General features: G+C 46.6%; 3 protein-coding genes across 4 annotated transcripts; all 3 read left to right on the forward strand.

Moving 5' to 3' along the window:
• Positions 1-2,304: 2,304 nt before the first annotated feature.
• Positions 2,305-69,359, forward strand: LOC117026777 (elongation factor 1-alpha-like). The gene is given in 8 exon segments (XM_033113809.1): positions 2,305-2,851; positions 65,828-65,993; positions 68,750-68,823; positions 68,826-68,843; positions 68,846-68,922; positions 69,020-69,065; positions 69,068-69,105; positions 69,108-69,359. Coding segments are annotated over 8 exon segments (1,218 nt in total).
• Positions 69,360-77,267: 7,908 nt separating this feature from the next.
• Positions 77,268-82,750, forward strand: RPL11 (ribosomal protein L11). Its single transcript, XM_033115677.1, has 6 exons — positions 77,268-77,367; positions 78,111-78,261; positions 79,620-79,726; positions 80,960-81,091; positions 82,144-82,254; positions 82,672-82,750. Exons 1-6 carry the CDS (start codon positions 77,359-77,361, stop codon positions 82,699-82,701), a joined length of 540 nt encoding a protein of 179 aa, XP_032971568.1. The 5' UTR covers positions 77,268-77,358; the 3' UTR covers positions 82,702-82,750.
• Positions 82,751-109,326: 26,576 nt separating this feature from the next.
• ELOA (elongin A) lies at positions 109,327-124,149 on the forward strand. 2 transcript variants are annotated; one of them, XM_033115673.1, is made up of 12 exons: positions 109,327-109,519; positions 114,298-114,354; positions 115,174-115,280; positions 115,912-117,091; positions 117,455-117,566; positions 118,231-118,386; positions 118,493-118,590; positions 119,392-119,572; positions 119,842-119,953; positions 120,520-120,701; positions 121,576-121,670; positions 121,767-124,149. In XM_033115673.1, the coding sequence occupies exons 1-11, from the start codon at positions 109,367-109,369 to the stop codon at positions 121,635-121,637; spliced, it is 2,400 nt and encodes a 799-aa protein (XP_032971564.1). In that variant the 5' UTR covers positions 109,327-109,366; the 3' UTR covers positions 121,638-121,670; positions 121,767-124,149. The 2 variants fall into 2 exon arrangements, with proteins under 2 accessions (XP_032971564.1, XP_032971563.1); XM_033115672.1 differs by having other exon boundaries at positions 121,576-124,149.
• The last annotated feature ends 4,654 nt before the right edge of the window (positions 124,150-128,803 follow it).

Genomic DNA, 128,803 nt, shown 5'->3' on the forward strand with positions numbered 1-128,803 from the left:
ATCTGGGCAATACTGAGAAGGGGAGTGTGGGGAGCATCTGGAGCTAAGTCATGAGTTTTTATAGGAGTAAGGATTTCAGGGGCATCCAAGACGAGCTACTCTACAGTTCAGAGGTACTTGGTGTCATTTTCATCATCATCATTCTTCAGTATATCTTAACTGTTTGCCAAATCCTGCTTGTTTTCTTGCACATTATCTCATTGACCCTGTTGCCCCACAGTCACATAGCTAGTAAGTGGCAGATCCAAGATTTGCAACCAGCTCTGCCTTTCTCAGTGTGTCCTCAGGTGCCTAAGCTTTTTCTGCTTCTTCAAGGGACCTCCTGAGAAGGTGGCTTGAACCTGAGAGGGTTTTATTCTATTGGACAGAGGAAAGCAAAGGGAGAATGCACTCGGTAGGAAGACAGACACTAAGGTATTAGGGACATTAGGGGAAAACATTGTTTTCTAAGTGGAGAGACTCAGAGAGCATGGCAGTTAACTAACCCCTTACTTCAGCAGGTAGGCAGTGACCATGGGATGTCCAGGGGCTGGCTTGACATCTGGAGTGGGGGTAGGGTGGACCACAGGGAGTAAGAAGGGAGTTTCCTTTCTGAGAACCTATCCTGGGCTGGCGCCTTATACATTCTATCTTGTTTAATCTCTTCTAGAGTCTTTTAGGATAGATATTATTGTGACTAAGATATTGAAGTTCAAAGTCCACATAGCGGGTCGGAAAAAAACTTCAACAATTAACATTTGAACCCAGGCAGGTGGCTCAAACATAGCATACAAGGATGGAGACAGACATTCAAACTGCATACAGTGTCCAGATACACAAGGACTAGTTCCCTCACCCTAGCATTTCTAGGCTAATGATCGGCAGAGACAACCTAATTTCTGTGTTAAGGAAAAAGTTTGGAACTTCTAGACTGGAAGCATCAGTAGGTTAGTGGGAGTTTAACTCTGACTTAGCAAATAAAAGGAAAAGAATATATTGCAGTGGTTTTGCTATTTCCAAAGCAGTTTCATTCATGGTTTCACTGAACACTCCCACCCACCATATGGGGCATAGAGCTCACCTGCTTTATAGTCAAGTCCTGTTTGTCTCCCTGGTCTCAGTGTCCCTCCCTCACAGTGCCTGGAACAGGATGGGCACTTAGTAGAGATGTACAGTACCAAAGTTCCACCCCAGTAATCACTTTGCTGAGACCACTTACAGGATGATTTAAAACGCAAATGCAAGTTGTGCTGGATGACTCTCTGATTCTGTGACTCTCAGGCATAATGGTCTTTGCTGCAGACAGATGCAGACGATTGGATGTGGGCTCCCACTAATGGGGTTCAGGAAACCCTTTAGAAAGATGATGGAGTTCAAGGCAAGAAAAGATGAAGGTGAAAGAAAAAGCCTTGCAAAGCAGTGTTTATTCTGCCTAGATATTGTCTTGTGTTGGCCTAGGTCCCAGCAGCAGTTCAAAGGCTGTGAAGGGAGGGATCCAGCCTGGGGACAGAGCTGACCCTGCCAGAGAGGAAAGGGCTTCTCCACCCCTAAGCAGGCCCGAGCTAAGCAGTACGCTGGAAATGCCAGGTGCCAGAAAGCAGAAGCAGCCACTGCCGCTCAGAGAGAGCCTCCTGCAGCCACTGCAGCTCAGAGAGAGCCTCCTGCCGGTCAAAGCTGTCCCTGAGTGTCATCATTACAGGGCCCAAGCATCACATCAGCAGGTTTATAAAGGATAACTTTTGCTCAGCGCCAACAATGAGCCAGGCATCTTACACCTATTATCTCCTTCAATTCTCATATTGATTGAAGCTTAGAGAGGTGGGGTGATTTGCCCAAGGTCACACAGCTGTTGGGAGGTAGAGCAGGGCTGCCTGAGTCCAGAGTTTGTGCTTTGAAGCATGAGCCAGGCCACCAACTGAAGGGAGAAAGGAAGCAAATGCTGGAGAATGGGGGACTGTCTTAAGGAGAAATTGGGGATGGAAGAAGGAAATTTATATTTGAAATCCATTTTGCTCAACAGACCAGTATGGCCTATGTGTGTGTGAGTCTTGGAGTAAGTGGGTTCTTCTTTGAGTGTGTGTTGTTGGCCTCTCTTTGGGTGTGGGACTCTCCTTGAGGGTTGTGTGTCTAGGCCTCTGGTGAGAGAGTGTCTCCCCCTGAGTGTTGTAGCCCATTTAAACGTGTGGTGTGTCTCCCTGAGTGCTGTGGCCCCCTGCCTGAGTATACGACCTCCTCTGGTTGTGCAGCCTCTCCCTGTGTGCCCGCTTCCCTATGTGTCCATCTTCCCCCTATCTCCGGGCCAGGTGCAGAACGGCCAAGAGGACAATGGGCTTGTGCGCCCGGGTGGCCGTTTCCTCCACTCCCTCAACCACCGCGACCCTCCCCACCCGCACCCCGCGCCCTGGCTGCCCCCACTCCGGCCCTATCCGACCCTCCCCGCCCGCGCCCCGCGCCCCGGAGGCCCCACCCCCAGCGGCCTCAGGCGCGCAGCTGCGGGACACACAATCGCCGTCGCCCCCTCCGTGCCCCCCGCGCAGCCCCTCGCCCAACAAAAGCCGCTTTCTTTCCCCACAACAGATTAAAGGCCAGGAGGGGGTGAAAAATAGCTTCTCCAGCCCTGGCGGGGGAGGGGCGCGGGAAAAGCTGGGGCTTTGGGGACTCTTTGATGGCGAGTGTGTGGGAAACCCGGAGGAATGTGGCTGCTGGGACCGCCGCGGCAGGGCGAGGCGCCGGGAGGAGGGTCCGCCCCCGGGACCCCCACAGCCCCCGCGGTCCCGGCGCCTCTTGCGCCCCAGCTCGCCGAGCGTCTTCTCGCGCTCTCAGTCTCCGTCTCTCTCCCCCTTGGCGCCCCTGCTCTTTCTGTCTCCCCTCTGTCAGTTTTCTCAAATTGTAATTTCTGTTTTTTTTTTCTTCTTCCTATTTCCCTTTCTAATTTTCCTTTTCGCGAGTCCCCTTTCCTCCTCCACCTCTTTTTCCTCTTTTTCTCATGTCTGTTCTCTTCGTCTCTAGCTCAGCAACTTTATCTTGATCTAAACAGCCATCCTTTATCTTCTCTCTTTGTCTCAGACACACTTTGTGCATCATTGTGTCTCTGTTTCTTGATGGCTCCTTCTCTGTGCCTCTGGCTATGGTTCTCCTCGGTTGGCTCATAGGGATGCAGCTGGACTTAGCACAGTCTCTGAGGGCTGGGAATAGGGAACTTGGGATGTGGGCAGTTTGTTTAAACATATCTCACTCTACGCACGTGTGAGTACAGATGGGAACTGGCTGGGGATGTCTGGGGGAGCCCAGAAGGTTGTCGGGGAGGAGACTTGGGGAGGCCTGGCCCTCTAGACTAAGGTTGAGTAGGAATAGGGGCTGTTGGAGGCCTCCAAGGGTTCAGAATTATTTTTGGCTCAGTTTGATTCAGCTTCTGAAAGGAATTCCTGGCCCTGTACCGGATGGTGGCCTTGGGACCCTGATGGGAAATGGGTTGGGTCTCCTGGCCCCCTCCTCTCTAGTCCTTGGGACAGGCTTGGGGGAGGAAGGGGGTTGGTTCAAGACAAAGGGCTTCCAGGTGGCTGGGGGCAGGGACCTTCCTTGCAAAGACAGTGAGCTACATGCTGGGAAGCTCAGCCTGGGATCCTGTAAATCCAGCATTTGCACTTGACTCTGCCCCTCATTGACAATCCTGGGCATATTCTTTCTCCTCTTTGGACATCAGTATCCCTACCTGTAAAAAGAGGTATTTGTTTAAATCAGTGGTTGTCAAACTTTTATTCCACCCTCAGATCCCAAGATCCGATTTACTCCACATGTCTTGCTTGTATTAATTTGCTTTCTCATTTGTATTTATGAAAGACAAGCATTCAGTCAGCGTTTCTGATTAGCATGATTCATTACCATGCCGAACTGTTCTAATTCCAGTCAAACACCCCAGGGAGACCCCCAAAGCCCTTGGTGCTTTAATAGTCTGTACAGCAAAATCCCATGGAAGACTATGGGCTTTGGGGTCAGCTATGTGACCTTGGGGAGATCATACCCTACCTCTGTTTCTTATCTGTAAAAAGGAGGTATTCACAATATCTACCCCCAGGATTGTGCTGAGCATTATGTTAGATAATAGATATATAAACGTAAGAAACATGCTCAATAAACAGTAACTGTGAGAATGTTGATGTTCTACACCAGTGCTGGCCTACAGAACTATAATGGAGCCACAAATGTGAGCCACATGCGTAATTTCAAATTGTCTAGAAGCCACGTTTTTCAAAAGTAAAAACAGGTGAAATTAATTTCAATAGTATATTTTACCTAACTCACTATAACCAAAATAGTATTTGAGCATATAATTAATACCACAACAAAAAACCCGATTAATTTTACATTCTTTTTCATACTAAGTCATTCAAATCTGATGGATACTTTGCAATTCAGTACATCTCACTCAGTTCAGGCTAGCCACATTTCAAGTTCCCAATAGCCACATATGGCTAGTGGTTACCAATTGGACAGTGCTGACCTAATCAGAACATCAAGCTAGACCTTAGACAAGAAAGGATATTCCAGTTGAATCTTAAAAGCCAGGTGGGATTCTGAAACATAAAGAGAAGACAGGAGGGAGAGGACAGAGAATGGTGTGAGCAAAGGTGCTGATAAGTTAGGCTAAGCAGAAGCTAGAGGGTGGGGTGGATGCTAGCCAAGATTGGATAGATAAATAGATGGAAGTGGAGTGTGTGGACAGCCTTAAATACCAGGCTAAGAGCACAGTGAATGTGGGCATTAATACCTCTGAATGACTGCGTCATTCTGTGAGATCCACTTTCTTTTCAGGGAAGGAGGCAGCAGTACCGTGGATACTGTAACTACAGCTAATTCTACGAAGACCTCTATTAGTATGAAAATTCACTATGACAAGGCACTATGCTAAGCACTTTATGTTAATTATCTCATTTAATTTTCTCCACACACCTCCATACATTGCTGAAGGGAATAGAAAATGTGGGAAAACAGTTTGGCAGTCTCCTAAAAAGTTAAACATAAATTGATCATATGACCTAGAAATTCTCCTTCTAGGTATGGATGAAAACATGCTACTCAAAGACTTGTACAGAGATATTCATAGCAGCATTGTCCATTATAGCCCCAAAGTGGAAACAACTCAAATGTCCATCAACTGATGAATGGATAAACCACATGTGGTGTATTCATACAATGGAATATGATTCAGCAGAAAAAAGGAATGAACTACTTATATATGCGACACATGGATGGACCTCAAAAATTATGCAAAGTGAAAGGAGAAAGAAACAAAGGACCACATATCCTATGATTCCATTTATGTGAAATTTCCAGAAAAGGTAAATTTATAGATACAGAAAGTAGATTAGTGGTTGCCTAAGGCTAGGAAGAAGAAGGGGAGTGACTGCTAATGGGTATAGTGGGTTTTTTTTGTGTGTGGGGATGGATAAAAATACTCTAATGTGGTGATGGTTGCACAACTCTTAAATATGCTAAAAATCATTGAATTGTATACTTAAAGCAGGTGAATTTTATGGTATGTAAATTATACCTCAATAAAGCTTTTTATAAAAGGAAGAGAATTCTCCCAACAACTTTTGTGATAGATACTATTATTATCCCACTTCACAGCTGCAGAAACCTCAGAAAGGTGAAGCTCAAGGCTACTGAGCTAGGAAGTAGTAGAGCCAAATTTTAAACCTGCAAAGCTGTGCTCCTGCCCTCTGGGCTCTCCAGCTTCCTGGCGGTTGCTTGGGCAGTGCTCTTCGTCTTTCTGGGGCATTTAACTCCCAAATTTGACGCCAGACATATTTTCAAGCAGCAACAACTGCTTCTTAGATGACGAGGGTCTGGGGGAGGCGGCAGAGGGCCTGAGGTAGCTTTGGGACACTGGAAAAGTCTCCTTCGTGAGAAAGCTCAGGCAGCAGCTTGGCCAGGGTCATCCTCGGTAACCCCCATGCTCTGACACCCCCACCCCAACCCTGTCTCCCTCCCAAGGGACAAAGAAACTTGGCTCCAAAGCTGAGGGCAGAATATGAGCCAGAGACCTGACCTGACCCCCACCTTGGAATCTACTGGATCTGGGGCCCTGATGGGGGAGGGACTATCCTCAAACCAAACTAACAAACCAAAAGCCAACTGTCTCCCTCAGCCCTATTGTTTTATAATCACACCGTAGGACAAACTTGAGTTGAAAGTCATGGAACCTGGAATCTTGAAAACCTGGTTCAAGCTGCTATCTTATCTCCAAACTCAGTGGGCTTGAGCAGCTCACTTACCTTCTCCAAGTCTCAGTTTCCTTATCTATGAAATGGAGACAATGATACTCCCCTCAGAGGGTGGTTGTAAGGATTTGGGAGGCCACAGGTTAACTCTCAATGTAAATCGCCTACATTACATCTTACGTTGTTACTGTTTTAATAAATCCCCCACTCAAAAGAAACAAAGTTAAATGAGAATGGTAAAAATAGTTAATAATAAGAGTCAGCGTTTACGGGCACTGATTTTGTGCTGTCTCAAGTGCTTTACATACATTAACTCATTAATCTTCATAACAATCCAAGTTGGCATTATTATTACCCCCATTTTACAGATGTGAAAACTGAGGCTCAGAGAGGTTAAGTTGCTCAAGGACATCTAGTGTGGAAGGGGTAAGCAGACTGACTCTAGAACCTTAACTTTCTGCCATTAAGAATGGACTAGAACTCAAAAAGACACCAGCCTGGTTTATTCAAGTCCTGGTGTGTAAGGATTAGGAAAAGCAGCAGTCAGTTAAGATGATAGACCCGTATTAATTGGCCAAAGTTATTAACATTTCACCATTTGTAAACCATCCTGCAATGAGGTCCCATATAGCATTTTCATGGAAGTGCAATAGAATCACCATGACAACTGCATTCATGATTTTACTTTGAATGTAAACTGTTGTATTTTAAAATAGTTCAAATGAATAAAAGAATTTCAATTTACTGTTTTAAATAGGTAACGCTTTCACCTGGTTCAAAATTCAAAAACCACGAAAAGGCATAAGGCGAAAATCCTCCTTCCCACCCTCAGCCCTGCCTCCCCCAGCCTGCTAGTCCCCTCACAGCCAGCCAATATTGCTAGTTTTTTCAGGGGGAAGGGAAGAACTGATACTTTTTGAAATTAGAAAGGGTGTGCTTGATTTGCTCTGAAGCCGCCAGGCATAAAGTCTACCTTACTTGGGTTAATTTCTTCAGGTTGGCCTCTGCCTGATTTCCTGTACCCTTTGATGCACCACTGCTTCCTGCAGGTGATGGTTGGTCCCTTAGGGAAATGGTGGGTCCCTTCTCCCTCTAAACTTTCCCCCAGGCACCCCCTTGAGTACCCATTATGCTCCTGACCCCCTTCCCTCCCACCTTCAGGCCCAGCTGGTTCCTCATGCCCCAGGGCCCACAGAGCCTATAAATGCCAGAGAACATCTCATCTTCTCACCATGGCTGATGAGGTGGAGGTGAATCCAGAGCTCACACCTGGGAGGCCTCAGGCCAAATCTAGCCTATGAGATTTTTCTGGGTGGGGGGGGCGGAAGTGGGGGCAGCGTTGCCCAGTGATTTCAAAGTTGGAACACTTCACCTGAAAATCTGATTTTCCAGCTTCCTTTGAAATATTGGCAGATCCAGCCACAATGACTATGTATTTGTGCATGATGAAATCCGTTGGGGCTGAGTGTCAGTTGTCCCCTTTAGAAGGAGTATGTGCTCTCTGGATTGTCATGGTCCCCATCCCTCCCTGTCAGTTAATGTGTTAGGCAGGGTAACGGCCACGGCCCCTCCAAAGACGGCTCCATCCTAATCCCCATAACCTGTGAATGTTAGGTTACCTGGCAAAGGGGAATGAAGGTTGCAGATGGTGTTAAATTGCTAATTGGCTGGCTGATCATAGATTAGGGAGTTGATCCCAGATTATCTTGTTGGGTCCAATGTAATCAGAGGGTCCTTACAAAGAGAAGAGGGAGGCAGAAGAAGAGTCAGAGAAAGAGATGTGACTGTAGAAACGGTCACAGAGGTGCCATGGCTGGATTTGAAAATGGAGAAAGGGGCCAGGAACCAAAGAATGTCGGCAGTCTCTGGAAAGTGGAAAAGGCAAGGAAATGGATTTTTTTCTAGAGCCTTCAGAAAGAGACACAGCCCTGCTGACACCTTGATTTTGAGCTCAGTGAGATCTAGGAGTCAGGAGTGGGGCACGGCTGGTGAGAACTGTTATAAGTATGTAAGACACTTGACTTAAAATGCTCCATAAAACACACCTCATTTATAAAGAATAGGCTTGTAAGGTGGGTCCCAGGCAGAGGGGAGACATGAGTGACTCCTGCTTTGGCTTTTTCTCTCTGCTCTCAGAACACCTCTCCGCCTGGTTGCCTTCCCAGAGCCCAGTGCTCGCTGAGAGCTGGGCTGAGCAGTTAGGCCTTGGGGGCTGCACATGGTAATCACTCAGGGAGGTGACAGGTGCCAGCAGTCAGTGGATGAATCTGATCCCTGATGGAGGACAGGATTAGAAGGTCAAAACAGAAAAGCGGGGGCGAGGCCTCAGGCTGGGTAAAGGGGCCCTCAGAGCTGCAGGTGGGAGGATCAGAAGGTCCTGCAGTGAGGTAGGTGCAAGGTGGGGCGGGGCAGGGGCTTGGTCCAGGCTGGAGGCCTGCATTAGGTGGTGCTGGCTGGTGTGGGCAAGACTGATGGCTTAGGATTACCAAAGGGGAGTTGACTTGCGGGAAGGGAGCGAACAAACTAATTTATGTCGAGCAATTATTGATGACTGATAGCGACTGACTGTGTCAGACTTCCCAAAGTATTCATGTATCATGCTGCATATCACTTTAACATAAAAAGATGAAGCTGCATTTAAGGTAGCAGTATCTGAAAGGAAAACCTCAGGGTCCAGGGAGATGTCGGATGCCACGTGGACAGCCACGTGCCTCACCTGCTCTCAGGGCCCTACACCCCGGAGGTCTCCCATCTCCCAGTCCCAGTGCCCTTAAGTGTCCTCAGGCTTCATCACAATCCTTCCACTTATTTTCTGTGTATTCTGAGCAAGTGTGTTTATATTTATTTATTTACAAATAATCATATCATACTTAACATGTGCCAGGCAGTGTTCTAAATGCTTTACAAATATTAATTTATTTCATCATCATAATAACCATTGATAGAGCTATTATTGTCTCCATTTTATAGATGAGGAAACTGAGGCACAGAGAGGTTAAGTAATTTGCCCAAGACCACGTGGTTAGGGAATAGGTGTACTTTCTGAGCCTCAGCTTTCTCAGCTGTTAAGTTGGGATCTATACACGAGTGCCCTCTATCTAGCAGGGTTTCTCAGGCTTGGCACTGTGACATTTAGGGCAGATAATTCATTCTTTGTTGTAGGGGCTGTCTTGAACATCATAGGATGTTTAGCAGCATCCCTGGCCTCTACCCTTAAGATCCAGTAGCAACCCCCATTCCTGAGCTGTGACAAAAATGTCTCCAGACCTTGCCAAATGTTCCCTGGGGGCAAAGTTAACCCTGGTTGAAAAGGGTGCTCTCACCGAATCTGGGAAGGACTAAATGAGATAACACATAGAAGATACCTTCATTCATTCCTTTCCCTATCCTTGTATACCCATACTCAGTGAATTCTGACTCCTCAGAACCATTTTTTCTTTCTCTTCCTTTACTGACCTAGAAGAGGTATCCAGCTAAATGTAGACTGGGTGCTGGAGAGCTTCTTGCAAACCCGAAGCAGGCTCCAGAAGTCAGACTTGCATTCTGGTTCTATCACATCCACTAACATGCTGTGTGGCCTTGGCCGAACCCCTTTCCTTGCCTGAGCCTCAGTTTCCCCATGTGTACAATGAGGGGGTTGACCTAAAAACTTTCCAAAAGATCTCACTGCAGAAATCAGTGACTGGGCGATTCATACCAAGTGCAAACAAACTCCCCTCACAAAATCCAAATTCTTTCAGAGACTTATCATTCCAGGGTTTGAACTTTCTCGTGCAGCCATTTGAAAAATTCTTCCAACTTAAAAAAAAATAGAAAGAAAGAAAAACTATTACAAGAAAGTAAAAGTTTCAAAACCAAATCCTAAGCAAACACCCCTGAAAACAATACACACACACACACACACACACACACACACACACACACACACACAGCACCCAAGGTAACTCCGAGAACAGGATATGAAACCTTGCAGGCCAGAGCTAAGAAATGATTCACAGGCCTTTTGAGATGCTTCTATTTCAAGGCATGATACGCCCACTGGATCTGGTGGCTCCAAAAACAAAATAAATCTTAAAGAAGCTGCCATTTCTTATCTTAACACAGAGTTAGCCTAGCCAGCATCCTCGGGTCTTAAGGGCTCCAGCTATAAGACAAGGTTGAGTCCTGTGAATTCCCTTTTCTGTTCTACTTAAGTCTCAAGCTGCTGGCTCATTTAAAGAAAAGTCTTTTGCATCCACCTTTGGTTGGTTGACCCGAGTTTAAAGCAACACAGCCTAATACGTTTACAACCTAGCCTGTGAGTTCATGAGTTTCGTTTAGCAAGGCCTCTGTATGTCTGTGTCCTACCAGATCCCTGTAGCTGTCTCCAAACAAATAATTCTACCTCGCTTGCATATTGTGCATATCTTATACTTGCCCCAGGCCCGGAAGCATGAATTTTAGCACACCATTCAAAATTTTATGCTCTTATGTAAAAACGAAATATGAAAGCAATTTATTCAATCAATGAAATGCTATTGAGCACTTACTATATGCCAAGTACTGAACTTGGTACCAGGGATGAACTGATGCTAAGGTACAGTCTCTGTCTTCAACGAAATAGGAATAGGAATTGAATAGGAAACACAGACAAGTTAAATATCATAGAAACGTATGGAGCAATTCCCGATGGAAAATGTATCACTGCATAAAAAGTGATGCAAGGGGCGGCCGGATGGCTCAGTTGGTTAGAGCGCGAGCTCTCAACAACAAGGTTGCCGGTTCAATTCCCGCATAGGATGGTAGGCTGCGCCCCCTGCAACTAAAGATTGAAAACGGCAACTGGACTTGGAGGTGGGCTGCGCCCTCCACAGCTAGACTGAAGGACAATGGAGCTGATGGGCCCTGGAAAAACACTCTGTTCTCCAAAAAATAATAATAATAAAAAAAAGTGATATCAAAGTTGGAGCAAAATTTTAAAAAATGCAAATGCTTGTGATATGGTTAAGTATGGTCTCCCCTGTGCTTACACTTGATTTTTTTTTGTTTGTTTTAGTTTTAGAAAATTTCTAACTTTCACTTGCTCCCCAGAATCCTGTAGAAAGGGTCCCCATTTGGCCCACACCTTCTTTTCTTACCAGCTAATTTTCTCAGTCCAACCTTATGTTCACACCACTATTGCTACGTGGAGTCTTCCTTCCTCTCCTTCTTACCTTCCTCCAGGGTCTGCCCGTTTCCTCCAGGAAGCATTTGCACATCTGTCTGGCCATGTCCTCACTATTTCTAAACACACAGAAACAGTGCTCTTTACTTGGCTTGTAGCCTGTCCTTCTTCGTGACCTCCCGTGTTTCTCCTGAACTTTTACCTAACTTGTGGATTAGGGGGAAGAGAACAAGAACTGACATTTATGAGGTGTGTCTTGGTGCCAGGCAGCATTCTGCTAGCCCCTTACTGCACATTGTGTGCCCAGCACATAGGAAATAGTCAATAAATATTTGCTGACTCAATGCTTGGGTGATTTCACTTAAACCTAATAATCACTCTTTGAGACAAATGCTATTAGTATTCCCATATTAGAAATGAGGAAACTGAGCCACAGGCTGGTTAAAGCCTGAATTTGAGGGCTTTCTGTCTTCAAAGCTAAAATTTAGGCTTATTCTTCTACTCTGTGTAGGTTTTTTTCAAATACACACACACACACATATATACATATACATATGTATATATATGTATATCTATATATTTCTCTAAAGTATCTTGCACATGGTGATTCATAAAGAGCTATCACTTGATAGGACCGTGCTCCCTGCTTTACCCCACCCCAGACGTCATTATTTGCTCTCTTTTGTGCGTTCATATTCTTTATTTCTACACTTAGTATGAAAACCACTCCTCCATCCACTGCCTCTCCCACTCGACCGTGGGCAGCATTCACGCAGTGTGCCTGCTGTGTCCCTGGCTGGCACATTGTTCATGCTCAGTGAAGATTTGCTGAACAGGGTGGTGATGGTGATGCAGTGGGTTGAATTATGTCCCTAAAAAGATATGTCCAAGTTCTTACGCCACTACCTGTGCAGGTGAGCTTATTTGGAAATACTCGAATATTTACAGATGTCATTAAATTAAGGATCTCAAAATGAGAACATCCTACTTAGGGTGAGCCCTGACTCCAAAATCTAGTGTCCTTATAAGAGAAAGGAAAGTGAGGTTTGAGACACAGAGAGAAGAAAGACAAGTGAAGACGGAGGCAGAGATTGGACTCATGAAGCTCCAAGCCAAGGAACACCAAGGACTGGTAGCAGCCACCACAAGCTGGAAGAGAGGCATGGAAAGGATTCTCCCTTAGAGCTTCCAGAACTGTGAGAAAATAAATTTCTGTTGTTTCAAGTTGTTGCCATGCAGCAGCCTAGCCGTCTGTCTCCTTGTACCTGCCCCTAAAGCGAGGAGAGTCTGTGAGACGGATCCTTTCAGGGATTTTGCTTCACCTTTGTGCTTGCACCTTGTGTCTCCCTGTTTGGTTGCACAAAGATGGCTGGTCAGCCAATGACGATTAAGATTCCCCACGGGGTGTGTGGGGGGACAATTCAAGCCAGGCGCAATCAAGTGGGGACCAACAGGAGAACCCACGGGGTTCAGAGAGGTGGGCACAGCCTCCCACCTTCCCCCGGCTAAGGAGAGCCTCTGCCTCTGTGGCTGCATTCCTTCCCACACCTGCAAGGGAAGAGATTCCATGAGATTCAATGGTGTGCTCTCCATCTATTCATATGTATAAAGGTTTTGTCCCTTGGGGAAGTACATACATCCTGAGACTTACTGTTCTGCTGCCTGAAGGCAAGGGTGATTGGCTTGACTCAGTTTCCTATTATGATGTATGGGATTCACAGATCTTGAGATTGACAAGCTTTATCTCCTTTACTTCCTCACCTAACTAATAAAATCTATGCATAGGCCAGATTCCGCGCTCAGTCCTTGAGACTGCACATCCCTTGGCCCCCCTTCACTCTATTCGTGGCTACTGTCTTTTCTTAACCCTGCTCCGCCCTCCTCGCTCCCCACAATGCTCCTCGCTCCCCACAACGCTTGTCGCGCGGGGACGTGACATTAAGTCACCAGGTTCGTTACAGCAGCCCTTGGAGACTAATACAGAGGTTGAACAGGATAATCCAGGCTAAGAAATTCAGGCCTTAAAGTGAAACAGCTTTGCCTTTGGGGGTCTCACAGACTTGGCTGTGGCACCTACATGTGCTATGATATTGGTTAATCGACTTTGCTCCTTTGGGCCTTGGTTTCTTTCTTTGAAAATGAGGAGAGTCATAGTAATAGCTAATATCTGTAGAGTGCCAGGCAGTGTCCTAAGCCTTTTCCATGCACCCTAAGACTCAGGCTGGATAATAGGCCAAGCATAACCATTAATAAAAACAAAACAAACAAACAAAAACAAAAAACTGGGTTTGAAATTTACAATCTCAACATGTTTGGAGATAATCTCCATCTGAGACTGTTTTGCTTTGAATCTGACAATGGGATAATTCATGAAAACAGCATAGATGGAGCCAGATAGAACCAGGTTCAAATCCTGGTTCTGGCGTTTACCAGTTGGGTGAATTTGTACAACCTGTCTTGCCCCTCTGAGCCTCAGTTTCATTGTCTGTAAAGTGGGGATGATACTGGTCTCTACTTCATAATATTAATGTGATGATTGAATTCAGGGATATAGGGACATATGCACGTAATTAGGAGCTGTTCTGTAAAGGATAGTGCAGTTTTGGCACATAGTAGGTTGTTAACGAGAGGAAGCGGCTGGTGTGGCCGAAGATGATGGTTTAGGAGGGGACAATCCAGAACAGCAAGAAAATGAGAAGAGGACTACAACAGCTGGTGGCTGATTTTCCCAGAGAAGGATTGAGGGACAGCGAGGGCCTCTCGGGCAGCTGCTTCCTGGGGTTGTGATGTCACCAGCCCATCCAGGAGGCCACAGTACCAGCGCCTGTCACTGCCTCCCAGCTGGCCGGCTCCATTTCCTGCGCCCTGAGCCTGCCCTTGCCTTCTTTCTCATGACCCTTGGGAGGCAGCTGGACTGCAGGTCAAGGAACAACTCTCATCTGCAAGTTAGGAGAGTAGGGGCCCCCACCACTCCCCAGGGCTCCTGCACCTTGGGAGGGACCCTAAAGAGTGATTCTTGTCCCGTGGTTTTCTGACTGGGTTTTGCCAAGCCCTGGGAGTCTGTGGCAGTGCCTCAGGGACCACTGAGGATGGGGCGGGGGCAGCACAGTGGAGGCAAGGGGTATGCTAAGCAGGCTGGGTGCTCAAGCCGCTCCCTCCACTCCTCAGAGCAGTCTCACTTTTATCTGGTTTATACCTGGGATCTTCATGTAAAATTAAAAAAAAAGATTCAGTGACCAAAAAAGTTAAAAAACCTTTGATCTTTTATGGTATCTTAGTTAACAAACAAACAAACAAACAAACAAAACCTTTGACCTATCCTACTACCCCTTTCATTTTCTAGAGGAGAGACTGAGGCCAAGTATGGAGAAGCAGCCCGTTCATGGTCACCCAACACATCAGTGATAAGATTGGGGAGCAGAACTCCTGCTCTATAAGCCAGATGCTGTTTCTACATCATGTGGTACCAGGAGTGGGGGGCGGGGGGGCCGTGTCAGACAGCTCTGACTGCCACATCTGGCAGCTACCACCTCATCCCGTCACTCTCTGGGGCACAGCTCAGATGCAAAGTGGAGCCAACTCAGTGACTAAGATAGGCAAGCTTGAGACTTAACATCCAATCACCTTGCCTCGCTGAGCCTCAGTCACCTTCCTCTGTAAAAGGAGGTACTGGTGCCTAAAGAGGGCTGCTGGGAAGATCGAATGTATTAGTTGTTCTTTGAACAAATATTTTTTAAGCACCTTCTATGTGCCAGGCATCATACTTGACTTTGAGACTTGAGAAGGGACCAGGATGTCAGGCTCCTATTGTCATGGAAACTTACATTTTTATGGGAGAGGCCAGTCATAAACCAGGAAACAAATAGGGCGATGGGAAAATGTCCGAGAATGGTAAGTTCTATGATGAAAATAAAAAGCGTGGTAAGGTAGAGACAGAGCACATTTCTGATTAGGTTAGGCAGTTGGAGAGGATCCTCTAAAGAGGAGATACTTGAACTGATACCTCAAAGAGGTGAGGACTTAGCGAATTAATGCTAATGAGGGTGCTGTGTAACTACTACAGAGCAAAACATGAAGGATAAAACTGATTACCATAAAAAAAAACTGATTACCATGAGTATCCATCTGTATTACAATTGAATTATTGTAAATATACAAATATACAAATGCGATGTGCGCATGTCACGTGTTTCTCTACTTGCATTTGGTGATGGTAATAACTGTTAACATTTTTTGTGCACTCGCAATGTGCTGTGTTCTCTTCTAAGCATTCAGATGTGTTGCTTCATTTAATCATCATAGCAACCCTGTCAGGTGGGCATTAGTATTTCCACCATTTTACAAATAAGGAAACTGAGGCTCAGAGAAGTGAATTCACTTGCCTGAAGCCACACAGCCAGAAAGTGGTAGAGCTGGAATTTGAATTCAATCGATCCAGGATCTATGGTTTTAACCATTGTCTAATCCGTTGTCTGCACATAGTAAGTGCTGAATGAAATGAACATCTGCATGTGTTTGGAGCGAGGGAGTTCTGAGGAGCTGTTCAGCCGTTCCAGACCCTTGAGTAGAGCATGGGGTCTCGTGCTTACCTTTCCCTGCCTTGCTCCCACCAGCCTTCCAAAATAAATCCCAAATAGGGGGTGGGGATGACTGTTAAGAATGTGCTGGCAGGAGACACAATAGTGTCTGTGATCATCTGTGTGGATTGTGAAACCTAGACAAGTTCTGAGACCATGACTCACAAGTGTTACGTCAAGAAGGAAATTACAAACAAGTAATAACGAGGAGCATCCTTTCACAGAGTGTCCTTCCCTGGCTGTGTCACCCTGGGCTCCTGACCCTATATTTTAGTCACTGCAACCATCTGGAAGACAGCTGGGAACCTTGTGTCCCCTCCCCCAAGCTCAGGGCATCCTCCTCTCAGGTCCTCTCTCTGGAGAGTTGGGTTTGGCTCTTCCCAAGCCCCCAAACCTCCTGTAGTTTTTAAAGATGATGGTTCCTGCAGGGAAGCTTGGGTTCGAATCCTATCTCGGCCACTTACCAGCTGAGTGCCCTTGGCAAGTTTCTGGACCTGAAAATCCTTACTCAAGGAGTGACCAGGGCTACAGTTGCTCATTTCCTTGGGCTCCCATAGGGCAGATCTTCATCTGTGTGTTCATTGCTGTATCCCCAGGGCCTAGCATGGTGACCAACATAGAGTAGACCCTTAATAAATATTTGCCGAATGAGTGAATGAAAGTTCTAGTACAGTGCCTAGGCACATAGTAAGTGCTCAGTATCTGGTCACTGTTACTACTAATTCCTGAAAGAGAACTCCTGGCCAGCTGACCTCAGAATTCCTGCTGCTCAGCCTGTGTCTCTCTCAGGATCAATGAATATGCTGGTTTTGGTTGATCCTGGATGGGTTTACTAGTGTGAGTCGGTCCCAGAGCCTGGACACTTGGGCTGGTGGAAGGGGAATGGGTAGACTAGACTCTGAATTTGCAAAGTTCAGGAAGAAGATTGGGGCATCAGGGCTGCTACCTGTGGGGCTCAGCTGGGCCGGCAGCTCTGCAGACACTCCTCTCCCAGGCCTCTCCTCTGAACTGGAGTCTCACTCCACACCTCTGGAGACTTCCCCAAACTGCTCTGTCCTTCGGGGTACAGGGACTTTCTGTCTGCAGCTGGGTTGAGGGGCAGACAGAGAACACCGTGATAAAAATAGGGAAACTGGCTCCTTGCTTTCAGTCAAGGGTCCAGCAGGAACCAGATAGCTCATTGGAAGGGGCAACTGGAAAGAAAGTTTAATGAAGGTCCTTCATTTCTCAAGAGGGTGGCAGGGTTAAGGGATGGAGGGACACACAGGGACAAGCCGCAGCAGGAAGCCCTGGCCACCATTAAACCTGAAGGGTGAGGGGAAGGAGTGCTGAGAGCTGTATAGTTGCAGGAAGGGAGCTGTGGCCTTAGGTAGAACTGAACACAGCCATCCTAGCCCCGAGCGTAGGAGGAAGCCAGGACAGTAAAGACCTATCCCCTCTCTTCCTTTAGACAGCAGTCTTTTGCCAGTGTTTCCATTGAACAAACCCAAGTGGAAGCCAGAGAGCAGAGAAGCCCAGGTGCTTCCCGGGGTGGAGAAGGGTGAGCCACTCTGGAGGGGCAAATGGATAATACACAGCAAGCTTTGTTTTTGTTTTTAGCATGGTATGTGTGAAGGGCTTCACATACATTATTATCTGTGCTACATATATTCTGACAGTCGCTCTGGGAGATAAGGAAACCAAGACTCAGAGAGGTGAAGTCACTTGCCCCACGCCACACAGACAGATCATCTGACCCCCAAATCCATGTTCTTTCGATGCAGCATGACTTGGACAGAGCTCATGCTGACTTTCTGGCTGGTATGTTTTACTTTCCAGGGAAATCTCTCTTGACTGGGTGCTGCTAAGGCTCAAATGGGAAGAAATTCAGGGGACAGGCTGGACTGACGACAGGGAAGACGTTTTACACCGTGGAGCCTCCTTGGTGCTTACCAAACCGTTCTAGGGCCACCTCTGAGAATAAGTCTCATTCATTCTGTGATTCAATAGCTGTGAAAGGGGTGAGGCAAAGGGAGCAGCGGGTGGGTTTGGGAGGGGCATCGCCCATGCAGATCGGTGTGTAATTAATTAGGTACTCACCACCTAGCAGCTCCACCTTCCAGAGGAATCTGCACACACATATGTGTACAAAGAGGCCTGCATATACGTATAAAGGTGATCGCTGTAGCTTTTTCTATAACAGTGAAAAATCAAAAACCTCTAAATGTCCATTGTTCCGTGTTTTGATTGTACCTGGATTTAATTTGTAGAGGTGGCTGAGTGACGACATAGTGAGGCCAAGGCCATTAAAAGTTTTATTACTTACAGTTCCCCAGAGGAGGGGGCACATTATACCAGGGTCAGTCAGAAGGCAGAAGGAGCGAGGGGAGAGGATGGGCCGACTAGAGCCTTGATTGTGGTTTCCTCTGTAAGAATGGGTGAAGTAGGGTATGCAAGTTTGAACAAGTTCAGAATTGGATAGTTTGAATAATGTCGGCAGGCTCTGGGCTTTTGGGGTGGTCTCTAGCTGTCCAGTACCTGGCAGGGCTGATTTAGGGCAGGGCAAATATTGACTTGGTATGTGAGAATTAGATAGAGGAGGTGGTTGGGGATATGCGCTTTGAGTTGGTTGGCAAGTTGTTTACTATCTCTAGGGATTAGCTAGCCCTGGGAGGGGCAGTCTTTCCAGGATTAGCAAGGCCCTAGGAAGTGAAAGCATCAGAACATACAAAAAATTAAAAACATCATTAATGCATTTGGAGAATGACTAAAACAACAACAGTTCATTCCTATTTTGGAATAAAAGACAGCAGTTAAAAATAATAAGGTAAATCTCCATGTTCTGACATAGATGACCTCCAAGACATTGTTAAGTAAAGAAAAGAAGTTGTAAAACAATAATTATCCATATCATCCAATTTACAAGTGAAAAAATAAACACAAAATGAATCTTAAACTTCTGTATATGTATGTGTGCAATGCACCAAAAAAAGTATGAATGAATAGACAACAAACTAGCATCAATGAGAAGAAAGTCTTTTACTGTGTCTGTATGTTTGAAAATTTTATAATAAGTACATGTTCATGTATTACAGTGTTTCCCCGAAAATAAGACCAAGTCTTATATTAATTTTTGCTCCAAAAGACACATTAGGGCATATTTTCAGGAGATGTCTTATTTTTTCATATACAACAATCTACATTTATTCAAATACAGTCATGTCATCTTCTGGAACAATCTTAACTGGGGCTTATTTTGGGGGTAGGTCTTATTTTCGGGGAACCACGGTACCTATGTAATTTAATAGAAAAGAAATAATTTAAAAAACAATCCAGGGGGAAGGGGAAATGGGGTGAAGGTAGTCAAAAGGTACAAACTTCCAGTTATAAGATAAATAACTCTTGGGGATATAATGTATAACATGGTGACTATAGTTAATAATACTGTACTGTATATTTGAAAGTTGCTAAGAGAGATCTTAACAGTTCTCATCACAAGAAAAAATAAATTCGTAACTATGTGAGGTGATAGATGTTTACAAAACTTATTGTGGTAATCACTTCGCAATATATACATACTCGTATGTCAAATATTGTGTTGTGTATCTTAAACAATGTTATATGTCAATTATATCTCAATACAACTAGAAATAAAAATATAAGAACAACCCTTCTTCCCCCAGATAATGTCAAACCTCTGTGATGGGGAAGCATGAGCGCTCTCTGGTGTGGGAGTAGAGAGGAGGGTCCCTCACCCTGATTAGGCAATCAGAGAGGGCTTCCCCAAGGAGGTGAGTCCTGAGTTATGTTTTGAAAGATGGATGAAAATTAGCCAGGCGAAAAGGTGGAGGAAGAGTATTCTAGACAATGAGAACAGTATGTCATAAGGAGTGGAAGCACAGCTGTATTTCGGAGACTAAAATGTGAGAGGGAGAAGGGTGAGGAATGAAGCTGGAGAGGTGGGTGGAAGCAGATCTTGAGGGTCCTCGTAAGCCCAGCTGATAGGTTTTGATTTCACCCAGAGGACAATGAGGAGCCTTGGAAGGACTTTCAGCTTTGCCCTGAGTGAGCCAGGATGGTGAGCCTAGGTGGGGGCAAGGCAGTAAGTGGGATGGGCTAGAATGAGGCTAAGGATTAGCAGTCAGCCCCTCCCCCTCCCCACACTCCAGCCACAAGTCTTTCTTCCTGAGCTCTAACACAGTGACTCAAACTTTAAGGTGCCTCAGAACCACCTGGTGGACTTGTCAAAACCCAGCTTGCTGGGTCCCACCCCTAGAGTGTCTAGTAGGTTTGGGGTGGCTCCTGAGAATGTGCGTTTCCAACCAGTTCCCAGATGATGCTACTGGTTGGGGGACCCCAGTTTGAGAACCCTTGCTCTAAGAGACCTTTCCGTTCCCACCTCAAGGCCTTTGCACTTGCTGTTCCATCTCCTTGGAATGCCCTTCCCCAAATTTTTGTCAACCTCTCAGAGAAGCCTTCCTTGACCACTCACTCTAACGTAGCCTCTCAGTCACTGTCTTCTTTTTTTTAATGTTTGAATCTATGAGTTCATAGTAACATTTTTTTTTTTAGAAACTTTATTGGGGAATATTGGGGAACAGTGTTTTTCTCCAGGGCCCATCAGCTCCAAGTGTTGTCCTTCAGTCTAGTTGTGGAGGGCGCAGCTCAGCTCCAAGTCTAGTGGCCGTTTTCAATCTTTAGTTGCAGGGGGCGCAGCCCACCATCCCATGTGGGAATTGAACTGGCGACCTTGTTATTGAGACCCCGCGCTCCAACCAGCTGAGCCACCCGGCCACCCCTCAGTCACTATCATCTTACCCTGTTGTATTTTCTTTGGTCACCATTAGAAATGAACTTGTTACATATGTGTTGACTTGTTTATTCGTTGTCTTTCTGCCTCTATTAAAATGTAAACTCCAGGAAGGCAGAGTCTATCACTGGGGGCCTAGGACAGTGCTTGGCATGTAGCACACGCTCAGGAATCATTTGTTAAATTGAAAGTGGCAAGGGTGGATTCCTGCAACCCGGGGGAGTCAGCTGAGACTGTGAATTCTGGCAATGGAGGCACCGGTACTGGGTACCCAGACAGAGAGTTGTGTGGATATTGAACTGAGCTGTTGACACAGGTTAGAAAACTCAACCTCTTTCGGGGGCCAGGACAGGGTAGGGTGAGAAAGAGTTTAAAATAGGCGACCTTTTCAAGCAGACGTAGGAGGAAGGAAGGGCCCTGACATCACAGCTGAGAGGCCCAGAGCTCCGTTGTGGCCCAGTGGCCAGAGCCAGCAAAGCAGGCCCCCAGCCTGAGTCACTCCCACCTGTAAGTCAGGTGACCAGGCCAAGTCTGAGGGTGGAGGGAGAGGTAGCAGCTACTGTTCAACCTGCCTCTTCTTTCCCTCAGCCTTATTCCAGCCATTCACCAGCCTGCTGCATTATGGAGGCCTGGGTAAGAAACAGGTCCTCAGTTTCTTCACCTGGGAAGTGAGGGGATGGGAAGGAAGGATCAAGTCCAGGAGTGACTGCTTATCATAGATGACCTCACCCCAGCTATTCCTCTCCACTCATTGCACCATTTGCCTCAAGTTCTGGAACCTGTCCTGCCTTAGGCCTGCATTCAAGCTCTTTATCTTCTGTCCCTGTGCCCAACACCCATGCTAGGACCTCCTCCCCTAATCCTATGCTCTCCATCCTCCAGGCTCGAAGGAGCCGGGTGCAGGTAAGGAAAGAGCATGGGCTTTGGAGCCTGACGAGCTGGTCCCAGATCCAGCTCTCTCTCTGATAGTGAATCCTCACCCTTCTGACCTCAGTTTTCCTTTCCACAGATTGGATATATCTACCTTCTAGGTGGTGGTAAAGATAAAAATGACCCTATTACGAAAGTTGGTTTCCTTTGTCTTCTTTTTCCTTTTTTTTTTTATTGTGGTAAAATACACAAACATAAAATTTACCATCTTACCCATTTTTAAGTGTACAGTTCAGTGGTATTAAATACATTCATAATGTGCTACTCTCACCACCATCCATCTCCAGAACTCTTCTCATCTTGTAAAACAAAACTGTATACCCATAAACAGTAGCTCTGCATTCCCCTGCCCCCAACTCCTGTCAACCACCATTCTACTCTATGTCTCCATGAATCTGATTATTTCAGTACCTCATATAAGTAGAATAATACAGTACTTGTCTTCTTGAGACTGGCTTATTTCACTTAGCATAATGTCCTCGTGTTGTAGCATGCATCTGAATTTCTTCCCTTTTTGAGGCTGAATAATATTCCATTATGTGGATGGACCACATTTTGTTTATCCATTCATCTGTCAGTGAACATTTGGGTTGCTTTCATGTTTACCTGTGAATAATGCTGCTATGAACGTGGGTGCACAAACATCTCTTTGTGACCCTGCTTTCAATTCTTTTAGGTATATACCCAGAAGTGGTATAGCTGGGTCATATGACAATTGTATCTTTAATTTTTTGAAGAATCACCATGCTGTTTTCCATGGCAGTTTTACCATTTTAAATTCTCATCGGTGGTTCCTTTGCCTTCTTTTCCCACTTTAGTTTCAACTACTGCTTCCCTTTCAGAATTTCTCAAAAAGATGAATTCCAATAGCACAGACGGCCTTTGGACTGGCCCACCAGAAAGCCTTTGACCCCAGCCTGGCGGAAAGCAGAGGCCATTTCACACACCACCAGCTCTGGCCCAGCCTGTGGCTCAGAGCTGGTAGGGGGGCAGGAAGGTTTATTAAACACCGAACTACCCTCCTAGGTACATTACATGCATCAGCCCCTTCATCCTCATCACTGCCCACCAGGAGAGTGAGCCCTGGGAGGTATCCTGACTCACCCAAGCAAAGATTGCTGAGCTATGGGGCTGGAGAAGTGGGTGAAGCCCAGCTTACGAAGGGCTTTAAATATACTTTATCTTGAGGGCAATGAGGAACCGCTGCCAGTTTTAGACAACATGATCAGACTTGGGCTGAAAGCTGAGCAGGGTTGAGATAAGTAGGGAGGAAAGGAGAAGGATTATGGTTTGATTTCTGCCTCCCAGAGCAGTAAGAAGGGAGGCCTTACCTTGGCCAAGTGGGAAGGTGATATAGGCAGGGCAGATGGGAAAAGAGCTGGCACGTGTCACCTGGAACGAGCCAATTTAGCTAGGATTGGGTGGGAGCGTGAGGTGGGTCCAAGTTGCCTAATACAGGGGCTGTGTGGTCTTATGCAAGTTACTGTTTCTCTGAGTCTCAAGTTCCTCATCTGTAAAATGCGCTTAATGACATTACAACCTCCTGGGAAGCTGTGAGAGTTCTATGAGATCATTAAGACATGCAAAGCACTTACTCAGGCCAGTGCTCAGCACACAGCGTGTTCAATAACCACCGAGCATTAGGGGAAGTGAGGCATCATCATTATTTTTATTGTAATCATCACAGCTCCTGGGACATCCTCCCTGGTAGGATGGGGTCTTCATCGCCCAGGGGCATCCCTAAGCGCTGCTATTTCGGGTGGGCTCTGTTGTATGACATTTCTCTGCTTCCTGGCGGGGAGGGTGGGAACGGCAGCCACGCGTGCAGGTGCCACCTCCCTGCCCTCCTCGGCTCCTGCTCTCTCCGCCACGGGTCTATTTCCAGCAGTGTGGCTGCCTGAGGCCAGCACCAGGTGTGGGCAGTGAGTCAGAGCCAGGCTGATCAGACATGGTGGCCCTGGGGGCCTGAAGCTGTCACAACCTCCCTCCCTCAGCGTTTCCCAGCAGCCCGATGGGCACTTTGATGGGGGCGGAGGCTGGACCATTGCCAAAGGGGCCCTCACCAGTGTCACCAAGAAGACACGGGGACAGTTCCCCAACATGTCTCAAAGTTACCTCTTTGCTGGCTGGAGGTGGGGGCAGGGCCACATATTATTCATCTCCACTCCCAGTGTACCCAGGACCAGCTGGGCACCTAGCAGAATGCAATAATGTTCACTGACGGAAGGAGCCAACATTTGTCCAGGACTTTGGAGAACAGGATTTGCTCTGTGCAGGGTGCTTGTGAGGACAGAGCTTGGGTTCTAGAGACAGGCAGACAGAGTTTATGTCACCCTGTGCTGGTGAATTTGCCTCTCTGAGCCTCAGTTTGCTCATCAGTGACATGGGGATAACAATGTGTACCTTGTAAAGGACCACTGTGTAGTATAAATGAAGCCACCTCAGAGACCTGTCTACTGTGCCTCAGACTATAATAACATCGGTCACATTTTGTTCTGAGTATATTATCATATGGTATTTGTTCCTCCCTGGACGGTGAGCAACTCCTGGTTTGGGGCTGGGTCTCATTCATTTTTGCTCCCCCATGCTGGGCACTGGGCCTGGCACGAGTCAGAGCTCAATACACGCTTGTCTCATGACTGACTCCATCCAGGACTGGGGCTTGTGGGATTGAACGGTGGTAACTGTGACTGTAGGCCACAGGCTATTTGACTGCACACCATTTCTGTCCAAAAGAGAGGCCAGCTTTTGGCTTACCCTTTCTTTCTTTCTTTTTCTTTTTTTTTTTTTTTTAACGTGTATTTGTTTTAAGTGTGTTTTTTCAGGACCCATCCGCTCCAAGTCAAGTAGTTGTTTCAATCTAGTTGTGGAGGGCACAGCTCACAGTGGCCCCTGTGGGGATCGAACTGGCAACCTTGTTGTTAAGACCACCGCGCTCTAACCAACTGAGCTAACCGGCCGCCCCCGGCTTACCACTTCTTAAGCACCTGTATGCCAAGAACTTTACAGCTTATTTCATCACATTCTCACATCACCACCTAAGCAGGTACTGTTATTATTCCCATTTTATAGGTGAGGGAACTGAGGTTCAGAGACTATTGCTTACGATCACATGTTTACTTCAAGGTGGAGCTGAGACCAGACATAGATCTGTCTGGCCTCATGACGGTCTTAATGGTCCCTGATATCTCTGGTGTGGACAGAGAGGGAGGTGGGAAGGCACTGCTAGTGGATTTCCTTGCTGGTCTGAGCTGCCTTCAGGTGGCCAGGATCTCAGGACTGTAATGGGCTGCCTGCAAGTCTATGTGCCCCCGCCCCTGCCCAAGTACTGAGCACTTTTAGAGATGGGCCTATGTCTCCTTCATCTTGGTAACTCGGGCTCAGCCCAGGGACTGGCATAGAGCAGGTGACTAATATAAGTTTCCTGAGTGAATGAGTGGCCTTCGGTCTTCTCTGTTGACTGGGTCCCCACACTGTTGAGATGGCACAAATTACTCCACTTGAAGGCACGGCATTTCTGGGCTCCGAGCCAACCCCAGCTGGTCACAGCGGGCATATGAGCAGGGTTACTACCCCCAGTGAAGCTGCTTTCTTAGTCATAGTCAATACTTTCCTCCATTTCAGCGTCTCTCTGTGCAGCCTTAGGTTAACTTTCCCTCTCTTTGCCTCCTAAGACTCTGGAGTTCTTCTTCCTCCACCCCAGGCCCACCTCTCACACCTGGCCAAACAGGGACTTGCTTTTGAGGTCACTGAAGTAGCTTTGTGTCAGGCAGGCTGAGCCTTTTAGTCTCTGAGTCTTTAGTCATTGCTATATCCGCAATTCCTAGCACAGTGCCAGACACATAATAGGTGCTCAACAAACATCTGTTAAATGAATGAACAAACCTCAGAACTCAACAAATATGCAGCTCTATTAAGCTGCTGGTAAAGCTCTGCATTGATGTGTGTGTGGCATTGGCACTTCTAGGCCTTGGTTTTCCCGTCTTTGAAATGGATCATTTGATGGAGCCAGCCCTGCCCACCCCAGTGCCTACTGTAGCACACTGGACGGGCAGTGGATATTCCCATGTATAGGCCTCCCCTCAACCCTCTGCACACCCAGATTGTGATGAATCTCAGCAATTGTGGGGGAAGCAAAGCCCTAAAATGATTTGCAGTCGTCACAATCATTGACCTGAGAACTAGCCACTCACTGCGGGTTGGTGCTTTACAATCCTCAGTGCAAGAGCAAGACTTCCTTTTGTTCTCTTCCAGGAAGCAGATTGCAGAGCATCTGGTGTGAATGACATTATTAGAGGGACTTGTTCATTCATCTCTTTCTCTCTTTAACTATTTAGGGAGCATCTTCTAAGTACCGGCCCTGAGGATACAACAATGAACAAGAAAGCCCTTTTGGAGCTTACATTCTGGTGGGAGAGATAGGATATAAAAAAATGAAGATGGATATTAAGCAGAAGGATTTCTGATTATGAAAAGTACCACGAAGGAAATTGTCAGAGCGCTGGGCTGCAGGGGGATGAAGAGGTGCTGACCTTGCAAAAAGCAGAGGGAAGAGCATGCTAGACAGAAGGAACCATACGTGCAAAAGCTCTGAAGGAGGAAAGGAATCATTGTGGATGCTTTTAATTTTTTAAAAGAAAATGGATATAAAACTGTAATTCTTCAATGATTGGTAGTGCCAGATTAATTTCTTCCTTCAACAACAAGCCCCTAGTGTGTAGCTGGCCCTGTGCTAGGCCCTGGGGACAAACAGTGATGTATGAAAGCGCCATTCTTGTCACACACATCCTGGACCTGGCACCCCATGGAGATGAGCTGATCTGATGTTTGCGAAGAACTCCTAGTTTGGATCCTTGGGGAATCCAAATAAACCCCGCAGGTTCTGGCATCCCAGGCCTCCCGCCAGCCGCTCCTGGCCTCATTGGGAGGGAGTCTTCTGTTTCCTGCCTCTCCCTCCCCCACCCACCTGGGCACAGAGGGTCTTTCATCCATTGTTACTGCTTCCTGCCCATCCATCTCCAGCTGCTGGTCTGAAACCAGCAGATTTACACTGACAAGCGGATGCTTTCACCGGGACCCTTGAGGGGGATAAGGAGGGGAGTGACCTGGGTGGGGAGCAGAGGGGGGGTGGCTACAGCTCTGTGACAAGGAATAGTTTCCTGCCCCTGAAGAGGTGTCAGACCCTAAGGGCTGAGAGGACGGGAAGCCGGCCTCTGTCCCCAGACTCCCCAATGCTGGGGGAGGGAGCGTTTAATGACCCGATACGCAGCCTCCAAGCCCCTTGGATTGGGTTTGGGTTCAGCAAGGAACCACCAGACATGATGAGTTGGGAATAATCCTGTGTGTTAAAAGAGAAATTATCATATGAAAAAAAGTTCTTATTATGACAGGTACTGATGAAGTCGACATAAATGGGGGGATAGCCTGAGTGGCCCCCAGTCAAGCCAGTATTGGAGTCAAGGAAGATTGTATGAAGAGCTGAGCCTCAAATGGTGAATGTGAATGAACTAGCAGCTAGAAGGGCAGTCCTGGCAGCGGGCACAGCGTGAGAAAAGGCCTGGAGATGAGAAATAGCCCTGGGTGCCCGGGGGAAGTGCAGGTGCAGATTCAAATGAGGCCCAGTGGGCGATGAGGCAGAGCTGGAGCTCAGGGTCCTGCAGGCCGAGTTAAGGTGTGTTGGGTCACAATCCGGTCGATGGTAAGAGGGTGTTAAGAGGAGGAGGAACGGTTCAGATTTTGATTTTTCTCAAATCACCCTGGCTGGTGTGTGGAGGATGGACTGAAAGGGTGGAGTCCAAAGGCGGTGAGATCACATGGGAGGCTGGGGCAGTAGTGCTATGGGTTGGAAAAGGGGGGAAAGCTTTCCTGCTCCTTTGTGCTGCTTTGAAGGTTCAATGAGAATACTACTAATAAAGGGCCTAGCACAGTGCCTGGTACATAGTAGGTTCTCAGTGAAAGGTCACCGTAAATATGGTTACATGCTAAGGGTCTGAATTAGGGCAGGAAGCAGGGATGGAGCAGGAGACTGGTCTGAGAAACACTGAGAAACTCAAATCTACAGGAATGAGTAGATTGGGGGGGTGAGCAGGTGGGGGGGGTGAGAGAAAAGGAGTCAGAGAATTCCTAAAATACTTATTAAGCTCCCACCATGTCTGTCAGCCAGTTCATTCGGCTGGTGGTACAGCTTCATTCACCCACTAACTTTTTGTTGAGCACTTACTATATATGCAAGACACCTTTCTAGGTGCTGAACCTATGAAACAAGGCAGAGCTCCCTGGTCCCCTGGAGCTCACTCTTCAGATTTGGCTAATGATAGAAGGCCCAACTGTCTGCTTTGACCAGATGGCCCAAGACTGCCAGGGCCTCTGGAGCAGCGTCCAGGCATTCTCTCTGCACTCTGCAGACTTCTCAAACCTAGCGTGCCCCAAACCTGATTCCTACACCTGCCCCTCCCGTCTGCAGGTTTTCCATTTCAGGAAATGGCATGGTCACCCACCAGGTGCTCAGGCCAGAAAGCTGGGTGTCCCCTGCAGGGCCCTCCTCCTCCACCCAACCCCCAACCCAGTCCATCTCCAGCTCTCAGGAAGTTCATTTCCAAAACATATTTTGAATCCACCCAATTCTCTCTGTTTTCTCTTTCCCATCTTAGTGCAGGCCACCAGCACACTCCTACCGACGTTCTCTGCCTAACTGGTCTTTTTGTGGCTTGCCCCCCCTCTTACTCCCATTATTATCCCACACAACAGGCAAGAGCAAGCTTCCTAAAAGGCAAACAGACCACACCCCATGACTCCACCACTCAAAGCCTTGCTTCAGGAACTTCCATTGACTTGGAATCAAATCCGTAAGGCTAAGTAGGCCCTCAAAGCCAGCACAGGTTTGGCCCCGCCCTTGCCATCCTCCTCCTGAAAGTCCACAGCTCTTCCCTCTTGCCCCCTGTCCTGGCCTTTCTTGAACCACCAAGCTCCTTCCTTCCCACCTTCGGGCTTTTCTCCCTCCTGGAGATGTCCTGCCTTCCATTCTGTGCTGAGCGGGCTCCTTCTCATTCTCTACATCTCAGCTTAATGTCCCCTCCTTCCAGAGGCCTCCCTGCCCAGCCTGGTCTGCCTCGTTAATCTTTGTCGCAGCACTGCTTGTTTTCCTCATAGAACTTATCCCAATTTGCAATTATTTTGTCCACTTTTGTTACCTGTCTCCCCCCTACTTGGTCTAACATCTCTTGAAGGCAGCCAGGTCTGTCTCACTCCCTCTGTTGCCATTGGCCAAATACTGAGTTTGATGGGTCCAGTCAGCTCATTAATCCCCTGCAGCATCTCCCGACTCCCTTTTTATTTAAACAGAATTGCACTCTCTCTCCTCTCCCCAGCCTCAGTGGAATAACTTGTGGGTTATCTTGTCATCTATCAATCTCTAATAAACCAGGTTATTTTTAGAACAGGTGAAAGCAACGATCTAACATCTCTGAGACGATTTTCCACTCCCATCTGCCTTTCTACTACAAGTTGGTTTCCTGTAGTGGTTGCGGAGGTTGCCAAGCCGGCAAGCTTTGTTATTCTGGGGTGCAAAGAAGGGCCTTATGAGAAACTTAGCCCCCCTCCTTGCACCTTCTTCCACCCTGCATGGAGAGAGAAATGAGGGGCCTAGTGCAATCCCCTGGCAGAGAGTGGAAAGCCTAGGAGGAAGCCTGGCTCTCCTTATTCGCTGTGTGACCTTGGGCTCTTCACTTTCCCTCTCTGAGCCTCAGTTACTCATCTCTAAAAGGAGGGGGTTGGAGGGTTAATTACTAAAGGTCTCTGACTGGTAAGACTTAAATGGAACCATGAGCCACTGTGTCTTTTCCATCCCTGGACATCAATTAGATAATAGTCTCAATTCTTTCTATGAATGAAATGTAGTTGGTGCCTCTTACAGCATATATACAAATATATGCAAATTAATGCAAAAATAAAGCACCCCAGAAGTTCTCCTTCATAGGACCAAAGGCTAGCCAGACATGGGTGAAGGGAGAAACTTAGCTCATGCTTTCACCCTGCTTGGATGTCCTTCCTCACATCCCATTCTATGGAGAGGAAACTGAGGCCCACAAAGGAAAAGTGACTTGCCCAAGGTCACATGGCAAGACACAGACAAAGTATATTAACAGATTTCAAATGTGGTACTTTTTTCAGCTGTTTTTCCTGCCATTCTGCCAGAGGGTCAGGGCTAGAACCTAGCTCTAAAGGAAGGAAGGTGTATCCCCTGCTCAATCCAAGCTAGACTGGAATAAGCTTCACAAGGAAGTTCAACCAAAATAGTCTATATTTGGAGGAGGGAGAGATCCCCTTGGTTACGTGATCAGGGTGAAGTATCCTTTGAGTCAGATGTTGAAAAATGGAGATGTGGAGAGAACATTCCATGTGGAGGGAGCAGCATATGCCAAGGAGCAGATGCAGAAAAGAGGGAAGCACAGCTGTGCTCAGGTGTTCTTGTTTATAGACAACAGTCAAGACAAGCCCCCCGCTGTGCCCCCTTCCAACCAGACTGCACCCCCCACCCCAGTCAACTTTAAATGGAAATTCTGGAAGCTCCACTGCCTATAGGATAGAGCACATATAGGGAGACAGTGAAAAACAAGTGTGGGTAGCTGCCTGGGGACCAACTCATACAAGGCCTGAAATAGTAGGCCAAGAAGTCTGGAGTCTGATAGCAATAGGGAACCATTGAAGGTTTTATGGCAGGAAGAAAAGTCATCAGATACATGTTTATGATGGCCCAATTGGCTGCTGGTGGCAGGGAAATCAATTTGGAGACTGGGGCAAGAGTCCCCATGGTAAAGACAAAGGTCCAAACCAGGTCAAGGAGGCAGGGACATTTGTCTGCATGGAGAAATCTGAGCCTGTTTGGATGGAAAAGCAAGGGATAGAATTGAGAAGGGTGGGTAGTGCTTAACCAAGGGAGGAAGGGAACTAAGGGCTCTCCTCTCTATCCTTCTCGTGACTGGCTATGCCCCGAGCTGATGCCCAGGCTGGAGGGGAAGAAGGTGCCCAGGTCAATGGAGCAGCTGCCTGCCAGGGATCCAGGACAGAGGGCAGCCTGACTTTGTTCTCTGGGGACTTTTATTCTATTGCTCTAACTTGTTAAGGAAAGACCTGAGGGCCTTAGGGGACCACAAGTCAACTATTTCTTAAACATTTATTTTGTACTCACTAGGGCAAAGTATGAGTGTTGGGGGCAGACCTACTGAATTTCAAACTGGGACATGTGATCTGCATAGGATTTTTTCCAATTCCAGTTTTAACTATATGGCAACCACTTTAATGATGTCTGTTATGGGTTTAATTGTGTCCCCCAAAAGATATGTTGAAGTACTATCTACTGAATACTAATACCTCTAGTATTCAGAATGTGACCTTATTTGGGAATAAAGTTGTTGAAGATAAAATTAGTTAAGATGAAGTCATACTGGAGTAGGGTGGGTCTTTAATATAATATGACTGGCATCCTTATTAAAGGAGAGAGACCCCCAGGGAGAAGGCCATGTGATGACAGAGCCAGAGTCTAGAGTGATGCAGCTGAAAACCGAGGAGTGCTGAGGACTGACAGCCACCACCAGAAGCTAGGAAGAGGCAAGAAAGGTTTCTACCCAGCGTCTCAGACAACACAGCTCTGAGCACACCTTGATTTCAATCTCTGACCTCCCAAACAGTGAGAGAATAAATTTGTTGTCTTATGCCCTGGGTTTGTAGTTATAGTAGCCCTGGGAAACTAATAAAATACTGAAATAAATCACATTTCCCTTCTGTCCATGTGGTCGCCCACTGATCATCACTTTAAAGGAGGATGGCTTTTTAAGACAAACATAGCCATGTCACTCCCTTGCCCAGAATTTATCCATAGCTCCCCAGTGCCAAGGCAATGTTTTGAGGGACTTCTTGCCTGGGCCCTGGCTGCTTTCCAGTCTCATCATTCAGCATCTTCCCTTCCCCTCTCAGCTCCAACACACCATCTCCTCTTTGGGCCTTTCCTCTGGTTGCTCACTTTACATCCTGCCCTCAACACCTGTTCCCTCTTCCCTTTCCTCAGTGAAGCCGTTAAGAGCTGGCTGCCTGGTTTCGAGTCCTGGCTCTGCCATTGCCTAGCATTTAGCAGCAGGATCTTGGGCAAGTTCTTGCCTCAATGTCTCAATTTCCTCACCTGTGAAATGCAGATACTGGCCGTTCCTATCTCACAGGGCTGTTTGAGGGTGGAAAGGGATGAAAGCCTTCACAGGGCTTAGCCTGGCTTGTGGGAAGCACACGGCAGAGCAGTTGTTATTATGTCCCTTGTACTTGGTGTGCTGTCCTTCAGAAAGCCTCCCTGACCACCGCTTTGGCTTCCTGCTTTTTGTGTCATCCAGGGCTGTAGTTGTCTTGTCATGTTTCTGTCTCCACCAGATTGTGCACTTCTCCCTGTGTCAGCACACAGCAGGTGCTTAATAAATGCTTGTCGGCTGAACTATTGAGCAGAGAATTGGTAGTGGCCAAGGAGATCTGGGAGGAAAGCTTGGGGACGGTCTGCTCATCCTTCTGGAAGTGAAAGTCTTAGCGTTAGTTCTGAGAGCAGGAGAAAGAAAGTGAGAACCAGAGAGAAAAAGGCAGACTCTGAACCCTGCTCCAGCACCCCTGACCTTGCCCCCCGACCCTAGCACATCCTGCCCCCCCAGGGTGCCCTCCACATGCTGTCACCCACGCACACCTAGCCCGTCCTCAGCCAGCAGCTTCCTCTGACACACATTTTCCATTGCTGGGTGGAGCAGAGCAGGTTACAGGTGAAAACAATCTCCGAGGTTTCCTCTCCAGGGTCCTCCTCTACCTCCCAGCTCCCTACCCTGGTATGATTCCTTTCCCTGAGGAACCTACTTGTCCACAGCCTCTGACTTCAATGGCACAGGGTCAGTCGGGGCCCAGAATATTGAGGTGTCGCTGGGGTCTGGATCAGGTACGGGAGGGGAGTCACGATGCTGGCTGTGCGTTTGAGCTGTGTGACTCTGGCTAAACCCCTTCCCCTCTCTGAGCCTCCTTTCCCCAATTTTTAAAAAGAAGCAGTAATTCCAGTCCCCTGGGATTGTTGAGGGAATTAAATGGGAAAATGGAAAGAGCATGAGTGAGCTCTATCAATCTGATTATCTGTGGGGACAAGGCAGGAGCCCAGTGGCAATAGCACTGTGCCAGGCACGGAGGGGTTGCAAGTGTTTAGACTCCAGTGTTGTTGAGTGTGGGTGGGGGCGCTGGGGCCTAGACCCTAGTGGAAAGAACACTAGAATGCATTGGCGTTAGAGACCTGGGCTTGGGCCCCCCCTAACTCTCTCTGTGACTTTTGCATGTCCTTTCTCCTCTCTAGGTCTCAGTTTCTCTGACTTACAATAAGAAGACTAACTCAGATGCTCTCTAGGTCTTCCAGGTCTGACATCCCAGACCCTGTGCTATCCTAAGAGAAAGCAAGGCCAGGTAAGGCTGGTGCTTTCACCATGTTTAAGCCACTCCTGAGAACCTGGGGTGAAATCTTGGTTCGAGGCCAGTCCTTCATTTCCTCCCACCAGCTTCTGTTGCAGGTTCTTTTGTGTCACTGGCCAGCCCGCATCACTGCCCGTCTCACCAGCCAGGCTTCCTTCTTCTGGCTTCACAGGCCCCTGTTCCTCTTTCAAGACCAGCTCAGGTGTTCCTTCCTTGGGCAGCCTTCCCTGACTCTCTAGAGCACAGTTGGGCATTTCCTCCTCAGAGCTCGCACTGCACCTCTCAGCACCCTCCATCACCACACTCACCTCCCTTGCTTAGACTAAGTGTCCATCTGCCTCACCAGGTGTGGAGGAAGGTCTGAGTCTTACTGTTGCACACTGAGCACAGGATTAGGTGCAGAGTTGATAGTAACAGATGGTGGATGACAGGATGGGGAAAAAAATCAATCAATAGCTGGATGAAGGAATGAAGGAGCTGAGAGATGGATGAATGGATGGGAGTACAGGGACGTAAATAGATGGTTGGATGTATGATTCTATGAGAGGATGGATAATTGATAAATAGTAAATAGGTTGGGAATATTCAGCTACTGATCCATTCTTTTTAGCATCACACAACATCACTAGAGTCGCCAAACACACACCCTGGGCTTGCCAGGGAACTCCCCTTGCTTCCATTTTTCCATGGCTCTGGTTTCTCCTCCAAAGTGGGTGTGGGTCTGAGAATCCTCCCAAGACTCTTTCCATCGGAGAGCCAGGGTCAGCTGCCCATCAGAATGTCTGACCTTTATCATCCCGTATTTAAACTCCCCAAGCATCAGTGTGAACCGATGGTGACTACTACACTGCAGCCTCTACGAACTCCACTAAGCTCAGGGTGCGTTTCTGGATAATCCAGAGTTGGGGCTAGGAAGGAATTGCTGTCTATGGCCTTGGCACAAATGCCAAGATGACGTCTCAGTGGGCCTAGGCTAGTTGCCACCTTTACCTTCCCCATCCAATGCGAACTGTGCCTTTCATCATTAACAACCCCCTCCCCACAAAGAGAATTGAACAACTTACCAGCCATCCCCAATTCTCTTCTGCCACCCTATCCCCATGCCATCTCTGATGGGGTCAGAACCCATTTTGGAGGGTTGTTACCCTCCCCTAATCTGTCTCATAGAATCATCTAAGGTAGGAAAATTACAGGACTCGGGATTGGAAGACCTCAGTTGAAGTTTTGACTTTTCAGTCCTGCACAGCTGCTTCACTCTGGGGGGTGGGGGTGGCCCAAGACAGAGTAAGGCCGCAGGCAGAGATAGGGTTTGGAGCTAGACAGATGCAGGTTCAAATCCTGCCCCACCAGGGAGCAACTGTGATCTCCGGGCGTCTCTGCTTTTCTCATCTGTAAAATGGGAGAAACAACTCCATTTACCTCCCAGACCTGTGGTAATGATCAAATGAGATGCTTGCTCAGCTGCGAGCCATATGGCTCCTGAGAAGAAACATGGCCAGGCCGAACTGAGTTGGGCTGTAAGTGTAAAATACACATCAGAATTTGAAGAGTTAGAAAATTTCAAAAACTTTTACATCAAAATTTTAATTGATAATATTATATGTTGATAATATTTTGGAATATTACTTAAACACCTTATTAACATTGTTGAAAAGATGCTGATTGTTATGTCGGGTGTCAGGAGGGATCTCAGCTCCCGCTCCCCACATAAGAACGCAGGATATGGTGAGGCCGAAAAGGAACACCCACGGAGCCATAGATAGGGGAGTCACTATATTCTTGCTTGCGGCTGGGTTGGAGACACAGGAAGCAGGAGCTACACGATCCGCAATCTGCCGTCCACTTCTCTGCCAACCAACCTCACTTGTTAGCTGCAATCCACCGTGCTAACTGCAATCCACGCTTGCTAGCTCAGCCACCATCTTCTTGTTAGCCCCCATTTGCTGCTAGCATAGCCACAGCAGTTATATTAGTGGCCAATGGCTCGCTGGTTACACCTGACGGCCAACTACCCACAGCTGATGGCCATCCGAACACAGTTGATGGCCATTTACTACCTGAGCCAGCACCTTTCCACGTGGTGCCGAGAGCCTGGAAACTGCACTCCTGGCTCTGTCCCCACACTGATCCAAAGTCCTTTTGCCGTGCAGCCTTCCCAGCCTCTCCCAGAGTTGGACGGTTTTTCTTCAGCTTTGCCACAGGTTTGCGTACACCTGTGTTATGGCTTTGAGCAAACACTGCAGTTGTCTGTTTAGGTGTCTGTCTCCCCAACTAGCCCATGAGCTTCTTGAGATCTGGGCCTATATCTTGGTCATCTCAGTTCCCGTCTCCCTGCACAGAGCCTGGCACACAGCAGATATTCAGCAAAAGTTAATTGAATGGATAAATTCATGTGTGTGAAAGCAGTGGGAATTTTTATTAGTCTCCCCTACCTGGACTCCTAGATGAATGCAACAGAATACAATGTGATCAGGGCCCTGGCAGGAAACAGATGGTGCACGCAAATCGAGTAATTTGAAGAGAGTTTCATCAAGGGACTAGAAACAAAAACGTGGGCAGGATTAGGGAAACCAGAGGGATGGTGCAGTGTCTCGGGACCAGCAAGAGTGGGGAGCTATTACCACCCATGGCCTGAAGGGTGGGGAAGGAGAGGTTACCTGGACCCAGGGCCTGAGATATATGCAGGGGGCCACCTACAGGAGCTGGAGCCTTTGGGTGAAGGACACAGCCAACCCATGGCAACCCTGCAGGAAGGGGCTGGGAAAGTAAGTACGGGGCCCCATTCTTTATCTGCCCTCTGCCCTCCTGCCCCACCCAACCAGGAGCCAGAGGGCAAAGGCAGCCATTGATGTCACTCACAGAGCTCACCTACAAGGGCCCAAAACAGGATGCAGAAGGGCAGAGGGCAATTCTAGAGGGGGAAACAGAGAAATCAGCACTAAAAAGAACATTATACCCCTAGGACATCCTTATAAAGTAGAAGAAATCGTCACAGCCAACCACAATCATTAGTTAAGCAACTACTGTGTGCTGTGCTCATTTGTTTTCCTGGCTCAAAGAGTCCAAGTAACTTGTCTAAGATCACACAACAGGAAATGGTGTAGCGGTGTAGCCAGGACTAGAACAGGTCGGCCCCACAACTCAGGTTCTCCTCATCTCTTTGAGACTGCATGTCAGGTTCTATGCTAAGCACTTTATCGACATTACCTCTAATCCTGCAAAACTGTCAGCTTGTATCTTTTTCCTGTCTCAGAGAGATCAAGTGATTTCTCCAGAGCCATGCAGCTCATGGGGGTAGGGATAGGGCAGGGAAGCAGAGTTGGAGAGTTTGGCATTAAATGGGGCAGGTAACAAGCAGGTTGCACGGTGGCAGCTTCAGGGATTTTTTTAGCCCCAACGGGTGGAGTCACCTTTCACCAGGTGCCTCCTAGAGTCAGTCCCCAGCTGCAACCACATGAGTTAGATTTTCTGAAGTGGGCGGGGCCTTCAGCATCCTCTAGGCTGGCGCTCGCCTGTGACTCTGAAACTAATAATAATTACAGCAGTGACAACCATGGCTTTCTGAGCTACTGGTATGTTTATTCATTGTCTTTGTCTATTCATTGTCTACATTATTACTAAATCTGACCACAACTCTCCCTGAGGATTGTCTAATATCTACAGGCAGGTATTACGAGTGCTCACTTTGCAGGTCAAGAACTGAGGCTGAGAAGGCAAATGAGTCGTCTGTGGTCACACAGCAAATCAGACCTTACACAGCCAGGGCATCGTATGCAGCTACGAGGACTGATTCTGGACCCAGACAGGCTGGGTTCACCCTGGTTCTGCACCTACCAGGCATGTTGACTTTGGGCAAGTCACTTTTTCTGGGTCTTCATTTCCTCATTTGTAAAATGGGGACGACAATAGTATCTACTTCACGTGCTTGTGATAAGGATAAAATGAGTTATACATAAAGCGCTTAAAACAGCAGCTAGAACATACTAAGCATCATTCTACCTCCAGTCCTGTAAGCTTTCCAGCCACATCCACGAAGGCTCTGTATTCCTGTATGATCCCGGTTTCAGAGTAACCAACTGAGTCGCTGCCGCGGGGCCTGCACTATGCTTTACCTGCTGGCCTCGTCCAGCCCTTACCAGGACCCATCCCCATTTTACACACAAGGAAACTGAGGACCAGAGATGTAATGATCGGGCCAGGCCCTCACACCTCAGAAATTGCAGAGCCGGGATGGCCACTCCCAAGTCCACGCTGGTAATTGCTCCTCTCCCAACTGCAGGAAACCCAGATTGTAATGATTATTGGTATTGTTGTCCAAAACAATACTTGAGACAGTAACAATACAACAATCATAGAGGGTGCTTATTTCCATTGGCTCCACAATCATCCTGCTGCCCATGGGGAGGGGACTGGGGCTTTAAGAAGAGGCTCCTCGAGGCAGGATGAACAAACAAGCAGTGAAAACCTCGCAGCTGGGCCCCAGGTGCTGGGAGAGAGAGTGGGGCAGGAAGCGGGCAGGCCATTTCTTTCTTTCCTCTTCTTTCTTATTTGTTTGAGAAGCAACTTTACTTTCTAAATCGGTCATTGTCACCCGTTGGCCCCCCGCCCCACCTGGGCCAAGGCCTCTGGTGGCGGGGGCTCAAGAGGAAGCTCTATGGAGCAGGAGAGATGAGGGTACTAGGTGTGGCAGGGCCTGGGCCCAGCTGAACTTGGGGGGCCTCTTCCCTGGCAGGGGCCTTGTGGGTCACCTTCAGGTTACCAGGACCTGGCAGACAGTGCCTGCTTGCCGTGTGATTTGAGTCCTCCAGGTTCAGCTGCCAGGGGCCAGGGGCCCCTCATAAATATGGAGGTAGTGGGGCAGTGGTTAGGGGCATGGCTCTGAAGTCACACCTATGTGGCTTCCAAGCTCTGTGACCTCACCTCTCTGAGCCTCTGTTTTCTCACCTGTAAAATGGGAGGGGTGATTATAAAGATTAAACATAATAAAATAACATGACGATATAAAGGCATGTAGCACATTTACAATACTTAGCATATTTACTAGTTGGAGATTTACTTAAGAAGCTAACAGTTAATTGGGCATTTACTATGTGCCAGGAACTTTTAAATCATTCTACATGTATTAATTCATTTAATCAGTACAATAACACTCTCCCCACTTCCTCAGATTGAATTTTTGTATAAGAGCACAGGAGTGTCTTCTGGGACCCTCTGAAGGCTGCTCCTGTGGAGGCTCCCCCTTCTCTGGTGGGGGCTCTTTGTGGCTACCACCCTTGAGACAGAGAGGAGGGTTTGCAGCAAACTCTCACCTCTCATCTGCTCTGATAGAGCCACAGTGTTGTGGCTCGTGGCACGTGGGCTCTGTAGCCAGAGGGCCTTGATCTAATCTCTGCTTCCTCATCTATAATACAGGGATGGAGATAATAGACTTCCTCATCCCCCATTGAATACATAAGGAGACTGAGATTCCAGGAGGCACAGGATTTGCTGGAGGTCATGGCCCCCATCTTTTCCTTGTCCTACTGTCCTTGCTGCACCCTCCCACAGCCCAGTTTCCACGGCATTTATCATCCTGTAGTGGAACTATCCACTATCATGTCTATATCCCACACTACCACCAACTGTTGTGTTCTAGTCTTCTTGGCATCTGCTGTGTCGGCATTAGGGACTGGTGTGCAGCAGGTGCTCACTTAAAGATTGTTCAACAAATGAATGAATGATGTCTCAGTTGTGCTGAATTTATTAGCTATACTTTCTGCCCTACAAGGGCAACAGGATTTTGGGTGCTATTGCTACAACCACTGCTATTCTTTGTTCCACCAGCACTCTAAGTAGCTCCCATTTATTGAGCATTTACTATGTGCCAGGCATTGGGGTAAGCCTTTCTCAGTTGCATGTTACGCCTCTCCGTCATCCTATTGGGTGGATGTTCTGTTAGGATCCTCATTTCACAGAGAGGGAAACAGGCTCTGCTGGGGGAGTTGGTAGAACCTGCACTGGCCCAACCAAGGCTCATAGCCTCTCCACTGCAGGTGAGGGCAGCTGGGTGGAGCCCAGAAAAGTGGGATCCTGTCACTCCTTCTAGAATTTGCCTTCGACCGTTCCCTCCTTGTAGAACTTTTCTCGTGCCTTGAAGACCTTGCTTCTCCCAGTTCCTCTCTCATACTCCTATCTCCTTAACCGTTGGTGTTTCCAGGGTTCTGCCCTCAAACCTCATAGTAAATGGAGGCAGGGATGTATTTAATTTTGCCTGTCTGGCGTATGTTTCCACCCCCTCCCATTTCTTGTCCATGTGGGATGGTAGGGTGTGCATCAGAGGGCCACACCCACTGGGAAGGGCAAGTAGGCCAACTACAGGGCTCCATTCTCCTTGACACGATGACAGGGTTGGGTCTGGCATGTGATACAGGCTGGGCCAACCAAGGCCCTCCCTGGGATTGTGATGGAGCCAGTGGGGACCATAGGCTTTCTCCTTCTGAAGGGTTAGCTGATAGAATGTAAATATGAGAGCATCTTTCCTGGTACAGGAGCGGGCCTGTCTGCCATAGTAGAGAAAGAGGCCCATTCTTACAGAAAGGCAGAAGCAATCAGAACTGACTGATGGGGGTGGTGGGGAGATAACCCAAAAACCTTACTGGGAACTGTGGATCCAGAAGTGCCTGAAGTTGATGCACCCTTGAAGCTCCAAGACAAAGGAGACACTCAATTCTTAATTTCTCTTTTTCCTTTTTAATTTTTGTCCTTAACCTAATTTGAATTGAGTTTCTGTCACTACAACCAAAGATTCCTGACTAATACAATATTATCTTCTCTCTCTAGCTTCTACCTGGATGACGGTGGGTCTTCTCTACGGCCACATCGAGGTGCCTAGTGCAGACAGCTCTTGAAGAAACGAATGTCTGACAGGTACCTCAAAGGTGACCTCACCCTGCTCTCTTCCTGGGCTTCCCACCACATGTAATGCTGTCACCATCTACCTTGGGCTCCAGTGACAGAAAATTCAGTCGTCTTTACCCTCTCTCCCTCCAACTGTTCTACTGTTAAGTACTGCTGTTGTGTTTTAGAAAGTTCTGTCCCATCTGTCCCTTCTCCTGCCCCCTTGCCATTGCCTTGGGTCAGGCCACCTTCAACTCAACGTGTCTTTCCTTTCCTCTTTCTTCCTTTTGTCCAGCCTCCATACCTGTGACCACGGCGATCTTTCCAGCACCCACAGCTGATCACGTCATCCCTCAGCTTCGAACGCTGACTGTCTCCCCATCAGCCTCAGGATAAAGTCTGAGCCTCGGGTGGCACTAGAAGCCCTGACCCAATTTGCCTTCATCCTGAATCCATGTCACGCCCTTTCCCTGAACACACTACACACTTTCTCGTCCCTGGACTTGTCTGCTGGAATGTGTCTCCGCCCAGAATGGGCGTCGCTTTCTCATGTGAACTACAACCATTCCTCCAAGAATCTTCTCCAGGCTGACTCCGCAGGGAAGTCCTTCACCCTGTGACCCTAGGGAGGCCACTTCCTCCCTCCTCTGTGCTCCCGGGACACCTTTGCCTCTTGGGCGAACTGGAGCAGGAAGCCCCTGAGGGAAGGCTCTCCCTCTCCACCCTTATGGGGGAGGCATGATGTGGCAGGGTCTAAGAGGTGAATGCCAAGTAGCCCTGTTTTGGAGATCCTCCGAGAAGAAATTCACTGGCTCATTCTAGTTTGGTTCTTGACTAATCCTTGATGCTTTAGGGCAGGGGTGTCCAAACTGCGGCCCACGGGCCAACTGCAGCCCGTGATCCATTGTTAATTGGCCCGCAGCAAATTCCAAAAATATATTTAGTTTACTTAAATAAACCAGGTGAGGCAATACGTACTTCACCTCGAGTGAGTGGCCCGGCTGTTTGTGTATTTTACCGCGTATGGCCCTTGGTGAAAACCGTTGAAAAAAGTTTGGACACCCCTGCTTTAGGGCAAAGAGGTGCTTGGAAGAAATCATAATTACAGTTCTTTGCATGTGGACAGCGCTTTGTAGTTTACAAAATGTTTCCAGGTTTACTTTCTCATGTGGTCTTTACATCTTGGTCCATTGTCAGGGAACGTGTTATCAACCCCATTTTACAGATGGAAGACTTGGTACAGAGCGTTAGGGAGGGAACCAATCCCAGTTTCGGGCAAGCCCCTGACTCTCTCAGACCCCCAGACTTCTGATCCAAGCCTTCCCCAACCTCCCCGTTTGCCACACGGGAGCTGAGAACCCAGGAAAACCAGAGTACTTGAGTAAGAAGAGAGAATGCTGGTTCCTGGATGGGGATAAAGGTGACCATAGTGGTAAACCACAATGACAGCTACTGCCCTATTGTGTAGTGTTCTAGGCCCCTCGTGAGCATTACCTGCTTATGAGGAAGAATTTATTCCCATTTTACCTTCCCTTTTTTTTTTTTAAGGAGGGCACAGCTCACAGTGGCCCATGTGGGGATCCAACCAGCAACCTTGGTGTTAGTAGCAACATGCTCTAACAAACTGAGCTCACCAGCCGCCTATCAATCCCATTTTACAAATGAAGAAACTGAGGCACAGAGCAGTTAAGAGGCTTGCGGCTCTCAGACGGGTTCTCCCTGACGCCTCGGTATTGGTACAGCATTTAGAGTTTATAACGTTCACATCTCTTCCCCCATCTCCAGGCTGATACTGGGAGATGGACATGCTCCCATTTTACAGAGGCGGCAACTGAAGCTCAGAAGCCGATGGCGGAGACGGGAGATGGTACCAGGCCTTCTGACTCGGTGGAGCACGTCCTGAGTTAGGGGGCACCGCTCCCGCTGCTGTTGGCAGGGCCGCGAGTGGGCGTCTGCATCATCTCCCCCCAGCTCCCAGAAGGCTGAGCCCAGCGTCCCCGCAGCGAGCACCCCAGGTGCACGGCCGGTGGCTCTGGCGGGGCGGGTGTGCCCGCGTGGGCGCAGGCGAGGGACCCAGATGGGCGGAGCCCCCACGCCCATCCTCCCTCCCACCCGCCCTTTCTCCCGTGGCTGGTGGCAGGTGAGTGGGTGTCGAGGAACCGCCAGGCAGCGGAGAAAACAGGACGCCGCAGAAATCAGATTACTCACCTGCAGCTGCGAGTACCCAGGGCTAATAAAAGCTGAGCTTCCTGTTGTTTCTTTATTACCACCCTCTGCCTCCCCCAGCCCCAGCCCGCTCCCAGCTGCAGCCAGAGACCTAACTGATGGCCAGAAATCAGTAGCTTCGGGGTCTAGGACCACTCCGCTGCCTCAAATTCTACCAAGTGTGCAGCACAGGAATGGGTTAATGCTGCCTCAAGGGTGGCTCTCCATCACCTGCACCGATTCACCTGCGGTGCTGGCTAACAAAACAGGTCTCCAGACACAGCTTTGCACCTGCTGAAGGGAATCTCTGCAGTTTGGGATTTAAGAGTCTGAGAATTCATACCCATGTCTGGTGTTTTATATGCAGGCTAAAGTTTGAGAACCACCAAGTTCAGGCATTGTGGGTTCCGATGATGTGAGTTTGTTTTTCCTGACTGCCACCCAGCAAATTACAGATGGAACCTATCCCCGCTATTGGCCAAGGAAGTCTCTGACCTCAGGGCCTCCGTTTGCTCCTCTGTGAAGTGGGGATGAGAATAATACTTCTTGGGACTGAAACGAGGTACAAAGGAGATAGGTTTAGCATGATTCCTTGCTCCTGGAGTTTACAGACCAACCAGGAATGGACATTGAACAAATATGGTGAGACCTAAAAGGTGGACAGGATGGATGGGAGCTGTGGGGGGACATGCTGAGAACACTGAGAAAAGCCCTTCACGATGGAGCTTCTCCAAAGTTCAGTCCCTATCACACCAGGAAAATGTTCCTGCCCAGGGCATGGACAACCCCCGATGGCCACACCTGGTGGCCTTTTCTCAGCCTCTCTGCGACATCTGACTCTGGGGTGGGCCATGCCCTCCTTCTTCAAGCTCTTAGCTCCTTCAGCTTCAGGGAGACCCCATATTCCTATTTTCCGCCTCCCTCCGTAGCAGCTCCTTTGCAGTCACCCCAGTTCCTCTTCCTCTTGCCCCTGGGGTCATGGGCACTTTGGCGTACCGCGCACCCTCCATCCCCTTCCTGGACAACCTCGCCCACTCCCAGTTACCTCCTCCAAGCTGCGCTCTGCCCGGAGTTCCCATCGTATAAATGCAGTACCTCCTACACATCTCCACTAAGTGACCCCCAGGTACCCCAATTCAACTTGACCATCTCTGAACCCGTCATCTTGATCTCCCCTCCAACCTGCTTCTCCTCCTGGGTTCCCTGCCTCAGGGCATCACATCTGCATATTGTTCCAGGTGATTTCGGCTCCTTTGCCCCCACAGAGTCTTCCAGTCCAATCAATTTAATCTCCCCAATAACTCTAGAATCTGTCCCCTTCTTGTCAGTCCTCCTGTTGCTGTGCACGCTAGACCCCCTAGTTCAGGACTCCATCATCTCTCACCTGGATTATTGTAACAGTGTGGGGACAGAGCCAGGAGAGCAGTTTCTAGGTTCTTGGCCTCTCGTGGAAAGGTGCTGGCTCGGGCAGTAGATGGCCACCAGCTGTGACTAGTTGGCCATCAGCTGTAACCAGTTAGCCATTAGCCACTACCATAACTGCCATGGCTAGCAAGTGGGGTTGTTGGTTGGCAGAGAAGCGGACGGCAGATTGCGCCTCCTGTTTCCTGTGTCTCCAACCCAGCCGCCAGTGAGAATATAGTGACTCCCCTATCTATGGCTCCGTTGGTGTTCCTTTCTGGCCTTACCATATCCTGCGTTCTTGTGTGGGGAGGGGGCCAGAGGCATGACAAACTGCATGACAAACAGCCTCTAAAACAGCCTTCCTGGCTGCGGTCTTACCCCTCACCTTACAGGGAGGTCCTTCTGAGACACAAATCCTGTCCCTGCCTTGCTTCAAACCTTCAGTGACCCCTCAGACCTTCCCATCTAAACTCCTCGTCCCACTCAACTCTTACCTGGGCGGAGTGGCACTCTCCTCGCCACCCCACCTCCTCAGCATTTTGCACAAACAGTGACATTCACGAGGCTTGTACTGAATGATCAGAACTGGCAAGACATGTATCTTTATAACTTTAGCTCAGCCTCGTAGCTTTCCCACGATTGTTATTCCTGACTCAGAGACGAGAAGACTGAGGAAGGGGGAGGTTGGGTAACTTGCCCAAGGTCACACAGCAAGTAAATAGGAGAGTTGGGATTTGTACCCAGGCCTCTCTAGCTCCAAAGCTGTTCTCATTTTGAGCCACCTCCTCGCAATTGGACCATGTGCTCATTTTTGTGTATCTTCCCTGGTGTCTAAGAGGGTACTTTGCCTAATGTAGGTACTTTTTGAATAAAGATTCCATCCAAGATTCCATCCACATTCCCATTGGAATCTTACAACAACCCTGGGAACTTGAGAAATTTAAAAATGTTTTATTATGCCATATTTGATGAATACAAAAAACGTGTGATCAGTGTCTGGTTTGTGAAGACAAACATCGGTGAACCCACTGCTTGAACTTCACCTGCACTGTTGAAGCCACCTATGTGCCTCCCCAGTTTTCTTCCTTGCCTTACTCCAGAAGTCAACACAATCCTAAATTCCGTCACCATTCATTGCTTTGGGGGAAAAAAAAAGTCACCGTATGGAAATGGATCCCATACAACATTTTGTTTTGTCTGCTTTTTGACCTTTATATAAATAGTATATCATGCATATGCGCTCCTCTTTGGCTTGTTTTTTTTTCATGCATCATTATGTTTCTAAAATACTTACCAGATTTTGCATTTTAGCTGTCATTCATTCATTCATTCATTCATTTTTCACAGCTGTCTAGTACTCCATTGTTTAGGTACACCTCAGTTACTCTATCCATTCTCCAGTCAATGAGCATGTAGGTTGTTGAATGTTTTGCTATAACTAATAGGGCTGCCATGATCATTCTGTCTCTTGGTGCACACATGCAGGAGTTTCTCTAAGCTACACACCCAAGATTGAAATTGTGGGTCATTAAATATGCATGTGTTTAGCTTTACGAGAGCTGCTAGATTGTTTTCCAAAGTACCTGTTTGGAGGAATACTCTCCCTTTCCTCTCCCACAGTGGATGAGAGTTCCAGTTCTTCCACATCCTCACCAACACTTAGTATGACCAGACTTCTTCATTGACTTCTAATATGTCAGTCTTCATTTGCATTTCCCGAATGAGACGAAGCATCTTTGCATTTGTTTATTTTGCATTCTGGTTTCTTTTTCAGTGAATTTCCTGTTCAAGCCTTTTGCCCACTTTTTAATTAGGTTGTTTAGTTCTTGTTGCTTTAAGGCATTCTCAGGGAAGTTTTTGTTTGTTTGTTTGTTTGTTTGTTTTTTTAAGGAGGGCGCAGCTCACAGTGGCCCATGCGGGGCTTGAACCGGCAACATTGGTGTTATTAGCACCACACTCTAACCAACTGAGCTAACCAGCTGCCCCTATGTTTTTGTTTCTTAATAGAGTGAGAATATGAGACCCAAGATACTAGGGGACAGAGCTGGGTCCCAAACCCACGTCTATCTGATTCTAGGGCCCTTTGTACCAATCCCTTTGCCATTCATTCATTCCTCAAATGTCAATTGATGACCTCAATAAATACTGGAGGGGGAGTAGAGTTGTGGTTAAGAGTGTAGACTCTGGAGGTCCTCTGCCTGGATTTTAATCTCCTCTCTGCTACTCACTAGTTGTGACCATGGGTAAATTTTTAGCAAATCTGTATCTTGGTTTCCTTTCTATAAAATAAGGATGACATTAACAGTACCTCTGTTACAGGGTTGATATGTGGGGACTGAATGAGTTAGTTTATATAAAAAGGTTTAGGACTGTATCTAATGCAGATGGTATTGAATAAATAGCACATTGCAGGCACCAGGCTAGCTGGGTACTTGTTCTGGGGACAACATGGAGATGAAAAGACAGCCACTGACTGCACTCATGGAGCTCCCTGTCCAGTGGAAGGAAATGGGTGCAAAACCAGTAAATAAATAAATGAGATAATGTGGCTTGTGAGAAGGGCAAGGAAGAACACCACAAAGTGACAAGACAGAGTGACCAGGCACTGACTCAGCTGGGCGGTCATGCAGGGAAAGCCCCCTGAAGGAGGTGACATTTAGGCTGGGGTAGGGGAAGGATGAGAAATAGCCACCTAGGCAGAGAGCAGAGAGGAGAGGAGCCTAGCAGAGGAGAGGGCACATGCAAAGACCCTGAGACAGAAAGAGCCTGCATAGTCAAGAGACTGTAAGGAGAGCAGCACGGCTGGAGCCAAGTGAGCAAGGAGGTGAGGGGCAGGAGAGGAGGGTAGGAAAGCCATGAGGGTGAAGAGTCTGGATTTTATTCTGAGTGCAGTGGAAGATTTTGGAGAGGGGCGTTGTGGTGTTGTGATCTGATTTACGTTTTTAAAAGGTCAGTCCAACTGCTGTGTGAAGAACAACTATCTATGAATTCATCTAAATACTTCTTATAGCCACTAGTATTTTTAGCCAGTACCCCTTCTGTGCAAAGCAAAACTTCCCTTTATTGATCTTAAACATACTGCTTTCGGGTTTCAAGGGGAACCCCCTTCTGCTTCATATCTGAGGGTTATCGGCTCCATGTGAGATCTCTGGTCAAGATTTTTACAGAGGGGGTGAGAGGAAAGTCCCCCAAGGTGGACCTTACCTGCTCTGTGATATTTCCCTACCTGTAAAATGAAAATAATGAGAGTGGCCCCCGTAGAGAAGCTGTGAGGATGCAATGAGATGCAGCTTGGCAGGAGAGAGTGACCAACACAGGCTAGCTGCCCTGAAGGTGGTGAGGGTGGTGACGACCGTGATGATGGTGGTGGGGAGGGTGGGGAGTCTGCTGCGTGATCTTGGGCAAGCCACTGAACCTCTCCAGCCTGAGCTGAGAAATACAATTAAAAGGCTGTTGCAAAATAAACCTGTAAAAGAAGGTTGTTGGACCAGATGGCCTGTGGGACCTGCCCAGCTCTCATGTCCCAGCATCTCTGACTTAGACCCTCTCTTCCTCCTTTCCGTCTGCCCATGTTCCTTTCCTTCCTGCCATTTTGTTGTTGCCTGCTGAGACGTGATGATAGATGGAGTAGCATGGTAGAGAGAAAACTGGCCTGGAGACAGGAGGCCTGAGGTTCCAGCTGTGACATTCAAAGTAGGGTCCTCGTCACGGTGCATTTAACTGACACACATTGAAACACACATGGAAAGAGAGAAGAGAGACAGGCATGAATCACCACTATGGAGTTATATTCCCATCCTACTCCGTGAGTTCGCCCACCTTGATGAGGGACATGACCTAATGTGACTGGCCACGGCCCCCCAGTTGGTCCCAGTTCCCCCCACACCCAGCAGAGTGTGGGCTCTCATGCCGCCTGTGATTCAAGCTTTCAAAGGCTTTTTATACTGTGTGGCCCTACGTGCAAGCCATCCATTTCATCTGGTGGTCAGCGGAAGCCACAGCTATCTGTAACAACACCAGGGAAAGAACCTGCCATATTCACTGTCAGCTGATGGATGACCCTGCTTCCTGTTTCATTGGGAAAACAGAAGCAACCGAAGGAAACTTCCCCAGACTCCCACCTCGCCCGCTGCTCACCTGCCGGCATCTGTGCCCATTTTTCTGCCTCTCCCCCATTACGCAAATTCTTTGTGTTTACTTCCAAGACCATGCCCTCCACGTGGCACTGTGCTAGGTCCCTCTTGCCTACTCCAGGACATCATCCGGCCGTCCAAGTGTCTCTCCTGCAGCATCGGATTTCTTCCTGTTCTATCAGTTCATTCCCAGCAGCGTACAATCATGTGGCAATTCTCCCAGTCTTAGACGTGCACACACGCACACATGCACGTAGGCACACTTTGCTTCCCTTTACAGTAAAACTTCTCCAAGAGTTTTCCAGACTGACAGTCTTGGTTGTTCATTTTCATTTCTCCGATTCACTCTAGTTGGCCTTTCACCCCCACCACTCCACTAAAACTGCTCTTCCAAGGTCATCATCCGTGACCTCATGCTGCCCAATGCAACAATCACTTTTCAGTCCTTATCACCAGGATCTGCCCAGGTGACTGAGCCCTCCTTCAGGTACACTTCCTTCCTGTAGCTTCCTGGACCCCATTCTCTCCCTTCCCCTCCCCCTCACAGGACCCCTGTTCGGTCTCCTTCTCCCTCATCTTCCTGACAAGTTGGCCCTTGGACCTCTCTGCTTCCCTAGCTCACTCCCCAGGTGCTCCCATTTGTCCCAAGGCTTTACGTACACCTTGTATACGATGACTGTACATTTGCTTCTCCAGCACAGACCTTCCCACTCAACTCCAGAATCATACATCTCTACTCAGGCGTCCAACAAGAAACCCAAACTTAACATAGCCACAACTGAACTATTATTAATTTCCCCCCAAAACCAGGTCTTCCCTTGGCCTTTCCATCTCAGCAAACGGCAATTCCATATTTTTCATTGCTCAGGCCACAACTCGATTTGTCCTTGACTCCTCTCTTTTACACCTACATCTGATCCAGCAAAAATACCACCGCCTATCTTCAAAAGATGTCCAGAATCTGACCCTCACCACCTCCACAGCTACTAGCTGTGTCTGAGGGACCATCATTTCTCGCCTGGATTTGTGTAACAGCCTCCCCATGGAGTGGCCTGCTTCTACCCTTACCTGTTTCTCCATGTTCTACTCTCCATATCCCAGCCAGCATCGTCTTTTAAAAACACCAATCAAATCACTTCATTCCTCTTTTCAAACCCTCCGGAGGCTCCCTTCTCCCTCGAAGAAAACCTTAACACCTTTCCATTCACAGAAGGCCCTTCCATGGGTTGTGCACACCCCTCCTTACCTTACCTCCTCTCGCTTTCCCTTCCCTCATTTCAGCTCCACTGGCATCCCTACTGTTCTTTGAGCAGCCAAGTACAATTGCACCTCAGTACCTTTCACTTGCTATTACTGCTGCCAAGAGTGGACCACTCTGGCCCATTTATCCACCCCCAGGGCTCACTTCTGCTTATCACTGAAGAGACTTTCCCTGGCCACCCCACGTAAAATAGCACCCCATCTTCCCTCCTTCCCCTCTGCCACTTTCTAGCCCCCTCTCCTGATTCACTTTTCTTCATAGCACACATCACCATCATATGGACCTACTAAGCATTTTGCTGATTTGTTTATCATATGTCTCCCCCCTAGAATGTCAGCTTCACAAAGGGCAGGCTTTGTTACATCTTCTGTATTATGCAGAACAGTGCCCGGCTCATAGTAGATGCTGGATAATTATATGTTAAACGAATGAAAGTGTTTGAATAACTAGCTATTTGTTGGTATCCACTGTGACATCTTCCTATAGGATTGTCAACATTTGCTCATTCAACACTTATTTTCTGGGGTATTTTATTTATACCCCAGGTGCCAACTTTCATACCTACCCTTCCAGTAAGATGAATTTCCACTGTATTCTCTGTGTCATGCCTCAGTCAGTGAGCTGGATCAACCACAAATTCAACATACATTTCCTGAGCATCTCTCATGTGCCAACTACTGTGCAAGGTCTGAAATTCAAAAAGGAGCCATCAAAACAAGTTCATCTCGAGAGAGAGAGGCAAAGATGAACATGTATAATTTAAATACACCACTGCCCTAAGAGTAAAAACACTGCTGATGATGTGGGTAACTGGACAGTCTTGTGCATTATCAATGGACGGATAAATTAGCAACCTTTGTAGCAGGCATATCCTTCTACTCCTGAGTCTCCAGACTTACCTTCAAGAGATTCTCACCCCAAAAGACACAAAGAATCTCAGTGAACTCCTTTCTCCATTGAGGTGAAAAACTGGAAACACCAATGTCCAGCCACAGGGGGTTATGAAAATTGTGATAGATCCATACAACAGATACGAAGGGGCCATTAAATGCGATATGGGGTGGAAGCATATTTGGGGAAACTTGAGAAGATATTTCTAATATTAACAGTGAAAAAGAAATAAATAAAAAGCAGATTGCAAAACAACACGTAAAATGTGATGTCATTTCTATACTTACAGATCTGTATGTGTTTAGATCCAGGAAGATGTTTCGAAAGAGGGCTCTAACTTGTTTAAAATGTGGTGGTTTCAATTGTTGAATCCACGTGGTGGGTGTATGGGTGTTTATTATGCTGCTCTTTTAACCTTTCTGTATGTTTGGAAAAAACTTACAGTAAAAAGTTGAAGGAAGATGTGGTTATTTTGGAGTAGCGTGATTCGGGCCATTTGTTTCTGCTTTATATGTTATATATTTTCATTTAATTTTCTCCAATGAGCATCTATCACTTTTGCAAAAATGAAATGAGTTCAAAATAAAAATACAGCTCTTGTCACACAAAATGTTTGAATAAATTTTAAAAAGAGCAGGTTCCCTGATGATTAAAAAAAAAAAAAGGAAGACAACACAAATAACTGTGAATAGAGAACTGGGTAAATTAATCGTGGTAGCCATATAAATACTGAGTTTTTTAAATAATATATTTTTAAAAAGTGTTCTAGAACAGATATGTATAGTACTTTGAAAGTGAAAAAACAGACCATAAAATATAGTTTGTACAGTATTAACCCATTTTTGAAAAAAAAAAATACATAATGCCCACCCATAGAAAACACTGGAAATATCCACGCCAAAATGTTAGCAGTTTTCTTTGGGAAATGGAATTGCAGGTGTTTTCCCCTTCCTTTTGCTTATTTGTATGTCATAAATCAGTTTTGTCCAATAGAACTTTCTGCAGTGATGGATATGTTCTGTATTTGTACTGTCCAGTGGGGTAGTAACTAGCCACGTCTGACTACTGAGCACTTTAAATGTGGCTAGTGAGACTGAGGAATTTAATTTTTGATTTTGTTTCATTTTAATGAATTAAAATGTAAATGGCCACGTGTAAAAAGCGGCTACTGCATTGGGCAGCACACTTCTAAATTGTTTACGAAGAACACACATCGGCTTTGCAAAGAGGATAAAAAGAGTTTTTCGTTCTTTTTTCTTGTCTGTTCATTTGTTCTGCCCTGAGACTTGCAGAGCTCCTTTGAGAGCTCAGTAAGAGGCGGTAAGGGTGCAGGCTTTGCAACCTGTAAAGTGCTTAACTCAGAAGGCGCTGCTGGATATGATTCTTCTTCCTTTTGCCCACGGCCCTTTTTTCCTCCTCCCATCCTGGGCTCTGAGATAGAGCCCTGACTAGAGATAGAGCCCTGGGTGGTTTCTGGAAGCGGGGTGGGGGTGAGGTGAATTGGGTTCTGGCTCCTGCAGTTAAGGAGGCATTCATTCGCTCATGCATTCATTGAACAGCCATTGTGAGTCCTCCCCTCCTGACCTGGCACTGGGGTGACAACATGTGGCGTCTGCTTATGTGGAGCTCAACTTCCAGGCTTGGGAGGTATGGAGTGGAAAGTCACCGCGCTTGGACACAAGTCTTGGGTTTGAGCTCCAGCTCAGCCTCCTCTGGGCACGCTACTTAATAGTCCTAAACCTCCGTTTTCTCGTCTGTAAAAGCAGGGAAATAGTGACACTGCCCTGCCAACCCCACAGGGTTGATCAGGGCTGGGAAAGTGAACGGCAAAGGCCTGCAGAGACGTTCCTGGTCAAAGAATGTGCTCTTCTGGCGGAATAATTGGGTAGTGACAGCCAGTTCCAACGCCCGTCATAGATATTATCATTAATATTTTATCACAACAGCACAGTTTCTTTAAGCATAGTTTAAATATCAAGCTTAGGAAGACCAGAAAAAGATGTCACCATTTATTCATGTGACTTTTGTTGATCCCCTTCTACAGGGTAGGGAGTGTGTCTGGAAATACAGACATGGATTATGGCCCTTCCCTAGGGGACCTGACAATGGAGCAGAGGGCACACATAAGGAAACAGCCGAACTCCACTGGTATATGCCAGGCCACTGGGGACACAATGGAACAAGACAGCCTCTGCTCTCGGAAAGCTTTTAAAGGCAGTAGGAGAGGCAGCTATTTATCAAATAGCCACTCAAATATATAATTACAGACTGTGATAAGGACGAAGAGGAGGAAGCTCAGAGTGTTATGAAAATGTATCATGGGGGAATCTTGATTTAGTGGTGGTGGGAAGGAAGGTCAGAGATGATGTTTCTGAGTTTAATAAGAGATGAAGGGAGGGGGCAAGAGGGTCCAAGTGGAAAAAACAGTATGTGCAAAGGCCCTGAGGTGGGAGGGGAAAGAGCACTCCTGAGGCCAGTATGGCTGGAACCCAGGGGGCAGAAGGGATAGGGGTACATCACGTGACTGGGAAGTGTGTGGTGGACCATGCTTGGGAGCCAATGCAGGGTTGCGGCTGGGAGGGGGCAGTCAGAATAGTTGTTCATTCTGGGAGTGGAAGCAGAGTGAGCACAATGGCGGCTGGTGTAAGGGAGGTGGCAGTGGGGATGTGAAGGGGAGAGATTTGAGAGCTCTATGGGAGGTAAATGTCTTGGTGTTGGATTTGCCCTGGGGGGTGGGGGGAGGTGGCAAGAGGGGTCCTAGTGAGATCAGCTCTGTGAACTAGGAAGTTCTGATAAAGCTGACTTGCGCGGCCTGAGGCATGTCTCCCAGATGGAGCAGATGTTCCCTTGGGCTGTGGAATGGATTGTAGCACCCCTGGTGGAGCGAAATGGGAAAGACAGTCTCCGTAGACAAACCATGAAGAGCAAAACTGCGTGTGCTTGGGGAGCCCCAGGGAAATGAAACTAACGTTTGTTGCGCACTGGCCATGTGCCAGGCCCATTCCAAGTGCTTTACTTCATCATCTCATGCGAACGTCATAACAACCTTACAAGGTCGGTGCTATTATCATTCCCATATTACAGATGAGGAAACTGAGGCTTAAAGAGGCGCTGCCGCGGGGATGTGAACTCCAGCCATGCTGACTCTAGACCCGCCTTTCAGCCCTGGTGTCATGTTGCTCTTGTATTATAGTTTGAGGTGACTAGAGCCCAGAAGAGTTGGAGGGGGAGAGGGATGAGGCCGAGGCTAGAGAGATGGGCTGGGACCAAATCGTGAAGGGCTGCCCCTGTCGTGTTAAGGGATCTGGACTTCGTTGTAACAGAATGGACACCACATTCTTGGGGTGAAGATGATGAGATCAGATGTGCTTTTTTGAGAAGTCACTCTGGGACCAGATAGAGGGAGAAAAACCAGAGTGGGGGGAGACTGAGGCAGGGCATAGGGGTGTGCAGGAAAGAATCCACTGCAACAGCAGGGGGCAGGAGTGTGAGGCTGAGGCATCAGGGCTCCAGGCGGGATTGGACTCCAGACAGACAGTTCCAAGATAGGGTTAAAGGGGCGTTAGAAGGTGGGATGTGAGGGGTGAGCAATCACACGTGGGTAACAGGGTGATACTGTTTATTTTATTGATGCACAGAGCAAATTTTTATTGAGCATCTACTAAGTGCCAGGTCCTGAATGAAGTGCTGAGAACACAGAGGAGAAAGATGGAATTTCTAGCCTGAAGAAGCCAAGAAGGGAGGTGGGAAACACTGGAAGAGAAGAAGGGAGGGGAAGACAGTGACGCGTTGGCTGGAGATGTACTGAGTTAGAGGGGCTGGGGTATAGCCAAGGGGCAATGTCCAACAGGCATTGGATGAAGTGTCTGGACTCAGGAGAGAGGTCGCATTTAAGACACAGGATTTTGAAAATCAAGTCTTGAGTACAACTTGATAGACTTGCTGAAAAGCATTGAATAGTATACTCGAAATGAACAAAGTTTTATGATATATAAAGTATATCTCAATAAGGTTTAAAAATGCAATTAGGAAAAAATCCCAACATGTTTCAAATTTTCTAGGAAATCACAAAACAGGGAGGGGAAGAATACTCCAGACAGAGGGCAGAGGGCAGGAGTGAAAGCCTGGTGACGTGAGTGGATGTGGTACCGTGTGGCTCAATTGGGGCAGCTTGGGAGGGATGGAAAGGAGTTGGTGCTTAGCTCTCAGGCCAGTTGTACTAGTCACCTACTGAGCACGGACCCCCTGCAGGTGCTGCAAGAGACTTTGCATCCTGCCACAACGCCAGAAGGGGGTGCCATCCTCATTTTACAGATGGGGAAACTGAAGTTCAGAGGTTAAGAAAATCACCCCAGAGGAAAATTACCCACATTGCCTTTACTAAAGGGATAGAATCGGTCGAGTCGGGTCTCTTGGCTCCAAAGTTTGTCAGCTCGTAGTTAACACTTAGACTGAATTTTGCCACATACAACAAATGTCCTCATCCAAGCACAAGCAGGCAGTGATGGGTTGGGATCTGGGAGCACACTTTAGGGAGACCTGGGGTTCAGACACAGACGCTACGATGGCGCCACCTGCTGGCCAAGATGTGGAATTCAGCCGGTGATGGAAAGGCGCTCATTTCTCATTCAGGAGGTTGGCACAATTCTTTTTCCTCCCCTTTCCTCAACATTGCTTCCTCCCAACAGCCCTGAGAGGCTCATAGGCAGGGGATTGTTGTCTGATCTCAATTTACCAAGGCTCAGAGAGGAGAAGTGACTTCTCCAGGATGACTCAGAGAAGTAGAGGAGGCCCCAGGATTCAATTCCATGTCCGTGAGCTGTTCGCCACATCCCACCTGTCTCCAGTGTGGACTCAGCCCCAGAGTGCCCCCCAAGAGCTCTTGGGAGCATCTAGGCCAATTCCCTCCCTTTCTGGTTCACGGACGGGGGAAAAAGCTTCAGATATGGCCTGACCTACCCAGGTATATCTCTGTGCAGGATTTTGACTTGCAGAGGTTACTTCAGGATCTGCACAGGATTATGCTGGCTTCCAGGCTGGGCAGAAGCCCCTCTCCACGAGGAAATCTCAACCGGGCAGCATTTCTCTTTGGGGAATGGCAGCCCTTTCTCCTTCTTCAATCCCTCAGGTATTCTGGGTCTCAGGTTCAGGAACGGGGATTTAAGAATAAGAAAGGAGGCTCAGGTACGAAGGTTTGACAATTAAGTTCGCTCACTTGTTGCAATGCTGCTGCTCACCTATTTTTTTTTTATGTCAGAGGGATTATTCATTGTGAATTTGTACAAACTGACAAACAGTGCACCAAGTTTACCATTTGGAATTGCTGAAAAGGCTGCATGAAAAAGTTAGACAACCTGAACTTTTCTCCAACAATTCATGGCTCTTGCACCACGACAATGCACCAGCTCCCAGCACTGTCTGTGAGGGAGTTTATAGCCAGTAAACAAATAACTGTATTGGAACACCCTCCCTGCTCACCTGATCTGTCCCCCAATGACTTCTTTCTTTACCTGAAGATAAAGGAAATATTGAAAGGAAGACATTTTGATGACATTCAGGACATCACGGGTAATACGATGACAACTCTGATGGCCATTCCAGAAAAAGAGTTCCAAAATTCCTTTGAAGGGTGGACTAGATGCTGGTATTGGTGCATAGCTTCCCAAGGGGAGTACTTCAAAGGTGACCGTAGTGATATTCAGCCATGAGGTATGTAGCACTTTTTCTAGGATGAGTTCATGAACTTAATTGTCTGACCTCGTATGCTAATAAGCATTCTATAAATATTTATTGTATTTATTGACGGAAATAGAGAGAAAGGGGCAACAGGATATTGGGAAAAACATCAGGCTAGGAGGGGGTGCAAAAGAGTCCTGGTTCCTGGGGGTCATGTGTCTGTCTGTCATTGTGTGTATGAATTGTGTATGTGTGGCAGGGAGGGAGAGTGTCTGAGAGTCTTGTGACAGCCTTGGGACATGAGTTGTCTGCCTGGGGCTGAGCAAGCTGGGATTGGTGAGGGGCCTGGTTAGGGGCAGGACCTCTCGGCTCTCTAACCCTCCCACATTCCAGATACCTGTGTACAACTAGAGATCAGACACATGTGGCCTCCTGCTCAGCACCTTCTATGGCGTCCTCATCACCCAGACCCCCTGGTGTCTACCTCACAGGCACCTTCGGCTGGAAGCAAATCCTGGACATAGAGCTGTGGTCTCCCTGCTCAGTCTCTTAGTGCCCACGCCACTGGGCCTCAGCTACTTCATCTATCTCCTGCATACCCTGTGCGACTCACATGGGCAGGCACCCACCTCTGTGACCAACCAGAAGGTTAGAACCAAACCGCCAGCTCCCAGCTCCAACTTCAGGAAGAAGCAGTGGAAACCCTTAAAAGAAAAACTTTAGTTTTTAAAACTGGCGTTAAAGATAAGCAGTGTGGCGGTACCTGTTGGTAAAGTCCAGAAATATTTCTCCTTCCGTTGATAAATAGCAGCTGCCCCAAATCCTGTGAGTGCCACCCTTCCCTAGTTCAAGCCACGGGAAGCTTGTAGTGTTCTTCTGTAGCCAGAATAACTGAGTCACGCCTCATGACAGGGCATGATCCTTCTAGCTTGCTACCCTCTCTGGGCCAAGTGGGTCCCCACCCAGGAAATCTCCTCACTCTTAAACTATTGCTGACACAGGTAAGACCCAGCTTACTGTCATCTCACCAAGCCCTGATTGGCATTGTCTCTGCTGCTCACCAGCTGTGTGTCCTTGCACGAGTCCCATAACCTCTCTGAGGCTCAGTTCCCTCGTCTCTGAAACGGGGAAAACATTACCCACCTCTCAAGGGTTTCTGTGAGGATTAGACGAGGTAATGTGTATAGGGCACTGGACATAGTGCCTGGCTCAAGAAACAGCTGTCAAATTAAAAACTCAAATTCCTTTCTGTTTGTTCTTGTTGCATTGTGTGTTTGTGTGTGTGTGTGTGTGTGTGTGTGTGTGTGTGTGTGCCCTTGTTTAGCTTTCTCTTTTTTTCAACTGGAAAGTTATTTGACTTTTCAGAAAAGGAAACTTTGGTGACAAAGAACAGAATTTAACTGAGGCTTAATAGAAAAGAAGGAAGTGTGGCGAATTCCTTACTAAGACTCACGGTGTCTCACAGATTCCAAGAGCCTAAAATGGGGATTCTTCTCTCTGCTTCTCCCTGTAGGTCTGCTGTGTTCCCCTTTCTCTGTTTTTCTCTCTCCTTTTCCCTCTAGGCTGGCTTTCTCCACCACTGTGACCACCAACTCCTGCTTCTCCGTTGCAGCCTCAGCCACGTGCAGAGACTCTCTAACTGACCCTAAATCCGCAAACCAGGTTCCTGTTAGAGAAATTGTGATTGGCCCACACTTGGCCAGGTCCAATTGAATGTTGTCCCTTAAACACACAGTAAGTCACCGCTGGAGGGCAAATGAGCTCATTCGAGCTCCTCTTTGTAGGAAGGGAAGATAGGGCCAGCTGAGAAGCTTGAGTCCTCTGAGAGCTTGGGGTGGAGGTGGTTAGAAATTGAATTCAGAGCTCACAGAACTGACCCCAGAAAGTCAGAGGGGGAATTAGATTCCCATATTACCTTGTCTAACATCTGCCTGCACGTTATAGGAAAGGAATGAGGTCCAGAGGTATGTGGCTTGTTCAAGGCCACTCAGCCAATCAGTGACAGAGCTGGAACCAGAACTCAGGTCTCCAGGCACCACGGCTCAGTCTCCAGTTTACAGAGGGCCAGACCTGATTTCTCAGAGAGCAGCACTGTCTGATAGAGGTTCCTGTGATGATGGAAATGTGCTACATCCATTCAGCTGTTCTATGTAGTGCTCACCAGCCATATATGACTCTTGAGGACTTGAAAAATGTAGCCATCATGGCTGAAGAACTGAATTTTAACTTTCACTGAACTTTAAATTGAAATAGCTGCATGTGGCTAATGGCTACCATAGCAGACAGGACAGACCTCTAGCTTGAAACCTTCCGTTCTCTTAGAAAAGGAGTAGACACCCAATCCCCACTAAAGAGTCAAAAGATAAGAGCAGAACGTTAATGTATAAATATGCTTATATGGAGAGAGAACTATTGCAGCAAGTCCTTACTTAATGTCGTTGATTGGTTCTGCGACTTTAAGCAAAACAATGTATAACGAAACCAATTTTATCATCGGCTGATGGATATAAACAGGGCTGAGTTCCTACAGCATCTCATCAGCGTTATAATGAAATGACATTACTTGAGGACCTACTGTACTTTGTAAAAGCATTTGGTACTTGCTGGTAATTGTGGAAATGTAAAACAAAATTGCTTCCAACTCTCCTCTTTTTGCCTATTAAATTGGTGAAAATAACTAACAAATGTAAGTTATATCTTTAATCTCCCAAAAAGCTTATGAAATAGGTCACTTGCAGTATTCTCAGAATGCTTGGGCAAATCATGTCTGCATCCTTTATAATCTGTATGTTCTTGGACAAGTAACTTCTCTTTGCCTCAGTTTCCTTATCTGTTAAATGGAGTTAATATTACTAACTACCTCATAGTGTGTGTATCAGGGGCAAATGGAATAACGCACAGTACCTGGCACCTGGTAGGTGCTGAATACAGGCACACTTCATTTCATTGCACTTCATTTTATTGTGTTTCACAGATGTTGCATTTTTTTTCTTACAAATTGAAGGCAAGACCCTCCACCAGCAAAAAGATTATGACTTGCTTTATTGCAATACTTGCTTTATTGCACTGATTGGGAACGGAACTTGCACTATCTGAGGTATGCTTGTATACGAGTAAGAGCTGGGATTATTATCTTCATTTTACATGAGGTTCGGAGAGGGCAACTAACTTGCTCCAAACTGCCCCGCTATTAAAAGTTGGAGCCAGGGGGCGGCCAGTTAGCTCAGTTGGTTAGAGCGCGGTGCTCTTAACAACAAGGTTGCCGGTTCGATCCCCACATGGGCCACTGTGAGCTGCGCCCTCCACAATTAGACTGACAAAACTACTTGACTTGGAGCTGATGGGTCCTGGAAAAACACACTTAAATAAATAAAAGTTAAAAAAAAAAAAGCCAGGATTCATACTCCGTTCTCTCTAGTTCCAAAGCCTTCTTCCAAGCTGCCTCCTTGCATGGCTCAGGTCCCCTAGCTCCCTCCCCTCCACGCCACTCACCCCTGCCTGGTGACTCTGGGAGGTACTCTAGGCTCTGGGTAGTTCCTTAGACTGGTTCCTGAGTGCCCCTCGAGACATTGGGAACTGCCTGGGTTACAACATGGTGGGGCTCCTGAGTGACCTGCTGGTGTCGCAGCACTTCCTGCTGCTCACCAGGTGGAGGAAGGGCTCCTCCACCCTGGGAAGGACAGCCCTTGAAGGAGGAGAGGGAGAGGAAGACTAGGCCAGTGAAAACCAAGAGGAGGGGAAGCAAGAGGGAGCAAGAAAGTCAATGAGGAGATGGGAGAGAGAAGAGAAATGGGGGAGGGAGAGGAAGGACCGGGAGCAAAGCAAGGAAAGAAGAAAAGAGGGCAAATGGAGGACAGGAGGGAGAGAGCTAAGGGAGAGTACACACACATTTATTGAACTCTCACTCTGAGCTCTGTGTGTGCTAAGCACGTTCCATTCCTCTTTTCATCCTCACCAGAAAACAACGAGGTAGGGGCTGTTACAATGCCCATTCTCTCAGTGAGTAAACTGAGGCAGAGAGCAGTCAGGTGGCTTGTCCAAGGTCCCCAGCTGGAGGGTGCCACTGCGACAGTCTGAGCCTGAGTCCTAGCCCATCACCTCAGTCATCTTGTTCTCTCTCTCCATGACCTTGACCTTGTTTTTTCTCAAGAGCAGGCTGCTTGGTGGACCTCATGGACATTGCCCCCAGATGAGGCCTCTCCTTACCTTCCCCACCCTCCCTGCCCTGTCCTCACTTCCCACCTGAGTGAAGCCTGGGCTCTGATGGGAAATAAAAGGTCAGAAGTAGAAAACCCAAACTCTTAACTCCGAGCTCTATGGACAAAAACCAGGACCCAAAGGCTAAATCCAATGTTCAGGAAGTCTGGGTTTTAGTCCAAATAATGATTTTTATGAAGTTTGAAACACTCTAACGCACCAGGTCTGACAACACTGGGGAGTAGCGGCCAGCCCTGTCTGTGGTCTTGACTTTTTAGCCTGCTTTTCACCCTGTTCTGCAGGTAGCACTCATCACACGCACCTCTCTGGTTTCCCCTGCCCAGGAATCACTGTCCTGCACTATTTTGTGAGCCAATGTCAGAAAACCATAACGTCATATATTTTATCCAGTTTGTTTCAGTTGTTTCAGGTGGGAGAATATATGTGGTTTCTGTCACTCTATCTCAACAAGAAACAGAGTGTTAATAGATTGTTAATGGACTAGTTTAAAGTTTGTTCTTAGGATCTACTAAAGAGAAGGGTCCTTAGACTAAGCAGCCTTTAAAATGTTTTCTAAACATAACCACAGGAAGGCTTACAGAACTGCATAATTCAATAAAAAGTAGAGGTCGTTCTCTGTATCTCCTGGTTGCCGGATGGGAGGGGGTTGGGGGCTGGGTGAAAAAGGTGAACGGATTAAGAAGTACAAATTGGTAGTCACAAAATAGTCAAGAGATGTAAAGTACAGCATAGGGAATAGAGTCAATAATATTGTAATAACTATGTATGGTGTCAGGTGGGTACTAGACTCATGGAGGAATTTGTTTTGTAAATTATATAAATATCTAACCACTATGCTGTACACCTGAAACTAATGTAAAATAATATTGAATGTTAACTGTAATTGAAAAAAAAAATAAAAGAAAAGTAGAGGTCAGGGGCCGAGCTCAGTTGGTTAGACCACGGTGCCAATAACACCAAGGTTGCCAGTTCGATCCCCACATGGGCCACTGTGAGCTGTGCCCTCTTGAAAAAAATAAATAAATAAAGTAGAGGTCATTTTTGTTGCGTCCCTCCTGTTGAAGCTTCCATGTGGACTGGCTTGCAGGGGAATCAAGCTGGTCCGTGCTCTTGAACCTGAGAACATGCTGGCACCTTTACTCTCTTTCTCCATCCACTTAGGAGGTGTTCCTGCCTTTACGCCCCTAGGTAGGCACCTGTGAAGTCACACCTACACCAACTTTTCCCCCAGAGGTACAGGAAACAGGATAATGGAAGCTTGGCATCCCACCCTAGTACACCGAGACTCATATACCCTTCCCCTAGCTTCCCCCAATGGTGACATCTTATATAGCTGTAGTACAACATAAAACCCGGATCTTGACCTTGCTCTTGGTGGGTTACTACAAACTGGTCTACAGATCTTACTCAGTTTTCGTCATTTGTAGAAATGGCATTCATGTGTGTGTAGTTCTGGTTCATCTCACGAATAGGTTTGAGTAATCACCGCCACAGTCAAGATATGGAAAGTCCCATCGCCACATAAGCACTGCCTAATGCCTCATGGGGATACTCTTTGTATCCCCAAACACTTCTACCCTATCCTATTGTCTCACCCCTGTCTCTGTCCCCCTGGCAACCACTGATCTGTTCTCCATCTCTATAGTTTTATTTTTTCAAGCATGTTCTATAAATGGAATCACACGCTCTGTAATCTCTTGGGATTGACTTTTCCCACTAAGCATAATGCCCTGGAGGTCCATCCAGGCTGTTGCATCTATGGGTAGTTCATGCTTTGGTGTTGCTGAGTTGTATTCCATGTCATGGACGTACCAGAGTTTGCTCAGCCGTTCACCCATTGAAAGACATTTGGGTTGTTTCCAGTATTTTGCCATTACCAATAAAGCTGCTATGAACATTTGCATAAACTTAAGTTTTTGTATGAACATAAGTTTTCATTTCGGTGGGATAAATGCCTAAGGGTACAATTGCTGGGTTGGATGATAAACGCATGTTTCGTTTTATAAGAAATTAACAAACTTTTCCAGAGTGGCTGTGTCATGTTACGTTGCTGAAGCAGGGCTCAACTGGACCCCCAATACATAGTAGAGGCCTGGCAATGTCACCGGCCTCATTTTTCCTTGACCTGTAGCTTAACAATAGGTCGTCTCCCCCTCCACCGGCTTGAGCTCAGAATGTCCCCTGTCCCAGTTCCCTGTTTTAGAAAATTACTCTGAAACTTATGATTAATACCCTTAGGCTTATTGATCACAATCCCTATGGCCTAGCATTCTTTTCAGGCTACTCCCATCATTGTTCCTAGGTTGCTGACCGCTGCCACCACCACCACCACCACCACCACCACCACCACCACCACCACCACCGGTGAATTTGCCAGAGGGAAGGCTCCATGCAGACCTCAGAATTCTCAGGTAGCTTCTGGAGGACCGCCCAGATTTTACCTTAAATACCCTAAGCCAGTCTGAGAATGTTAAGGAAGATTTTGGAGGTGTTAACCCGCTGCCTTCTCAGACCAGCTGCACTCTGACAACAAATGCTTATCCTTTAGCCCAACTCCTGTGTCGTCTATTGGCTGAGCATCACAGGCAGCACAAGCCCCAGACTCGGTTGCCCTCTGGTTTCATTCCCATATACATTACTTTTATAATCAGGGGAAAAAAAGATTTTTTTTTTTTTAAAGATTTTATTGGGGAAGGGGAACAGGACTTTATTGGGGAACAGTGTGTACTTCCGGGCTTTTCCAAGTCAAGTTGTTGTTCTTTCAATCTTAGTTGTGGAGGGTGCAGTTCAGCTTCAAGTTGTTGTCCTTTCAGTCTTAGTTGTGTCGGGCGCAGCTCAGCTCCAGGTCCAGTTGCCATTGCTAGTTGCAGGGGGCACAGCCCACCATCCCTTGCGGGACTTGAGGAATTGAACCAGCAACCTTGTGGTTGAGAGCCCACTGGCCCATGTGGGAATCGAACTGGCAGCCTTCAGAGTTAGGAGCATGGAGCTCTAACCGCCTGAGCCACCAGGCCGGCCCAATTTTATTTATTTATTTATTTATTTATTTATTTATTTAAAGAAAACCTTGAAGGAACTATGATAGTGTTGTTATAGGATTATTAATAATTTGGTCTTCTTTCTCTTTTGCTGTAACCTCTATATTGATTATGTTTTGCTTTAATAATTATTTTTCAAACCCAAACTTTAGTGTTGTGGGGAGGGTGTGGGAGAACAGACCTGTGAAGATCTGTGAAAGATTGATTTACCTCCCTGTTTTGAACCCTCTTCATTTCTAGTTGCAAGGATGATGGAAAGACACAGTTGATTCTGGATAATACTCACCAATTCCACAAGCATTCTAGCTCTTTGCTAGGCCCCAGGGATACAGGGGTGACTGAGCCATGGTCCTCACCCTGGAAGACCCCATTCTGGAATCTCCAGGATTGGCTTTACTCAGAGCTGCAGGTAGGTTTAGCTGGAGGTCAAAGTCTTAGGCCAAATCAAAGTGTCTAAACGTGAAATTTTAAAAATCAGTAAGCCAATGAGAAAAGCCCTTTGAAAGAAGGCAAGGGAGAAAAATGGTGATATTTTAAAAGAGGGACCCCAAGTAGCAAATTACTTGCTATGATCCAAATGTTTGTTTTCCCTCCAAAATTCATAGGTTGAAATCTGAATGCCCAATGGCATTAGGAGGTGATTAATCACCTTTGGGAGGTGATTAAGTCAGGAGGGCTCCACCCTCATGAATGAGATTGTGCCCTATAAAAAAGGTCGAGAGAGCTCTCTGGCCCCACAAGGTAAGGATACAACCAAAAGTCAGTCATCCGGAAGAGGTGCCCTCACCCCGCCATGCTGGCACCCTGATTTGTCTTCCAGCTTCCAGAACCGTGAGGAATAAATTTCTGTTGTTTATAAGCCACCTAGTCTGGTATTTGGCAGCCCAAACTGAAACGTTGCTACTGGTGGAATTTCTAGGACTATGACAGGCTGGTGCAGAGGATTCTCAGGGACAATCACGTCACTACCGACTTCATCTCAGCCAAAAGCTCAGTCCAGTGTTTTTAAAAACTCAGATATCATAAAAACGTCTTGAGGTGAAACGAAATGTCTGACTCGCCGGGGAGAGATGACTTGTTACCGCAGACTCCAAGGGGTCCGTTTGCCGTCGCGCATCCAAGCCAAAAGAAAACACAAGCAGGAGTTTGCAGCAAAGAAAGGAAAGGTTTCTTTAAGGAGTCGGCAACCAAGTCCGGAGACACAGGTGAGCCAGCGCTCTCAGAAACCTGGCTCCCTGACGGCCTCTAACGGCCAGACTATATAAGGGGAAAATCATCAATCTAGGTTGCTATGGGAGTTGGGCGGGGGGCTCTTCTGATTGGTCGGGGCTAAGCAATGGATCATGGCTTCAGGACCTGGTGTTAGTCCTGGCCTTAGTGGGTCCGGGTTGCAGGGGATGCGGCTCCTGGGACTGTTCCACCCTCACGAGTCTGGAGCTGAAAGGTAACTGAGGCCAAGGTGTTAGCTTTGTTTTAGTAAACACTTACTCATTGTTTGAGGTTTAGTTATATCCTCGTCAGGGTTGATAGACGCTCCCTCCCCAAATTGTCCTGGTTGTAAGAACATTTTAATCCGAGGTTAGAGTGCCCCCATGTGTTTCTACTTTGTCTTAAATCTCTTAAAGGATCTATTATTAACATCATGATTTATAATGGGAAGGGGGGTGCCTTATCTTTTTGAATGGAGGCAACACTGACAGGTAGGTGGAAACCCAGACTCAGAGGGAATAGGGACCCACTGAAAGAGAGTGGCATAGCTAGAATTCTAATCCAGTTAGGTTTGCTGTCCTCAGATTCCTGTTCCTTCTGCCATTTTGCCTGCATCGGACTGGTCTTTAGGCACAGAGCTTCATCATCCTCAAGGACTGATGTGTGGATTGTTCCAGAACCCTGGAGAATGCCAGCACTGTAGTGGCCTGACTCCGGTCCAATAGCTCTGACCCTCAACCCTAGGGAAGATATACCCCCTCCAGCTCTCACTCCTACTTTTGCCCCAGGTCCTACCCTAAATATTCATTCAACAATCAGCACTGGAGGCCGAGACTGCAGAGATGAACGGGACGAGGGCTGGAGTCATATCCCTTCCTTCCTTCCTTTCTTCACACATTCACTCACTGAGAGGCTGAGCTGGGCTCTGGCTAAGGTTTTTGAGGTCAGACAACTTGAATTCCAATCCTAGTCCTGCAGTCCTGCTCCTGAGCCTTCTTTTCAGAGAGCGTTTGTAGTAACATACAGAGGATGGCACACACTGTTCTGGGTTCAGGGCTTGGAAGCTGGTAAGTGGTCATTCTGCATTCACTCGACAAATTCAAGGTTTTCACTCGACAAATTCAAGGGCTGCTGGAGACAGGGATGAATCCAGCTGGTTTGTGAGGCCCAGGACAAGCCAGACGGCAGATGTATAAAAAGCTAGAGCTCCCACCTGCTTCCTCCTTCTCCCCACACCCCTTTCTCCACACACACACACGCCTGAAAGCCCAGGGATGGGAATCCAGGAACCTCCTCCTGACCCCAGGTTTCTGCTTTCACCTCTCACCTCTTCCACCCTTGGGCTACCTCCTAGTACCCAACCTGGCCCTGGGAGTGGTGAGGAGTGGTGAGAAGAGGGTAGAAATCAGCATCTCAAAGCCCAGAGGCACTTCCTTTTGGTGGGCAGTGGACTCATTTTCCTCCCCACCTGGAACAGGAGAGCCCACCCCCTGCTAGCTGGGCCGCTGCCCCACCCCCCAGGGTCAAAGGAGGTGGGGCTGGCATTTGTTGGTCTGCTCTAGGTGTGAGGGTGTTCAATGAGCTCCCCCAGGCTCTGAAGGCAGGCACTGGGGGAGAAACCAGAGCATCCTTCCCAGGTACCAGGTGTGGAGGAGGTCCCTTCTGCCTGCCGTGCTGGCCAACTGTTTTCCTCTCCTGTCTCACCCTGTACAGGCTGAGCTGGCCCAGTCCCAAGGAAGATGAGGTGGGGGCAGGAGGTAGTGTATTGGTGCCCCGAGCAGGCCTGTCCTCTCTCCTAGCAGCACCCAGCACGGGCAAAGAGAAGACACACATCAAAGTCATGATCATTGTGGTCGCCGGCCACATGGAGTTGGGCAAGTCCACCACGACTGGACACCTCACCTACAAATGCAGGGGCATCCACAAGAGGACCATCGAAAAATTCAAGAAGGAGGCGGCTGAGGGGAGGCTGGTCTGCCTGAGCTCCCCGGCCTCTCTTCCCAGCCGTGGTTTCTCTGGGAGGGCTGCTTCAAGATGGGAGATGAGAGCACGGCCCACTCCAGCTAAGCACCTGCTGGGCTAGTAGGTGCTTTCCTCGCAATCACGCCAGGAAGGTGGTGTGGCTGCGGTTTTCCAGGTGAGGCAAATGAGGCTCAGAGGGTTAAATAGCTTGCTGAGGATGACACCAAGGTTTAAATTCTCATGTGACAGATGCCACGCTGCGTGTCAGGTTAAGCTGCCAACATTCCCAGTTAACGGGGGCAAAAGATTTATTTGCCATGCATCTACCAGGAACCTTGGGGATACAATAGTGACCATGACAAGCCTGCCTCCAAGGAACTCCTGGCCACACCCCCTCATGTCACACAACAAGCTCACTAATTGGGCTGATGTAGGAGCCCAGGGAAGGTAGGCTTTGAATGCCCTGCTAAGGAGCCTGGCCACTTTCCCTGCAGCCACTGAAGAATTTCAAGTGTGGGAGTGATGGAATCAGACAAGTCTTTTAGGAAGAGCACTCTGGCTGCTGTGTGGGAAGAACAGACCAAAGGGTTGGCAGGTGGGGGAGGCTAGGGAGCCAGTTAGGAGGCTCTGGCAGCTGACCAGGTGAGCCAGGATGGTGGCCTGGGCTCAGGCAGCAGCAATGGGCATGGAGAGTAATGGCTGGAGTCCAGGGACGTGGAGGTGGGGGATCCACAGTACTTAAAATTAAGGGTTAGCTGTAGGGAAGGGGGTAAGGGAGGAAGAGGCGTTTAGAGTGCCTCCCAAATTTCTGGCTTTGGAAATTGGATGGTTGGTGAATACCAAAAGCAGAGCTGATCTGGGGTCCAAACCTGCTCTAGATGTGTGAAAACTGAGGCATCCTCAGGGCTACCTGTGTTGATGTCCAGATGCCAGCTGACTATTGAAGTCTGGAGCTCAAGACAGAAATCCAGGTTGGAGAGTAGGCCATGGGCATGAGCTGGTACATGCTTTGGGAAGGGTGAGGGACAGAGAGCCCTGGGATGTGTGGAGAAAGAGCCCATGCAGGAGAATGAGGTGGAAACGCCAGGAAGGTGTATGGGAAACCCTGGAGAGGGTTGAAGAAGCATCTAGACAAGATGCAACTGGTCTGTAGAAACAGCTGCTGCAGAGGTATAAGTAGGGACTGAAAAGAGACAGAAACAGGTCATAAGTCAGACTCATCGGCTATATAGATCCCATTTTCCGAATCTTGGCTTCCTGAGGTGCAGCCAGAATTGTTGTGGAGGTGCTTACACATCAGGAGCTGTCAAAGAAAGCTTTGGAACCCTGAGAAAAGACTGATTGGTCCATAGCCAATATGGCGGAGGCATAATCAAGAAGGTTATGGAAGAACAAATGAGCTGATGTGGTGGTTCTCAAACTTTCTGTTCTCAGGAAACTTTTACACTCTTAAAGGGATCCCAGAGGGTTTTTGTTCATATAAATTAGAACTGTCTATATTTCTGATATTTACAATTAAAACTGAGTTTTAAAAATATTTAGTTCATTTTAATAAACCCCTTACATATTAACATAAGTATCCCATTTTGTGCGTGTGTGTTTGAAAGATAACTATTTTCCAAAACAAAAAATCTTACAAGAGTGGCATTGCTTTATATTTTTTTAGGTATCTTTAATGTCTGTCTTAATAGCAAACAGCTGGATTTTCATATCTGATTCTGCATTCAGTCTGTTGCAATTTTTATGTCATGCAGCCTTTGGGAAACACCACTGTACACTCATGAGAGAACAAGAAGGGAAAAGCAAATTAATGTTTTAGTATTATTATGAACATAGTTTTGACCTTGCAAACTCTAAAGGGTCCTAGGGACCACGAAGGGTCCCCAGACCACTCTTTGAGACCTGCTTATCCAATGTATATTCTAAACTATGATGGACTTTATAGAAGTTTCTGTAGTAGCCAAAGTCAGGACACCTGGGTTCTAGTCCTATCTCTTAATGACCTAACTAGTTTTCCTAAGGAAACCACTTGGTTTCTGGTCTGTCCTGTTTTCCACTCTGCCCTCAAGGCCTAATGCAGCACTCGAACTGGAGATGAAATGAACAAATGGCCAGGATCTTTCAGCTGGCAAGTGGTAGAGTAGACCCTGCACCAATGTGATAACCTGTATATGCTACGGATGTTTTTCAGTGGCCTCATTTTTACCAACGCTGAAAGAAGGTCGACTCACTCAGGATCCTGAGGGTAATTATCAGTCATAGCTACTATTTAGCATAGGATAGGGGTTAAGAGTTTGAACTTTAGGGTCCCATGCCTTGAGTTCAAATCCTGACTGCTGCTAATTAGCTGTGTCATCTTGGGCTAGTCAGTTAATTTCACTCTTATTTGACCTGTAAAATGAAGATAATAAAACTTCGCTGAATTATATGAGAAAACCCTTGTTATGTGCTTAAAACAGCACCAGGTACACGGTCAGCGATATTTATGTATTTGCTGTTATTCCTATCTTGAAGGCTTGTTGACCATGTGCCAAGCTAGCAATTTATCACATGGCCTGGGCCATATGACTCTAAAGCTTGCTCTGATAGAAAAACTTAATTATACAAGTGATACAATCTATTATTTGTAAATGTCAATGGCATCTCCGTACACTGCCCTGTTACTGTCCCTCTGATTCTCAACTTATTTGGGAAACTTCTTCTTGGTCGATGGGCAGCTTTGGAAGTAGTGGTGACCATGGGGTTTTCCCTCCCACTCTTAGCAAAGGCTCCTTCAAGTACGCCTGGGTGCTGGGCAAGCTGAAGGCAGAGTGGGAACGTGGCATCACCACCGACATCTCCTGTGGAAGTTCCAGACCAAAAGGAACATATCACCATCATCGATGTCCCTAGTCACCGCGATTTCATCCAGAAGGTGATCACGGGCCCCTCACAGGTACCAGCCGGTGGCCTCAGCCCTGCTATGGGGGTGGGCACTGCGTGTCCCAGGCCAGATCGGAGCTGGGCTTTTCTCTCTCTGTCCCTCGGGCCAGGCAGACTGTGCCATGCTGACTGTGGCAAGTGGTGTAGATGAGTTTGAGGTGGCATCTCCCAGAATGGGCAGACCCGTGAGCACACGTGGGCATGTTGCCGGCCTACACGCTGGGCGTGAAGCAGCTCATCATGGCGGTCAACAGGATGGACATCACAGAGCCGCCCGACAGTAGTGAGCGCTTAGAGGAGATCAGCTGGGAGGTGAAGGCCTGTGTCAAGAAGATCGGTCACAACTCTCAGGCTGTCGCCTTCATGCCCATCTTGGGTTGGCATGGGGACAACATGATATTAATAGAACCTAGCACCAAGGTGAGGGCTGACTGGGGCAGAGCCAGTTAAATGGGACTTTCTCATTCAAATCTTTGGGCTTCTCCTAGAACCTAATCCCCAGGATTTACAGCGTGCTTATGGACCAGTCACTGTGAATGATTCCCGTCCCCATAGGAAACATGATTTGATGCCCATTTTACAGATGAACAAACAGAGATAAGACTACACGACTAGTATGCATAGAGCTGCATTGTCCAATGTGACAGCCAGTGTGTGGCTATTTAAATTATTCAAATGAAATTAAATAACTTCAATTCCGTCGTTGTGTTAGCTACATTTCAAATGCCCAATAAGCCTATGTGGCTGCCATATTGGACAGTGCAGTTACAGAATATTTCCTTCATTGCAGAAAGTCCTACTGGGCGGTGCTGGCAGAGCTTAGAATTCTAGCCCATGCTCACAAGCATTTAAGCTGTGCTGCCTCACAAGACGGCTTAGGTAGTGTGGGGGTAATAGAAGTGTTGTCTAAGATATAATCACTGTGCTCACAGATCCCACAATAGAGTAAGGTTTAAAATTCCTACGGGAGTATCTCCCTACCAAGGAAGTCTAGCTCTGGCGTCAGACCTGGGTTCAAGCCCCAGCTCCATCCTTTGCCCACAGTAAAAAGGTAAGTGAGGTATTAACGCTCTGGGCCTTCGGGCTCACTTCACGGGGTTGTGAGAATAACATGAGAGACTCCGTATGGGCATCCACAGTTGGTGCTCAAATGCTAACTGCTATCCCTTATTACATTTGCCTAAAGCCTACCTTTTCTAGAACTAACTAGAGGATTCTTAGCCTTTTCCTCCACAGGCACGTAGCTATCTGTTTCTGATTATAAATACACTCTAACATTTTTGCAATGGCATTTCATGTAGATATAAAGCATAAACTGCAATCTCACAGCTTATAGATAACCTAAGTTTCAGGCAGTTCTTTCTAGATAGTCACAGCAGGACTCAAACTATACACATATAACATTCTATGGCACCTTTTATTTTTAAAATTGCCCTTGCCATTTAAAGATGTTGAATAGTTAATGGGTGTTTTGTATTGCATCTCAGAGAAGTACAGTAGTTTGTTTAGCCATATCCATTGTTAAGGAAAATGGTGATTAATGATTTGAGAAATTATGTGCCAGACACCAGACTAAGCACGTTACATATATGCAACCCCATGAAGAAGGTATGTTACTCCCATGTAAAATAAGAAAACTGGGACATAGTGTAGTTGAGTAATATCCCAAGGTCACTTGCTTCTAAGAATATTATTTCTAATTTTATTAAAAACTGCCATAAGCATCTTGGTAAATACATCTTTGAATGTTTCCTCTATTTAATTAGAATAAGTTCCTAATGAAACAAAAAGTAGGCATTATTTTGGAGTCTTCTGACACATACCGCCCAATTGTCCGTGAGAAAGATTAGAACTGCCTTTGGCGGTGTGTTCATTTGAATGGTATTTGAACATTTGCACGCTGGGCACTGTCCTTGGTGCTGAGGGTTCAGCAATGGATAGGATGTGACTCTTCTTGTGGCACTTGGTCTTATTAGGGGGCAGGGTATAACACATAGTGGACGATGACAAGTGCTAAGAAAAATATAAAGGGCAGCCGGATGGCTCAGTTGGTTAGAGCGCGAGCTCTCAACAACAAGGTTGCTGGTTCAATTCCCGCATGGGATGGTGGGCTGCGCCCCCTGCAACTAAAGATTGAAAACGGCGACTGGACTTGGAGCTGAGCTGCGCCCTCCACAACTAGATTGAAGGACAATGACTTGGAGCTGATGGGCCCTGGAGAAACACACTGCTCCCCAATATTCCCTAATAAAATTAAAAAAAAGAAAAATATAAAGGGCGAAGAGGCACAATATGGGAGAGTTACTTTATATGATGTAAGAGCACAAACCCGAAGCTTTGATGACTATTTGTCCACATCCTAAGTATTATCACATATTTCAGTTCGTGAGAGAGAGGGATTTTATTCTCATGTCCTGAGCATTTATTAAGTACCTCCTATGTTCTAGATACCAAGAAGAAACAAAGCATGCATTCAGTAGACTAGACAGATTTAGAGTTTAGATTTAACTCTTAAGAAACACCTGTGACATTGGAGACCTCAGCTTCTCCATCTTTAAGATGGGCATGATGCTGACCTCATAGGCTCATGCAGGCCTCTGAGAGGGCACAGAGCCAACGAGTTGCCAAGATAGAAGAGCTCATCCTTGATGACAAAGCTGGTGTTTGAGTGAGGAGGTGGCCTCATTATCAGCTTCTGGCTTGGATCTTGGGCAACCTACTTGTGACCCTCAACTATCTATTTCCTCTGTAAGAAGAGGGAACACTCTTTTTTTTCTTATAAGCTTGATATAAAAATGCTTATTAAATTTTGTCAAGGCATCTTATCTCCCCATACCCCCTCCCCTCCTTTCTGAGAGTTGAGTATTAATAGAAATGGTAGTTTTTTTCTCTGGGCCACCAGTTTTTCAGTCCACGAGACAAGATGTGTTCTGTGTGGCTTCTGGACTGCATAGCTCTGCTTCTCTCCTGTGGGAGAAGGATTTCTTGACTGGAGTCCTCTTCCCCATCCAACAAAGCCTTCCCTGTCACCCACGGAACACACTGCCCCCTCTGAGTCAATCTCACCGAGGACTGAGTGTGACCCATCACTGAGAGCTGGTTGTGTGTGACCCCAGGGCAACTCTCCCAGGTCCTCCCTTTATTTTTTTTTATTTTTTTTTCCAGGACAGGTATTTATAACAGGAGCAAACCGGTGTCAACAGGCAGCAGGACAGGAGACACTGTGACGAGTGCAGGAGGCAGCTGAAGTAACGTGGGAATCAGTGAGGCGGCGTCTGGATTGGCAAAACATATGGACAGCAAGCCACAGGAGACCCGTATGAAGCAAACAGAGCATCCAGCCCAAGTGTAAAGCACGCTTGCTTAACAAGGACTGAAGGAGCAAAGAGATTATAAAGTTCAACAAATTTGACTAGTTGGAAAGTTAAATTTCTGGATGATACAAATGACAGAGGGAAACACTAGACTAGGGCGTCTCTGCACGACCACAGGCCCAAGACCGCGAGTTGTGTGCAAGTGTTTATGGCCCAACGGCCATCTTGAGCCACCAGGTACGTGGGTGCAGACACACTTTTCACCAGGGATGTAAGGAGAATGTCAATATAGCGAGTACTCAAGCTCGCCAGGAAACATTCTAAAACCAAGAGGTACAGACACTAAGAACAAACAAGACCAGAATGCTGCAGTGACGCAGGGCACGTGAGGTGTGACAGGGAACTCCTGTGGAGGCCTGCGTATAACTGACACTGAGCACGCCCAGTACAAGACGAGGTGACACCCAGGCTGAGGCTCGCTGGGTGCTCAACCCCAGACAGCATCTGCAGGCCTCAGAAACCCACGTCTTTGGGGTCTTCAGGTGGCTGCGGGAGCAGTGTCAGCCTCGCCTCCGTGGCCAAGTCCGGATCCTGGTGGGACTCTGGTCAAGGAGAGGACCACCCGGCGGTTCCCTAAACAGGCGGCTAGAGTTTGTGAGGAAGAAACCAGGAGGCAGCAAACTCCGAGCTCAGCACACAGAGGTGCTCAAAGGCACAGGCTGCCGCCCGGAGCAGAGCCCTGTCCTTGGGCAGTGGACCCGGAGGCCACGCCGTCCTCTTCATGACTGCTCCTACCCCGGTCCCTTCTCTGGTCCCAGCATGACTTCTTTGGGTCTTGGAGACACCCTCTGTACCCCTCTGTCCCAGATCACTGAGAACTTGACCTCACCATGACCTCTCTGTCCTGCTCCAGAGCAAATGTCCAAGATCAGTGCCATGGTCTTCCACCCACTCTCATCTACTCCGCAGCGTGTCTTGGAGTCAGGCTCACTTGCAGAGGTCACGAATGATCTTGGTGCCCAAATTGGGGACGGACATGAGGGGTCACAAGAAGTAGAGCCCAGGTGACAACCTGCTGCCCACAGCTTCCACAGGAATGCAGTGGACCCTGGTGTCAGAGCAAGCAGAGGTCAAAGTTACTGGTCAGCCCTGCCTGCTCTGTGGGTCTCACTGCCCACTGTCCCAGGTCAGGTGGGAAGAGGCCTGTAGGGACAGACGCTGGCATGACTCACAGAATGCCGGCATGAAGGATGATCGACGTCAAACCCCCGACTTCCGCAGGCATCCTGGCGTCCCCAGGTCCTGCCTTTAACTTATAGTTCTGAGGTAGGGGCTGGTGGTTTCAAAGCCTAGAGATTTGCTCAAAGACGGATGGCTCCAAAGGAGGAACTTCATCAGGATTCTGATAATCTGCCCAACCGAAGCCCCCGTGCTGACCAGTTCTGCTGCCTCAATGGTCTGGCTGCCCACGTGGCCCTTCAATCACCTTGGTTCTTTCTTCACCTCTTCTGTATTTCCAGTTAACTGATACGCCTTTCAGGGCAAAGATGATATCTCTCATGTGCTTTGGCTGGAGTTTTTAGAGGAGTAAATACAATGTCTGCTTAAAAGGCATGCACACTATGTACTGAAGTCATCTCCCTAGGTCTCATACTCAGTAATGCTGACCCTGCATACAAGTCTGCTCCCTGGGGAGAGTCTTTAGACCCCTCAGCACATTTGTTAGGGTATCTCTCTAGGGGAGCGTCTCAGTCGCCAGAAGGCATGAGTACTAGAGTATTTGAGTCTTGTTTTCCTTTTTACTCCTGACGCTTACTTAACTTTGTGGTATTTTAACAAGCCCAGAAAAGGGAAGGGGCCTCAGTTTCCCCATTTGTGTCCTAAGCAGATGGAATGAGATCTAAGAGCTATGAAGGTTCTCAGCATCTTTGCTTTCTGAAATATATTGGCTCTACTCCAGGGCTACGCCTGTGAGGTTTAATGGCTGGGCTTAAACCACTAACCTAGAACATTCTGAGCTCAAATATATAGGGAGTAGGCACTTTCATGAAGTGCTTCTGTGGCAGGCTCTGGGCTAGATGTTAGATATTTACAAATAAATAAGGAAAACAAGTCACTACCATCATAATCTCGCAGGTAATGGGAAAGGGGGTGAATTTCAAAAGGCTAATTTTAGAGGTAGGCCACAGGCTGCCATGTGAATCTTGCAGTGCTGGGTGAGTTCTTCCTACCTCTGTCAGAAATACCATGAGGCTTGAAGCCAGGTGCCAAAGCCTTTCCCTCTACAACTTGAAGTCAGGGGAGCATTCAAGAGCCCCCAAGTGAAGGAACTGCCCGATTCACAGTTGAATGTAAATGAGATCCATCTCATGGGTTGTGATGGCACGGAGAAGGTACAAGGTACTTGGAGGCTAGGAGCATTCGGATGGTAGGGTGGAGGCTAGGAGCATTCGGATGGTAGGGTGGTGAGTGCCCTAAAAGCAAAGCTTTACCTGTGATCTTCACTTTGGAAACAGAACAGTGACTCGTAAGTGGCTAAGAATTTAAGTGCTGGTGTGAGACTTCCAGGTTTTCAACGATTATAGCCAAGTGATCTTCGACTTCTTTGCCTCAGTTTTTTACCTACACAACAGACATCACATAGATAGATATCGAAGTATCACTTACTTGGCTCACTGGAACCTCGTGCCCGGGGAGTGTTCCCCACTTGTTTCTCCACGTCCTGTGTCTTAGGTCATTTGGCTGTGCCTGGCGTGAGGCAGACGGTGGCCACTGGGCTCATCAAGGCAGTAGAGAAAAAAGCAACAACTGGTGGCAAAGTCACCAAGTCGGCCACGAAAGAGGTCAGGAAGTGGAGAAGGTACACTTAGTGACAGTTGCTTCAGGCCCTTCCAAGCCAGGGGCAGCCCAGACAGAGCCACACCTGGGAAAGAGTGGTTCAAGGAGAAGTCTTGCAGTTACTCAAGAGTTGCCTGAACTGTCCAGAACCTGCCCCTGCTCATATGGTTTTCTTTTTGCTAATGAGTTTGAAGCATGAGAATAAAGCACAGCAAGTCTTTTTGCCTCTGCCTCTACTGACCTGGATGTCTTAAGCAAGAAGAAAGTGTGTGTGTGTGTGTGTGTGTGTGCGGGGGTGCTGGGGCTAATTCTGCCCCTTCTGCTTCCTTTTGGGGGCCTGACTAGTGCAAGCACCGAAGAACGGGGCTCACAGGGCAGAAAAGATGTGAAGGGGGAACCCTGGGGCAGCTTTTGGTCCTGGCCTCATCCATCAGCTCCTAGAACAGGACTGGACTCTGGCACTAGACTGCCTGACTTAAATAGTGTCTATTAAAATTACTAAACTTCTGTGTACCTTGTTTGCCCATCTGTGAAATGGGAACACAATAGTATCTATTTCCACAGGGATGTTAAAAGTTGAGTGAGCTGGTACCTGCTGGCCATGCTCACTTAACTATTCTCATCAACACTGTGTGGATACTGGAGTGATTATGAGCAAGTTCAGTGGAGAAAAGGGTGAGGGGGAGAGAATGAGACTGACCTTTGGAGGATGAGCTCTGTTTTATCTTGCTCGGAGACATGTTTCCCTCAGGTTATTTTCTCAACTTCACGTTGACAATTTCAGAGTTACAGAGAAGTTGCAAAAAGTCCCATGTATCCTTCAGCCAGTTTCCCTAAGTCTTAAATTTACCGCATTTGCTTTATCCTTTTCCCTCGAAGTATACATTTTTTCCCCCTGAATCATTTGAGAGTAAGCTGCAGCTATGATGCGCTTTTACCCCCCAAACTGAATGTGTATTTCTTAAACCCAAGGACACTCTCTTATAGAACCAAGGCCAAGTAATCAGAATGAGGGCATTAAATTAAGATGGGTACATTTCCAAAGTCTACAGACTTTACTCAGATTTTACCAATTATCCCCAAGAACATGCATTATAGCAAAATAAAATCCAGGATCATGTGTTACCTTCAGTTGTCTCTTTATTCCAAGTTTTGAGGCAGCCCCTCCCTCAGTTCTGTCCCTCCTAAAGGTCTGGCTGAGGCCCCAGCTCTGGGCAAGCCAGTGGTTGCTTGAAGGAGGCTTAAAGGAGAGGCCTTTTCTCTTTGCCCTCCTCCATCAGTCCAGCTTCCCAGAAGTGCTCTTTTGTTTCCATGCATGAAACAAGGAGAGCGTGGGGGCCTCTATCTTCCCTATAGCGATGGGAGAAAGGAATTATGACAGCAGAAGGAAGTGGCTTGGCTCTTTTCCCATGGAAGACCTATATGTTCTCCTTTTCCCATTGGTTCCTGTGAAAGGAACTGGCTGACTTAAGGCCAGCTCAGCTTTTGCATGGGATGTGGATCCTGGCACCTCCTTAGGTCCTGCTGCTAAGGATTTAGTGTCAACCAGGGAGCCCTCGTATTGTCCCTTGTCTGCTAGACTAATCTGCAAGCCGTCATTGTGCCTGTAGGATGACCCTCTCTTGACTATACATTGACCATGTCTAACACTTTTTTATGAGGGGAAGGGAGGTTGCTTGGATACATAGGTTTATATTAATAACAAGAGTAACCACTTATTGTGGGCTTACTCTGTGCTCTACACAATTACCTCATTTAATTTGCACAATCTTATGGGAGTACCCATTTTAAAAATGAGGAAAATTGAGGTTGAAAGAGGTCTAATTAGTAACCTGCACAAGGTCACATAGCTATTAGCCAAGGCCGGACCACATCTGCCTGTCTTCGTCGCTCAGGACTCAAGCCACCACTGTGTTCTAATTGTATAAATTCCATTTGTTTACACTGTTACAGAATCAATTATTTGCTTCATAATTTGCATAATTGATTTAATGTAGTTCTGGCAGTCTCATTACGCAAGAACCACCAGTTCCTGAGACTTGTATGGGGTCCGGAAGCTCAAGTGAAACCCAGTTCAGGGAGCTTTAAAAACTCTTTTTGGAAAACTCAGGTCCAGATCGTCCGCCAGCGTCGCCTGCAGTTGCGAGCAGTGTCCACGAGGGGGAAGCCGACGCTGCGCTGCTCCACACGCGCCTCTCTTCCTTTTCTCTCATCTCTCTGGTCAGCTTGAAAGAAGAGCCCGCCTCCTGGCCCATAAGGCCCTGAGCCGGAAACTTCACTCTCTCTTCCTGTCTCTCATGATGGCGGTGAGTAGCTGAGGCCGGGATTTGCTTCCCTTCATCCGCTTCCATCCACGCTCGGACGAGCCCGCAGGGGCTGCTGCTTCGCGGCGCGAGGAGGACGGAGTCCCTCGATGCCGGCCGTACCGACACTGGCAGAGCCATGCGGGCCGAGAACGCAGAGCTGGTCCCTGCCGCCTCTCCCGCCCTCCTGGGAGTGGGCTCGGGGCAGCTTCCTGGAAGGCACAGAAACGCGGGCCCGTAGGCTTGCCTGGAGGCCGAGCGGATCGAACGAAGGGGTCGGGGACGCGGGGTCCGGACCTGTTTCCGGTCCCGGGGCGCTGAGACTTCCCGGGTGCTAGGGAGCCTCCGCCGGCACCTGCGATTGGGGAAGGGACCGGTCTTCTGCCGCAGCCACGGAACTGCTTCGGAAGGGGATGGACGTGGCACACCCACGTGGTTACTGTCTGCTCAGCAATTCAGTTTTATTTTCTCGCCCCCCTCGACATTGTGTCGCGGCGCTCCCCATCCCCCCGACAGGTTGAGCCCCTTGGGATTCGTTCTCAGTGTCTGTAAGCGTGACACTGCCCTAGATGTTCACCCATTCCCTGCTGGCTTCTTCCTTCGTGCTTCCCAAACAACGGTGACCCTTACAAAACTCTTAGGGCTTTCGGTGGGGGATGAGCAGAGATGGATATACAGTGTGTAAAAATAGTGGGCTCGCCGCTGGGCGGGTTAAGTGTGTTGACGGCTGTGCTTCCCTGTTACAGCAGGATCAAGGTGAAAAGGAGAACCCCATGCGGGAGCTTCGCATCCGCAAGCTCTGCCTCAACATCTGTGTGGGGGAGAGTGGAGACAGGCTGACCCGGGCAGCTAAGGTCCTGGAGCAGCTCACGGGCCAGACCCCTGTGTTCTCCAAAGGTGAGTAAACGGCAGGCACAGGAGGGCTGGTGGCCTGGTATGCCTGGATTCTTCTTAACTGCTTTGCTGTCAAGCCCGTTGAATGCCCATTTTGAAGGTGACAGTTGGCATCCCTTAAGAGCATTATCTTCCTGAGTTACCCAAGAAGCATCTTCCTTTTAAGATCGGGTGTGGTGTTGGAATACCTGGTTTTATGGGAGCAGAAGTTAAGACTAGCCCAAGTAAAGATTTTTCCAAGTCAAGGGATGAGGTAGAGTGGAAATGTTGCGGCTGCAGTAAATGGTATTAGGCCTGATTAGCAGTTAGGGTTAGATAGGCTACCTCGAGGACAGGGCTGTGTACGAAGACTAACTGGGTTCAAGTCCTGGCTCCACCACTTGCTAGTCTGACTTTGGCCTCTCTGGACCTCAGCTTCCTTTTTTACATGAAAGGGATAATAATGCTTGCTTTATATGATTGTAGAGAGTAGAATGAGTTACTAGATATGACATGCTACATACCAAACACGGTGTAGGCAATACTACTGTTCCCTTTTTTTAAAAAAAAATTTATTGGGGAAGGGGAACAGGACTTTTATTGGGGAACAGTTTGTACTTCCAGGACCCTTTCCAAGTCAAGTTGCTGTCCTTTCAATCTTAGTTGTGGAGGGCGCAGCTCAGCTCCAGGTCCAGTTGCTGTTGTTAGTTGCAGGGGGCGCAGCCCACCATCCCTTGTGGGAGTTGAACCGGCAGCCTTCTGGTTGAGAGCCCACTGGCCCATGTAGGAATCGAACCAGCAGCCTTCGGCGTTAGGAGCACAGAGCTCACAGAGCTCCAACCACCTGAGCCACCGGGCCTGGCCCTATTGTTCCTTTTTTGTTTTTAAAGTTGTGTTGCTTTAGGATGGTGGAATATGGCAAGTCCTTGGGTTCACATCCTGCCTCTTCTTACCAAGTGTAATCTTGGGCAAGTTAACCTCTCAGAACCTCATTTGTAAAATGGGGATAACAGTTCAATAAGATTTTTGGCAAATATTAGCTATTATTATCCCAATGTTTTCATTAGAATACACCTTCTTTTCTAGGGGCCTGTTCTGGTTGTGAACTTCCCCTTCCTGAGATTGACGTTATGACTCTAGTGCTTAATTGCTTATAGCTGAGTGACTTGGAGGTTGGAAAATCTGTTTTCTGTTTTATGGATGAAACCGATTAACAACAACAAAAAGAAACCAATTGACAGACGTAGGTGACACTGGTTAGAACACCACCACTTAGTGGGTAGATACTTACTGTCTCTGGAGTCGTGGAGGTGATGTTCTGGGGAACAGACCATTGCAGTGGGAGTATGACAATCTGACTCCTTGTTAACTCCTGCCTGCAGCTAGATACACCGTTAGATCCTTTGGCATCAGGAGAAACGAAAAGATTGCCGTCCACTGCACAGTCCGTGGGGCCAAAGCAGAAGAAATCTTGGAGAAAGGTTTAAAGGTGAGGCTGATCTCATCATGGGTTGATACTAAAGAGCACCAGCTTAACACATGTAGATAATTGTAGTGGCAGTGGTTAAACTTAATGTACTGGTTTTGGTGCCCTGGTTTTTTTTGTTTTTTGTTTAGGTGCAATTGACATACAACATTGTGTTAGTTTCAGGTGTACAACAAAATGATACTTGTATACACTGAAATGATCACAGTAAGCCTAGTTACCATCTAATACTACAAAGTGACAAAAATTTTCCTATAACTTTGAAGATTTGCTTTCAGCGACTTCCAAATGTGCAATATAATATCGATTATAGTCACTGTGACTTACTTATTTTGTAACTGGAAGTTTGTACCTCTTGACCCTCTTCACCCATTTCACCTAACTTCCCCTCCGGCAACCACCAGTCTATTCTCTATCTATGAGTTTTATTTCTTAGATTCCACATATAAGTAAAATCATACAGTATTTGTCTTTCTTTGTGTGACTTATTTTACTTAGCATAATACCCTCAAGGTCCATGCTATTATTGTTGCAAATGGGAAGATAAATTCTTTTTTATGGCTGAGTAATATTCCATTGAATATAACCACTGTCATCTTTATCCATTCATCCACCAGTGAACACTTAAGTTGTTTCCATATCTTGGCTCTTGTAAATAATGCTGCAGTGAGCATACGGGTGCATATGTCTTTTCGCATTAGTGTTTTTGTTTTGTTTAGATAAATACCCGGAAATACCTGGAAGTGGAATTAGCTAGATCATGGTAATTTTTTGTGTTTTTTTTTTTGAGGAACCTTCATAATTGTTTTTCCATAGTGGCTGCACCAGTTTACATTTGCACCAGCAGTGCACAAGGGTTCCCTTTTCTCCACATCTTGACAACACTTTTTTTCTTGTCTTTTTGACAATAGCCATTGTAACAGGTGTGAGGTGGTATCTCATTGTGGTTTCGATTTGCATTGCCCCGGTGATCAGTGACGTTGAGCATCTTCTCATGTACTTGTTGGTCATCTGTATGTCTGAACTTCTAAAGGACTTACCCTGCCCTTTGAAAGTTAAGAAAGGTCTATGAAATCTGTAGTTGGGATGTGATTTAGTGTGTAGTAAGGAAGTCAGATTTTGTTCCTGGCCAGATTGCATTGAATTGTATTTCTGGGGTGCTGCGTGTCGCAAGTTAAGCTCATTATTTTGGGACTTGAGTTGACAGGAGTGTGACTGCTATATTTTTCTCCTCAGGTTCGAGAGTACGAGTTACGGAAAAATAACTTTTCAGATACTGGAAACTTTGGTTTTGGGATCCAGGAACACATCGATCTGGGAATCAAATACGACCCAAGCATTGGTATCTACGGCCTGGACTTCTATGTGGTATGAATTTTTAATCTTTTCCACTCCTAGTATATGCGGAGAGTAGAAGCTGCTACTTCTTTATTTCATGTGCTATTTTGATGTCTGCATATTGAATTGGAGCTTTGACTGTTGTCTGCCTTTGTCTTCGCCTCCTTTGGGAAGGAAGATGTTCCCCTCTTGTGGCATGTGTAGGGATACAGGACTGAACTAGATAGACAAAATCATTGCTACGTGATGCTCACAGCCTAGGATCTAGCAACCACCAATAATGGCTTAAAGGTGGATGAAGGAAACTATTCCATGTGGCCACTGACTTGAAAATTTGAGAGAGAGTGTTGGTGCCTCATTGGTATGCAGGTTGGCTGCACTGAGGCTGGTCTTTTCCCAGCTCCCTCCCTTAGACCTGGGAGAGGGCTGGCTTCCACCCGGGGACATAGAAGCAGGTTTGGCGAGCAGCCTGTTTGCTCAAGATGGGGATTTCAATGTAGAAATGACCATTTGCATTACCGCAGTGTTTTGGTACAACGATGAAACTAGCAAAAACCAGAAGTCCTGATTATTATGGACCCTGAAAGATGGCAACACTCTCATTAGATTTGAATATCCAAACAGTAATGAGAATTGGGTGCTCACTGGGAGTTTGGGAACACAAACCTTTAAGAAGCACTTCTGAGCTGAAGTGAAAGGAGAGAAATATAACTATTTTTGCTTCTCTGAATTTTACCTTTTCTACAATGCAGTAGTATAATAAGATTTTCCTAATACTGTTTTTAAAAATAAAAGTGCTTTGGAAATTGGGGAGCAGTGGTGGAAAATCCTTAGCTACCTACCACTGGAAGTTGGGGCGGGGGAGAGTTGCTGCAAGTCCCAGCCTCCAAAGCAAACCTATAGTATGGGGGTGCGTTGTCCAGGAGGCTGGAAACAGTTCCACCACTGAGATCGTGGGTCTCTTGCTCCATGATTCATTCGGTCACCAGGTCACTCTTGAAGGTCGATCTCTGCAACGTGTGTCTTGTCCGTCTGCTCTTGACTCTGAGCTGGCTAGGTGACTGTTGGTTATTCCGGGACAGGTGCTGGGTAGGCCAGGTTTCAGCATCGCAGACAAGAAACGCAGGACAGGCTGCATTGGGGCCAAACACAGAATCAGCAAAGAGGAGGCCATGCGCTGGTTCCAGCAGAAGGTAACACTGATTGATCTCAGGTGAAATGGTGAAATGTGGTGTTGGTGAATGAAGTTGGGATTTGGGGATGCAAAATCAAGCATCATTGGTGGGTAGCTTCTTTAAAGATAGACTATTTGGGCAACTTGGCAAGTGGGGGCTTCCAGGGTTGGTGGTTTAGAAGAACACCCAGAAGCAGGCCTTTTCCCCACGCCTATGAATGCTAGTAGCTGGATGGGGAGGAACATGGCATATTCGGAGCCCCCTTTTTCTCAGTGTAGCAGTTGTTAAAACTGACCAGCTTCCTGTTTAGTCCAGAAGGGCTACAGGATTCAGAGCCAAGTTCATGCATCAGGTTTGAATTCTCAAACATTAGCCATTGCTGCGATCTTTGCTGTTGCCTTTTGTTCTGAAAACATAAAATCTCTTCTCTTGCAGTATGACGGGATCATCCTTCCTGGCAAATAAATTCCCTTTTCTGTCCAAACGACAAATAAAATATTTTCCGTGAAATGTACATTACTGTGTGTGTTCTGTGAAAGGAGCCCGGCCCTATTCAAGTCCTTGGACCTCAAGCCACTTAAAGCTTCGATGGGACTAGCTGGTAACAACCCTGTCTTTCCCTGCTTGGATGCCAGTATTTCCTGGCAGATCCAAGCCTGAGCTTCGCAGCATTGCCCATGCTCACCACACCCTGGTGGTAGATTGTGGTGTGGAAGTCACTTGGGAACTGATTGTAGAGGGGAAGGTATGATTGGGGCTGGGGTTTGAATTTAGAGCCTTGACTAAAGGTGAGGTACAATGTTCCCATGTTCTAGGAGGGTCCCCTTGATTCAGTGATTCTGTTCTTCACTAGAGATTTTAGCAGCACTGCGGTCTGGTGAAGGGATCACAGGCTTTGGTGTGGTTCTTGGGCTTAAATTTTGGTGTAACTTTTCAGACTTAAAATGAGAATCTCTAAGGTGGTTGAGAGGCAGTGTAAGTAGAGAAGAGGGGGTCTTTGAGGCAAATTGCCTGGATTTGATTCCTTCTGTGTCTTTCATGAGATGTGGTACCTTAAGCAAGTTAGTTTCTCTGCCTCAGTTTCCTCATCTGTATCACGGAGGCAATAATGATAGTAACATACCTCAGGGTTAAATGGGCTCCTAGTGGTAGAATACTTAGACTTGTGCCAGGCACATCGTGCTCAAAAGGGTTAATTTTGTGTTTCGGTGTATGAGAAATGTTACTCTTACCAGTTCGCTCCCTCTTTGGTGTGAAAGTGGAACTTTCTAGCCTGTACATGTCCAGGTCACTGAAGCGGTGACATTGAAAAGCCACCATTTCTTTGACCGTTAGACACAATACTTGGCCAGTGGTTCATAGTTTTCAGTCTTGGGTTTAAACACGTTAATTCGGTTCAATAACTTACCCACTTGTGACTAATGAAATCGGGTGTCCTTAGGCCACCTTTTCATTGCTGTTAATGGTGCTCCGATTTGTTAGCTGCCTTTGTGGGTATTTTAAAACCCAGAGATTATTTGGTGTGCCTAATTTTTTTATGAAAATGTGATTTATTTTGTCTTCGTGATGATAAAATCTTACCCAAAAAGGTCAGGCCTGGTTGGTTAAAGGGAAAAGCATGAAATGTGTTACCAAATATTTTCTATTTCACTTAAAATATCTGTGTGCATTCACTTCTCAATCTTCTACCGTAGGGCCAGGGCACCACCTTGGGAGTGGAGCGAAAACTTGTGAAGGAGTCTTGATACTTGTGGTTTGGCTTCCTTTTTATAGGGGAACCTTACTTGTTTTAATGTCTATAATTACAGTAACAATTACAACTGGAATAAACATCTTTGAGAACAAACTAACTTCTGTGAATATCTAGCTAACTAGTGCTGGGTGCTAGCTGCTGTGGGAAGTCAGTGTATTGTACAGAGGAAATGGAGACCATGCTAATTTCATTTAAAAGCGGTTCAGAAATAATGTAGAAAGTGAAAGTCTTTCTGATGCTACCACTGTCCCCGTGCGCTTTACTGTTAGCCGTTTGCTATGTATCTGTGGTTTTGTTTGTATCACTAATTAACAGTATAAACCTGCCTACCCTTCACCTGGTCCTGTTGTATTACGTACTCAGTTGACTGCTCCATTTTAAAGTTAAACTGCCTGGGCCCCTGGCCTAGTGAAAAAAGGACTCCAGGATTTTAGTCCAGCTCTAGCAATGTTATTTTAGGTGAGTCATGAAACATCTTGGGGACTGGAGTGAGTGGGGGTACTTCTCTAACCAGTTTAGAGCAGCCAATGTCAGGAAAACGTACCCTCTGTTCTGGTTAGAAGCTTGGCTTCCAAACAGGTACCACACGGGGGTGTAAAGCACTGATGTTTTGTGTGTTTTGTTTTGTTGTTTTAAAGCGCTGACGTTTGGGCTGAGCGTGATAGTCAGTGGCTGGATCACCTGCGGAGTTGTTGAAACTCCTGGGCCCTACCTCAGACCTGCTGAGGTAGAATCTGCCTTTTCATAAGCTCCATAGGTGACTTACATGCACGCACAAGTATAGGAACACTGCCCACGTCCCAGCGCAAGAACAGGAGGGAGGATGTCATATCCCAGGAGAGTTCTTGAATAAATTTACTTTTATGAAGTTCTTCTGTGTGGTTTTTCTCATTCCTTCAGCTCCTACCCATGAAAATGTGGATCAGTATTAGGTGACCCTCTGTCCCCATGTCACATTGTGGTTGTCTTCAGAATAAGGTGGTGTCCCTGGTGGGCGTCTGCCTGTCCCAGTACCAGGCCCAGAAATCCTGGATGCTACTTGGCTGGTTCAGTGTTCTAGTCCTGCAACTACCTTCTCGGGCAGAGCTCTCAAGCTGGGGCAATAATACCTATCCATCCCCATCCTGGGGTATTTGAAAATTAGTGTGGGTGGCCTGGTGATCACTGCAGCTAGGGCTACTATTGATATTAGTGCCTGAAAGTCAGGGATGTGAAACATTCTGCCACTCAGGATAATCACAGATGTGTGAAGTGCCATGGGGATGGGTACAAGGTGGTCACTGGTACTTAACCGGGTACCTGGTGGAGCCAGCCAGCGTGTGAACGCTAGGACATCCCGGTCCGTTTACTTAACAGCAGGGAGACCATATAATGAGAGCAAGAGCAGAGGAGATGTGATCAGGCTAGTTAGGGGCCAGGGCACAGAACCCACCAATGGAGACCCCAGCTGCTGCAGCAGGACAGATTAGAAAGGGGAGTTCGGGCAGAAATGGGGAAACTGCTTAAGTTTCTGTACCAAAGTGCTTGGCATTTTCATCCACGTAGGGTGGCTAAAGGGGAGAGGTCCAAACCCAGATGAGAGTAGACTACAGTTCTTTTTAAAAATGTAACCAGAACTGTAGAAAATTGTGTATATGCATATGTTACCGTTTTGAGCTATTAGAAAGCGCACAAGGACCGTCTTGAAGGCAAATAACTAATTGAAAGTCACACAGGACTAACGACACTGGGTTCTCCCCCATTGGAAACGCGAATTAGCAAACGGCTAATGTTACCTTCTAGGCTTTCTGTTTTAAATAATCGAGGAGTCTATAATCTTAATTTGTGCTCTTTTTTTTTCCTCAAGTGTGTTCTCATGTTATTACAGTGGCTTCTTAATATGTCACCTACTGGATGTATAGGCCATACAGCTTTATCCACACAGCCAGCACTGAATGTCAGTTCTGAGGACTGCACCAGTAGAGGCTCTTTCTGTCCTGTTTTCTTGGTCCTCTGTCCAGTGAGTAACGTCCCTGCATAGTATCTTCAAGCTGTTAGGTGGTATAGAGAGTTGAAAGAATGCTAAGCTGGAAAAAGGTAACCGATGTCTAATTTCCTTTCTGCTTCCCCTGCTTGCATTGTGGCTTAGGGAAGGAACGGCAAATTGCAGCCTCTCTGGCCCTCGAGGGCAGACTAGCTTACTGGATTTTGTGTATAACCCTTATCTTCTGAATCTTACACTTCTTTTCCCTGCAGTCTAACCATCTGCTAGTCCCAATCTGTTAAACTCCACGTGTATGCTGGTGCTCCAGCCAGCGGGTGGGGAAAGACCACACTGAATAGGCTGCCATAGGCCTGTGTCCTATTACAGGGGTAAGGCCCAGGCCTGCCAGGTGAGCGGTGAGGTCTAGAAACCACCACACAGTTGAAGCTGCCAGCCACCAGAGACCTAGCTGGTGCCTGGGGGCACAGAACCACTTTCAGAGCAGCTTGTTATGGAAAGCACCATTTGGTTGTCAGAGGGGAATCCAGCCTCAGGCACCCCGGGGGCGCCAGGGGCACTGAATGAGAATGTTCAAAGTGCAGGTGCAGGAAAGCTTAGGAAACGAGAACAGGTGGTTTGTGTTGTTACAAATCTGAACAAAAATGGTTGCGCTAATTGAGGACCTTACGTAACTTGATTTTATATTTATCACTGTTGATTTAATTTTTGTGATAAGTATGTCTGTAGTTACCTAGAGTCTAAACATAGCTTGAAAGACAAAGACATTCAACTATTTCACAGAAATGGTGCTGCAGACTTCCTCACTTCCCCTGCTGAACCTATTGCTTTGATGACTAGACTTTTAACCCTTTTCACACCATGGTGACTGCTTCTGGAAGTGTTTCCTATAGTGTATTTCTAGTTTTTGCTCTGCAAGATTGGTTCTGCTCAAACGTTACATGGTATATCATAGTGAGTACCAGCCCAGAATTTGGAATTGAAGCATCTCAAATCCCTTGCAGGTCCCTGGCAGACAGGATAGGCTTGTTTTCTATGAAGAGTTCCACTAGCTGCCATCTGGCTGTCTTCCAACTCTAATTTTAGGAATTAGTTGTATAATGGTTGTTACTCAGGGTGGTTGTCTGGTCAAACTCCAGGGGATGGGTTATGCTTTCCTAGATGTTGGCTGGAGTTCTTTCCTGACGTGTATATATTACTTCATTTTAAGACTCTATGAGATGGTACAATGGGGAAGACACAGCAAAAGGCATAGAGGAGAAAATGAATTGTCCAAAGTCACACAGGGTGATGGTGGAGCCAGTCTTCAAATTAAGGTAGTCAGACAGCAGAACCTCTTTTTGTCCAGTTTTATAGATCTTAAGAAATAAGGCTAAAGAGCACACATCTTCTCTTTGAAATATGCTTCCAGCAGATTTTTCCTGAAATTAAGTTGACCAACCTACAAAATGCAGTTTATCATTTTAGCTTATATTCCCTAAGTCCCCAAAGAGGGCCGGCAATCAAAGAAATGGAGTTGGTCTTAACTTGTCATCTATAGGGTCTGTAGGGACAAACACCCAAGTGGCCCCTGAGTTAAAAGGACGACAGCTCCTCAGAATGAGAGGTGTGCGTTTTGTCACTAATGTGCCGTAATCTCAGTCCCAAGTCTTTGTCTCACTGTACGTTCCCAGTGTCTGAGCTTCGAGGCCAGCTTGTTGCTCAGATTGGGCGCAGATAGCAGCACTGCCACTTACTCCCCAGGTGAGACCTTCAGCAGCTCAGCCAGCCTCGGGTCTTAACGTAAAATAGTGCAGCTTTTTTTCTTTCTTTCTTTTGCTTTTGCAGGATTCTTTTCAAGAATTAAGGTAGTATATGTAAATCACTTGGCACGTAGTAGGAGCTGTTGTCGGTATGTAAGTATGTATTTATCGAGTATACTTTGTGTTCTGCGGCAGGCTTACATGTAAGAGGTTTTATTCCGTGGCTTGAGTGTTAACTTTCCAGGGAAAGAAAAGTAGGTGAGGGTGGGGGTTATTCACTGCGGGCACTAAGCTCGGATGCGGGGTTTGCTGGGCTTTGCTTCTGTGAAGGGATCCTAAAACCTAGGAAGAATGGGGCTCTGGGAGTGACAGCGACTTGGAGAGGTATCACGGACAGTTTCCTGTTCTGTCAGTTCAGTACTTCTGTCTTTTCATTCATTCCACAAATACTTGAGAGCTCACCTCCATGGAGCATGGCATTGAACCAAACAGCCCCTGCTGCTAAGTGGACAAAAAGTACATGTCCCTCCTTCCCCCACTTTCCAGGTGGAAAAAAACCGAGTGCCCTTTTTAACGTTACATTTAACAAAATAGGGTTCCTCCCTAACATAACAGTGCAGTGATGGTAACTATGCTTTTCCAAATCATCACTTACTGCCACCACAGAAATGAGGGGTTGGGATTTGCTCCCCCGTGAGCATTCCACCCACCCCACCACCCACCCCCAGTATTGAAAAGCACCGGATGAGTTGGGTCCTGGGGACGGCTGGAGTTCACCAAGCGCAGTGGTCTTAAGTGTGCTCTAGAGCTGTCTGCGTCAGTCACCTGTTAAAAATGCAGATTCTTGACCTCCACTCAGACTTGAACTTTGTAGGGCTCAGAAACTCACATTCTTACACTGAAAGGTTGAGGTTCAATAGTCATTCTGTCGACAGCACTAACTTTCAAAGTTTTAACCATAGCCCACAATCAAATATAAATATATTTTACATCACCACTTACCCATTTACTCACCTCTGAGAAACATTCCATGAAACAATACTCTTACTCTGGGCAACGCATTCTCATTTCATAGTTTGTTATGTTTTCCCTAATACTGGTGCTAACGCATTAAACCTACACTTTGAAAAACGCTGCTCTACAGTGTGGTCAGTCACATTTGTCACAAAGGCAGGACATCTGAGCTAAAAGAGCCCTCAGAGGTCATCGGATCCAGCCGTCTCTAAGTCCTAATCCTTGCCCAGCACTAGACTGGTTACAGGAGACTCACCTAAGCGTTTATTTAAAATATGGATTGCAGGCCCCAACTCCAGAGTAGAACACAGGAATCTATTTTTCAGCAGGCTCCCTAGATGACTGTACAGTCAGGTTTGAAAATCGGAGGACATGACCCTCACACTGGAAAGGCTCTAGAATGGCAGAGGATTTGAATTTGCATCTCTGCTGTTAGAGGGCAGGGTTTCCCAATTTGGAAATCCCCTTTAGATGACCCGCAGATACTATTATTTGTGAAATACCTGGTATTTTCTTTAAAAGCCATGAAAGGACGTGGCACTACTGAATTTATAGGTTTGACACATTTATTATATTTCTAATATACTAAAATAAATGCAATCCTTAAAAAAATGTGCCCTGCTAAAGTCATTTACTCAGTAACGTTTTTGAGTGCCCACTAGCTACTCAGCACGGTTTCCGTTTCTTAGAATACATCAGTGAACAAAGACACAGATGTCTGCCTTCACGGAGCTCACATGCTAGTGGAGGGAGACAGACAATAAGCAATACACAAGTAAAGTATCACGTATGTTGTAAGATGATGTGTGCTGTGGAGAAAAGAAAGGGTGGGGTAAGGGATGGGGAGGGCTGGTCAGGGTGGGCCTTGCTGAGAAAGTGAGATGAGAGAGCGTGAGGAGGTAAGAGTTGGCCAAATGGATCTGTGAGGAAGAGCTTTCCAGAGAGGGAGCAGCTAGAGCAAAGGCCCTTGGGCAGGAGCATGTGGCACAGAGCCCTATAGCGAGACAGAGTGGAGGGAAGGGTAGGAGGGGATGAGGTCGGAGAGGTAAGGGCTGGAGAAGCAGCTTGTGTAGGGCTTTGTAGGCCATTTGAGCAACTTGGACCTTTACTGCAAGCAAAGGGAATCACTGCAAAACCATGAGCAGAGTCATCTCATGACCTGACTGCCCTCTTAAAACCAACTCTGCTATGGTGAGACTGGAGTTTGGGGGGCATGGGTGGGGGCATTGGAGGTGGTGAGATACGGCCAGAGATAATGGACATGTTTGGAAGGCAAACCGTTAGGATTTCTTTGAAATGGATGAAGGATGTGAGAGAGAAAAGTCAAGAATAACCACAATTCCATCCTAAACAATACAGAGCTGCTGTGAATGCAGCTGGGGAAGGCGGTGTGTAAAGCACATCTGACAGGAAGCTTGGAATTCCACTGTGCACGTGTTTAATTGAACATGTCTTAACCACCCGGGGGAGATGTTGAGGCAGCCTGGAGTCCGGAGTGTGGGCTGCAGATACGCGTTCGGGGGTCTGCAGCATAGAGAGCCATGTTTAATGTCTTGAGACTGGATGGAATCATAAGAGAGTGAGTGTCGTGAAAAGAGAAGAGGACCTGGAACTGAACCTTGGGGTATATCAGCATTAAGAGGTCGAGAAAAGAAAAGGAATTGGCAAAGGAGACTTAAGAAGGAGGGCCCAGTACAGTAGGAGGAAAAGCGGAAGAGTTTGTTATCCTGGAGGTCACGTGAGTGCGTGGAGGAGGACGGCGTGATGGGTTAATGGGCGTGCTGCTGATGGGTCGCGTGAAACGAGGACTCAGCATTGACCGCTGGATTTCACAACAGGGAGGTCACTCGTGACCTGGACTGCCGAGTGCTGGCAGGGTGGTAGGCGTGAAAGCCTGAGCAGGGTGCGCTTAGAGAGAGTGGGAGGAGAGCAACTGGAGACAGCTAGTATAGAGAATCTCGTGAGAAGTTTTGCCGTCAAGGGGAGCCAAGATGGGAGAAAGGACTTTTCCTGGTGATTGGGAAAATCCAATAGAGAGAAAAATTGATGTGGGAGAGGGGTGACTTGCTGTAGCAATACCTTTGAGTAAGTGAGAGGGGCTGGCTGTTAGCACACCAGTGGCGGGATTACATTGGCCAGAAGCGTGGCTGGGGGAGGGTAGTAAGTGGAGAGGCTGAGTATGTGGGTGCAGAGTTGGTAGTGACAGGTATGGGGTGGAGATCTGTGGACGTTCTCTTCTGATTTTCTCAGTGAAGTAGGAGAGTAAAGATGAGGGAAAAGGTGTTAGGCATTAGAGAAGGAGTAAGAGTCATCTGGGAGGGTCCTGCATCAAATATGGGGGAACGCTGGTGAAGGGCAGGTGAAGAAACAGGTTTGCGAGGTAAAAGGCTGTGTTCAAGATCACACAGCTGTTTAATGGCAGAGCCCAACCTAACCCACGTCACCTAGTTTCCTGGCCCGGTACTTACAGATCCACACGGAACTAATCTTTTCCAAGATGGAATCCTCTTGGCTCTTCCTGGCATTGTCTCAGCCTGCAGGTGTATTCTGACAGACAGCGGTCCTATGAGCAGCTTTCTCTCATCTAGGCTCTTGCTCTTTGGATTCCGTGTGTAACTTTGTCCTACTTATCAGTGACGATCAAACTTAAGAGTGCATTAGACTCTCCTGTAAGACTTACAAAAACTGGATGTCTAGGACCCCACCCTTAGAGTTTCTGATTCAATAGATCTGGGATGATATCTGAAAATTTGCACTTCTACCACGTTCTCAGGTGATGCCAAAGCTCTCGATTCAGGAACCATGCTTTGAGAACCACAGAACTAGACTGTCCACTGTCTGTTGGGTTTCAGCATGTGAACTTGGAAGGCATCTGTCCTCTTGCATGCCTTAGGCTCAGGAGCCACAGAGATCTGGGATGGAATCCCAGTCCTGGCTCTTAATAACCTTCTGATCTTGGTGAATTTCTCTGATATCAGTTTCTTCTTTGGTAACTAGGGATAAATATGCCTATCTGCTTGGTCATTATGGGGAATAAAAGTAATGTAAGTGAGGTTTTTGTGACACCAGTGGTCGTCATTATCAGTTACCTTTGGAAAGCTCAGCTCAGCAGCAGTGTACAGGGGGCATCAAGACTGGGCAGAGACAGAACATTTCATCATATTCCTGATGTGAGATGACGCGGCCAGGATTGAGGCAATTGGAGAGGGGATGGCAAGTAGGGATGGCTGAGCGATAGCTGGTGTTCGCCAATTTTAGTCAGGATTACTGCTGTTTCAAAGCAATCCTGAAAGTCCAAAGCAAATTTTATTTTATTTTTTTGGCTCATAAAAAAATCTGTGGGTTTGAGGTCGGCCTGTTTCGCATCTCCACCCCTCCTGCCAGTCTCGGTGTGGCCTCTTCTTTATATCCTTAGTTATAGGGTTTCAGTTCAGCTAGTCGTTTTCAGATGATTCTCGAGGTTGATTGTTCTATGATTTACTTGTAATTGTAACTGTGACCCTGGGAAGCGGCAGACGTAGCACTCACCCATTCCGTCATCTTGGGTCTTCCTCCACAAATTTTAATTTGTAATTTTGCTGAGACACCCTAACTGGTATCTATTGTGAAACTCATTTGCTAGTGAGGGTGATGGAAGTGACGAGAAAAGGATGCGGTCTAAGGAAAATGGCTTCTGAGACAGAAACCAGTTTCTGCTAAAGAGTGGAGGTCAGATTCAGCAGACGTGGACCCATGACGTAGGCGGCCTCTCTATAGTACTCTAGAGTACTGCGGCAAAGAGGAAAAGCCATTTATTTTTATCATTTTCATCCACTGTAAAAATTACTCAGCCAAGGAGAAGGAAAAGGTCAGGCAAAAATTGAAAAGAGAATGTAATAGCTCTATAAAGCATTATAGTCCTGGATTTATATGATCAATGGGTATCCAAGGATCTTTTTTCCCCCAGTTATACTTTATTTCATATTTTGGAGGCAGTTATATGGAAGTATAATTCTCAAACAGTCTCCTATCCCTCCAAAATACCAAGTGTTCTCTGTAGAATTGATTGTATCAATGTAAGTATCCTGACTTTGATAATTATACTATAATTTTGCAAAATATTACCATTGTGGGGAACTGAGCAAAGTGTACAAGGGATTCATTATTTTTTACAGTGGCATCAATTCTGTAATTATCAATAAAAGTTTCAGTTATACAAATAGCAGAGAGCTCTTACATACCCTTCACTCATGGTCCTTTGATATTAACATCTATGTAATCACAGTACAGTCATGAAAACTAAGAAGTTAATACTGATGCAATTTATAGACTTTATTTGGATTTCACCAGTTTTTCTACTAATAGTCCTTTTCTATTGCAGGATTCAGTCCAGATCCCACTTTGTATTTTGTTGTTGTCACCCTTAGTCTCATCCAATCTGTGGTCGTTTTTAGTCTTTCCTTGTCTTTCATGAAATCGATAACTTTTAAAGAGTACTGATCAGTTACTTTGTAGAAGGTCCCTCAGTTTGGGTTTGTGAGATGTTTACTTGTCACTAGATTGAGGTTAGTGTGTTGGGGGGAAGATGCCACAGAGGGATGTCCCCTTCTCAGTGCATCATTGTCAGGGGGCACATATATATGGTGGTGATATTTTTCTAAAAGGGTAGAGGGGAGGAAAGGATCTGACCTCAGTATTTTGGAAAATGGCATTTGATTGGAAAGGATAAGGCTAAAGACAAAAAGAACTGTGCACAAACACCATTCTAGTTGGTAAATTTGTTTGACAATGGGGGGAGGGGAAGAGAGGAGGAGGAGACTGGGTTAGCAATTCCGAAATTATATTTATGCTAGGATGGAACAATAAGTTAACATATCGTAGATAATGAGAACCAGGTTTTTCAGTGTTGGCAAAGAAGTAACCAAAAAAATGACCAGTAAGCAAAGGGGAAATGCTAGAATGAACCCTGTGGTGCTGCGTTGGCGTTGGAGGTGTTGGTTGGAACTCAATACCAAGAGGTTCGTACGTGGGTGTGCATACATGAGTTAGTGCAAATGCACGTTTCCTAGCTCTTCCTGCTGAGAAGGCCCAGTATCACTGCCGGGCACCTCCCGTCACCATTTGAACCGAGAGCGATCAAGATCGCCATCACCAGTAAGAAGACAGCGACGTGATGATGTAGGTTTTTTTTTTTTTTATTAAAGTTTATTGGGGTGCCAATTGTTAGTAAAGTTACATAGGTTTCAGGTGTACAATTCTGTATTACATCATCTATAAATCCCATTGTGTGTTCACCACCCAGTCAGTTCTCCTTCCATCACCATATATTTGATTATGTAGGTTTTTAAAAGATCGGTTGTGGGAGAGCAGGCTGTAGGGCAAAGAGTGGATGAGGAGGCCCTTGCCTGAGAGTGAGTGACGTGGATTAGTTTGGTAGCAGTGAAAACACGGTGAGGTGAGCCGGGTGGGATTCTGGATATTTGATTCTGCATTGATTTGAAGAGTGGATTGGCAGGATTTGTTGATGGATTGGATTGGATAAGGGGCCTGAGAGGAAATGGCATCACGATTGCCACCTCGGGACTTGGCTTGAACATCTGGGCAAATGGCCATGCTAGTTCCCAATGGGGAAAGACTGCAAATGGAGCAGGTTCAAAGAGAGAAAATTGAGTTTGATGTGATGTATATTTTACCACAATTTTAAAAACGTAATGCATTTGGTTCTGAGTCTTGAAGGAAATGAAATGAAAAATGATCAAAATAGATTTATGTAACCAAAAAAAAGTAATACAAATAGTCATACGATACCCATCATGCTAAGCACCTTAAGGGGTGCCCCCTGGAGTTGGGAAAGAAGGTACCAGCAGGTGAGCCTGCTCTGGTTGGTGGGGTTAGGGAACCTGAGGGGCTTCCTCAAGAGAATGGCATTTGAACTAAGCCCTGAAGAGTTAGCTTGGGGAAAGTGGGGTGGGCGTGTGTGGAGGACAGAACGTTGCAGACGGAAGGAACTGCAAGGGGGGAAGGTCATGAGCAGGAAAGGCCTTTGGTGCAGTTGAGGAATCACGAATCACCAGGTTTGTGCATGGAGCACAGAGGAGGAGGCAGAGTGGGGAGGGGAGAGGAGTCTTGCAGGGCCTTCAAGGGGATTTTAGGCTCCTCCCAGGAGCAAATGGAATCCACCAGAGAGTTTGAGCAAGGGGTTTTTATTGCTAATTTGCCAACCCATTGACTTAGTTGAGAGTAAGTAGGAAAGGAAGGAAATTAAAGTTCATTGACAGGTTACTCTGTGCCAGCTAGCTTCTGTACCTACCATTCTGCTGTCGTGAAGCATAACACTTGTCACAGACGAGGTGCTCCAATAATGGTCCAAATGGTTGATTTTATAGATGAGGCTCAGAGCGGGGAAGCCATTTGACCCAAGACAGTGCTGCATGTGGGATCCTGGACTCTGCTTTAAAGAGTCCTTCCCTGCACCTGCTCTGGGTGCTGGACACTAGGATGAGAAAGCCCCGTAGCTCAGGAATTACACCAACCCAGAGCCCATGCCCCCTTTCAGACCATAAGTGTGGAAACCCCACATTTCCCGGCTCAAATGGCCCCAGCCTCATCCACAGCCTCTTCCGTGGGTCCCTCTTGCTGAGAACACTGATGTGGGCACCCCTAGGCCCAAGGGGTGGCAAAGGGGCAGCTGTTTGTGAGAGTACAACTTTGGACTTGTGACAGATGTGGCCCCACAGGGGAACCTGAGGCCCTAGTGGTGTGAGGCAAACCAGGGCAGTTAACCAGTTTCCTGTTGCTGCTGTAAAAAAAAAAAAAATCACTAACTTATTCTCTCACATTTCTGGATGTGAGAAGTCTGAAATGGGTCTCGGTGGGCTCTAATCCATAATCCAGGGGTCTCAGGCCTGTGCTCTTTTCTGGAGGCTTTCGAGGAGAATGCATTTGCTTGCTTTTTCTACTTCTAGAGGCCATCCATTCCTTGTCTCCTGGCCCCCTTTCTGCGTCTTGGAAGCCAGTAATCATACCACTCCAACCTCTACTTCTGTTGTCACATCTGACTGTGAGTCTTCGCCCTCTTTTATAAGGACCCTTGTGATTACATGGGGCTCACCCAGATAATCTGGGGTAATCTCTTTATCTCAAGATCAGGTGATTAGTGATTTTAATTCATCCTCGTAATTCACCCATGTAAAAATCATTATCACCGGCTCCAGGGATTCGGCTGTGGACATCTTGGGGAAAAGAGGCATTATTCTGCCTTCCCCAGGTGGGAACAGAAGGGGGCTGGTCAGAAGCTCGTTTTCCTTACACCACCATATTTCCAAGAACTGAGAGTTCTGAATTTAATTGTGGCCTTCCAGGTCATTATGAAGGTGTATTTATCAAGGTAGGAGAATAGAATAGAAACTATATTTAATGGTTTGATAGTTTAATTTATGACTTTTAGATATTTAGACATACAGGCCTCCATTTGCACTCCTGCCACCAGCCCTGCAAATATTAAGGGTAAGTAAGCCTGACCCAAAGTCACATAAGAAGCAAGTGTCCGAATTAGAACATTGTGGTTGTTTCCACCACACAGGGCCACCACTTCAAAAAGTAGGACAACAGGCTGCTACTACTGTTTTCCTCAGTTTTGATACTGTGTTTATCTGACTGCCTCCCTGGTGGTTACAGGGCTATGTGTTTTTGAACCTGTGATCCAGAACCTGGCTTCGTGAAGCTTCTGAAGCTGCAGCTCTCTAACTAGTTTCTAATCAGCTCACGTTTTATATTGCCCTGTGTGAAACCTCTTATACTGACCCTCCTCCGGGTTGTTCAGGCTCATTCCCATATGGATACACCAAACAATTATGTAGGGCCTCGGCTGGGCATCCTGAAGTGGTGTAGTCACTCTCCCTGCCCTCCAGGAGCTCACAGTTCAGGGACAGTGCCAGGCAGAGAAATGGACCGTGATAACAAGAGTGATGGGTATGACGATTGTCTGGGGTGAGGTTAGGTAGAGACGTCAGAGGGAGTGATTCCCAAGCTCAGTCTAAACTGGACTGGAATTTTAGGTTGAGAGAGTGATGTATTCACAGGCTCGGTGGCTACAGTGCTACAGGTTTGGGGAATCCCAAACTGGTCATGACGGACTACAGTGAAGACTGGGAGGTGGGAGGAGGCAGAAGTAAGGCTTAAAATGCTAAGAGCCAGATTGACCCCGATAAACTATAGGCTTCACGAGGGGCCTAAACGTTATTCTTCGCTTAGCCTCTGTGTCAGCAAGGTGTCTGGTACATAGCAGGTGCTCAGTAAATATTTGTTGGAAGATTGAGTGATATTCCTGAATTCCCTACAGAGGAACCTGCGCTCTCTATCCTGGAGGCCAGTAGTTCTCACTCCCGGCTGCACTTAGAATTATTTGGGGAAGCTTTAAAAACTAAAAATCTGGGCCACACCCCAAATCAGTTTAGTTTGAATCTCAGGCTATGCAGACTTGGGGCTTTGGGATCATCTTAAAAACTCCCTAGGTGACTAATTTGCATCCAGGGCTGCAGGCCCATGGGAGGGTTTTACCCAAAATCAGAGTTGCATGTTCCTAGTGCTCTGAATTGACAGCTCTGCCAGTAAGAGTGGGGCTGGGTGCAAGGGGCGGGGGGGTGTTTAGTAATCCAGGTCAAAGAAGGAGGGCCCCAACTAAGGAGACACGAGAAGCAAGTGGATTTTTTTTTTGAAATTATAATAATTTTTTTTTATTAGTTTCATGTGTACGAAACACTGTAATAGTTTGACATTTATCATTTATACCCCTCACAAAGTGATGACCCCCTTCCCCTAATCTACTACCCCTCTGACATCGCACACAGCCATTACATTTCCACTGTCTCTATTCCTTATGCTGTGCTCTGCTTCTTGTGACTATATATACATATATATATATAATTATAGTTGACACTCATTATTGTTCATCTTCAGGTGTATAGCACAGTGATCAGGCATCTACAGCATCCCTGAGGTGGTCTCCCTAATGAGACAAGTGTCCATCGGATACCCTACAAAATCTTTACAACATTATTGATTATATTCCCCAAACTGACTTTCATATCCCTTTGGCAATCTCATGGTTATGCTAAGTGAAATAAGTCAGAGAAAGACAAATACCATGACTTCCCTTATATGTGGAATCTAAAGAATAGACTAAATAAACGAACTAATCAGAAACAGTCTCAGAGACATAGAGGAAAAACTGAGGGTTGCTAGATGGGAGGGGGGGTGGGGTGAGGGAGAAGGTGAGGGGGTTAGAGAGGCAAGTGGATTTTGAGAGAGTTTAGGGAGATGCAATCAACAGGACTTGGTTACTGGGGGCTCGTGGGCAGGAATCTAAGATGGCCCCCTGGCTTCAGGCCTGGACAACTCAGGTGAATAGTGGTGCTGTTTCCTGGAACTGGCAATGCTGGGCAGACGCAGGTTGGGAGGGTTTCCTGGCCGTGCGAACCTGATGGGCCTCTCTAAACAGCTGCCTGCTCTTCTGGCCTTGTCACTGCTAAGCCTCAGGTTTCCTTGATCTCCTTCACCCTGCCTCAGGCGCTGAGTCTTCCAGCTACTTTTTTTTTTTTTTTTTTTTTTACCATCATCACTATCTACTTTGGGGTGAGGGGCACTTCTCCCACAAAATCTGGTTGCTAAGTAACAGTCTCTTTAGCTCCTCTCCTCCACACTGCCCCAAAGACACACTCTGGGTCTGTTTTCTCTAAAAAAATAAAAGACCGGGTATAGGAATAGGGGCCAGCAGGGATCAAGTTTCCTCCACTGTTACCAAAGTAACACTCATTTCAGAACATTTGGAAAGTATTGGGGGGAAAAAAAATCACATCATGCCCACAGAAATCCAATCACTGCCAACATTGTGGTGTGTTTCCTGCCCTCCCCCCCCTTTTTTTTTTTTTACTAGACTTAGATTATTTTGTTTTGTTCCTTTTATAGTTGTAATCGTACTGGTGAAACTGAACTGATTATAAAAATAATGAGGCAGCTTAAGGGAGAGAGGTTGAATGTGGTGCAGAGAAAGCAAGAGAAAAATACGTATACCCAGTGGAGGCAAGGGCATGGAAAACTGGCACTCCTGCAGTGTCGGTGGGCGTGTGCTTTGGCAAAGTCTTTCTGGAGGGCAGTTTGACAGTGTCAATCAAAGTCTTATAGGGGGCGGCCTGATGGCTCAGTTGGTTAGAGCACGAGCTCTGAACAACAGGATTGCCGGTTCAATTCCCACATGGGCCAGTGAGCTGCGCCGCCCACAGCTAGATTGAAGGACAACAACTTGGAGCTGATGGGCCCTGGAGAAACACACTGTTCCCCAATATTCCCCAATAAAATTTATTTTTAAAAAAATCTTATGTGCATGACCTTGACTCATAATTCTACTTAGAATTACACTACAGAAATAAATCAATGTTCAAGTGCACAAGTTGAGGTGAACGAGGATGTTTGATGCATCAATTTTTTAACAAAACAAGGAAAAACTGCAGACAGCCTAAATGCTCATAAGGAGATAAGTTAGATAAATTATGGTATGTCCCCAGAAGTGGAACACCATGCTGATATGGAGAGTGCTCCACGGTGTGTTGTAAAGTGGCGGGAGACACGTTGCAGAACGGTATGTGGCATCCCGTTTTGGTATTAGAGGCAAAACATAAAATGTTTATGATTTGACAGGAGGCACTGAGCTGTGAACAGCAGTGACCATGAAGGGGGAACTGGGGTCTAGGAGCTGGGACTTGATCCACAGAAGCGCCAGAGGCCTGCCCGGGTTGCACTGAAATTCAAGCTCTGCAGTGAGACGACCGGGTTCAAATCCCAGTTCTGCCTCTTACTAGCTGTGTGACCTTGGACAAGTCATTAACCTCTGTGCCTTCATTTTTGTCACAGGTGAAATGGAGGCAATCATTGTTCCTATTTCATAGGGTTGAAGTGAGAAATTATTTAGTTCACGTACAACACTTTCCAGTGCTTAACATATGACTGTGCTTAATTAGTATTAACTAAATCAGTGATTCCTGAGTTGCATTCCAACGTCGCCACTCATTGGGTAAATTTCTTAAACTTCTCTGAGCCTCGGCTTCCTGCAGGGTTGTAAGGATTTGGGGTCATAGTCTGTAAATGTCTCGCGGAAGATATTGTCTCTAGCTGTAGCTGCTGGCCCCATTGCAGAGTTGGTAATACCAGTCTCTAGATTTTATCCCTGAGAGGGATCCCAGCAAATTTCCAGTTAATGGGGGCACACGTCAGTGCTTCTGGGCCTAGAGATGCTGGAAGCCAGTGGTGCAGCCCCGCAGCCCAGGTGCGGAGGGTGGGGGAGTGGTGTGGATGTGGTGAAAGGCCAGCTTCAGCTGCCACTCAGCCCCAGCCACGTGTTGCCCAACGGAGATGGGGCCAAGAGCTGCCAGATCTGACTGTTTTCCAAGAGCAGTTGTGAAATCTCTTGATTTTTAACTTTTAGCAATTAGTTCAATTTTGTACACACTGAGAGGTCAAACAAAACATGGTAGGAGGCCATACTCAGCCTGTGAGCTGCCAGCTTGCTATCTCTGCTCTAGCCTTTCTATGCTTGGGTTAGCAAAATATTTACTAAGTGCCTGTCGAACCTGTCTGTACTCCTTCAGTGCCTGGTCAGGCTCACTGGTCTGCAACCTCGGGTCTGCCGGCCCAGTATTCCTTTCAGGTACCAACCCAGTCTGGTGGGTTTGAAATGGTATTTCGTTGTGGTTTTAATTTGCATTTCCCTGATCACTGCTGGCATTGACTATCTTTTTGATGTAGCTATAGATGTTTCCTCTTTCTCAGTAAAATTTTTGTTTCAAGTCTTTGGATCATCTTGTAGTTACTGATAGATTTAGGGCTTCCCTAATGAAAATTTTCTTCTGAATAGCATCACACTCACTAGACTGGACTCCTTGAGTAGTTTTGGGGCTGTGCACATCTGAGGAGGCTTAGCACCAAGCACAGTGCCTGCCACAGAGTAGGGGCTCAATAAATATTTGAATGAATCAAGTCCTGTTTCAAGAGCATGATGTTTTCTTTGTTTATTTTGCAGTTCTTGGCATAGGTATTATTGATTTAGGTATGAACTCAATTTAACAAGCACAGCTCCCCTACTTTGATGCAAAAACAGACTAAGAGATTTGTTTGTGTCTTACCCCATTAAAACCAGGAAGTGAAAAAGAGGAACTGGTGGGGCGGCCAGCTGGCTTAGTTGGTTAGAGCACTGGGCTCCTAACACCAAGGTTGCCGGTTCGATTCCCATACGGGCCAGTGGGCTGCACCCTCCTCAACTGGATTGAAAACAACGACTTGACTTGGAGCTGATGGGTCCTGGAAAAACACACTGTTACCCAATATTCTCCAATAAAAATTAAAAATAAATAAATAAAAGTAAAGTGTTTAAAAAAAAAAGAGGAACTGGCTGGCTGTAAGGGAACAGTGATTCTTTTATGTGTTTAGGGAAGTATCTACTGAAAGGGGTATTGGAGCTTGAGAGAGGACAAGATTGGAACTCTGGTAGCCAAGTGTGTAGAGATTATACTAACATGAGGATGAGGAGGATGAGCCCGAGATGTGAGTTGCCCCCTGCTAGTTTGTGCGTATCATATTAATAATACCTGGAACTGAATGCGCCCTTTTCCCCATGACATAGAGGGTCCTCCCTCCTTCACTGGTAAATCACAAAGTGAAGCCTCTTTTGTGGTGAAATGGGGAAGAGCATTGTTTTCACAGCCAGAGACTGGGTTCCAGTCCCAACGGTTCCCATTACATCAGCAAGCCTCAGTTTCTTTTTCTGTAAAATGGGGACAATAATACCTACCTCACAGGGCTGTCCTTTAAATGAGAAAACATTTTATGCACCCATTTCTGCTAACAATACTGCCTCCCGTTTGATTTTTGTTGCCACCATAATAGTCTGCCTTCATACAAGATTTGACGAGCCTCTTACCTGGTGGGGAGGGATCTAACACCATCTTTATCTCTGAATCAATCTGCCTGTCTTAGGCAGCTCTGCTCCCAGGAGTGGTCTTCCTGTGGGTTTGCTGATCAAGTCTGGTCTTTATCTGTGGTGACAGTTTCTCTAATTCTTGGTTACACAGCGGCTTCTCTAGAGAGTAAGTTCCTTGAGGGCTGAGGGAAGTCACGCTTGTTTAAACATGGTTCTGTGTGGCTGGAGGTCATGCTGGTTTGAACACGGTGGTTCTGTGTAGCTGGTTTTGCATCTGTGTTCAGGTAGAGTACTGCTTTTTGTCTTCAAGGTGGAAGAATATGCCAACCTCACAACCCACTGGAAGTATTTGTGGATGTACTTACCAGTTTCACGGGGCCTTGGGGAAGGGGGGTACACTGTGAGCATCGCCTTTTCCCTCGGCTCTCCTTCACATACCCTCTACTCAAGCTGTACTTCCATTTCCCCCAGTACAGCAGACTCTGTCAGACCTCCAGTCTCCTGCTGTTGCCTCACCTGCAGTGTCTTTCCACTCACTTCTCACCTGGAAAGTTCCAATCCCTTTCTTCTCATCCTTCAAGATCTAGGTCAAAAGATCCCTCTCTGAAGCCTCCTCTGGCCCTGCAGGCAGAGTTAGGCCTTCCTTCTTTGTAGATCTTCATTCTCTCACTCACTTGGTTTCCTGCAGCTTAACTGAGGGTGCTACTGTGTGCCAGGTGGAGGCCTACTGGGATTCATTAAAAACAGAATCCTTGTCCTACAGGAGTTCGTAGGCTAGTAGGAGACACGGACTCAAGCATGCTGACAGACATGCTGACTGCGGCGGGGAAGCCCTGAGGAAGACACCTCACCTGCTTTGGGGGACAGATGACCAGGAAGGCTCCTGAAGGTAGTGATCCCTACATCCTAAGTGTCTGGGTATCGAGATGGAGGGACTGGCTTGGGTAAAGGCACAGAGCAGAGAAATAACGTGTGTGCAGCAAGCAGTTGGTTTTGCTAGAACATAGGCAACGGTCAGAAACTATTGAAATTGTCATCTTTATAGGTGAAAACAGAGATAGTCAGATACCATAAGTTTCTTACGGCTCAAGCTAATATGTCACCCTAAAGGTCTTGGATCTTAGTGTTTCCCAAACATCTGTCATACATGAGCCTTTGTGATTTTTACCTTGTATGAATTTCAACCTCCAAAGTATTCACTTAATTTTTATTTAAAGAGATTCACTTTTTTTACTTAAGTAAATTTATTCCAAAAGGAAATTTTCTCAAAAAAAATACATTATAACTCTAAGTAAAAAGGAGATAATTGTAAAAGAAACTTAATAAAAACAAAACTCTTGCTAGATCCTGTTGCCTGTCATGCTCTGCCTAAAAATTTCCCCTCCCACAAAAAAAAAAGGGGGGGGGGTCTAAGTAACTGTTAGAGAGAAGTGTGTAGTCAGAAATTTTGAGAGTGGACACTGAACCAAGAAGGTTCATGGCAGTAGGAATTTAGGGGAGAAGATGGAACAAGTAATGTTTGGGAATGAAAATCACTAGGCTTAACAAGACATGATAGGAAGAGAAAAGAAGAATCAGGAATGGCTTTCAGGTTTCTCGCCTGGGAGGCTGAGGGTAGATGATGGTGCCAACTGTAATGGGAAACAATGATTCAGGAGGGTCGATGATAAGATAAATTTTACATGTCTTACATTTGAGGTGTCCTTGGGTCCCTTCAGAGATGCCCAACAAACGGGGAAGGTTTGGAGCAGAGCCATTGGGTACGATCCTCGAGGCTGACAGTGCGAGCCCTCTAATAGAGGAGCTTCGGAGGCAGCCATTTAGGCGAGTGTGCTTTCTGCAAATCTTCCCGGCCTCAGGATAGATCTTTGCCCTATTTTTATGGAGGAGTGGATGGAAGTCCCAGTGGGCAGCAGTATTCTGTCTCAACAGCTTCTAGCTCACCAGAGGAGAGGAAGTTTAAGGAGAAGATGCAAGTTCCGTCTTGAACCTGCTGAGTCATGGGGCCGTTCCAGGGGAAATGTCCCTCCATATAGATTCTGAACTCCATCCAGGCAATCTAAAGTTTGGGACTAGACCTGTGGCTTTGGGAATCACCACCCTGTGGATGATAGTAAAAACCATGGGTGTGGGTGAGAACACCCAAAGACAGTGTGGTATCAAAAGTAGCGGGCCCAGGACTAAACCGAGAGGAACTATAGCGTTTAAGGGGAGAGAAATAGTGGTGGAAAAGGAGACCATTAAGGAGACAGAAAAGAAATAGTCAGAGACTTTTGAAGTTAATCAGGAAAGTGAAGTGTCACTCCAAACGAAATGGGAGTTTCACAGAGAGGAGAAATCACCAGTGTCAGATATAGCAGAGACGTTTGCCATGATGAAAACATCTTCACATATTGCAATTGGGATTTTACTGGTGATCTTAGGAAAGTTGTTTTCAGTAGAGTGGTGAGAATAGAAACCAACATTCATACTGGACTGAAGAGATAAACCAGCATAGACAGGAAATACAGACTTTTCTTTGGTAGTGGTATAACATACCTTTATTCAGTAAATGTTTGTTGACTGCCTACTATGTGCCAGGCCCTGGTCAAGGTGGTAATGAATAAAGCAGTGAATAAACACAAAGTTCCTGTTCTCTGGAGCTTACATTCTGGGGGTGGAGAGAGACATATAAAATATATCAGCTGGTGATAAGTGCTTTGAAGACAAAGTGACAGAGGTGTGTATGTGTGTGCTATTTTATATACAGTGATTAGGTTAGGTCCCTAATCAGATGACTATAATAAGGGATTGTTGAGTTTGTTTTAAAATACAGTATCCGATTAATTGTAGTCTTTAATTCTTGATACATTGTCTGCAGTGCTAAAACAATTAATTTATAGGTTTTATTACTCCCCTACCTAGGATCCATAAAACCTTACCATAAAAAATACAAAGTCCTTACCATGGGCTCTAAGACCCTCCACAAATCTGCCCACTGCCTTCCTCACCAAATTTATCTGGTACCCTTTCCCTTTCTTATTCCACTCCAGCTACACGCATAAAAACTGGATTGAGTGAATGAATGAATGAATGAAGTGTGTTGGTTGGATGGTGTCTTCCCAGGTGGCTTCTATGGCAACTGTCTTCAAAGCAGTTCAAGGTCAAAGAGTTTGAATTTTGGTGCCCGACAAACTTAGCTTTGACTCCTGGCTAGGTCACAAATGCCCCTTGGGTAAGTCACAAATCCTCAGTTTCCTCGTTTGTAAAATGGAGATTCATTATATGGTATCTATATTGTAGGATTGTTTTAAGGATAAAGTTGATAGCTAATGCAAATTGCTTAGCACAGTGCCTGGCACATTTAAGAGCTCAAGAGTTGGTATTATTACTGTCGTCATTGCTGTTGTTATCCTTACTTTGACCGATCAATCCTCCTTAGTTAACAGAGGAGGAACCAGGCCTGGCCAGAGTCATGCAGTGAGCCTTGGGCATGGAGGAAAGGGGGCCGGCACCCAGGTATTCAGACTTGCAGTGCAGGCCAGTGTGGGCTGTGGAGAGAGCAGACCTTGGTTTACATTGTGGGTTTGTCACCTTCCACTCTTGAGCTAGTTGCTCAACCTCTCTGAGCCTTGGGTTCTCTATCCTTAAAATGTCTCGAGATTGTTGGAAGGTGGAGAGATGAAGTGTATAAAGGTAGCACAGAGCTGGGACATCTAAAGGCACTCGAGGAGCAACAGTTCTCACCCCTGTGTGGTGCTTTCTTAATCTTCTCTACTTAATCCAGTGGTTTTTAATCTCCCCCCCACCCTCCCCACAATGAGAGGAAGGAGATATGGACCCTTTGAGAATTTGTCATCTGTAGACACCCAAACTCAGAGGGTTCATAGACCTCTGCTGACACTGGGGATGAAAATGAATCCATACTCAATCTAATAGGTCCGTCTCTCCTCCTCTCGCCTTCTCCTTCCCTCCTCCCCCTTTCCCTTCCTGTCTGGCCCCATCAGCTCCAGGCTAGCTGCCTTTAACTCACAATTTTTCTAACAACATCTTTGTTCCAAGGGCATTCTCAGCAAAGACTACAACCACATTCTCAGTTTCTGGGGCTGAGGACATGGTATCACTTAAATTTCCCAAGCATCAATTTCCTTCTCTGTAAAATAGACACTGAGGATTAATTAAGACAACGTTACTGGTTGATAGCACTTTGCTGTCCACACACATAGTCTCAGTTAACCTACACAGTAACTCTATGAGGTAGATCTTTCATTCAACTCAGTCAATATTTATTGAGTGCGTACTATGTTCTAGGCAGTTTTAGCCACAGCGATGCCTCATGGAGCTTACATCATGGGCAGAAAGGATTAAAAACATGAACACTAAATAAGGTCATTTCAAATTGTGATAAATGCTATAACAAAATTAAAACAAGATAAAAGAGCTAAGGGAAGGCATTTAGGTCTTTATCTGGATACAATTTATATAAATTCACAGTATCAAAGTATCAGTATGTACTTGTTACTCTTTGATTTTTATGGTACCTTTTTTTCCTGGTAAATTCCTTCTCCAAGGGTGGCTTTCCTTGGGCGTTATAGAATGCTGTAGTCTGCCCTCGTTAGACAAAGGGTCTTAGGATTTCTAGGCCTGATATCCTTAAATTGTCAGTGGGGATTTAACCCAACTTCAAGGCTGTCTGTGAAAGGTGTGGATTTTGAATCTCAGACACCTTTCGCTGGAGCTGGCAGTCTCCAGTTGCATTACTGTATTTGAGGAAGGCAAATCCAGCCTGTGAAATCCAGAAAAATGCCACCCCTAAGTAAATAACCAACCGAACATGTCTGAAGGATGTGAAACTAAGATGAATATAATCAATTCAGAAAAATGAGCCCATTGAGGGAAGAGAACAGAGGCAACAGCTGGGCAGGACAGACTGCCCAGATGGAGGGTTTCATACTCTCCATTACAGCAGAACACAATATTCGCTTTACTAAGGCCATGAATTTTCTCCAATAATTGCTCCTTTTAAAAAAAAATACCTATTGTATGCCAGTTACTTATAACATATTAATAAGCCTCACAAGAAATCTGTAAAGTAGGAGGAAACAATGTCAGTGAGTTTAAGTAACTTGACGAGCCACGGTTAGCCTGGTAGAATTGAGTGTTGGAGCTCAGGTTGTCACTGATCCCCAACCCTGTGTCCTTTACACCCACCATCCACCAACCTCAGAGGCTGCCTACTTGGTAAGACAGAGGAGTGGCAGAGCCCGGCCGGGAGAGGTCCATGGGGAAGCCCTCCCCACACCAGTATTCCACACTCAATACACCCGTAGAATCTCACTTGACCATTTCATGAAAGGCTGGGGCTTCTTTCTTCTACTGAGGACAAGATGGTTGCCCGGTTTGTTTTTCTCACTTGTCTTTCAGTGTTTTAAATGACTCTAGTACCAGCCAGCCTGGGATTGCTCTTTTCCAAAATTAAAATACTTTTAAGTTATCTTCATTAATAAGTAGCCCATATTTGTTGCCAAAACTCAGAAGTGTGTATAGCAGATGAGAGCTTCCCTGCCCATCTTTCTCCCACATTTAGTATGGCCTTAAATGTGCCTTCTGGGCAGAAGGAGATGGATCTTTTAATTCCTCTCATAGGGGAAGTTATCGTGCTGGTAAAAGAGCTACGGAGTCCCGTCAGGTTTCAGATGATACTCTGGTCCAGCCTTGAGTTGAATAATTAGTTCAGTTTTTAACAAACCTTCATGGCATGTCACCTGTGTGCTAGGTGTTGCTGATCCAAGATGGACAAAACAGCCTCTGACCTGGGGAACTCATTCTGTTGTTGAATACCCTTGTGTAAACCAAGGATTACAGTGGTGATCCCCTAATGAACATATACAGAGTGCCATTTTTAGAAGTAGTTTAAAACTTTCTTTTCAATCAGAATGACACATACATAATTAACTGATCAGAAAAGTAGTCATAATATTCCAGCGTAAGAGTACTTTGCAGGTAAGCCCGACTCAGGCTGACATAGCTGGGGTGGAGGGCTGGGGTGCACCCTCTCCAGAAACCCCCAGCAGCATGCGCTGTTTCTTTTCATTCTGGTTGTTGAGCTTTCCCTGGATACCATGCGCAAAATGTGCCATGTGTGCAGAGGATATGCCAGGTCAGTTAGTCAGAGATTCTGCTTCGAGAATCGGCCCGTTTTCCATTGCACCAGTGCTACATTTTCAAAATGGAAGGAATTTAAAATGTAAAAGCATTTGCTGTGCAGAGGAGGGAGACTGCAGGGCTGGGATCAGAATCCAAGTCTCCTCACACCCAGTTTGATGCTTTTTCCATTACAGCCCACCATTGAGTCTTAAGGCACCAAGTGGGTGGGCATTAATCTTGTATGGACTTTTTATCCAGTGCTGATGATGTCAACTGGACTGTGCCAGCAGCAGAGATTTTACATTGGGCAGGTCAGTCACTGCATTTGATAAACACCCCATTGACAAGACAGAAAAACAAATGGACAGTGTGTGTACACCTTGACGAGGGTCAGTTGCAGCAGGAGGGGCACCAGGCAGAGGGGTGGGGACAGTGCAAGGAGGGCTTCTTAGCATAGTGAGTGTATAAAAGCACATTTGAAGAAACAGCTTATATTTTCTTTTTCCAGATCTGGCACCTGGAAGAGTCTGGTCAGGTACATTGCCAAGTTGCTGCTCAGATTTGACTAGGATCTAACCTGATCTACCCAAAGGAGATGTAATCAATGCTGGTATTTTAGGTCTGTTTTCTACTGTTTAATTGTTCTTTTTAGTGGTAATAATAGTAATAGTAAAATTTAGTACTTGTAGGATGAAAGTAAATGCCCTCAAGGATGGTGTCTTGGACTGGTCTGATTCAGGCAGGGCCTACTGCTTCAGAGGAAACATTCATTCATTCATTCATTCATTCAAGAAATATTTAGTTGGTACCTATGTACCAGACACTGATTTTGGGGAAAGTGAGAGACACACGGGCTATTTATTCCCTCATGTAGCTAAGCTGTTTGACTTTTCACACATCCCTTTCTCTGGGCTCAAATCCTCGACCTATCTATTCAGAGGTGTGTGCTCACAGTGGACCTTAGACTATTTATATTCCAATTCACCTCTTCCTGTTATGTGATCACATGCAAGTTAATTTGGTCTTCCTGAGCCTCGGTTTCCTCGTCTGTAAAGTGGGGATAATATAAGTCGTTTCATGAAGCTGTATCTAGGGTGAAATTAAGATAGCTCAACCACCAACTCTTAGTGCGCCCAACCCAGGGTGGTCGCTATCGTTAATCCCTGTTGATTCCCTGAGCGGAGGACCAACTCCGGAACCACAGGTGCTAATTAGGGCGTGGCTCACAGCCCCCCGGGTGGAGGAATAGGGTTTATAAAGCCAGGTTCTGGCGCTGTGGCCTTATTCCGTCTTGACTACCGTAGACACCGGAGAGGTCTTCCAGGCTTTGGCCCCGCTCCGCACACCAAGGGCCAGAAGGCCCCGGAGTGGCCAGCGCGGGGCCAGCGCGCCGGGACCAAGCGGGCCTCTCTCGGTGCGCGCGGCCGCCGAGCGGCGCTGGGGACCGGGTCCCCCACCCTGGGGGCGGGGCCTGCAGCCGGCCCGGTCCCCGCGCCCCGCGCCCCGCGCTCCCCCACCCCGCCGAGGCCCGGAAGGGGCCAGTCCCGCTTCCGTCTCCGCCGGGGATGCACGGAGGGCGGAGCTGCGGCCCGAGGACGCGACGCGAGCCCAGTTCCGGCGAGGAGGCCGCGCCAGTGACAGCGATGGCGGCGGAGTCGGCGCTCCAAGTTGTGGAGAAGCTGCAGGCGCGCCTGACTGCGAACCCGGACCCGAAGAAGGTGAGCGAGTGGGCAGCGGGGGGCGAGGCGGGCGTTGGGCGCGGCGCGGCCCCGTAACGGTCGCGGGCCCGGGCGCGGCCCCCTCCCGGCCCGCCGGGGCGCGGGGCTCGGACCCGGAGCCAGGCCCCGCCGCGCTCGCAGCCGGGCGCCGGGGAGTCCGCGGCCCAGGCCGTGGGACCCCGTACGTCGAGCCTCGGTGGCCCGGGGCCTCCCTGCGCCCGGGGCCCGGGCCTGGGTTCCCGCGGGCTCTCGGCGGGCAGGGGCGCGCTCTGTGGGCACCGCGTGCCGACCTGGCTCCAGGAGCCTCCCTGGGCGTTTGGGGCCAGCTGTTTCCTGTCGGGAGAGCTCGCCTGGAGTTAACTCCGGCCCTCTCCGCCTCTCCCTGTGAAGTGTTTCTGATTTCTTAGTGTCTTTTGATGTTTGTTCGTGGGGAGGAGGTGATTCTGCCTGTGCGTGATGGAGTCTAGACTCGGTGTGTGGTCCCTGCGTCTCTAAGAGACGTTTTTATTGCTTTCCGGCTTGATGTTAGAACATGGACCTTTTCGCTTTCTCAGTAATTCCCTTTCAAAACAAGACAAAATAAGCCTCACGCACGTCACCTAGCTGTGCCCAAAAATACGCCCAAAAACTGAGGTTGTAGTTAGGGGAAAACAGAGAGGTTAGCAGTTGCAGGTAGATTTCCTTCTGGCCTTGAAAAAAGGTAAGAGCTACCGTTTCTCATTTTGCAGCGAGTGGTTTGCAACCGTTTTTAATTGTACTCAGCTAGTTTTGTTTTCTAAACTGTTTTAAGTTAAATGCGTTCTTCTCTCTCTCCGACTTTTTGTTACCCCGCTTATTGGTGTCTGGGAGAAGGGTGGATGTTAGGTGTTTTTTAATTGAAATACACAGATGAAAACACCCAAGGTGTCTGACATTCTCTGTCAGCATTCTAGCTAACATGTACATACAGTTCTAAGAGTGGGATCTCTGAGTCCCCGAGTGCGTTTTGAGAAAAGGAAATAATCGAGGAGGCAGTTAAGATAAAGTGGTGGTGAGATTGGGGTTCTAATCCATTTACCAGCCATGGACCAAGGGGAGGTGAACCTGTTTCCTCACCCGCTTGTTCTGAAGATGGAACTAAAAGGCAGAAGCATCAGGCTCATGGGAAGTGCTCAGTAGATACTAATCATCACTCTTCACAGTTTTCTTGAAGGGCCCCTTTCTCTTCATCTTGTCCCCTGCTTGTCATAGGTGAGATTTTTTCCCCCCTCCATTTCTAAAAGCTGCACACAGCATCTCACCATCAGGCCACTTTTTAACTCTTTTCATTCATACCTAGCTCAAAGATCCACTTCTTTAGGAAGCCATTTTAGTTTTCAATCTGAAAACTTAAATGCTTTCAATTGTTTTGTGTTATATTTTCTATTGCGGCTTCATTACCTAGTGGCCAGGCATATTTACAAGTTTCTTTTTACAATAACCCTTTGTGGACAGCTAATAAATGGCCATTATTTCTGAATACGAGTTTGTTTTCCTAAACACTGTAGGTTTGTAACTGATCTTTAAAAGCTTAAAACAGTATTATGTAAATCCACCCCCAGCCCTAATTTGATCTTGTTTTCAGGTTGGAAAAAATGCACCATGTAGTATCTACAGTTGTTCTTCCATTAGGATTTAAAATTTGAAGTAGCTTTTCTAGTAGTTGATGTGCATGAAATTTCCAATTGGGAAAAACGTTTGTTTGCCTTCTCATCCTGCTTGAACTATTAGTAGTTTTTGTGAGTATTTAGGCTTTCTCTTCCCAGATAGAAAAATCACCCTGAACTTCCAGCTTTGCATTATGAAGTGAGCATTAAGACGATGAGAAAATGTTGGGAGATCATTGCTGCAAAGGGCACAGTAGTTGGCATTCAGAAATGAGCTAACTGCAGGGAGAAAACTGCAAGCTGGCACGCTGGCCTTCTCCTCAACCTTCTGTTAACCCAACAAGCTCCCACAGGTTGTTCTTGAAATTGCAAGATGATTATATAGGAGTATTGAATTTGCAACTAAATCCTGATTTCAAACCATCATTAAACAAAGGGTGGATTCCACACCTATGTTCATGGATTTTCTGGCATTAAACATTGGTGTTTAACTGAAACTGTTTTCGCTTTAAGTCCATCTGAAACCCAGGCTTACTTGGGGGAAAGGTATCAGGCGGAGGCCAGGGTCACTTGGTTCCTACTATTTAATTGGAAACAATTTTCATGGCTGGTGAAGTTACCTGTCCTGTGTTACGTTTGAATGTGAAAATTACGCAGAACACAGTCCGATGGCAAGTGGAGAATGGGATCACCATTATGAACATCTTCTGCTCTTTGGGTTGAAGGAGTGTGCAAAGGACAACTGAAATTCCTAAGCATGCATTGTGCAAATGTTTGACATTTCTCAATGAGCTGTTATCAGTTCTTGCAAACTCTACAATTGGTCTGTTGGTTTGATAACAGCAAGTTTCCATCTACCTGAGGATGTCCAAAGTGCTTTTACCTTGTTACTGCTGTTTTTTCTTGAACATCATTGAAAACAGAGAGGCTCTGAAGCCCTTTTTATCTTATGTTGAGCTAAATCATTTTGAAAATCTCCAGAGTTTTTGTTTTGTCTGCTTTTAAGTCGTCCCGACTAACCCAAAGCAAAGCAGAAAGGCAGCATTTACTCCTCCGGTTAGTGCTAGGCTTTGAGATTTTCAAAGTGACTTCAGGCTCCATCCTTAATGTTGGCTTCGTAGAGGTCCTGAGGATCCTTTGTCCCCGTGGAGATCTCCTTCACACTGTGGCCTCTAGACTGTCTAACAACGGAATACTGTGGAGGCACTCTTTGGCTTTGGGGTATGCTGAGAGGCACGTGAGCTACAGCTCTCTTTTCTCTTCCTAGTTTCTAAGGACAGTGTTAGGTTGGATGTGTCTCCTGGCCTTGCAGTACATACTGTGGCAGACACAATTGACTTACTAGCTCGTGAGGCAGGTTATCTCACCTCACCGAGCTCGGCTTAAATAACTGTAAAACAGGGTGAATAATACCCACTTTATAGAGGTGGTCAGTGAGGATGAAATGAGGTAGCACGGGAGAACTTAGCAAAGTAGCCGACATAGTAGATGGTATATAAATGCCTTCCATTTATATATCAGTAGGGGTGACAGCCTGGTTTTAACCTTTTCAATGATTCTGAAGTTTCCTTTAGGAAAGGAATTGGCATTATCTTTGTATCCATAGCCTGGGTGACAAGAAATTCACATACATTCTCCTGAGTTGCATGATGGTGATCAAATTTGAAGTGGAGGATAATTTTCACTCAGCTATGAAGGCGAAACTCCCAGATAGACCACTTGGCTCCTCATTTGTTGCTAGTCAAACAATAGTATCATTTGTGATCCCGTTGCTGTGCCTAGTGACCATACTCAGTCAATATTGAAGTAGAATGACCAGAAAAACACACTTACTGCTCCACCTAATAGCAGTGTGTCACACTAATTATACCCTGGGCCACACATGGAAAAAACAGACCTTGTTATCTAACATTTGACGTAAAGGTAATCACAGTTACCTATTTTGAACTACTTGTACTTTGCAGTGCTCCTTAAATGGTAGTATGTTTACATGCAGGAAAACATTTCCTAGGAAAGGCATGGCCAGTCGTGACTTTTGGTAGAAATGGAGCAAGTAGGAATTGGCTAAGGATTATCTGGTCGAGGGTCAGGAGTAGTCATTTAAAGATCTGTCCGTTGAGGAATGAAACGATTAGCAATACACATTTATTGAGCTTTTATAGCATTCTAGGCACCGTGGCTAAGGACTGCACATTGGTTTGTCTCAGTGAATCATTTTTTTTTTAACAAGTATAACTATTATTATGACTGATATCATTAGCAGACAGGTAAAGACAATCACACAAAATGGACTCTGAGTTTAGTATCAGTCCATAGGTATACAGGCCTTTCCATGTCTTTGGGATAGCGTCTCAGTGAATCGTCACAGCTTGTGAAGTGGAAACAGGATCCAGTTCCTGTTTTGCAGCTGAAGTAAGTGAGGTTCAGAGAGGTTCCTGACTTGCCCAATGTCACCTGGCCAGGAGGTGACAGAGCCAAATTGAAGACTGTCTCTGACTCCGGAACTCTGTCTTAACAGCAGTGCTATCCTGATTTTGACCTAGTTTTAGGGACTACAGAAAGGAAATGTGGCCAAACCCAGATTGCTTTTCTAATCTACCCAGACATTTTGTGTTCACCATTAACGGCAAAGCTCTGATTCTGACAGCTTGAAATTGGTCTTGGCTTGCCGTTGTATCCCAAAAACGGTTCTGTTCAACTGCTGACCCTTCCTGGAAACATGATGCCCTTTTCCTATTGAGATCTCCTCTCTTTGCTTTCTTCTGTGCCAGGTCCATGAATAACTTCCCTAAAATTGACACCTTTCTCAGAAATTCTCTCTCAAAACGGGCAAAATGATAGTTGTTGATGACTTTTCTTAAAAAGTTGGTAGATTTGATTCTCTTCTCTGAATCTCATTTCCCCGTGGTGTAGCACAATGGGTGAAAGCAGGGAACCTAAAGCCACAGACCTGAGTAAATCCTGCCCTACTTGCGTCCTGGGGCAAGTAACTTACCTTTTCTGAGCCTGTTTTCACACTTGTAAAATAGGGATAATAACCGTACTTATTACTGTACAACACCTAGCTCTGAGTAAGTATTTAACCACCAGATATTATTCTCATTTGTTCCAGTGAACTTATAGGAATTAATGTTTATTTTATTCTCTCTGCAGCTATTGAAATATTTGAAGAAACTCTCCACTTTGCCTATTACAGTAGACATTCTTGCGGTAAGAACTGTGTAACTTTAGGTATTATATGAAACTATATCCCATCCCCTTCCCACTGGGAGAGAATGTACAGAAAGATAAAGAGCACACATGGGCTTTGGATGTGAAAGAAACCAGACACAAGGCCATATATTGAATGATTCCATTTATATGAAATGTCCAGAATAGGCAGATCCCCAGACAGAAAGTAGATTAGTGGTTGTCAAGGGGTGGGGGTGGGGAGCAGTTGGGAGAAACAGGTTTTTTTCTAGGGTGATGGAAATGTTCTAGAATTAGATAGGGGTGATGGTTGTACAGTATTGTGAGTGTTCTGGAAACCACTGAACTTTCAAATGGTTAAAATGGTGATGAATTTTATGTTACGTGAATTGTATCTCAGAACTTTTTTCTAGAAATGAAAAGAACATTGGCTTTGGCGTCGACTAGTCCTGGTTTCAAATCCAAGTTCTGGTGACCTTAGGCTGTTCCTTCTATGTAAAATGGGGCAGATTCCTGCCTCACAGTGTTGTAAAGATTGATTCTGATACTGTGCGCAAAGCTCCTACTTCGCTCAGTGCCTGATACCTGCCGTCGTCACTCTGGTTATTGTAAAGTTCTAGAAGTTTTTTAATTCCATATTTTCCTCCTCTGAACCTGATATGCTTTGATACTGTGTGTCATTAGAGGTTCAGAGTATAGAAACAAAGTAATTTTGTACTGAGACTTGAGGGTATATTTTAGGAAGGAAGTATTGGTTTGTTGGTAGCAGGAGGCTGATTTCTTTGAAAATTGTGAGCCTGTTTCCATAGCCCTCCAACAATTCCTTTGTCAAATTTATAGGAGACCGGTGTTGGAAAAACAGTAAATAGCTTACGAAAACACGAGCACGTTGGAAGCTTTGCCAGGGACCTCGTGGCCCAGTGGAAAAAATTGGTTCCTGTGGAACGGTAAGAACATTACTCTGTAGGTTTTTTCAATTTCATGGTTAAATCTGACATTTGGAGGGTTTAAGACAGAAAAGATTTTCTTTATTATTCCTTCTTTGTCTTCTTATTTAAAATATTTATTTTGTCTCGATTATAAAATAATCCATGATCATTATAGAATATTAGAAAATATTTAAAAATAGAAATAAGAATCAAAATTTCTTGTAATTCTACCATCCAAAGATAAGTATTATTAACGTTTTGGTGTGTTTCTTTCTAACCTTTTCAAAAAGGTTTTTTATATAGTTGTGAACAAACTGTATAGAACAGCCTCTTTTTTATGTAACAGCTTAAATATGTCCCCATGTTGAGAAAATTTTTAAGCATTTTCATGTTTCTACAAGATAATTTGATCGTCTTTGTATCCTGTTAAGCTCGTCATTTTCCATTTATTGAATATTTGAGTTTTCCCAGTTTTAAAACTTAGTTGAGTGTCTTGGAACAGGACACATTTACCTTCTTCCCAAGACCTTGTTTCTAACTCTGCATTCTCTCCAGCTCTTTTGTGAGCTCAGGTTCTGTGACTTTGTCCTCTGAACAAGAATCACACTGAGATTTATAACTTGCTTTATTGGCTTTTTCTTTTATTTAGAAACACAGAGCCTGATGAACAGGACTTTGAGAAGAGCAATTCCCGAAAGCGCCCCAAGGATGCTGGTCAGAAGGAGGAGGACGCGGACTACCAAGAAAACTGGAAAGCCTCCGGCAGCCAGCCGTACAGTCCTGACCACAGACAGAAGAAACACAGAAAACTCGCAGAGCTCGAGAGACCTCACAAAGCGTCTCACAGTCAGGAGAGGAGAGACGAGAGAAAGAGGGGCCACAGGGTTTCCCCAGTTTACTCTTCAGACCATGAATCTTCCGATTACGGCCATGTTCAGTCCCCTCCGTCGTCTGCCAGCCCACATCAGATGTTGGTGGACCGTTGCAGGTCCCCGGAGGAGGACCACGAGCCCTTTGTCCCACACCAGAAGCCTGGAAAAGGTCCCAGTAATGCCTTTCAGGACAGACTGGGCTTCAGTCAGGAACGACAGTTCGGTGAGCCCCAGGGGAAAGGGGTTGGAAGTCAGAACAAGGAGCCCAGGTCTTCCCATAAAGAAAAACGTCCAGTGGATGCCAGGGCCGATGAGAAGTCGTCTTTGAGCAGAGAGAAATCCCACAAGGCCATCTCCAAAGAGGAAAACCGGAGGCCTGTCTCAGGGGATGGCACAAAGGAGAAACCACCCTCTAGTGGTGTCAAGAAAGAGAAGGAAAGAGAGGGCAGCACCAAGAAGTTTTTATCCCCCTTGGAAATTGCTTCGGACAACCACCTTAAAAAGCAAAAGCACAAAGACTCAGAGAAAACCAAATCAGACAAAAACAAGCAAAGTCTAGACAGCTTAGACATAGGAAAGGGGGCAGGAGACCTGCTGTCCAAGGCGAAAGAGAAGGTTTCTAACAACTTAAAGACTCAAGAAAGGAAAATGAAAACTGCCCATTCAGATAGGAAGTCAGTGGGCTCCCTCCCCAAAGTTGAGGAGGCCGATATGGACGATGAATTCGAGCAGCCCACCATGTCTTTTGAGTCATACCTCAGCTATGACCAGCCCCGCAAGAAAAAGAAAAAGATTGTGAAAACCTCAGCTGCGACCGTTGGAGAAAAAGGACTTAAAAAAAATGATTCGAAAGTCACTAGTAAAAATTTGGACGTAGTTCAGAAATCACCTAAGGTGACCGAAAACAAGTCAGAGAAGCTTCAGCCTGCCGGAGCCGATTCAGCCAAGCCGAGAAAGGTAACCCCTTCGGCCCCTTGGTGGCTCCCCCTTGAGCGCATTGGGCTCTGCGAAGCCCCCGGGATCCACCCTGCTGCTGTTTGGCTTGGCTGCCGTTTATGTGGCCTGTTGAATTTCAGTTTGAAGTAATTTCCTCCAGGCCCCTCCAGCAGCCAGGGCTGGGAGCACCCAGGAAAAGTATTTTCCTGAGCGGTCCATCTCTGCGTATTTCCTGACTTAGGTTGTAGGTTGTGGCAGACGTGACTGCCGCCCCTCCTCCAGCCTGTGCCTTTACCGCCTAGTCAACCTGCTGGGAACGGGCTGTAGGATGGGAGGCTGTGCGTGTAGAAAAGGGCTCTCCAGTCCCTGGTTTCATCCCTGCAGGTCCCCACTGAAGCATTGCCAGTGTTGCCAGACCTCCCCTTACCTATGCTACAGGCCAATTACCGGCCACTTCCTTCCCTCGACTTGCTGCCCTTCCAACCAAAGCGAAAAGGTAATTTTCTGTATCTGTTTTTTTTAAATGGAAAGAAAGATTGAAAAAATTCATTCATGATCTGTCATCAGATTTTGGTCCATTTCCTAATCGCATAGGCTCTGGAGTTGGATGTCTTGGGATTGAATCCCAGCTCTGGTTCATAGGGCTGTTAAGTGTATGAAACGTGATCACGCTGGTAAAGCTTTTAGCTCTGGGTTTTGCCACATAGTAAGAGTTCACTAAATCAGCTGCTGCTGTTATTAGCGGTCCTTTATATATTCTACATGAGCTTTTAAAAAAAAGTTTAGTTTTAACAGCAAAAGAATTAGAAGCCACATAAGTGCTTCCCAGCAAGAGACTAACAGATAAATCATGGTTCATCCACACAGTGGCATCCTACACAACTGTAAAAAGGGTGGAAAGTCTATGTACTGACAAGGAATGATTTCTAAAATGTGGCAAATGGAAAAAAACAATGACAGTAGTGAGTATGTGATTGTTTAAAAGGGAATAAAATACATACTGGCTTATTTTTATCTCTGGAAGGATACACAAGCAGTTGTAACATTGGTTGCCTTTGAGAAAGGGAACTGGGAGGCTGAGGAGTGAGGTGGAAGGAGAGTTTTCACTGTAGAGCTGAGCGCCTTTTATAACTTACATTCTTGTTTCTCTTGCGCTGTAGCACACTCTTCACCCCAGGAAGAGGAAGAAGCTGGATTTACTGGACGGAGAATGAATTCTAAGATGCAGGTGTATTCTGGTTCCAAGTGTGCCTATCTCCCCAAAATGATGACCTTGCACCAGCAGTGCATCCGGGTCCTTAAAAACAACATCGACTGTAAGTCCCATGCCCCACTCTTGGTCTCACGCATGTTGTGGCTTTGGGACCTGATTACTGGGTGGCTTGGCTGCTACTCAGCGTTTTTACCTTTGATTCTCTACAGCAATCTTTGAAGTGGGAGGCGTCCCATATTCTGTTCTTGAACCTGTTTTGGAGAGGTGTACGCCTGAACAGCTGTATCGTATAGAGGAATATAATCACGTGAGTGTCCTGTTTGGGTGGGAAGAGGGCCGTTTTCTGGCTCGTGTCTCCAGAAAAGCTTTGTCTCTGTGAATCAGCCAGTGGTCGGATCACTGTTCTGGGCATATTTGGTTTGCGTTTGGCATAAGTGAGCATCGTAAGGGGGCTTCTTGGGCTAGAATCAAGGTGGGATTCACAGGGTGTAGGAAAACTTCCCACACCTCCCTTGAGCTTGCTGAGTCAGAGGTGAAGGGAGAATTCTGGCAGCACAGCCCCTGGGATCCAGAGCGGGGACAGAGGTTTGTGTTGACTCTCGGGTGTCTGGTGAATTTTTAAAAGAGTACAGATAGCTGGGTGTCTCCTAGAGATATTCAGATCTACCCAAAAATCCTTTGCATCGTGCTGGGACATACTCATTTGGTTGCATTAGCTGTTTCTCTAATTCCAAGGATACCTATAGCATGTCATCCTTCTTAGGTGGCCCCCTTGCCATTACAGTTCAGTGCTCGGGAAATGCCCAGATTTGTCTTCAGCCTGGTTTTGCCCTTTTTCTAAAGGAAAAGACTTCTCTTAAACTAATTTTGTGTTGTCTTGTATCCTAGCCCCACAACCCTCCAGAAGCAGCTAGTACAGTGCCTCCCACTTAACTTGTTTTTTAATTTAGTGATTTGATTTTTTTCCCCTAGAACTAGGGTATTTTAATGTAACACTACTATGCAGACCCAAAAATCATTAGGAAAGTGGTCACCCCTAAGTGATGAGGGTAAAAAAGAGATGTGTAAGAGTGCTCACATATAAAGGAAGTCCTGGTTCTGGTTTTAGGTGTTAATTGAAGAAACAGATCAATTATGGAAAATTCACTGTCATCGAGACTTTAAGGAAGAAAGGCCAGAAGAGTATGAGTCATGGCGGGAGATGTACCTGCGGCTTCAGGATGCGCGAGAGCAGCGGCTACGATTGCTGACAAAGAATATCCGATCTGCACATGCCAATAAGCCCAAAGGTGGGGGGCGGGGGCTGGCTAAATAGTGAGCGCTGTGCTCTGGTCCACAGCGGGGCCTTGGGGGCCTGGCTGATGGAGGCAGGGCCTGTGGCCCCTACATCTCCTGCATGTACAGAATTGGGGCAGGGGTGGGGGTTTCTTCAGAGCTGATGCATGCTTAGCTTTGGGGATACTGGGAAAGTCTTCATCTCTTAATAATGTAGATTATTAACCTAACAGTAGCATCTCTGCTCAGAAAGGCAGGTGTTAATCTCCGTATTCCCCCACAGGCCGACAAGCAAAGATGGCCTTTGTGAACTCGGTGGCCAAGCCACCTCGTGATGTTCGAAGGAGGCAGGAGAAGTTTGGAACAGGAGGAGCAGCTGTGCCCGAGAAAATCAAGTATGAGCTCTGCGTGCTCAGGGAAGAGAGTCCAAGGGCTTGCCACTCACCCTGAAAAGGCAGCCCAAGGGCAGGCAGCGGTTCATTTGAGGGGTGAAAGCACAGCCTTGCGGAGTGGGCTCTGGAGGCCGACCTGAGCAGCCCAGCACTTGACCTCCCTGAGCCTCAGTGTCCTTGACTGCAGGGCGGGCTGGATAATTATTCTTGCCTCTCAGAGGCTCAAGATTAAATGAAGAACAGGGCCTGGCTTCTGGGAAATACTTATGTGTTCCCTTTCCCATTTAAACAAAATGGGCTTTACTGTGAGGACTACATTATTTAAGTCCCGTGGGCATTTTCACCATGCAGGTTTACACCTAAGCAGTGCAAAGTTAGTTGAGCTTATCATTCATTCTGACGGGCTGACACTGTCATCACAGAGCAATCACCAGAGTCACGCGTACTAGCGTTCACTGGTCAAAACCACAAAACTGAGTCTTCTCAGAAAGGCCAGACAGAGTCAGGCCATTGGTGCTGTGGGCGGATATCTCATGCTCGTGACTAACCAACTTTGTCCTGTGTTCCAGGATTAAGCCAGCCCCGTACCCCACAGGAAGCAGCCACGCTCTCTCCAGCACTGGCAGCAGCAACAGCTTTAACGCCAGCCCTGAGGAGCCGGCCTATGACGGCCCGAGCACCAGCAGTGCCCACCTGGCGCCCGTGGTCAGCAGCACTGTTTGCTATGATCCTAGGAAACCGACTGTGAAGAGTGAGTATTCCTGCTCAGATATTGCAGAACTCGTATTCGAACCCCTGTAGTGTCACTGCCACTGCATCACATGTTGTGTATTGGGTGTAGCGTATGTATGGCGTCTTGCACGTCTGAATGTCAGTGCCTTCTTTCCCTGCTTTGGGCATAATGCACATTTTATCGTGTTGTTTTTTAAGCTCGCATATCAATTCGTTATTGAATGGAATGTTACCCCTTTTGTGAGGACTTCCAGAGCACATTATTTACCTTTTAAATAATGATCATAGTGAACATTCATCTTGACACTATCCCCAATATTCTCAGGAGGAGTCCTACCTTAAGAAAAACATGATTCTGTACTCCCTTCAGAGCCCATGGAGAGACAGAGTCCTGGCTTAAGCTTGGCTGTGTCAGATTAACCAGTCAAGAGAGCAAGCTAGCCCTCCTTCTGTCCGTGGTATTTGTAGTTAGGTCGTCTGAGACCTGTTGCTACCTTGGAGAGACGGGGGTAGGAAGAGGGGTGGTTTTTGCTAGTTTGGATATTGGTGAGGCAGAATTCAGTTATGGCTCAGCATGGCCTTTAGAGTCTGGCAAGGATTGAGTTCCGGTTCCGCCACTTACTGTTCAACCAGGGGCAAGTTGGCTGGCCTCTGAGTCTTGGTGAGGTTGTTAGAATTAGAGATAGTCATTGTTCCAGGCCTGGCAGGGGCTCAGCAAGTGTTAGCTGTGTGCTGCCGCTTTTACTGTGGTGTTAGCAGACCCTGCTTCCATCCATTTGTCTGGGGGTGCAGAGCCAAGAGTGTGGCAAGACCTTGGCTTTGAGTAAACCACTAGTGGTGTGTTTCTAAACTGCCACAGATCTGAAACAACGGCCTTATTTCTCTTTTCACAGAAATTGCCCCAATGATGGCTAAGACGATTAAAGCTTTCAAGAACAGATTCTCCCGACGATAAACTGAGGACTTGCCTTGGGGATAGAATTTGGGGGTGAGAATACAAGGACAGTGGGGGTTGGGGAATGGAACTTCCAAAGGAGACCGGAGGCTTTTGCTTTATGGAGCCTCTGGTCTCTGAATCCTGCAGTTTGCAGGTGTTGCACCTGTGAAGCTGTGAGCCTCAGCCACTGCCTCCCTGCCTGGAGAACACTTCAGAATTCTGAAGAAGATGTGAAGCCTCAGTCTCACTGAGGATTTTAAGGTCAATTATACTTTTGTTGTTAATTAGCTTCTTTGTAAACTATAAGACATAGTTTTTAATTAATAAATGTTGCCCCCAGATTGTATTTATATTACCCCCAGGTTTTTTGTTTTTGTTTTTGTCCTCTACCACACACTTAGCCTGTTATTTTTAGGGTCCTTTGTTAGACAGAAGCCTAGTGAAAGCCATTCCCCTGTCCCAGTTCACCTCTCCTGAGTGGACTCTGGTCCAGAGGGAGGACTGGGCATCCCCGGGGCCTGTGTGCTGCCTGCCCCATGGAGGGCATGGAGTGGGGCCCGGGCTGCCTGTCCTAGAGGGGAGCCTCAGCGTGCAGACAGAAGTGTTCAGCTTAGACCCCTCACCTCTGAGACCCTGCTCAGTGTCGCTTTGCGTCCCTGTGCAGGTGCATCTCTTTCTTACTCATTAAATAGTATTTATTAAGGGAAGTTATTTGTAAAGGTCTAGAGTCTTTCCCCCATCCTTTTTGCCAGTCTTCCCCCCATGCCCCTCCCGTCCCCCGTTTTTTTTGTGACTGACTAGAGGACACAGAACCTTGGGAGATCCATTTGCACAGAAACCCAGCATTTTTACAATTTCCAGTTTTTGATTCAAAATTGTAGGGTTTTTTCCTTCCCTATTTTTCCTTCTCCCACTAGCATGGAGGAAAAAGTACAAATACATGGCAGGGCTTTTGGTTGCGCTCCCCCCCGCCCCCCCACAATACAACTTCAGAGTTTTAAAAGCCAGCACTTTAATCTCTTGATCCCTGTGAATTACTACTAGAAGTGAATGCTTTTAAAAGTTGTAATGCTATGTTGGAAATTGGTTTTGTTTTTGCTTCCTTTAAAAGGTAAGATCATGTGACTGGAAGAGCACAACAATTTGCTATGTTTTGTAGAGAACTTTGCAGCCGAAGCTTTTTTAAGCCAGAATTGGGAGGGAAGGGCCAAGGTAATGAAAGTGTGTGAGCTGCGGCGTCAGGATGGGGGAGAACTGCAAGGCCATGCATCTGGTTTGGGAAGGGAGGCGCTCACTTGCCAGTGCACGTAGAAGCAAGCTGAGGACTCGGACGACAGTATCCGTGCTCTTCTTGGCTGTGAAGAGCACTGATCTAGTAGGAACCCACCTGGCTGTGATCCAGGTGGAAGTAGGTGCCCGTCCTGACGAAACCTGATAAGTAGACTGAGGGCGTGATTAGTGTGACAGCCTGAGGAGCTTGGCCGTCAGGCCCCCCAACAAGCTCACTCAGAGCCCAGAATATGGAGCCCACAGTTTTTAACCAGCCTCGAGGCCTCAGTGAGGTAACTGCAGGTTCCGGAGCAGTGCAGGAAGTCTGTGCAGCAAGAGCTGCCCTGTTCAGTGAGCGTTTCTCTGGGGGTGCCTGCCGCGACCGGACATATAAGTATTGCTGTGTTTTAATTTGCTGTACTTTTTAATGGATAAAGCATTACTTCTCTTGATTATTTGTATTACCATTCCACGCCTACCCCCTACCTAGCCTGCTCACCCAACTCTGATATTAGGAAGCCTCTTACCTAAAACCAAATGAGCATCTGGGTCAGGTGCCAGGTACCTATTGCCTAGAATAGCTTCCTCGAAGTATCCACGACCTTGAACTTGTCTCTTAGCTGTGTGTTCATGTCTTTGTCATTGAAACCAGTTTTCATATTCAGATTCAGTTGTGTATGATTCAGTTTCCTTTATTAGGCATCTTGAAGCAGGGAGGGAGAAAAAGACACATATTTGTTCATGCCAACATCAGTACCATAAGGACTTTTGGATCACCCTGATTGCATAGAGCCAGGACTCACCCTCTTCCTCCAAGAGTGTCTGCCTCAGGGTGGGACTTGGTGAGAAGAGAAAGGAGGGTAGAGGAAAAGCCGAATTTCTAACCAACCCTGTCACCTAGGTCATAGAAATGGCTGCAGAACAGATGCAGATGTCGAACCTTTGGTCTCATTTGTGAAAACTTGTGCAATTTTTTTTTCTGTGCTACACTACATACAAATCACCAAATTACAAATTAACCCTTTGTGATTGTTGGTGTAATGAGCAGTTTCTTTGGGGCTTTCTCTTTCTTTCCGGGAAGGGGGAGGGAAAGGAGCAAGGTATCGTCCTGCTCTTCATTTGTATTTTGGTCCCAAAATGTAAATACAATTTTCTATGTTACTTTTTTGTGGTAACTACCAAGATGAATATTTTAATTAGATAAGTTATATGAAAAGGAAGAAAATTCCATGTCTAAATAAAAAAACAAACAAAAATCCCATACACTGTTGTCTTTCTTCCCTTCTCCCTTACTGTGTCAGAGAATGGAAGTCGGTAACAAAATGTCTGGTTGCTAGGCTGTGAGGTAGAGCTCTGAATCCTTCGGCTGGCCCTCAAGGATGGTGGATTTTTGTCTGTAGCATAGCAGGACGGGAAAAGGGCAAAGAGCCCTGTGAGCAAAGGGAGGAGCTTGGATGAAGATGAGCATGTGAGTGGGGACGAGGCACCGTCCTCTGCTATACTTGGAACCCTGGGACTGAGCCATTAACCCCATTTTACAGTTGGAAGCGGAGGCTCAGAGGGGTGAAATAACAGTCAAAGCCGCATAGCTAGTAAGTAGCAAAGCAAATGATTTGAAACCCACATTCTTTGACTGCAAAGTCACTTTTGTCATTTCTTGGGGGGTGTGAAAGACACTGGTAGGGTCTCGTCAGTCTTACATTGGCTTCCTAAAGAGAGGGTAATGAGCACGTACACAGAAAGGTCTTGTCAACAAGGAATTAATGAGAACTTGCTGTGTGGGCCCTGGCTGAGCAGCTGGAGTTTCAGCATTTGCTACTAGAGCCAAGAGCTTGGTTTCAGCCCCTGCAGACATCACATCGAGTGGGTCGGATCTTACCTTAGCAACACGGTTTTATTATCCCTTCTCTCCTAAAGAGGGCATTCTTGGTGTATGGTCTGGATTTATTTTTCCCAATTCTTTACTGGATCTAATTCTCACTTAGAAATGACTACGCATTGATGTTAATTATGGAACATGGTATCTGACAGATGGTTTCACCCAGAATTTTAAGTTAGCCCTTTGTCCCTTATTCATTAATTCACCATTGCTGAGCCAGGACCGGTGTGAGACCCTGGAATAGACAGTAACACAATCAAGTCTGGCGCTTACAGTCAGGTAAGAGTAATGGACCCCACAGGTTATGCACTTAATATGTGCCAGGTACCCCTCTGTCTCAAATACATTGTCTCAGTTATCCCAATGACCCTACAAGGTAGGTAGTCACAGCCCCATTTTAAAAATGAGAAAAGCACAGAGAAGTTAAGAACTGGCCCAAGGTCATGTCATCAGCGAGCAGTGGTGCTGTGCCTGGGCCTGACTCCCGAGCACATTCTCCCTCACATTTAACCATTTCATACACACACGCACCCAACGCGAGGTTCTGCAGCAAAGCTGACTCCAATGCAAAAAGATGCCGGAGCCAAGGCCCTACGTGTTTCTAAGAACGATTTCCTTCTCTGCTGCACATAACTGATGCCCAGAAGAACCCTCCACCTGGCTACCTCCTTCACAGGGTCTCCACTAGGGTTCCGCCATCCGCTTGAGTCGCTCCCCGATTAGTGGCTAAATGGTGAAACAGGCCGTTTGTCTTCACAAGCCCCCCAATTTCCTTGATGCCCACTGTCTTCAACCCCTTTCAAAATCTTCAGAGGAAAATCTTCAATACTTTACATAGCTAGAACTGTGTTTCTCAAGCATAGAATCTCTAGGGTTGGGCGCCCTCTCCCCCCAAAAAAAGCAACCCAAGTAATTCTTAAAGTTAGAGAACTGCTTCAGAGGGATTGTTGCAAATAGTTGAAAAGCTCTTCACAGCTGGCCCTTGGGTCAGGGCTGGGAAGCTTGCATTCAGTCCCACAGCGAATACTTGTGTGGCCCCCACTCTGTCACTGAATAAGACAGACAGGGCTCCTGCATTTATGGAGCTTTCATCTAGTAGGGGAGACAGGAATCAAACAGCTGCACAAATCATGGTTTAAGGTAACAGATCTCTGGGCCCCACTGCAGAACCTGTTCAAATAGGTCAAAGGTAGGATCTGGAAATGGGTCCTTCCTTATAGGCCTCCCCCGATGAAAGTGGTGAGCAGCCTCATTTGGGAATGCCTAGTGTAGTGCAAAAACAATGCGCGAGGGGTGGCCAGTTAGCTCAGTTGGTTAGAGCATGGTGTTGGTAGCACCAAGGTCGCTGGTTCGATCCCCGCGTGGGCCACTGTGAGCTGCGCCCTCAAAAAAACAAACAAAAACACGTGTGAGCTTTGGCATGAATCAGATCCAGGTTCAAATCCTGACTCCCCCCACTCTGGCTTTGTGGCACCTGCTTGGGACTCATTCTCCTCTGTACAATGGTGGTAATAACGGCACCCCACAGGAATTCTTGTAAGGATTCAGTGCAAAGGGGAGCTTGGTACATGTTAGTGTCATTCCTTCATTCCACCTAAATGTAGGACAAAGGGAAAATTTGTCTTTCCTATCGATGGGGATTGAAGCGTTAGGGTCACAAGCTAAGAACTATTTGGAAGTCAGCGCGTCCTTCCCGATAACTGGAATCTCAGTTCCGACTACCCCAGACAGGCTTAGTGCAACTTTTTAGTTTTGGATTCCTCTATCCAGGTCCCTGACACTCATCCCTAACAAACACCACAAAGGTAGACTCTAGCTGATTTCTTCTCAACTCAGGGGCCACAAACTCAAATACCAGGAGTTTGTAAGAGTGGGGAGTGGTGGGAACAGAAGGAAAATGAGAGAGAGTAGGTTGGTGCAAAAGTAGTGGTTTTTGCAATTATTTTTCACCTTTTAAACCACGGTTACTTTTTGCACCAATCTAATATTTACACAGTTCCACCTGTTCCAGGGGGAAGGCAGGGCCCAGTGTTCCACATCTGAGTTTTAAAGAAAAGAGAAATCTAGATTACCATGTAAAATGTCCTAGAGTTTCTAAACCCTGTTCCACAACTATATACAATATATTAGAAAACCTATATGTGAACTGAATAGTTTTCCAGAAAAATACATCTCACCAAAATTGACTCCTTATAGAGATGGCAAGTCTAAACAGACTAATTATCATAGAAAAAATAGGGAAAGTCATTGTAGACCTCCCCTGTAAGAAAGCCCCAGACCGGGGCTGGCGCGGTGGCTCAGGTGTTCGGAGCTCTGTGCTCCTAATGCCCAAGGCTGCCGGTTTGATTCCCACATGGGCCAGTGGGCTCTGAACCACAAGGTTGCCGGTTCCACTCCATGAGTCCCGCAAAGGATGGTGGGCTCTGCCCCCTTCAACTAAGATTGAACATGGCACCTTGAGCTGAGCTGCCGCTGAGCTCCCAGATGGCTCAGTTGGTTGGAGCGCATCCTCTCAACCACAAGGTTGCCAGTTCGACTCCCGCATGGGATGGTGGGGTGCGCCCCCTGCAACTAGCAACGGCAACTGGACCTGGAGCTGAGCTGCGCCCTCCACAACTAAGACTGAAAGGACAACAACTTGAAACTGAACGGCACCCTCCACAACTAAGATTGAAAGGACAACAACTTGACTTGGAAAACAGGCCTGGAAGTACACACTGTTCCCCAATAAAGTCCTGTTCCCCTTCCCCAATAAAAATCTTTAAATAAAAAAAAAAAAAGAAAGAGAAAAAAAAGAAAGCCCCAGACCCAAGACAATTTCATAAGGAGCATTCTTTCAATCTTAAATATCAGATAATACCAATGCCACTTAAACTATTCCAAAGCAAAGAAAAAGAAGGAACATGCTATTGAAGCTGGTACAACACATATGGAAATGGGATAAAGATTGGTCCATAAAATATTATGGACCAATCTTATTTATGAATATTGATGTGACTTTCCTAAATATTAGCAGAATCTAAAAGCATATTAAAACAAAGAAGTCATGCCTACATGGGGTTTATTTGGGGCTGGCAGGTTAATCACACTAATGAGGCCAGGCTAGGGCAGTAGTGCTCAACTAGAGGTGACTCTACCCCTCAAAAGACACCTGGCACAAAAATGGTAAACATTCCAAACTGCACAGGACAGCCCCCACAGCAAAGAATTATCTGGCCCAAAATGTCAGTAGTGCTGAGTCTGACGAGCCCTGGACTTGGGTATGTTGCAGTGACAGCTGCTAAATCTCAGTGGCTCAAAACAATGACATTTGTTTCTCACTCATGATGGGCTCTGCTTTATGTCATCCTCACGCAGGGTCCCAGGCTAAGGGAGGCACTATCCCTGTGCTTCTAAGAGTTTCAAAACAAATGAAGAATACTGAGTGGCTGCTAACACCCATCATTTCTGTCATATTTCATGGGCTGCCTCTAAATTCAAGAGGACAGGAAAGTACAGTTCATCCATATGCCTGGATGCATAGAACTGGAAATATTTGCTAACAGCACCAAAGACTCCAAAGGCAATCATGGAAGCCTGGGCTCTCAGGGAGGCCCCAAGGTCACCCAGCTTCGAATCCCACACTTTCTAGATGGGTGCCCTTGAGCAAGTCACTTAACCTCTCGGTCTCTGTTTCTTCCTCCAAAAATGAGGAAAATGCATCAACCTTGCAGAACTATCATATAATGATTTAATGAGTGAGAAATGTAGAGTGCTTAGAACAGTGCTGGCACATAAAAAGAGCTCAGGACGTGTTAGCCAGGATGTTGATGATTTAGATGAAGTACCCAACACAGAATAGGCGTTTAGTAAAGGATTGTTATAACTGAAGCTCTCAGAAAAATGACTTGTCCATGGTAACCCAGCTGATAAGTGCAGCATGGTGGTGAGCCTGAGCTCTGGGGTCTCAGCATGGCACACAGTAAGTACTCAATAAATGTTACTTAATATTTGGAGAAGGCTCAATGTGGTTAAGAACACAGACTCTGGAAGCCCA

The sequence above is a fragment of the Rhinolophus ferrumequinum genome, chromosome 9, assembly GCF_004115265.2.
Source record: "Rhinolophus ferrumequinum isolate MPI-CBG mRhiFer1 chromosome 9, mRhiFer1_v1.p, whole genome shotgun sequence".
Classification (NCBI taxonomy): Eukaryota; Metazoa; Chordata; class Mammalia; order Chiroptera; family Rhinolophidae; genus Rhinolophus; species Rhinolophus ferrumequinum.

Excerpts from the sequence above, each read along its gene's own strand:
- RPL11 (XM_033115677.1), top strand. Across the intron at positions 78,262-79,619 it reads GACCCCTGTGTTCTCCAAAG|CTAGATACACCGTTAGATCC; the intron begins GTGAGTAAACGG and ends TCCTGCCTGCAG. Across the intron at positions 79,727-80,959 it reads TCTTGGAGAAAGGTTTAAAG|GTTCGAGAGTACGAGTTACG; the intron begins GTGAGGCTGATC and ends TTTTCTCCTCAG.
- ELOA (XM_033115672.1), top strand. The coding sequence starts at position 109,367 with ATGCACGGAGGGCGGAGCTGCGGCCCGAGGACGCGACGCGAGCCCAGT. Across the intron at positions 115,281-115,911 it reads AAATTGGTTCCTGTGGAACG|AAACACAGAGCCTGATGAAC; the intron begins GTAAGAACATTA and ends TCTTTTATTTAG. Across the intron at positions 118,591-119,391 it reads GTATAGAGGAATATAATCAC|GTGTTAATTGAAGAAACAGA; the intron begins GTGAGTGTCCTG and ends TTCTGGTTTTAG.